Below are 144,179 nucleotides of genomic sequence, written 5' to 3'. Positions count from 1 at the left end.
CCTAATTCCACATATGCTTCCTGATCACTGCCAGGAGTGATCCCTGAGCTCAAAGCCAGGACTGAGCCTGAGGTGTGTCCACAGCCCCCAAAATTGTAAGCATTAGCTCATTCACTCATTCCATTTCAGCAGCTCCTTAAATCTGCTTCCCTTATTGCCTCAGACTTCTTGCTTTCATCACCAATCCACAAAAGAACCTAGAAGATCACAATCCAACCTCCACGAAGTAATGGGGAATTGGGTTATTGACCCCACTGCTAGGTTCCCATAACAATCCATTTAGATCATGTTTACAAAAGTTCTGTAGGTTGGGCCGGAGAGATAGTCCAGCAGGTAGGGAGCTGCATGCAGCTGACTTGGGTTCGATCTCCAGTATCCCATATGGTCCTCCTAGCCCCACCAGGAGTGATCCCTGAGCTCAGAGCCAGGAAAGTAACAACTTCCCACGACAGATGCAAAGCATGTTGGGTCTTGTAGTTTTCTGATTGCTCACGCATGGGCATGCTTTCCAGGTACTAGGCCCCATTTCAATAGGGGTTTGTGTTTTATTCTCATAAATGTGTACAAGTGCTCAAGACCCAGGAAGCATTCAAATTTTGAGGATACTCACTAAACTCACACTGTCTAGTACCAGGGTTTGATAGATTTTGCTTAAGATCTTTTGTGATAACCATTGTTGCAACAATTCCACATGAGTTTACTCTCAGGCATATTTGGGGGCCCAACTAGATTTGAGGCTCCAGCCACATGATCCTCCTTCTGAGTACACCGGGTAGGGCGTTTGCCTTGCATGTGGCCGACCCCGGTTCGATTCCCAGCATCCCATATGGTCCCCTGAGCACCGTCAGGGGTAATTCCTGAGTGCAGAGCCAGGAGTAACCCCTGTGCATCACCAGGTGTGAAAGCCAAAAAAAAATGGTCCTGGGGCCAGAACAATAGTACAACAGGTAGGGCATTTGCCTTGCACATGACCAACCTAGGTTCAATCTCCAGGAGTGATCCCTGAGCGCAGAGCCAGGAGTATGTCCTGAACACTGCAGAGGGTGGCCCCAAAACAAAAAAGAAGAAACGGAAAAATGGTCCTTAAGTGCTAGGGAGATGATATGAGCACACATGTGCTTTGCATGTGGAAAATGCAGGTTTGATGCCCAGCATCATATAGTGTCTGTAGCACCACCAGAAATGACCTCCAAGCACTGGGTCATACATACTAGCACTGGGTATGACCCAAAGACTGGAATGTCTTTGAGAAGCCCCACAAACAGATTCACTTGCTTTGGGACCCAGAGAAGTCTGACACACAAGTGAAGACTCCTAGATGTGATCCCAAGGGGCTGGTTTAGGATGCAGGGAACTTGGAGGAGTACAATGGGGTCAGAATATAGTCAGTGGGTCTAAGCAATAGTACAGCACATAAGGCGCCTGCCTGCTTTGCACGTGGCTGACCTGGGTTCGATACTTGATGCCCCATATGGTCCCCAAGCCATACCAGGAGAAATCCAGGAGAGATCTCTGAGCACAGTGCCAGGAGTAAATCCATGAGATTACTGCATGTGGCCTTAACAAAAAAAGAAATTCTCAAACATGTTACTTACAAAGCAGGGTCAGGACCACCTCAAGGACTCAGAGATCCATGAGAGATGGATCTTCTCACTGTTATCTCACAGTCAGGAGTGATTCTTAAGTAATATCTGAGCACTGCCCAGTGCGACTCAAAATCAAGTAAGTAAAAAGTAAGTAAAGACCCTCCCGTTGTTCATCAATTTGCTCGAGTGGGCCCAGTAACGTCTCCATTGGAGACTTTGTTGTTACTGTGTTTGGCATATCGAATACATCATGGGTGGCTTGCCAGGCTCTGCCGTGTGGGCGAGATACTCTCGGTAGCTTGCCGGGCTCTCCGAGAGGGGCGGAGGAATCGAACTCAGGTCAGCCATGTTGGCTGCATGCAAGGCAAACGCCCTACCGCTGTGCTATTGCTCCAGCCCAAAATAAAATAAAATGTTGATCTCCTGTTGCGATACAACTCTGTGAACACATCTGGGATTAAGTTAAAAGTCGCCCCTAAGTACCACGAGGTATGGCGTCAAAACCTGATAAAATGTTGATTTCCAAGCTGCTCAGAGTTTACTCCTGATTCTGTGCTCAAAGTCACTCCTGGAATTGCTCGGGGTAATGAGAAAAATAGTCCCCCGTTCCTCCTGCCACCACCAGGAATAGTCGAGCAGCCAGGGAGACAGAGCTGCCAAATATTGACTGATACTGGGGCTGGAGTGACAGGTAGCACAGTGGGTAGGGTGTTTGCCTTGCATGTGGCTGACCTAAATTCAATTCCAAGCACCTGATATGGTCTCCCAAGCACTGCCAGGAGTGATCCCTGAGCACAGAGCTGGGATTTAGCCCTGAACTTACTGGGAATAAACAAAACAGAAAGGCTGCTGCACCTAGACTATGACATGCACCCAGGATGTCCTTGAGATATCCCCCTTGCCCTGTGACCACAGAACTAGCTCAGAATGTCTTTGAGGTGGTCCTGACCCTGCTTTGTAAGTAACATGCTTGAAAATTTCTTTCTTTGTTTTGCTTTAGGGCCACACTCAGCAATGCTCAGGGATTACTCCTGGTTATGCACTTAGGAATTACTCTGGTGGTGCTCAAGGACCATATGGGAAGCAGGGGATTGAACCCAGGTCAACTGCACAAAACAAGTGTCCTACCACTGTACTATTACTCCAGCCTGGAGAATTTCTGCTTCTGTACTCTTCCACCAGCTGCCTGCAAGTGCCCCACACTCCATCATTTACTCTACAAAACGGAGCTCTCTCATTTGTTTGGGCCCAGTCTTTCTAGCATGTGTTTTTCTGGGTCCACCAATGTAATAAACCTGCATTCTCCCAACGCTCAGAGCGTGATCCTTGGTTTGTCACTGGTCTGCATCAGTGCTAATTTCTGTAACAGGGGACCCAGTGTGGTGCCAGGGATCGAACCAGAGTTGATTGAAGGAAAGTGTATCTATGGTCTCTCTCTGGCCCCTGGATGCTACACTGGAACCCGTCCTTTCTACTTATAGAGCCTTAAAGTAAATCCCTTCTGGAAGGTGCCTTGGCCCTATGAAGAAGTCTAGCTAGCTGGAGATGGAGAAACCCATCAATAACATCTCCCTATGACTGGGGGCTGGAGCAATAGGACAGCGGGTAGGGTGTTTGCCTTGCATGCGGTTGACCCGGGTTCGATTCCCAGCATCCCATATGTCCCCCGATTACTGCCAGGAGTAATGCCTGAGTGCAGAACAAGTAGTAACCCCTGTGCATCACTGGGAGTATGACCCAAAACAAAACAAAACAAAATAGCATCTCCCTATGGCAGCCCCGTGGAACTGGCCACTGGGAGCCCCTGCTATAACAGCTGTCACGCCATAAATATTCCAGGGATGTCCCAAAGCACTTCCAGACAGCAAGCCACGTCCACCACATCCTGACGTACTCCCCAGGACCTTTAGTATGCTGCTCCCTGCCAAGCCCTCAACAAGTGTTTTTTATACTGCAAAGGGTGTGGAGACTGTCAGAAGCAAGGCCTGATGTTTGCTGCAGAATCAGTCGTGCCCATGGGCCTAGCCAATGGCAGACTCAGCCTCCAACAAGGTGCACTTAGCCTGCAGCCCCAGCCTCGTGCAGAGCCTTTGGTCCTCCTAAACCAAAGACTGGTCCGCCAGACTCCTGTAAGGCCTGCAGTCCCCATGGCCCCAACTCCTAGCCACATGTTAGACAGGCCATTGCAGGAACTGCTGTGTCTCCGGCACCCACATGGACACAGCCGACAGTGGACAAGTCTGAAACCCAGGAAACACATGCCCTTCCCCAGCTGTGTCTCCATGTGTTCCTCACGCTTGGCTTATGTCCGGTGACAGCTGTAAATAAAGCTTCTGGGGAAAAGTGTGAAAATAACAGGAAGTCAGCACTGACTGCCCAGCAAAGTAACAGCCCCTATAGCTTCTGCGCAACCTGCCTGGACACACAAATCAAAACCAGAGCAACAGAGATGCAGTAACCGGAGTGAAGGTACCTTGCCTGAGACCTGCCCTCGTTAGATTGCTAGCACCACACTGACTCCTGAGCACAGTCCAGTGTGGCCCAGGAAATCCCTGGCACTACAGGGCCCGGGCAGCACCACATCCTTGGACTCATGTGTGGAGCTGCTGGCCTGGTTGGTTGAGAATGACCAGTAGGAAACCCCGACAGCAAGAGACCCCCTTCCACCTCCGACCCCTGGCTCCAAGCCTCCTGGGTACCACTTAGGAGAATATTCCCTACCCTAAAAATTGTAGCCATGCTCAGTACCTGCCTGCATGGCTTGTATTACCCAAGTCTCTGCGGAAAAACTCAGCTTTGCGAAACCTGCTGAGATCAGAGCCAGGCTGACATCGACACACCAGCTGGCACCTGAGACTTCTGAGAAAGTAGGGTTAAAGGTCAAGGGAATCTACCTGCAGCAGAGTGCAAAGCCCTAGGAGCTCTGTCTTCAGAGCTGTCACATGCCAGCTCAGTGACAGGACACATAGAAGCTTGAACTACCAACACGCTCTAACAGCAACCTCTGCATTGCCAGTCCCTCCTCATTTGTAGCCTGGACTATCTCTCTAGGTCAGAGGGATAGTAAGGCCATTAAGGCATGTAGCTGACCCAGGTTCAGCTACCAGCAGTGGGTGGTCCCCTGAGGAGTTAGTTATTCCTTGAACACTGTTGTGTGTGGAACAAAACTCCACTCCCTCAAAACATAGGCAAAACCTCTACAGGCCAGACGAGAATGGCATGTTATATTATGATATATTCAAAATAAAGTTGTGAATAAAAATGCCTCTAATTAAGAATACTCTCTCTTTGGGGCTGGAGAGATAGCACAGCAGGGAGGGCGTTTGCCTTGCACGCGACCAACCCGGGTTCAATTCCCAGCATCCCATATGGTCCCCTAAGCACCGCCAGGAGTAACTCCTGAGTGCAGAGCCAGGAGTAACCCCTGTGCATTGCCAGGTGTGACCCAAAAAGCAAAAAAAAATACTCTCTCCAACTAGGTCATGTTTCAGAGTGGAAAATTAAATGAAACAAACAAAACAAGAGGATCACTTGATCACTTGATCACTTGACTTCCCGTTAATCGTCGATTTGCTCGAGCGGGCACCAGTAATGTCTCCATTTGTCCCTGTCCCGTGCTAGTGCAGCCCAATGGCATCTGTTCGCTCTAGAAACATGAAGAGCCTCAAACTGATCGTTCATGATCTTCATGAAGAAGTCTGACCATCTGGTAGGTGGGCGGCCACACGGTCTTTTGACATCCCATGGAATCCAGTTGGTAACAGCTCTAGTCCAGTGGTCATCTTTAAATCTCATTACGTGACCAGCCCATCTGATTTTTGACACCTTGGCAAACGAGACAGCATCCCTGATTCTTGATCGTCGATGGAGGTCAGAACTCCAGATTCTTTCTCTCATTTGAGTGAAACCAAGCATAGCTCTTTCAATTCCTCTTTGGGAGACCCGAAAAGCGTTCTCATCCTGTTTGCATAGGGCCCAGGTCTCTGAGGCATATGTTAATGCAGGAAGAACAGTGGAATCAAAGAGATGTGCCCGGAGCCGGAGGTTCTTCGTCCTCTTAGCTATTTCTTCAACGCTCTTGAAGGCATTCCAAGCCGCTCTCTTCCTCCTGCGCAGCTCGGGTGCCCGGTCATTTGTCATGTTGACTTCTCGACCTAGGTACACATAGCTGTTGCATTTGGAGATGGTCGTTCCGTTGAGAGCGAATGGGGCGTCAGGAACGAGGCTGTTTCTCATAAAAATTGTCTTCGTAAGATTCAGCTGTAGTCCGACCTTTCCACATTCACGGTCGAAGTTGGTCAGCATTTGTGCCACTTTAAAACAAGAGGATAAGAGTAATAATACGGGTCATTAATCTGAACTTGAGCTTACTTTCAATATTATGTAGGTGATGTTGGGGCTTTTTGTTTGGGTTTTAGACCACACCTGGCAGTGCTCAGAATTTTCTCCTGGTTCTGTGCTCAGGAATCACTTCTGGAGGGCTTGGGGTATCATATGGGGTGCCAGGAATTGAAAAGGGAATGATACATGCAAGCCAAATGCCTTACCCACAGTACTGTATTTCCAGCCCAAATAGTCTAAGTTGGACCTACACAGCATTGTGGCTTAGTGTCTGTTAGGGCACATACATTTCAGGTATGAGGCCCTGAGTTCCTTCCCTGAAACTGCAACAATCTCACTCCCCGCAAGATTATCCCTGAGTATATGCCTGGGGGTGCCTCAGTGTCTGCCCTAGTGACCCCAAATCACTGCCTGGAGTGACCCTGGCCTTCAGCACTACAGAGAGCGCTCCCTGCAACAGTAAACAGAAATAAATATATAGGGCCAGAGAGACAGTTCAACAAGATGGAGTGCATGACTGAGTTCAATCCCCAGCACACTGTGATCGCAAATCACTTCCAAAGGTGATCCCGGGCCTGGAGTGATAGCACAGTGGGTAGGGCATTTGCCTTGTACGTGGCCAACCTGGGTTTGATTCCCAGCATCCCATATGGTCCCCTGAGCACCGCCTGGAGTGATTTCTGAGTGCAGAGCCAGGAATAAATCCTGTGCATTTCCAGGTGTGACCCAAAAAGCAAAAGAAAACCAAAATAAATAAATAAATAAATAAAACCCAAAGGTGATCCCAAGCACAGAACCAGGAATAACTGAGCACTGACATATGTGGCCAATAAACAAACAAGACCCAGAGAAATAGCACAGGAGCTTAGAGTACCTTCCTTGCAACTTCGCAAGCATGTGGTATGAGGTAGAATTCCTGGTGCCCTATATATTCAGGGCACAATCCAGGAAGTTCTGTTGTCTTGATCCCTGGTGCCTCAGTAAACAAACAACAAATTAATAAAAACAAAAATAATATTTAAGCTTACAACCTTATGTGTAAACCACATGCAGCCTTGGCAAAAAAAAATACCAAAGAAACAAATAGAAAAACAGAGGCTGGAGAGATAGTAGAGCAGGTAGGGAGCTTGCCTTGAACACAGCCTACCCAGGTTCAATCTCCAACATCCCATATCATCCACCGAGCATCATGAGTAAGCCCTGAATACAGATGGGTGTGTCCCCCCCGCCCCCCGCTCAGAAAAGAATTAAAATAGAAATAAATGAATTAGAAATCAAACACAGAAGACAATATGCGTACTTGAGAGTGTGTACTTGTAAATAATCATAACATATTAAAAAAGAACTCTAGGGGCTGGAGAGATAGATAGTAAGCAGGTAAGATGATTGCCTTGCATGCACCCAACCCAGGTTTGATCCCTGGCATCCCATAAGGTCCCCTGACCTCTACCAGGAATGATCCTTGAGTGCAGAGCTAGGAGTAAAACTTTAGCACTGCCATATGTAATCTTAAAACCTAATAAATAAATAAATACTCTAATGAGGAAAATAAAAAACAATAAACAAGATCAGGGGCGAGAGCAATAGTACAGTGGGTGAGACACTTGTCTTGCATGAATCCAAACTGTGTTCAATTCCCAACATCCTATATGGTACCCCAAGCCTTCCAAGAGTGATCCCTGAGCACAGAGCCAGGAGTAAACCCTGAGCATTGCTAGGTGTGCTCTCCCCAAAAAACAAACAAATAGCAACAACAAAAACAAGATCAGTGAACCCAAGAGCTAGTTCATCAAAAAATAAATAGACAAAATGGACAAACATTAAGCATGTCTAAAAATAAGAGAGGAACAGGAGTGGTAGTTTATTGGGTAGGCATTTGCCTTTTACACAGCTGACCTGGATTTGGTCCGCACCACCCCGTATGGTTCCCTAAACCTACCAGGAGTGATTCCTGAGCAAAGAGCTAGGAGTAAGCCCTGAGAACCATCAATGTGCCCCCCACCAAAAAAACAGGAGAGAAAAGATAATAAATAGAATCAGAAATTAAATTGAAAGTACAACTGACATCACAGAAATTTAAAAAAATAAGATTACTATGAACGTGAAACAGAGCGGCATCTTGAACTTCCGAGAAACCTCAATGAGCTTGGTTATTGTGTGGATATGGTCGATGGTGCTGAATCCTTTGCGGAACCCGGCTTGCTCGCATGGTTGTCCTTCATCTAGTGTTCTGCCAATCCTATTTAGGATGACTCGAGTGAACAACTTGTAGATGACAGACAATAGGCAGATCGGGCGATAGTTGCCAATGTCATGGATGTCTCCCTTCTTGAACAGTAGTACGGTCCTGCTGGTTTTCCACTGGGACGGAACCTTGCATTCAGACAGGTAGCGAGTGAAGAGCCGAGCCAGTGTATTGATGAGTACTGATGGCAGGTTCTTCAGGTGTTCAGGCCTGACCTTGTCTGGGCCGGGTGCTGTTTGTTTCTTTACCGACGAAATGGCGTGTCGGATTTCTGAAGGGAGAACGTTGGGAACGACATATCCATCCTGTGGAATTTGGTATGTCGGCAAGTGGACATGGCTATCGAAGAGATTTGAGTAGAAGTCATGGATAATCTTCTCCATTGCCATTCTGGAGGATGTGATGGATCCATCAGGACGTCGGAGGGCAGTCATCTTGGTCTTGTAGTTGGCGAAGGACAGGCGGGCGTTACGAATACTTTCCCCAGCTTCTGCCGCATCTACCAGTACTTCTGCTCTTCTCTCTTTGAGGTCTTCCTTGATCGCATCTCTGCACTGCTTTGCGAGCTCGGACGTTAGCTTGCGGTTGCCTGAGGCATGTGCCAAACCACGCTGGCGAATTAGCTCAAGAGTTTTCGAAGACAGGCATTTTTTTTGTGGCTATCTCTCTCTTGGCGTTCCTCGCACATTCGTGGAGGTGCTGAACCAGTCGATCGTATTACTCATCAATGTTGTCAACAATGGCATCTTCCCATGTTGCCACAATAGTTCCAAAGAGTTCCCAGTTGGTGGTCGTTCTGGGAGTTCTTTTTTTAAACTTTGCAGCCCTTTCATTGATTTAAAGAAGGCCTTTGATTCTGTTGAGACGGAAGCGGTCATTGAAGCCCTAGCCAATCAGGGCATTCAAGCCCAATACATCAAGATCTTCAGTGAGCTGTATTGCGGATTCACTACCAGGATCTCACCATTCTACAAAGAAGTGATCGTTGATGTCAAGAGAGGGGTGCGGCAGGGTGATACCATTTCACCGAAACTCTTCAGTGCCACCCTCGAGAACATCATGCGACGACTGGAATGGGAAGGAATGGGAGTGAAGATAGATGGTCGGCAATTACACCACCTCCGCTTTGCTGATGACATTGTTTTAATAACACCAAACGTCAGCCAAGCGGCACAGATGCTGGCCGACTTTGACCGTGAGTGTGGAAAGGTAGGACTACAACTGAATCTTACGAAGACAATGTTTATGAGAAACAGCCTCGTTCCTGATGCCCCATTCGTTCTCAATGGCACGACCATCTCCGAATGCAACAGCTATGTGTACCTAGGTCGAGAAGTCAACATGACAAATGACCTGGCACCCGAGCTGTGCAGGAGGAAGAGAGCGGCTTGGAACGCCTTCAAGAACGTCGAAGAAATAGCTAAGAGGACGAAGAACCTCCAACTCCGGGCACACCTCTTTGATTCCACTGCTCTTCCTGCATTAACATATGCCTCAGAGACCTGGGCCCTATGCAAACAGGATGAGAACGCTATTCAGGTCTCCCAAAGAAGAATAGAAAGAGCTATGCTTGGAATATCACATTTAACTCAAATGAGAGAAAAAATCCGGAGTTCCGACATCCGTCGAAGATCAAGAATCAGGGACGCTGTGTCATTTGCCAAGGTGTCAAAAATCAGATGGGCTGGTCACATAATGAGATTTAAAGACGACCACTGGACTAGAGCTGTTACCAACTGGATTCCACGGGATGTCAAAAGACCGTGTGGTCGCCCACCTACCAGATGGTCAGACTTCTTCGTCAAGATCATGAACGATCGGTTTGAGGCTCTTCATGTTCCCAGAGCGAACAGATGCCATTGGGCTACACTAGCACGCGACAGGGACAAATGGAGACATTACTGGCGCCCGCTCGAGCAAATCGATGACTAACGGGAAGTTATGTGATTAAGTGATTAAGTGAGATTACTATGGACATCTGTAAGACAATCAACTGAAAAATAGGGACACTTTCAGTGTGATATAAACCTCTAACGCCTAAATCAGGAGAAAACAGGAAACCTGCAGAGACCAATTACAAGCAAGGTAATTGAAACAGACACCAAAAATCTCCCCAAACACCTAATCCCAGAACCAGATGATTTCACTAGTGAGTTCTATGAAACTTTCAAAAATGGCCTGATACTGACACTTCTCAAACTCTTGCTGAAAATTGAATGATTCCAAGCACACTTTATCAGGTGAAAGACCTGTACAGTGAACACTATGGTGAGGGATCGAGGAGATAGCTCAAAGGGCTGGAGAGAATATATGCAAGAGCCTCAGCTTTGATCCCTGGCACTGCAAGTTCTTCCAAGCACTGTCATAAAACAACCCCTAACCAGTGAATCAGAACACCAGGGGTTATTACCACCAAACCAAACAACAGCAAATCTGAGTCACTGTCTGAAAAGGGAAGGCAGAGAGTTTGTATGGGTACTTACCCTGCATGTGACTGAACCCAGTTTGATCCCTGTACGACAGTGTATGGTCCCCTGAGCACTGCCAGGGGTCATTCTGAACCACAGAACTAGGAATAACTTCTGGCAACCACTGGGCATGACCAAAGAACGCAAATTGTAAAAAAAAAAACTATGAAGGCCTGGAGAGACAGAAAATGGGTAAGGAACTTGCGTTGCATGCAACTGAACCAGGTGTGACTCCTGGCACCACATACGGTCTCCTGAGAACTGCCAGAAATGATCCCTGAATGCACAGCCAGAAACAAGTCCTGAGCCCTACGGGAGTATCCCATAAGTCAAATAAAATGAAATGAATTAAAACACATAATAGAGCTGGAAAGAGCTCAACAGGTTGAGCTTATGTTTTACATAAGTAGGCTTAAATTTGATTCCTGGTACTTCACAGTCTCCTGAGCACCACTGCGAATGATTCCCTGAGCACTGAATCAAGAGTAGCCTCCCAAGCACTACCAGGTGTGACCTAGAAAACAAACAAAAAGACACAACGTGATTGGAAATGTATTTCTTGTTCGCGGATTGGAAGAACTATCATAATTAAAATGATCATCCTATCCAAAGCAATTTATAAATTCAGTGCTATCCCCATCAATAAGTTTGAATGGAAGAAACCAAACAAACGTTAATAAAATGTGTATGATACCATAAAAGACCCTGAATAGCCAAATCAATCCTGAGAAAAAAACAAGATAGGTATCATTATTTATGAGTTCAAATTATATGGGAAAGGAACAGTAATCAAACAGTATACTGGGGAAAAAGTAGAAAAAATAGAGTGTAGCAGAGAATCCAGAAATAAGTCCATACATAGACGGATACTTAATTTATAACAAAATATTCAAGAGCGCACAATGGTCAAAGGAAAGTGTCTTCAATAAATGGTATTGAGGGCTAAGGAGAAAGTTCAGTGGGTTGAGTACAGGCTTTATATGAAAGATATCTGAGTTCATTCACTGCCAATAAATGATCCTTTGAGCACCACCAGAAGGCATTACTCTTTCCCTTCCAAGCAAAGAACCATGAGTAGCCCCTAACCACTGCTGGGCATAAACCAAAACAACAACAACAACAAAGAAGCCAAAACAAAAAAACAAATAAAAGCAAACAATAAATGGTGTTTGGAAAACTGGAAAGCCAGTTGCAAAAGAATGAAACTAGACAACCATCACAAAAGAATTAATTCAAAATGTATTAAGGACCTGGATGTAAGACCAGAAACTATAAGACATGAAGGAAAAAAATGCAGGTAAAATAATCCAAGATGTTGGCTTTGGTGATGTCTTTGGGAATTTGACTTCAATGGCAAAGGAAACAAAAGCCCAAATAAGCAATGAGATTGAAACCAATTAAAAAACTTCTGCACTTTATAAAGAATTATAATTAAAATGCTGGAGCGATAGCATAGCAGATAGGGCGTTTGCCTTGCACATGGTCCACCCGGGTTCGATTCCTCCATCCCTCTCAGAGAGCCCGGCAAGCTAACGAGAGTTTCCCGCCCGCACGGCAGAGCCTGGCAAGCTCCCCGTGGCGTACTCGATATACCCAAAACAGTAACAAGTCTCACAATGGAGACGTTACTGGTGCCCACTCGAGCAAATCGATGAACAACGGGAGGACAGTGCTACAGTGCTATAATTAAAATCAAAATACAGAGATGGTTGATGAACACTCAAAAAACTGGAATAGTTAAACTGGCCAGGCTCCATATCTACTGAATTTCTGCTTGTTCCCTGAATCTTCCTAGTAAGATTAACCTGATATCTCATCTCCAGGGCCTTTTTGGAACTGGAAGTGAATTCTCCTCCTTTCAGGCTAGGTCCCAGCAGGCTGAATGCCACATCTTTTGAATAGGTAGCCATGGGACAGCTCTACTTTCTGCCCCTGGGTGAATATGTACAGGGAAGGAAGAGAGCAACTCCTAACCTAATCCCTCTCAGGAGATTTAACTATAAAGATTCACCCTCAGCACAACAGGAGCGCAGCAAACACAATGGGGAAGACACACAAAAGCCCACCAAGTTTAGTGAGTGAGGAGGATAAGACAAAAGACACAACCAGCTCGGTAAATTCTTAGAGAATGTCTTTAGTGACACCATGGTGGGTTGTTTAATGAACTTGACGAAATGATTGCACAGGTACTCTGCAAAGTACAAAAATGTGCGAGCCAAAATGAGATAACTACAAATAGAGATGAAGACTATAGTAGGTGATATTCTGCTACTCAGTAGAAGTTCTGAGTAGCAGAATCACAGAAGCTGAGAAAAAGATTTAAGAGCTCCAAGATGAGATGGAATTCTAGAAAGCTCTAGAAAATAACAGAATCTGGAAAAGTATCTGAAAAGAAATGAATAGCGCATTGGAGAACTATTGGGATGAGTTAAAGAGGTACATCACTGTCACAGTCATCACTGTCATCCCGTTGATCATCAAATTACTCGAGCGGGTGCCAGTAACATCTCTATTCCTCCCAGCCCTGAGATTTTAGCAGCCTCTTCTTACTCATCTTTTCCCAATGATTGGAGGCTCTTTCAGGGTCAGGGTAATGATACCTGTTGTCGTTACTGTTTTTGGCACATTGAATACGCCATGGGGAGCCAGCCAGGTTCTGACCATGTGGGTGGAATACTCTCAGTAGCTTGCCAGTCTCTCCAAGAGGCATACATTTACATATTTCTCTCTATGATTTTTTTCTTACTGTCAGATATGGTGTAGTACTTGTGGAAAATGGGTAGGAAGTGTCTTATAACGTGTCGCAGTCCGGAAAGTGACCTGGAGCGTGGTGGTGGTTGGGTAGTGGAGGTCTGCTGCTGGGGCTGGGTCTCTTGGGGTGGGAAGGGCTCTCACCTGCCCCACAGCCTGGAGCGGAGTCCGGTGGCATGGTTCTGGGAACCTCAGTTTATACTCCCGTCTGGATAGGAGCATCCTGGGGTACATAAAAACATAAAAACCTGGGGCTGGAGCAATAGCACAGCTGGTAGGGCATTTGCCTTGCAAGTGGCCAGCCCGGGTTCAATTCCCAGCATCCCATATGGTGCCCTGGGCCCTGCCAGGGGTAATTCCTGAGTGCAGAGTCAGGAGTAACCCCTGAGCATCGCCAAAAAGAAAAAAAAACATAAAAACCATCAGAAACCCTGAAAAACAGGAAGACAAATTCAATAAAGAACCAATAGAGGCTGGAGCCATAGCACAGTGGGTAGGGCGTTTGCCTTGCATGTGGCCAAACTGGGTTCGATTCCCAGCATTCCATATGGTGCCCTGAGCTCCACCAGGAATAATCCCTGTGCATTGCCGGGTGTAACTCAAAAAGAAAAAAAACAATAGTTAAAGAAATCATAGATAAGAATTTCCCAGAGTTGGAGAGTTTGGACCAGAGTGATAGTTCACCAGCTAGGGTGTTTGCCTTGCATGTGGTTCTCCAGTGTTTGATCCCCGGCATCCTACTGGATCCTCCAAGTACCTCCAGGAGTAATTCCTAAGTGTGGAGCTAGGATTAACCCCTGAGCATAACCAGGTGATACCCAAAAGTCTTCCCCGCAAATTTTTCCAGAGTTGAGGAATATGGGCACCAAGTCCAAGAGGCCCTAAAGGTCCCAGTGAAAATAAACTCAACTAGGAAAACCCCAAAATATATTGTACTTAAAATGACAAAAACCAAAGATAGAGACAGAATAATGAAAGCAGCAAGATAAAAAAAAAAGAACTTACATATAAAGAAAAGCCCAGCTCATCCGATGTATAGCACATCTATCAAATGACTGCAAGCTAGAAGAGCATGGAGGGATATAGTACAAAACCCTCACCAAGAATACTCTATCCAGCTAGATTATCATTCATATTTGAAGGAATGAAACAGAGCTTCGGGGACAGACAGAAGCATAGGAAATTCATAGCCTTGAAACCAATTTTGCAAGAAACTTTAAAGAAGGTTCTTTAAAAAACAAGACAGGGGCTGGAGTAATAGCACAGAGGATAGGGCGTTTGCCTTGCATGCTGCCGAGCCGAGTTCGATTCCCAACATCCATATGGTCCCCTGAGCACTGCCAGGGGTAATTCCTAAATGTAGAGCCAGGAGAAACCTCTGTGCATCACCGCGTGTGACCCAAAAAGCAAAAAAAATTTGGGTAAGTATCAGTTGCATCTTGAAAAAAGAAAAAAAAATTTTAAAGACAAGACAAACTTCTCAGCATTTGGCATTGAGTATGGCACTGGCACATGATGATTATGGTTGCCCTCTACTAGGTTAAGAGAAGCTTGTTTAATGGGAGACTAACACCCAATGAAAGAATCCACATTAGGGCATCAAATTTTTGTGTACTTTAGCTAACTTGCAACATTGCTTTCTGTAAAACTGCTTGGCTGCTTTGCACCTGGGGGAGAGGGGACTTGGAAAGTGAACAGGGCATAACTTCTTTCTACAAGATTCAGGTGTATTTACTGTCCCTGAAATGTATTGTCTCAGTAAAGCACCCTGCAGATTTGGGTAAAGGATAACTCAGGATGCGGGTGGTTGGGGGAAATTGCCCTTTCCTGGAATGTATTGTCTCACTAAAGCACCCTGCAGACTTGGGTAACACAAAACGAGGATGGTCAAGGGAGATTACCTAAGGCTTAATGATTCCAGCTATAACCTTGCTTGTGCTGACAATCGATGTATGTAAATGCTGATCTTTGAATCTATAGGCTAAGGAGTGAGGTACTTTTAAATGGATTGGTTAAGAAAGTATATGTTGTTACAAATCTATTGGCTATGAAATGCGCGGGCTTTGCTGTAACGGCCAGTGAAGGCCTATATAAGATCCCCTTTGAAGAAGTTCGGGGCTCTCAGCCACTGCCCATTTTTGGGGTATGCTGCGGAGCCCCAGCATGCTGGTCTAAATAAACCCCGTTTTTACTCCTGCAGGAATTGTGTCTATCTGGTCTCTCCGTGCCTCCCAGGGCCAGGGAACTCCCGATCCCAACATTTGGAGGTCCCACCGAGATCACCGAGGACCCTGCCCCAGGGACGCAGGATTGAGCCGCGGGGTAAGTTAAGGCGCCTCTTTCTCTCTCTTTGTTTCTCCGGTACCGTTTTACTCTAGTTACCGATCGGTGACACAAGCACAGTGGTGTGCAAGCACAGTGACAGTGGTGTGCAGCACACTGTTGTGTGTGCGAGCCTTGTGTCTGACAGACGTGTCGGGAATAGACACGGGCCGCAGCCCTGGGGGACGCCCCGGAGGTGGATGAGGGCCAGGGACGCCTGGAGGCCTCTTTTGTGGTAGCCTCGGAGAGGCTACATCTGGTGTGTCAATCGGCCGCTCTATTACTTCTCTATTCTTCTTTCCTCTCCAAAAGGCCTTGCGCTTGCGTCATTCTTTTTTTGTAGGTTGGATCACGCTCGTCCTTTTTCTCTACCGAGACACCGTCTTTGGAACCATGGGACAATCTCCGTCCACTCCTCTCACTCACTCTCTCCCACTGGTCAGAGGTCTGCTCTCGTGCTCAGAATCCTTTTCTGATTGTTAAAAAGCCTAAATGGCAGACCTTTTGCTCTGCAGGATGGCCGACGTTCCAGATTGGTTGGCCCCCCGAGGGATCGTTCCACTCGCCGCTTATCTTCCAGGTCAAGGGAGTCATCTACCAGCCTGCTCCCCGGGGGTACCCGGACCAGGAGCCTTAGGCAGGAGTGCCAGGCCGGGGGGAGAAGGGGCCCCCACTTACTCTGCTCCTCCTCTGCCCCTGAACCCCGAACTCTCTATTGCCACTCCCGGGCCAGCACTGGCCTTTCCCTACTTCTGATCTCTTCACTTGGAAGAACTAAACCCTCTGGAGGTGAAAAATCATGTGCATGCCCTTTGGGCATATTTGGGAGTCCCAGGGTGACTGGTGAGTGTGGTGCACACCCGTGTGAAAGAGTGGACCGGTCCGAGCGAGTGCCTAAGTGTGATCTGTGCGTGTATCCATAGTGTGTGTATTTATTATCTTTCTCCTAATTCTGTTTATTAAGATTGTTTAATACGGGTCAGAATTGATCACTTCTCTGAGATCCACAGGAAAGCTCAGGATCTGGGCTTGATGATCAAGAAAGGTAAATTTGACACTTATTGTTCATCAGAATGACCTTCCTTCGGTGTGGATTGGCCCCCACGAGGTTCCTTCTCTCCAAACCTTGTGGCTCAGATAAAGGAGGTAATCTGTGGAAGATCTGCTGTGAAGTTCTCCTCCAGGCAAGCATCTGAATAGTCTCTGCAAAGAGGCACCCCTCCTTTGTCTGTCTTGCGTCACCATCCACTATTGGGGGGATGGGAGGAAAGCCCACTAGTGAGAAGATTCTGGGAAACTAAGGCAGATCAATTTACAGGCAGAAAATCCTTTTCCCCACCCAGTCTCAGCTAGAGGTCAATTCAAATGCTAATGAAGGCAGTCCAGATGTAAGGCAGAAAGAAAAAAAAAGGGGGTAAAAGGCAGGTAAGAAGCCTAAGAAAAGCAGCAAGCCAGCAAAAGCAGGGAAGATGTAGCAAGCTGAGAGAAGGCAGAACTGTTTTTTTTAAGGAGCAGAGGTTTTAAGACCACAGCACTAACTTCGGCTCAGGCACACAGCTGTGGGTCTGCCCAAAGCCAGGCCCACCCAGGTGGAGATGAGCCTCTGAATAAAGGCCAATTTAAGGGAGGTTAGAGTCCCCTTAGGAGAGGCAAAAGTGATAGACCTGGAGAAAAGTTTTGCCAAGGAACCATCCCTTTTCATAGATTCTTGCTTGCAATTAGGAAATCATCTGAGGAGCTTCTAACTAGGTAGTTTTAGATAAGGAGATCTTATTGACCTCTGTAACACCATGTGGCCTGAGTATATTGGGGAAAGATAGCCAGTGAATGGCAGTTTGCATTACCAGATCATTTTGCAGTCAGATCTTTGCAGGTAACAAAAGAAATAGGAGAGTATCAAAGCAGAGGAGGCAGGAAAATGCGAGATCTTATGATTAACTGTTTGACATCAGAAACAAAGAAGCCTATCCCCATGTCTGATAGGAAGGTACTAGTTCCCTGCCTCAGAATTAGCCTTGGCGAAAATATGGTAACATCTTTGTCATAGTTTATTTTGCCGGCTTATATCAACAAAAGCGCTTTCTTGACCCATTTTTAACAAGTGGGAGACTGACTAGTTAGGCTGGGAAATGAGGAGCAGAGTTCCCAATCAGCCGCCCTGGGAGCTGTCCCTTCCTTTCTCAGTCCATCAGTTTCTCCCTGCCATTTTTTTGAAGGGTCAGATTGATCGATCAACTACAGATATGTGCACATGTACGTGTGGTGTTTTCGTCAGTTCACTGTCTGTCTGTCTGTGTCCGTCTGTCTGTGTCTGACTGTCTGTCTGTCTGTGTGTCTGTGTGGAACACTTGAGTGTTGGAACCAGGCTGAAATCAGAAGTAGAAATTTTAGAGAAGTTAGTGACATGCAACCCAGTGATTTAAGAAATGCAGTTGTTTTAGGAACCTGTTAGACAAGGGTTAATCCTTATCAGAAGGTGGAGCCTACAGAGAAAGCAGAATTCTCAATCTAAATTTCTTGTTAGAAGAAGATTGATTATATTATTAACAGTTGAAATCCTTTTTGAACTTAAGAATCTTGTACTGTCTAGAAGAGCTATGGAACTAGAGCCTGAAACTAAAGTGAAATAAGAGTTCAGAGAAAGCAAGAACTTGTCTTACAAGCCTCAGCTAACTTTTATGAAAAATTTGTAAGAGGCAGTTTCCCTTTTCTCACAGAACCTAGCAGGTCTTAGATACGGAGATCTCAGGTGCTAGCCAGGCCTGATCTTTGGGTTGCAGATTCCCAGCTCTAGGCAGGCTAGTCTTTGGTACGAGAGTGGAGAGAGGATTGGAATAAACTGCAACTAAGATCAAGCAGCCTGGCCATAAGGTTTCCTTCCTTTTTCCTGCCCATCTCCATTTACCTCCCTGGAGTGGGGGAAACTACAGAATGCTGGCGGTGGGAAAGATAGATTGTTGCCATCCTTTTTGTGCTCACACAACAATTCAAATATTTTCTTATTCTGATATCAAAGTTTGGTTAAAAAAAAAATCCAAAGGGCTTTTTCTGTGTCTGAAAGCATGTTTGTATTTTTGTGGAATTGTTAAAAAGTATCTGGTGTAGAAAGCTCATGATTTTAAATAATTAAGGTACAAGAACTATTGAAATTAAGCCAAAGAAGGTTTTATCATGTTTTATAAAAATTGATTGTTTATAGGTCTTATGCTGTTATGTTAATGTACATATTTGTATCTGTATTGGATTAGAATATTTGACCTAGAAAGAGTTAAAATAACTATGACACATTAAAACTGGTTTAAAAGTAATGGTTTAGTTTAATCATGAGTTTCTAGAGTTATAAAATTGGTTACAAAGTTTGTCCTACCAGTGCTCTATCTGATCTCTGAGACTCTTGGTAACTAAAATTTCTAGGGCTACTTAGTAATAAGTTGTATTGAATTAGTCTCAGATGTCAGCCTGACAATTTGAAGCCATAGCATTGCTTGTCTAGTGCTTGAAAGTGCATGCTATTATTTTGATAATTTTATTTTATGCCAAGCTTTGTCTCCAGGTATCAACCTAGCCCTGACCTGAGATGCTTTCTGTTTCATGGTAATATATGAGTGTTTTAATCTTTTTGTATTTGTGTTTTCCTCTAAATCAGAATTTTAAGATGTCTCCTGGTTAGTTTCTAATGTAAAGTGATCTTTTGCCCAGTGGATATACCTTGTAAAAGCTTTAATTGTGAGCATTTTTAAGCATTTTGAATATCTATGGAACTGATCTAATGCTTTTGAAATAGTACTGCAGAGTACAGTTTTGTCATGTTAAGTGAGATGGTTGGTAACTTGTGTCTAAATTTGGGAGATCACATTGTACATTGTACTACTATAGATGTATGCCATAAGTCAGAAAGATAATGGATGGAGATATCGTCAGTGGGAAGAAAGGAAAGGAATTCTGTTAAAGTGAAATTGATTTTTAAATGAATGAAAGTTACAGAATGTATGTAAAGGAATGTGTAGAAGGTTTGAGGTTGTTCTAAAGAAAAGGAACTGGTCAAACTGTTATAAGAAACGCTTTAAATCACATGCAGACTTCTTCTAGCACCTTTGTGGTAAGATCTATGGTAAAGATGATTGATGGATTATCTGGACTCCTGTTACAGTGCTCTTAAGATCATTGAATTTTTCAAAAGTTGCAGAAATCAAGGGTTTTGACATGGGATTAAAAACATGTTAAACGGTATGCTTTATCTCTACAGATTTTAGCTTCTCTGACTAGGACCCACAGCAAACAGGTGTATTACATCTCTGTGAGTAAAGTGAAATACTTGCTTTTCTCTTCTTTTGTACCTTCAGTATGTTTTTTGATGTTTCATGGCACTATGTTGGTTTGCATAAATCCAGATAAGTCTTTCCTCTCTGTAATAGGGTCTACCCCTCATGCAGACAGGAAAAACCAGCCATGGGACCCCAAAGCCCTCTTCCAGGGAAACAGTCAGGGGATCTGTCTAAATGACAGGAGCAGGGATTTAACAGGTACTGTTTCAAGAACCCTACAAACCTCAGAGCGACCCTAGAGGCAGGCTGGCTCGAGAAAAGACTGGAAACCATCACTGCTATGGAGAATGAGGAATCTAGGACTCTGCAATGACTAACTCAGTCTGGGCCTACTCTCAGCGTCAAGGAAAAACCTGGAAACCAGGATTTCTCCCAGCCCTGAAGAAGGGATGGGATGGATTCCTTTCTGCCAGGACATCTCTGGAAAACGAGGACCAAAGCCACAACCCAAGGGCTCGAGACATCGCGGGACATCTTCTGGCCAGGCCTGGGTAGCTCTGACGTGCCAGATAAGATTAATGAAGATTAATGCCACTATTGTTGTGTCTCCTGTCTTTAGCTGATCCCCAGGACTTCTCAGTAAATAATTGGGTATCCCAAATGGAGAGTTCTCTAATCTTACTGTGTTTATGCAAAAGAACAAGCCAGGTTTGTTAAACTATCTTGCAACGTTTTAAAATGAAGGTGGAGAGAAAACCATGTTTCTGTAACTTGCTTTTTGTAAGAATCAGATTCTAATTCTACAGAGGTGATTGAATAAATGTATTCTAATCTTGATCTAAAAGGTACCCCCTTTGGGGAAATTTAGATAAAACTTAGTTTACTGTCTGTAGGTAAAGCAGCCTAATCGGTAAAGGGAACTCAATATTATACATGCTGTCACTAGTCTGATACGAGCATTGAAAGCCAGAGCTTTACTAGGGTGAAGCTCATCTCAAAGTGCAGAATTGCTTTCCCCCGGTCTGAATTGGCCAAAGTGTCGAGAAAGGCATCTAAACTGGTTAAATTAGAGTAGATTAATATCTAGTTCTAAAATGCTGTGAATTTTCTTTCTATACTTTATTGCATCTCATTTTCTGTGAACAGTCATTTGGAGAGAACAAGAATATTATCAGCTCTTAATTTCTGTTGCATCATGGGATTAACAACTCCTGAACCAATGCAATGGAATATTATTAAAGGGTTATGTTTTAACACTAGTGAGAACCATCTTCCATGGGGAGGAACTGAACAGCAAGTAAGATAGAAGTAATTCAGAACTGTGCTTTCTGTGCCATTAATGAACCTAGTGGAAATCCTGAGCCTCCTCTCCTAACACCTGTTCAGCATCAAGGAACTTAGAGGTGAATCGGCAGCTTGACCTTATACAAATGATCAAATGTTCATATGTTCAAGGTATAAATATATGTTGGTTCTCATTGATAGCTTCAGTATATGGGCAGAAGCTTTTCCAGTCTGTACTGAGAAAGCCAGAGAATGGCTTGGTGTTTCTGTGACCATTAGAAAAATCTGAACACAGGAAGTTATATTATCAACCAAACCTGTTTGCAGAGTTAATCCTTTTCATTGTTTTAATGATAGAGATGGGTATGGCATTATGTTGCTTTGGTTTCTGTTGCTTTAACTCTTTTTAAGACCTCATCGAGAAATCTCTCACATCCCTGTTCGAGATAGTCTCCCAAAACCTGAGAGGACTCGACCTTCGACCTGTTGTTCCTCAAGAACAGAGGGCTTTGCTCTGATCTGGTGGAGGGATGCTGTTTCTACGCAGACCACACTGAGGTTGTCAGAGACTCTATAGCCAAGCTACGGGAAGGCCTTGAACGACGTCGGAGAAGCCTGGGAGAATTGGTTTGAGTCTTGAAGATCCTCCTAATTCTGGGCAACAATACCGGACTCTACCCACTGAGGAAAGCTACTCTTAACCACGGGTCCTCGAATTAGGCCCCGACCCCCCCCCCCCCCACGATCTCTAGGATTAGAGATGCTCATGAAAAGAAGTGGGGAATGAAAGAATCCACATTAGGGCATCAAATTTTTGTGTACTTTAGCTAACTTGCAACATTGCTTTCTGTAAAACTGCTTGGCTGCTTTGCACCTGGGGGAGAGGGGACTTGGAAAGTGAACAGGGCATAACTTCTTTCTACAAGATTCAGGTGTATTTACTGTCCCTGAAATGTATTGTCTCAGTAAAGCACCCTGCAGATTTGGGTAAAGGATAACTCAGGATGCGGGTGGTTGGGGGAAATTGCCCTTTCCTGGAATGTATTGTCTCACTAAAGCACCCTGCAGACTTGGGTAACACAAAACGAGGATGGTCAAGGGAGATTACCTAAGGCTTAATGATTCCAGCTATAACCTTGCTTGTGCTGACAATCGATGTATGTAAATGCTGATCTTTGAATCTATAGGCTAAGGAGTGAGGTACTTTTAAATGGATTGGTTAAGAAAGTATATGTTGTTACAAATCTATTGGCTATGAAATGCGCGGGCTTTGCTGTAACGGCCAGTGAAGGCCTATATAAGATCCCCTTTGAAGAAGTTCGGGGCTCTCAGCCACTGCCCAGTTTTGGGGTATGCTGCGGAGCCCCAGCATGCTGGTCTAAATAAACCCCGTTTTTACTCCTGCAGGAATTGTGTCTATCTGGTCTCTCCGTGCCTCCCAGGGCCAGGGAACTCCCGATCCCAACACCAAGAATAGCCAAGATAAGTACCAGGAGGTTCACTCCATGGCTTGGAGGCCAGACGCACATGCTGGGGGAAAAGGCAGCTCAGAAAAAAGAAGAGATCACCAAATAAAGGGTGTTGGGAGGATCCTCCCAGGATGAGAGATGCATGCTGAAAGTAGACTATAGACCGAACATGATTGCCACGCAATGCCTCTTTTGCAAACCACAGCACTCAAAAGAAGAGAGAGAACAAAAGGGAATGCCCTACCACAGAGGCAGGGTGGGATGGGGGGAATGGGGGTGCGTGGGAGGGATGCTGGGAGCATTGGAGGTGGAGAATGGGCACTAGTAGAGGGATGGGTACTCGATCATTTTATAACTGAAACCCAAGCACAACAATTGTGAGTCTACAATTTAATCAATTAATTCTGAGGTAAGTCTACAACTGTACCTCATGGTGTTTCACTAATTAAAAAAAAAGAAAAAAGAAAAGTTTGTTTACTCCTCGCTTGCTAAAGGATTTTATAAGTTTTAATAATGAATTACTACTTTGTTTCTATTGTTCTGTTTGATCGGGTGTTTTTTTAAATCCATAAAGATCTTTGTTACTTTACTTATTAAAATGCAAATACTAAAGCAGTATCTATAATATCCTCTAACACAAAGTCAATATTCCCCTTCTTAGAGTACAACACACTTTTATACTTTTATTTTTCATTACTTTTTTTTTTCCTCGGGGGCACATTCTGTGGTGCTCAGGGCTTACTCCTGGCTCTGCACTCAGGGATTTCCCCTGGCAGGCTTGGGGACTACATTGGGTGCTGGGGATCAAACCAGATTAGATGCATGCAAGGAAAGTGACTTACTTGCTTTTTTTTCCTTTTTGGGTCAAACCGGCGATGCACAGGGGTTATTAACTCAGGAATTACTCCTGGCGGTGCTCAGGGGACCATATGGGATGCTGGGAATTGAACCCGGGTCGGTCGCTCGCGAGGCAAAGGCCTTACCCGCTGTACTATCGCTGGAGCGATTTGGAGTACCCAAATGTCCCTTCTAAATTTTCTTCTCGTCACTCTACTAAATTTTACATTTTTGTTTGTTTAGGGACCACGCATGGTAGCACTCAGGGTTTACTCCTTGAGCACACCTGGATGTGCCCCCCAACCCCACACCTGCCAAAACAAGAAAATTAGTATGGACTTCCTCAAGATGCAACTGATACTTACCCTATTATCCAGCAATTCCATTATACAAGGGTCTAGGTAAAATCAACAAGTGAAAGGGTCAAAATGTTTCAAAATAAGCAAGTGAATGGGTCAAAACCTACCTCCTACCTCTCAGATTGTGTCAGGAATACTTGACGGCCTGGGGCTTCAAGAAAACAGGATGGGGGCATCACATGATGGGGAGAGGTAATTTAGGACAAAGACCAAGAGCTTGGGGCTAGGGAGGTAACTCCAAAGGCTTGGATTTCCTGCTAGTGTTCCTGGTTTTATCTACCCTCCCTCTTCAGACCCCATTGCATGTTCACTGGAGCATCACTGAGTGTGACCCAAAACAAAAAACAAAAAATGGAGCAGATGCTCTGTCATTAGATGGTGGTCCTACCTATACAGATGGTTTCCTCTTCAAAAGAAGAGGAAAGTTTTTGGAACTGAGGGATGTAGCTCAGGGGCCTGAGGTCTTGGGTTTGATCCCTGGCACTGCCCCCAAATGAAAGTTTTTCTGGAAATGACTCTAATTCTAGGCAATACTCAGTTTCATTTCAGTCAAGTTCAGGAAGTGGTAAATTTCTTGAATCTGCAGAACCTAGATTGATCTCAGCTGGAAATAATCCACATTGCCAAAGTGACAAATCCCAGGAAAGCCTGCTCTGGACAAGTTGGGAATTTCTTTGTGGGGGGGGGTCAGTAGGGGTGTTGGGCCACACAACTGGCGGTGCTCAGAAGTTGTTCCTGTTCTGGGCTTATTAATTATTTCTGGCAATGCTGAGGGGGGGGCTATATAGGATCAAACCAGGGTCTGCCACGTGCAAGGCAAGCGCTCTATCTGCTGCACTACTACTCTGGCCCCAGTTGGACACTTCTTAAGGACTCCTATCCTCAAGGACAAGGAATGAGATTATTTTTCCCTTCTGGATCACGCAATGCAGATCTGGGGCTGCTCTCTGTGATGCTTTGAGGACCATGAAATGCTGGGGCTGGAACCCGGAGTTACTGCATGCAAAGCATGTGCTCCAACTCTTTAATCCTTCTCTCCGGCCCCTGGATATGACTTTTTTTTCACTAGTCACGTAGGTGAATAAACATATTTTTGTATTTCATCAGTTAATCTTGCTTGATTTCCACATACTTAATCCTCTGAATGCTTTCTTTCAAATAACTCCGTTGAGGCGTAATTGGCATTAAAGAGGCTACACCTTTTTAAAGGGTACAATCTGAAACTTGGATGTGCCAAAAACAACTGTGATGTCTCTTTATGTCCGAGTCATCTACAGTCACCTGCCAACCCGGGAGAAGCTCTAGGCTTTGGTCCAGGGTTTTTCCATCATAAAAGATACCAGTTGAGTAAGTAGAGTACTCTGGAGAAAGACTTGAAAGCAACTGCTACTCGTGAAGGCAGAAGCACCGACTTTAGTCATAAAGGACAGCACTTGATTGTTCTTTTCTCCAAGAAGCCATAATTAACTGGTGCGTATTGCATGCTCCGCTTGGCGCCAAAGCCAAGAAGAAAGAAGCATCCTAAGGCAAAAAAACAAACTGCACTGGCAGTCTCAGCCTCCAGGGGGAGAAAAACTCCTGGAGGAACGCCGAGAAGGCGGCAAAACCTCCAGAGTCGCTAACTCTAAATACAGTTGTCGCTTTGTCCAGCAAGGTCGTCTTGACCGCTGGCAGCGAGCTCTCACCGCTGCAGCCCGCCTCCAAAGCCATCAAACGGGGCAAGCAGAAAAAGCCAAAGTTTTGCCTAGATCCAAGCGCCCCTAGTCCCCGAAACCCTGAGTGTCAAGTTCAAAGGCTCACCAACCCCGATCCAGACCCCTCGCCACCTCCTTTCTATCACCCCGTTTCGCTCTGATCGGATCCTGGTCCACAGTGTGGAGAAAATACAGGCTTGGCCAGCCTGACGCTGCCAGCGACTTTAGCAATCCCCAGAGGGGAGGGGAAAGCTTCTGGTTAAGTTTCGTTTTTATTAAAAAACTTCACGTGATTGCCGGACTCTTGACTCAGCGCTTTCTCCAAACAGTCTCTTTTAATTTATTGGTTTGCCATCACCGCCTTCACTTTTTCTTGGATAGTCCTGCCTGTTGGACCGGTTTTGAACATTAAACAACAATTCTAGTTTTGGCACCAAAGAACAAATACATCGCTGATAAATTCATCAGGCTAATTTATTTTTAAGTCTACAAAATGATCTGACAGGAAGTTTTGAGGTGCTTTGGGGCCACACTTGGCGATGCTCTGGGCTTACTCCTGGCTCTGCACTCAGGGATCACGCCTGGCGGTGCTGGGTGTGTGTGTGTATGGAGGAAGCTTACAGGATGCCAGTGATGTAACCCAGGTCGGCCACATGCAGGGCAAACACCTTTACCCGCTGTACTATTGTCCCTCATAGGGACAATTCTGAAACTGCATACAAAATAAAATTTTAAACTGCCAAGATTGGAGGTCTTGAAGAGCTGAATCTTTATAATATGAAGAAAATGTGGATGGTCCAGTAATTCAAAAGACAAAAGGAAATTATTTTGAATTCCCACATTTGTAATCAATCGCTTCACAACTGTATATCCTCCCCTCCAGAATATTTTGAAACCATTATAATGATACCATTTCATTTCCAACTTCTTTTCTCTTCTTATAATGTCAGCAGGCTGGAGCAATAGCACAGCGGATAGGGCGTTTGCCTTACATGCTGCCAACGGGTTGACTCAGGTTCGATTCCTTTGCCCCTCTCATAGAGCCCAGTAAGCTACCGAGAGTATCTCATCTGCACGGCAAAGCCTGGCAAGCTACCCGTGATGTATTCGATATGCCAAACACAGTAACAACAAGTCTCACAATTGGAGACATTACTGAGCCCGCTCAAGCAAATTGATGAACAAAGGGAGGACAGTACTACAGTGCTATAATGTCAGCATTTCCCCATTGTCTGATGAGCACTGTTTTATAATGAAGTAAGTTGTGTAGCTATTAATCAATGAAAATTTTATAGACTTTCCATTAGTTTACAATACTGTATAAATATTGGAAGCGCAACTCAATCCATGAGTGTATATACTTCAATAAAGAAGAGAAGTTTAGTTTGTTTTGGCCACACCTTGCAAGGCTGTGCGCTTCCCCCTCCACGGTGGGGAACCTTGGAAGGGTGCCAGACCTAACCTACCCTAGATCAAAGCCCATGCCAAGTCAATCAAAGCCCATGCTCCAGTTCTTTGATCTATGGTCCAAGGAAGCCAGGAGAAGGTACATTTTAACAAAAGCATGTGCTTGAGTCCTTTGAACTGTCTTGGGGTCTGAAGAAGGTAACTTGTGTGAGCAGTAGCACAAACTCTGTCTTTCATATGCTACTTGGATGGAAGGATCATTTTGAGGCCAAAAGCAAGGATGACACAGCAGATGCAGAAAGAAGCCCTTTTCTTCCCCTCAAATGCCTACATTGACATTGGAGGTGGGAGGGCTACAGAGGAGAAATCTCCTACCAGAGAATCCTATCAGGAAGGGGAGCTAGGTGCGAAAGGGCAAGGAAGGGAAAGTTCTGTTGAGCCCATGTATTGGTATTCCTTGCCAGATCCCCTTGTCCGCAGGGGAGGACAGACATATTTCACTGCACACTGGGCTTCCTCTGAATTGCCTTCCTTTTCCTGGAAGTCACAAGCTCATACCCTCTTTCTTTTGTCAGCCTGACAGATATGCTCAGGGGTTACTCCTGGCTCTGCACTTAGAAATTACTCCTGTGGGTGCTCTGGGAACCATATGAGATGCCAGGGATCGAAACAGAGTAGCCTGCATGCAAGGCAAGCACCCTACGCACTATACTATCTCTCCAGCTCTGATATATTCTTAATGTTGCCATAATATCTTTGGTCTTCTCACATCATTGGAAGGCCCCATGTTTATGCAATTAATTTTTCCTCCTCATCTGTCTTATTTTTTTAATTTAAAGTTTAATTTGGAGGGGAGGTTTAGACCACACACCCGACCATGCTCAGGGCTTACTCCTGGCTCTGTGCTAAGGGATCACCCCTTGGTAGGGAGACATACGTGGTGCCGAATCAAATCAGAGCTCTCACCTCATACAAGGCAAGCACCCTACCCACTGTACTATTGCTGCGGCCCCTCATTATCTGTGTTAATATAAATCTTTCCTGCAACAGCTACGAGGCACACAGAGTTTTGACAGTTGTGGGACACTTGATAGAGTGTGTACAGGTCATTTGATTAACTCTGCCATGTTCAATGCTCATTCAACGTGTTCTGAATGAATGCTCAGTTAACTTCACTCTCTCTCTCTCTCTCTCTTTTGCTTTTTTTGGTCACACCCGACAACTCACAGGGGTTACTCCTGGCTCTGCATTCAGAAATTACTCCTGGTGATGCTCAGGAGACCATATGGGATACTGGGAATCGAACCCAGGTCGGTCACGTGCAAGGCAAACACCCTACCCACTGTGCTATCACTCCAGCCCCAACTTCACTCTCTTTTTAAGAATTTTTTGGACCACACTCAGCATTGCTCGAGTGTTACTCATGGCTGTGCACTCAGGAACTACTCCTCCTGACAGTGCTCAGGGACCATATGAAATGACAGGGATCAAACCCAGGTTGGACATGTACAAGGCAAGTAAGTGCCTTACCCACTGTATTATGTCTCCAGCCCCAAAAGTTAGCTTCTCTTGAAAACACTTTCAATGACTTGGAAGAAGTCACTCAGTTACTAATTTTATTTGTTTGGTTTTGGGGCCACACTCAGTGGTGTTTTGAGCGACTTCTCACTCTGTCCTTGGGGATCTTTCCTGGTGGTGCTGAGGCAATCATGCGGTGTCAGGGATAGAACCAAGGCTTTCTGCAGTCACAGTTTTCACTCAACCTGCTGAACTAACTCTTCGGTTTTATGACTACTTGTAAGTGCTTGTTAGAAGCTTCCTTCTTACAGAACTAAGCCTTGGCATTTTGAAAGTTCAAAACAATCTTCCTGTTTTCTTTACTGAACTGCATAGAACTTGTCATCCCCTCTCCCCTGCTCCCCAGCTGGGTTCACCCTCCAGGTATTTAAGATCTGAACTCCAGGGATTGGAGAGATAATACAGCAGAGAAGGTTCTTGTGTTGCTCATGCCTGACTCAGGGTTTGATCCCGCGAACCGCAGAGTGATTCCTGAGCCCACAAAGTTAGGAGTAAGCCTTGAGCACTTCTGGGTGTGGCCCCAGACAAAACAGCAAGACCTAAACTTCAGACTGAGTAGAGCTGTTGGGAGGATTTTTATCTCCCTTGCATGGAAATTTTCTGGTTTTATGCACCCAAGCAGGGGTATCAAACTAGATGTATGATTTTGTGACAGAATTCTGGGATAGAATCTCTTTTTTTTTCTCTTTTTTTTGTAGGAGTACTGCTATTTATTCAGCCACTGATTAGCTGATTGAATTGTGCATGAACTCCACCTTACTTTTTTTTTTTCTTTTTCCATTTTTTATAATTTTATTTACTGAATCACCGTGAGAGCAGTTACAAAGCTTTTGGGTCTAAGTCTCAGTCATACAATGAAACACCCGTACCTTCACCAGTGCCCATTCTCCACCACCAAAAATCCCAGTATACCCCATCCCACACCCTCCCCCTGCCTGTGGGGCAGATGATTTCTACATTACTCTCTCTCTACTTTGATCACATTCACTATTTCGACACCAGACCCACCATTATTTGAGATTTTACCCCAACACTCAGATCTGCTGAAAAGGCAACAATAGACAATTTGTGTTCTATTGCTGGTTATGAATAACATATGATGTCGTGTGGCTGCAGTAGGGCCATGTGGTTTTGAAATTCTGAAATTTTAACACTTAAATCTGGAGGGATTTCTGCCAAAAGCCACTGGGTTTAGAGATCTGCTCCTGAGTCTCTGGGATCATGGCCGTTGAGCAGCTTGATGAGGAGCCAAAGAGGCCGTTCGTGGGCGATGACTTGGGGTCTTATTGGGGTGGGGAAGACAGGCCCGGCTCCACCTCCCCCCCCATCCCGTGATACCCAACAAGTTTCGTCACTGCGGGTCCAAGCCTGACTGTCCAATGGCCTCTGGAGGATGACAGCCACCAAGTCGCCAAGAGGGAGCAGGCGGGGGGGACAGCACCCATTCCCCCCCTGGGGTGGCCCGGCGACAGTAACCTACTGCGGGGTCCGGACACATTTCTGACAAAAGCCACTGGGTTTTGAGATTTGTTTCTGAGTCTCTGGGATCAAGGCCGTTGAGCAGCTTGATGAGGAGCCAGAGAGGCCGTTTGTGGGCGATGACTTGGGGTCTCGTTAGGGTGGGGAGGACAGGCCCGGCTCCACCTCCCCCCCCCATCCCATGAGACCCAACAAGTTTTGTCACTGCGGGCCCGAGCCTGACTGTCCAATGGCCTCTGGAGGATGACAGCCACCAAGTTGCCAAGAGGGAGCAGGCGGAGGGACAGCACCCATTCCCCTCCTGGGGTGGCCCGGCGACAGTAACCTACTGCGGGGTCCAGACACATTTCTGACAAAAGCCGCTGGGTTTCGAGATTTGTTTCTGAGTCTCTGGGATCAAGGCCGTTGAGCAGCTTGATGAGGAGCCAGAGAGGCCGTTTGTGGGCGATGACTTGGGGTCTCGTTAGGGTGGGGAGGACAGGCCCGGCTCCACCTCCCCCCTCCATCCCGTGAGACCCAACAAGTTTCGTCACTGCAGGCCCAAATCTGACTGTCCAATGGCCTCTGGAGGATGACAGCCACCAAGTCGCAAAGAGGGAGCAGGTGGAGGGACCCTTTCCTCCCTGGGGAGGCCCGGCGATAGTAATGTACTGTGGAGTCCGGATGCATTTCTGCCAAACGCCACTGGGTTTTGAGATTTGTTTTTGAGTCTCTGGGATCATGGCCATTAAGCAGCTTGATCAGGAGCCAGAGAGGCCATTTGTGGGGGATGACTTGGGGTCTCGTTGGGGTGGGGAGGACAAGCCCGGCTCCACCCTCATCCCGTGAGGCCCTGTGTGTCTCGTCACTGGGGTCCCAAATGTGACTATCCAGTGGCCTCAGATGGATGGCGGCCACTGGGCCGCCAGGGGGAACAGGCCAAGGCACGAAACCTATTCCCACCTGGGTTGGCCCAGCACCGGTAGCCTACTGCAGAGACCAGACACATTTCTACCTAAAGCCACTGGGTTCTGAGATTCGTTTCTGAGTCTCTGGGATCATGTCCATTAAGCAGTTCAATCAGGAACCAAAGAGGCCTTGCCTCCAATTATATAGCTGAGCTGGAGGTGGTTTGTGGGTGTGTTCCCCACATACCTAACTTTTGGCCGTTTACTTTTTTCATAAACTTTGCCCCAAGTTTTTGGGGTCTGACCAAAGGCACAGCAGCAATTTTGGGGTATCTGGAAGTCTGAAGGCGCCATGAGGCTGCTGATGCACTCGCCTCACAGGTACAATTGGACCTGCTGGTGGCACCATACCCCCTGGGATAGAATCTCTTTTGACTCAAGCTTTCTATTTAACTTGCTCCTTATTTTTGGTGGAAAAATATTACACTTGGGAGGCCAGAGATAACACAGCGGTAGGGAGTTTGTCTTGCATGTAGATGACCTGGGTTCAATCCCCAGCATCCCATTCGGTCCCCAGAATACCACCAGGATTAATTCCTATGCTCACTGTACTATTTCTCTGGTGCTTCCTGAGTTTAGAGCCAGAAGTAATCCCTGTGCATTGTTAGGTGTGGTCCAAAACCCCCAAAAATGTAAAGAGAAAAAGATGATACTTTTTACCAAAGGGCAGGAGAACCGGTAATTTGTAGTAGGGTTAGGACAGGGAAGGAAACTTTAGGACAACGATAGGGGAAATGGTTAATTTGGATGAGAATTGGGTGCGGAAAGGAGGTAAAGTGATATGCATGATACACTTTCAGTAACAGTACAACAAATCACAGTGTTTAAAAGGAAGAAAGAAAAGGGGAAAGTGTCTGCAACAGAGATGGGCTAGTGGGCAGCTGGGGGAAACCTGGGACATTGGTGGAAGGAACTGAACATTGGCGAAGAGATTGGTGTTGGAACATTATACTCCTGAAACTCAATGATGAATAACTTTGTAACTTGGTAATTCACCGCTATTCAATAAACTTTGGGTTTGTTTGTTTGTTTGTTTTTAGTTTTGGGGATCGCTCCTGGCAATGCTCAGGGGTCACTCAGAGCTCTGCACCCAGGAATTACTCCTGAGAGTTCTTGGAAGATCATGTGGGAAGTTGGGAATTGAACCCAGGTCAGGCAAGAGCAAAGCAAGCGCCTTATCCACTGTACTATCTCTCCAGTCCCATAAATAATTAAAACTCATTGAGAAAGAAAGACAATTACACTGTTGATTGCTATTGAGTTGGTCAATAATAACGGTTTTTCAAAATTTTTTACAATTAACTTTGATTTTATTTATTAATTAGTTTTTGTGTCACACACAGTAGTGCACAGGACTTTCTCTTGGCTCTGTGCTTAGGGATCACTCATAGTGGCGCTTGGGGGACCCTAGGGATTGAACCCAGGTCTGCTTCAGGCAAGCAAGCACCTTTTCCTTTTTTGGTCACACCCGGAGATGCACAGAGGTTACTCCTGGCCTTGCACTCAGGAACTACTCCTGGCGGTGCTCAGGGGACCATATGGGATGCTAGGAATCGAACCTGGGTCAGTCACATGCAAGCAACCGCTGTACCCGTTGTGCTATCGCTCCAGCCCCAAGCAGGCACCTTAACCCTTTTACTATTCTCTCCAAATCAACAGCATCTTTTAAGATGAGTTTTTACCAAATATGGTCTTTTCCACTCTTCTCTTGTAAAAAAATGATTGCTTTTAAAAGACAGTGAGAAGCAGACTTTATGCTTATCTCTGTTTGGTTTCATCTCACTGGTTTGTATTCACTGTTTCAGTTTGTTCTACATAATTAGAAACCTTGGTGCATGTGAATGTGAATCATCAGCATTCTAGCCTTCCTAGCTGTGGATCATTTACAAAGTTTAGGCTCATTTAACTTCCAGAAAACGTTTCTAACAGTTAAAACATGTTCATTCCCTTTCCTTCTTTATACTCACTGCTCTTCCATTAGATAGCCCTTCATAATGAATCATTTGTTTACCACAGCACAGATTTTAAGGTGTTTCTTTAGAGCAGAAAACTATAATGGCTTTGGGGCTGGAGCGATAGCACAGAGGGTAGGGCATTCGTCTTGCACGTGGCTGACTCGGGTTCGATTCCCAGCATCCCATATGGTCCCCCGAGCACCACCAGGGGTAATTCCTGAGTGAAGAGCCAGGAGTAACCCCTGTGCATCACCGGTTGTGACCCAAAAAGCAAAAGAAAAATAAAACTATAATGGCTTTGCTGTATTGCATTTATAACAGCCTCACATTGTTTTTTTTTTTCTTTAAAGTGTGTTTTAATTAGTACCTGTATTGCAAACCGTAACACCCAAAAGGAGAGAGAGTAAAAGGGAATGTGCCTGCCACAGAAGCGGGGGGAGGTGTGGAAGGAGGGGTAGCGGGAGGGATACTGGGAACATTGGTGGTGGAGAATGGGCACTGGTGGAGGGATGGGTACTTTACTATTGTATGACTGAAATGTGCTCACAAAAGTGTGTAAGTCTGTAATTGTATCTCACGGTGTTTCATTAAAAAATTTAAAAAAATAAAGTGTGTTTTAAACAAGTAGACACCGGACCACAGGGGGGCAGGGTAATGGTACTGTAGGTAGGGCACTTGCCTTTCATGCAGCCTATCTGGGTTCCATCCCTGGGGATCCTATGCTATCCCCAGAGCCTGCCAGGTGTAATTCCTGAGTGCAGAGCCAGGAGCAAGCCTTTGGTGCTTCTGAGTGTAGCTTGAGGGCTACTCCCAACACAGTGATCTTGGGACCATGTGATGCCAAGGAGGGGATCCAGGGATCCTATGTGAAGCAGACACTCTGGAACTTTGAGCATTCTTCATGGTCCCTCAACTTCATTTTAGAGATGATGCTAGGATTCGACCCAAGTACCTCACACTTGCAAGGCAAGTGCTCCACTTCTAAGCTCTACAATTTATTCTTATGGACTTTAAAGATTGAGAACGGTTTTTGTCTTCTTTTGTGTTTGGGGCACACAAGGCAGTGCTTGGGCTTACTCCTAGCTCTGTGCTTATGGACCACTCTTAATGGTGTTCCAGGACCATATGTGGCATGGGAGGGGTTGAATCTGGGTCAGCTGTATTCAAGGCAAGCACCATCCTCACTGAACTACCTCTCCTGCCCCTGCTTTAACACTTGAGTACAGTGAATGGCCACCAGTATTCATCATGGCTGTATAAGAGAATCAACTCAAAGCCTCTTCTTTTTCTTTTTGGGTCGCATCTGGCGATGCACAGGGGTTACTCCTGGCTCTGCACTCAGGAATTACTCCTGGCAGTGCTCAGGGGACCATATGGGATGCTGGGAACAGAACCTGGGTCGACTGTGTGCAAGGCAAATGCCCTACCTGCTGTGCTATTGCTCCAGCCCCATCAACTCAAAACCTCTTAAATGTGTTGCCCAAAAGGTGCAGAGATCGATGGCAGTTAAGGGCCTTGCCTTGCAGACAGCTGTCTCATGTTTTATTTCTGGCACCGCATATGGCCCCTGAACACTGCCAGGAGTGATCCCTGAGCACAGAACCAGGAGTCATCCCTGAGAAGCACCAGGTGTGGCCCACCCACCCACACACTCCCATTCCCTACAAACAAAAAACATAGTCTACTACTGATCTACTCTACAGTCCAAATTAGAAATTAAATAACATTGAACAACATGTCAAATCTGAAAAAAAAAACCCTAAACCGGGGCTGGAGCAATAGCACAGCGGGTAGGGCGTTTGCCTTGCACGCGGCCAACCCGGGTTCGATTCCCAGCATCCCATATGGTCCCCTGAGCACCGCCAGGGATGGTTCCTGAGTGCAGAGCCAGGAGTGACCCTTGAGCACAGCCGGATGTGACCCAAAAAGCCAGAAGAAAAATAAAACCCTAAACCTTCTAAGCTCATAAAATGTCACCTGTTTGCTTTAGACTTTGGATTGCTTTTCCTGTGGTAGGAGGGGAAAGAGGAAGAGGAGAAGAAGAGAGAGGAGGGGGAAAAGAGGAAGGAGGATAAGTAAGAGGGGGAGGATAAAGAGGAGGAGGAGGAGGAGGAGGAGGAGAAGGAGGAAGAAGAAGGAAAAAGAGGAAGAGAAAGAGGAGAAGGAGGAGAGTTCACATGGGCAGACATTATGAAAGGTGCCTTTCATTCAGCACAGAACATTCCAGCAATAATCATAGTTATAGTTATTCGGAGAAGGAAGGTTCAGAGGCTTCTATATCCATGTAACACAACTTTAGGCACTGCGTGGAACTTAAGCGCTAGAGAAACTAGTGGAAAGCATGTTCCTAAAGGATACTAACCTACTTGCAGAGTCAACATGGTCCTAGAAAAGCCAAAATGAAGTTATATCAAACATCCCCTGGGGAAGGACTGAAATTTTACGACTTGTTAAATTTTAGTTCAGAAGCTCAGCAAGACTCTGGAAAGATCCAATAAGAATAAGGCACTTGCCTGATCCTTTTTTCGCTCCGATTCAGTCCCCAGTATCCCATATGGTTTCTTAAAGCACTATCATGGTTCACTCCATTGCAGAGCCATGAATACCTCTTCAGCACTGATGAGTGTGGACCTCCCTACCCCCTCACCCACCACAAATAAAACCCTAGAAGCTCTGAAGAGAAGGAGGTTGGTGAGGTCTGTAGTTAGGGTTTGAGCTGCATCATGAAAACAAAAGCTTTCAGGATTCGAATTTATAGTGATGACAATGAATGAAATACATTAGTTTGATGAAAGAAATTAGTTCAGAGGACTTTAGGTGCATGCAACCAAGTTATCCAACAGTGACTTTTATGGAAGGAAGTTAAGTGGGACATTGTCCCACTTGACAAAAAGTTGAAAGATGAGGAGTTCCAGCGTTTGTGCAGAAACACAACAATGCCATCAGTACATTTCTCTTTGCTGTGACCTCCTCAATGCAACAATGAACGATATCTTCTCTCATCGTTTCAAGAAGGCTGCTGTAGCATCAACCATCAACATCCTAACTTTAGTATCTCAAGCAATAGGTTGATGCAGCCCTTTCCATGTTCATCTCCTGCCCCCCACTCTCTTGCTTTGGGGTCATAGCTGGCAGTGCTTGAGGGCTTCTTCCAGCTCAGCGATCTGGGGACCATGCGATACCAAGGTGGGAACCCAGGGATCCTCTTTTAAATTTTTAATTTTTTAAAAATTTTATTGAATCATGTGAGAAAGTTACAAGCTTTCATGTTTGGGTTACAATCACACACCCATCCCTCCACCAGTGCACATTCCCCACCACCAGTCTCGCCAGTATACCCCCCTTCTCCACCCTCCCCCTGCCCCAGGGATCCACTGCGAAGTAGATACTCCCGACCTTTGAGCATTCTCCATGATCCCTCACTTCCGTTCTAGAGAGAAAAAAATCTTTCACAGCAGTTCTCTCAGAGTCGTTCCCATTTATCATTAGCCAGAACTAGGTCATTCCTATATCCATTAGTAACATGGGCTTGCAAATCTGACTTAAAACAATCATGAGTCATCTGTCGGTGCTGAGTACATTGTCACCTGTGCTATAATCAAGGCTCTGTAACTAAGGAAGTTGGGGTGAATGACTCTATGCTAGGCAATAAATTATGTCTACTGCAAAGGAAAGCTTTCGCAACCGTAAAGAGACAAGGCAAGTTTAAAGTAAAGAATGCAAGGACTCCACTGGGGTGATAGTACAGGGGATAGGACGTGTGCCAAGCATGCAGCTGTCCTGGCGGATTGATTAAAGATAATGTCAAGGATCCATCGAGATAATACCATGAGGAATGTGCTTGCCTTGAACACAGCCAACCCAGGTTCAATCCCCAGGTTCCTATACTGGCCCCTGAGCCCTGCATGGAGTGATCCCTGAGTGCAGAGCCAGTCCGGAGTAAGCCATGGGCGCTTCTAGGTGTGCCCTCCCCCTCCCCTAAATCTACAAAAATACTCATTAACATATGTGCACCAAACTAAGGACCTTAAAACTATTAAAACAAATTAACTGTTAACATAACTAAAGAGAGCTGCAACCAAAAACAAAAGAAAACAATGCAAGGATTGAGGATGTAGCTCAGTGATAGAGCACTTGTCTTGCGTCTATGAAGCTCTGACTTTGAATCCTGACATGGCAAAAAAAATCTTCTACAGGGGCTGGAGCGATAGCCCAGTGGGTAGGACATTTGCCTTGCACATGGCAGAACCGGGTTCGAATCCCAGCATCCCATATGGTCTCCTGATCGGTGCCAGGAGTAATTCCTGAGTGCATGGACCAGGAGTAACTCCTGTACATTGCCAGTTGTGGCCCAAAAAGAAAAAAAAAAACTTCTACAGTTAAGAATGGGCTAGAGTGCTAGCACAGAGGGTAGGGTGTTTGCCTTGCACATGGCCGACCTGGCCAACCCAGGTTCGATTACTCCGCCCCTCTCGGAGAGCCCATCAAGCAACCGAGAGTATCTTGTCCGCATGGCAAAGCCTGCAAGCTACCTGTGATGTATTCCATATGCCAAACACAGTAACAAATGTTACGATGGAGACGTTACTGGGCCTGCTCAAGCAAATCGATGAACAACAGGAGGACAGTGACAGTGACGGTCTAAGAATGTATCATGTGAAAATAATAGTGGCCTAGTAGAAAGAAATTAGAGTATGAAGGCCTCAAAAGATAAGCAAACAGAGGCCAGAGAGATAGTACAGCAACGAAGGTGTTTCCCTTGCATTCAGCTGACCCGGGTTCAATCCCCAGTATCCCATATGGTCCCTCGAGCACCGCCAGGAGTAATTACTGAGTGCAGAGCCAGGAGTAACCTGCTGCACTCTTTGGGAAAAAATGCATGAATCTCGCAGTGATCATGTTAAGTCATAAAGTGAAAGTGAGAGACAATGCCCAAGTGGTTTCATTCATAAGTGAAATAAGAATAACAAAAGCAAATAGATCAGTAAAGAACTATAAAATGAACCCAGACTCAGTGAGAACTCTGGTGGGTCCCAGAGGTAAGGTGAGGGCCTGGAAGAGGCAGTAGAGGATCCTTTAGTGGAGGGAAGACTTTGGAGAATTGATATTGGAGCTGTGAGTTTTTTATGATTTCAAAAAATAAATTTTACTGCCTTTATAGATTGAGGCACTATATATATGATATATATATATATATGTATATATATATATATCACTGTCACTGTCCTCCCATTGTTCATCGATTTGCTTGAGCGGGCGCAGTAACGTCTCCATTGTGATACTTGTTACTGTGTTTGGCATATGGAATACATCATGGGTAGCTTGCCAGGCTTTGCTGTGCGGGTGAGATACTCTAGGTATCTTGCTGGACTCTCCGAGAGGGGCGGAGAAATCGAACCTAGGTTGGCCAGGTTGGCCGCGTGCAAGGCAAACGCCCTACCTGCTGTGCTATCGCTCTAGCCCACATATCTATCTATCTATCTGTCTGTCTGTCTGTCTGTCTATCTATCCATCAATCTATCTATAATTTTGCTTGTTTTCTGGGTCACACCAGGCAGTGCTCAGGGATTACTCCTGGCTTTGCACTCAGGGATCACTCCTAACAGTCTCAGGGACTATATGGGATGCTGGGGATCAAACTTGGGTTAGCTGTATGCAAGGCTAATGCCCTACCTGCTATACTATCTCTCCAACCCCAATAATGTTAATAATGATTTCCCATGTATATAATTCTAACACCTAGAACGATGGTGAGTCTTACACACATGTGGAGTTGTGACACCACCTCAATGAAAATTTAAAGTAAAAAATAAAATTAATTTATTTTTAAAATATTTTAAAAATTGGGATGGCTGGGGCCAGAGAGATTGGATGGCAAGTAAGGTGCTGGTCTTCTGTGTGGCTGGCACTACTATCATCACCTGTGCCACATATGGTCCCTTGAAGCCCGCCAGGAGTAATCTCTCAGAGCTATCGGGTGTGGGCCAAAAGCAAAAAAACTAAAAATGTCAGAAACAACAAATTCCTTTACAAAAAATTCAAACTATATCTATCATATGATCTAGCAATTTCATCCTAGGTTTCTTTCTGAAAAACAGAACATCTCCACTAATCTAAAAAGATATTTGCACAGTTACGTACATTGCAGCCTATTTATTATAGCCAGTCTGGAAAGTACCTAAATGTCCAAGAACAGGTGATTGGAAATTGAAGGTGCAGGACATAGGCACAATGGAATATAGTTCAGCTATGAGAAAAGGCAGAGTCTGGGCTGGAAGGATGGTACAGTACAGTGGAGAGGGCATTTGTCTTGTATGTGGTTGACCCAGGTTTGATTCCTTGTACCCTATAGGGTGCCCCCAACTCCTGACAGAAGTGGTCCTTGATTGCAGAACCAGGAGTAAGCCCTGAGTGCAACCATGTGGCCGAAAACCAAAAAAATGAAAAGACAAAATTTTGCCTATCAGAACCACATGACGAGAACTGCAGGGGGTGATGGTAAGAGAAACAAATCAGGAGAAATACAAATACTGGGTGGTTTTGCTGATAAAAACAGAGAATCGAAACAAGACAACAGACAAAAGAACAAAGCCTTGGATTCTTTTGTTGCTGTTGGACTGAACTTCATGCTATTTATGAGGCATATTTAATTTTTGGGGATTGGGGGAGTCACACCCTGTGATGGGCCCTGACTATTGGTGGCTTTATTCCCATGCTGGTGGGGAGATACCCTATGTGCTGTCAGTGTTCAAACAGGAGTCAAACACATACAAAGCAAGCCTCTTAACACTGTATTGTATCTCCAGCCCTAGACTTATTTTGTACTGTTTGGGCTTAATTTTTATTTAATTTAATTTTTTTTGGCGTTTTGGGTCACAGACGGCGATGCACAGGGGTTACTCCTGGCTGTGCACTCAGGAATTACTCCTGGTTGTGCTCAGGAGACCACATGGGATACTGGGAATAGAACCCAGGTCAGCATCATGCAAGGCAAACGCCGTACCCGCTGTACTATCGCTCCAGCCCCTTGGATTATTTTTTACTCCTTTCCCTTTGTCGTTGTCCTAATGACTGGTGCTTATGTACATACCTGGCTGTAGTGTTTGCCTGTGGTGCTCCCATACACAGAGGGTTACACTTTTTTACTTAGGGTGTTTATGCACTGTATGGTTGCATGCTCAGGAATCGCTCCTGGCAGTGCTCCGGGGACCACACGTTGTGAGGGATTGAACCCAGGACTCTTGCACACAAAACAGGCACTCCAGGTCTTTGAGAAATCTCCCCAACTGTCACACATCTTTTGAGTTTCAGGAATACCCTTTTATCATTATTTAATTAATTAATTACTTTTGGCCATACCCTGCAGTGGTCAGGGCTTACTCTGCCTCTGTACTCAGGAATCACTACTGGTGGAGCTCGGGGTACCATATGTGGTGGTGGGGATCCAACCTTGATGTGTGCAATGCAAGTACCCCACCCACTTTTTTAGGCACACCCTTATATTATTTATTTATTTATTTATTTATTTTTGCTTTTTTGGTCACAGCCCGCGATGCATAGGGGTTACTCCTGCACTCAGGAATTACTCCTGGCAGTGCTCGGGGGACCATATGGGATGCTGGGAATCGAACCCGGGTTGGCTGCGTGCAAGGCAAACGCCCTACCCACTGTGCTATCACTCCAGCCCCAGGGACACCCCTTTAGATATACTCACATGCAGTTGTAGTATACCTAGAAGTAGTTTATGACCCAGGCTCAAATAGCAGAGCTGCTAGGATTATACACATGTGATGGCACTGGGGATCGAACTCAAGACCTTGTGCAAGACAGGTGTCACTGAACTATTCCCTGGTCTAAAATCCTTGGATACTGACTGCTAAGCTGAGGTTACCAGAGGCCAGTGGCAGGAGGTTAAACGGGGAAAGCCAACATTGGACTGTGGTAGAGGGATATTGGTTCTTTGGTGGTAGGCATGGCATGGTGACACATTTGGCAATGTATGAAACTGTATTCCCCAAACATATGCATGCTAGGGGATGAACTGATAGCACAGGGGTAAGGCATTTGGCTTGCATGCGGTTGACTCAGCTTTGATCCTTAGCAACCCACATGCTGCCTGTGCACTGCTAAGAGTGACCCTTGAGCACAGAGCCAGGAGTAAGTCCTTAGCATCACTGGGTATGGCCAAAAAAACAAAAAATTAAAATAATTGAGCCCGAAGAATAACTCAATAGCCTGAACAGCACATACAATGCACGTAGGAAGGAGGCCAAAGTTTGATCTCTAGTATCGTAGTTCCTCCAGTAACATGGTTCTGGAGCACTGCTGGGAGTGACTCCTGAGCACAGAGCCTGGACTAACTCCTGATCAAAAATGGGAGTGCATCCCAATAAAAAACAAAACAATAGGACTGGAGCGATAGTAGGGCGTTTGCCTTGCATGAGGCTGACTAGGTTTTGATCTCCACATTGTCCCTGGAGCTCTGCCTCCTGAGCACAAAGCCAGGATTAAGCCCTGAACGCTGCTGAATGTGGCCCCCAAACTAAAAACAAAACAAAAAAAGAAAACCACTTTTTAAGACTCCTATTCAGTTACATAATCCCAAAGGGGATCATGAGCCACTATGTAAGAAGCCAGGCTAGGGGCTGGAGCTATAGCACAGCGGGTAGAGCATTTGCCTTGCATGCGGCCCACTTGGGTTTGATTCCCAGCATCCCATATGGTCTCCCGAGCACTGCCAGGAGTAATTCCTGAGTGCATGAGCCAGGAGTAACCCCTGTGCATTGCTGGGTGTGACCCAAAAAGCAAAAAAAAAAAAAGCCAGGCTACAAGGCTACAAGGAGAAGGTCTTGGAAATAGAGATGGAAAGAATGAGATGAGGCCAAGTAACATGTACTTAGTTTACTTGATGTCTATTAAATTCCTGATAAACAGGTTGACTGGATGAACTGTCTTCCTTAAAGCTCTGTTGTAAAGCCAGTAAGCACTTAGGTGAACAGTCAGCTGATAAAGGGAATAAATAACATCTGGAAGAGTGAAGTTGCTAGGAAACTTCCACATCTCAATTCATAAAAGTGCTAAGGGCTCCATCTAATAAATTCTGTAGCAGCATGGAACAAAGCTCTCAGTGGATGCCTGGCCTTTCTCAAGGACATGAAACTTTAATGAGGGGGACTTTTAGAGGCCAACATTTGAGCCAACGCAGTGCAGAGCTAGAACTCCAGAGGTGGGAGACAAGAACTCCAGAGGTGGGAGAGTGCTCTTCCCAGCTCTGCTGCCTACTTGGGCAAATACCTTGACCTCCCTGGGCAAACTAAAGGGGTGGAAGCAGCAAAGGCTCTTAAATTTGAAAATGTCCATCACTGGGGCTGGAGATATTTTACAGTGGGCAGGGCGCTTGTCTTGCAAGCAACCAGCCCAGGTTTGATCCCTATCATCCCATGTGGTCCCCCGAGCACTGCGCAGGAGTAATTCCTGAGAGAAGTGCCAGGAATAACCCCTGAGCATCACTAGTGTGACCTAAAAAAAGTCCACCATTTTGGAGCAATAGCCTGCAACAAGCAGCTGCTATCTTCTGCCAGATGACTGGCTGCAGCCTTCTTAACTTCTTGCTGACTTAATAACATCATCAACATGTCAAGGTGTTCAGAGAAATAGTACAGCAGGTTAGGTGCTTGCCTTGCAGGCAGATGACCTAGTTTTGATCCCTGGTGCCACATGGGGTCCCTGAGACCCACCAGGAGTGATCACTGAGCATAGAGCCAGGAGTAAGCCCTGAACAGATCCAGGTATGGCCCAACAGCTCTCCAAATAAAAGAAAATCCATAGAATCATCAAAACACAAAAAGCAAAAATAAATAAATAAATAAATAAATAAATAAAAGGGGGCTGGAGTGATAGCACAGAGGGTGGGGCATTTGCCTTGCACGAGGCCGACCCGGGTTTAATTCCGAGCATCCCATATTGTCCCCTGAGCACTCCCAGGAGTAATTCCTGAGTGCAGAGCCAGGAGTAACCCCTGTACATCGCGAGGTGTGACCCTAAAAGCAAAAACAAAAAAGAATAATCAAAACAGACTTTGCCACTGATACACTATTAAAATGTTGCTGGAAGATCAAAATACTTGCTCTCTAGGGGCTAGAGCAACTAGGGCTCTTGTCACAGAGATGAACCCAATCACAGCTGATTTGGGTTCATTTCTTGTTTGTTTTTGTTTTTAGGCCACACCTGACAGTGCTCAGGGCTTACTCTTGGCTCTGTACTCAAGGATCACTACTGGTGGTGTTCAGGGAACCATAGGAAGTACCTGGAATCAAACCCAGGTCAGTCACATGCAAGGCAATCATTTCACCTGCTGTACTATTTTCCAGCGGGTAGGGCGTTTGCCTTGCCTCCACCCCTCAGAGAGCCTGGCAAGCTACCAAGAGTATCCCACCCCCATGGCAGAGCCTGGCAAGCTCCCCATGGCGTATTCGATATACCAAAAACAGTAACAACAAATCTCACAATGGAGATGTTACTGGTGCCCGCTCGAGCAAATCGGTAACAAAGTGAGGACAGTACTACAGTGCTACAGTACTATCTTCCATCCCCCAGCGTTCATTTCATGGCACTGCATTAAGAAGCCAGTCCCTTAAGTACCACCAGGAGTGATCCCTGAGCACAGAGATAGGACTAAGCCTTAAATGCTACCGGGTGTGGCCCAAATAAATTTTTTAATGTGGAGATTATGGTATAGAGATAATAAGGCAGGTGTGCAAGTGCAGGTGTGTATGTGCATGTGTGGAGCAGGGTGACAGACTCTGGTGCAGATGAGACCCGACCTTGCAAAGCAGCTCAGAAGTAAAGCCTCGCAAGAGGGAGTATCTGGGCAAACTTGGCAAGAACAAGGTGTCAGCCGGCACCGGGTGTTCGGCCTTGAGCCTCACTCGACCTCCTAGTCACATGAGCCCTAGACACAGAAACTGTAATTTACGCTTAGCGAGTTATCCTAACTGCAGCATCCAGCATCGACTGGGATTGGACCGGGGCATAGCAGAGAAGGAGTGGTGATAGGCCAATAACGCTGAACTTCATGTGATTGGACTTTCTTATAAGCCGAGTCCCTCTATAAAATAGGTGTGTGTTTGTAATAAAGTGAACAGCCATCACCTGCTCCCGGAGGGTGTTTCTCCACGTGCCCGTTCTCCTTTGCCCCACATCTGCCCGTATCCGGTGCACAACATGTCTGGGCACCTTTGGGGGGAAAACTGTTCCCCGGCATGCATGCGTGTGTGAGGCATACAGACAGAGACACAGTTAAGGAGAAAGTGGGAGAAGTGAGACGTGGAGGGGAAGAAGTTCCTCACTAGTGAGCTGGCTGGGCTTGTGGAAAGAAAGCACATATATATGATGGAAATATTCTGCCACTTTCCCTGATGGGGACACAGATGGGGAAAAGTGGGGTAATTATTCTGCCAGCTCAGCGCATAGGTCATACGCTTCTTAAAACCAAAACTTATTCATAGCTCTCCCTTTCATTGATCTATTCAAGAAATGTTTACTTAGCTCTTACAATATACTGTAAGCACTTAAGTTATATTGGTGAAAAAAAAATGGGTCATATCCTTTGCTGAGAGAAGCTTACAGGCCTCAGCAGGGTCTCAGTGAACAGTTATTTATGGTGGTATGAATGCCCTGATGAGAGAAATCTGATGTATTGGGGAAGAAATACCCCCTAAACAATCTTGACAGGTTAAAAACAAATTTTCTCTGTAATAAGTTGTATCACAATTGGAAAAGGGGGGGTAATACTGGGGACACTGGTTGTGGAGAATGTGCACTGGTGGAGGGATGGTTGTTTGATCATTGTATGAATGAAACTCAAACATGAAAGTTTTGTAACTTTGGGGCTAGAGCATTTGGGGCACAGCGGGTAGGGCGTTTTCCTTGCACGAGGCCGACCCAGGTTCGATTCCCAGCATCCCATATGGTCCCCTGAGCACCGCCAGGAGTAATTCCTGAGTGCAGAGCCAGGAGTAACCCCTGTGCATCGCCAGGTGTGACCCCAAAAAGCAAAAAAAAAAGAGTTTTGTAACTATCTCACAGTGACTCAATAAAAAGTAAAATTTGAATAAGTAAGTTGTATTATGTGGGGCCGGAGGTATAGCAGGTAAGGCACTTGTCTGGCAGGTGGCTGACCCAGGTTCAATTCCTGAGTGCAAAACTTGGAGTAACGCCTGAGATTGCCAGGTGTAGCACAAAAACAAACAACAACAAAAAAAGAAAGTTGTGTTCACCTTAAAAAGGAGCAGAACCCAGCCTGGTGTTGGAGGAGGAGGAAGAAGAAATATTCTAGAAGTAGGACCACAATCCGTTTGCATTTTCTTTTTGTGCTGCACAGTATTTTGCAAGATGTTTTTTTTCCTGGGCATCTATTATATTTAAAATAGAAAAGATAGCAAATAATAACCCTCCCTAAATCTCTAAGCAAGTGAGAAGGGCATTAAGTCTCTGACACACTGCCATGAATGAAGTAGCATTAATGGAGATGATCGGGAACAACCCTTAAGCACTAAGGGGTGTGGCCGCCAAACCAGTAACTAACTAAATAAGTGAAATGAGTGGAAAACATGTATGGCTCAGGGATCTCTCCTGGTAGTACTTGGGAAACATTATGTGGTGCTGGGGATCTAATTAGAGTTGTTTGCATGTAAGACAAGCACTTACCTCCTGTAGTATCTCTCTGGTTCCTATTCCTATATGAACCACACAGCGGTGCTTCAGATAGATCTAGGAATTTTGAGGGGTGGTGGAGTTTAGCATAGTTTCATTTTTCAGGTTATGGAGACAGCTTAACGGGCAAAAGCACATGTTTAGCATGCAGGAGGCCTGGGTTCCATTCCGGGCAGAACAAATTAGCTGAATAACTCTGGGAGTGACCCCTGAGCATCACCAGGTGTGCCCCTCAAACCACAGAAAAGAATACTTGAAATGCACACTTTTTTCCCTGAAAATATTAAAAATAAGGTTGTTAAGCAGTCTTTCCTTTCATCATGGCACTGGGGTCCAGGGGCGGGGAAAGAAAATATTTTGGCTTTTCTACTTTTAAAACAGTCTGGTAACAATGATAATAATGATAACAACTAATATTAATTATTTTGGTTTAGAGTCCACAACCAGTTGCTCAAGACTTACTCCTGGCTCTGTTCTCAGGCTTCACTCCTGGGGAGGGTGATTGGGGGATCTTATGGGGTGCTGGGGATTAAAGCCAGGCTGGTCATATGCAAAGCAAGCGCCCTACCCACTGTACTATCTCTCTGACTTCCTAAAACAATATGATTCTTACAAAATCTTGCATTTATTAATTTCAAAACACACCATTCTGCAGACAAGCCAATGCCTTTGAACATTGCAACACTGCAGAAGTAAACGAAACCCATCTCCCGGGAGGTGGGATCATTTAAGATCAGCATTTAAGACCTCATGGTCAGAGCATGCATTCCAGAACAGAAGCATCGCATCAAGACCTGTGGGGGGGGGGGGGGGGGTTGCTAGAAACACAGAGTTGCATACTTCACCCAAGGCCTGCAGTAACTTTAGAGTGAGCCCCAGCAATCTGTAGTATTTTTTGAGTTGGGGCTACACCTGGCTGTGCTCAGGACTTACTCTAGGTTCTGTGCTCCAGAATCACTCCTAGTAGCACTCCTAGTAGACTCCAGGGACCATATAGGGTGCAGGGGACTGAACCCAGGTCCGGTGTTTGCAAGGGAAGTGCTCTTCCTGCTGTACCATCTCTCCAGTCCTGCAGATTTTTTTTTGTGTGTGTGGGGGGTGGGGGGCGCCATCCCTGGCAGTGTTTAGGGCTTACTTCTGGCAGTGTTCAGGTTGCTCTAGCACAGAGCCTGGCAGTGCTCGGAGACCCTCTGGCTTGCCGGGGAGGAAACAAAGTTCAGCTACGTGCAAGACAAGTGCTTTCCCTGCTGTGCTATTTCTTAGACCCAGCAATTAGTATTTTACTATTTCCCCTCAGTGTTTGTGATGCAGGCTCAAGTTGACAGTCTGTTCCTTTTAGCAATTTAGATCAGGGCTTTTATTTTGTGTGGTGGTAGGGTGGGGGCAGGAAGGAAGGAGTTGAAAAACAACCAGCTGGGGGAAAGTAGTAACTGCAAATGGCACATCTTCATTCAGCCAGAGTTCTAGTAGGAGTTGGCCTTAAACCCATGGTAACCTCTCCATGGGCTTAAGCTGCGACCATAGGCACCATATAACAGCTTGGAGGCATTATCTAGAAAAGGATAGGACAGAGTTATTCCAAATTTATTTATCCTACTGCCGCCTCTTCATAAAAAAATTACTCAGGGCTGGAGTGATAGGACAGCAGTTAGGGAGTCTGTTTGCCTTGCACGTGGCTGATCAGAGTTCGATCCCTGGCATCCCATCCAGTCCTCCAAGCCCAGCAGGAGTAATTCCTGAGCACAGAGCCAGGAGAAACCAGAGTATCACCAGGTGTGGCTCCCCCAAAACTAAAAAATCACTCAGCATCCTGCTGGAAATCCGAGATTTCATATTCAGGTGGGGAGATTGCTAAAAGGGTGGAGGCAAGCCTTGCATGGAGCCCCAAGTTTGATCCATAACCCACCCCCACCCCCCCACCTCAGCCTGAGCCAGGAATAATCTCCTCTCCAGAAGCATTGTTGTTTGAGTCCACTCCCGCCCCGGGCCAAAAACAGCAACAACAACAATAAAAACCAACCAGGAAATATAATATCATCTCTAACCCAGTCTTGCCGCTTTGGGAAATTTTGAGAAAATCGCAATGCTCAGGTCCCTCTCTGTACCAACGAAGTCCACACTGAGGCAGGAGCAACAGTACAGCATATAGGGCACTTGCTTTGCATGTGGCTGACACGGGTTCCATCCCCAGCACTGATATGGTCCCTGAAACCCTACTAGGAATGATCCGTGAGCCCAAGTAAAGACAGGAGCAAGGTCTGAGCACCACCAGGTGTGGCCCAAAAAACAAAAACCTAAAACAAAAAACCAAACATTAAAAAAACCCAAAAAAACCAACCCCCCAAACAAACAACCCCCCCCTCCACTGAAATGTTGCACATTGTTCAGGGGAATTCACAGTTACAAATCTCTCCCCCCACTTGAAAGTCCATTTGTTGACTTCAGACTAAAGTGATTTTGAAGCACTGCTTCATCCTTTCTTTATGTGTGTCTGGTCCCTGCACCAGAGGCATCAGAATCATTTGGGTTTATCTGCTATTTTCTTCCCTCCACAAGACTTCTTGATCATAAAGGCCTCTATACAGAGTGTCTTGGCCCCACTGCTTCCAGACAAGGCCCTTTCATACTAATATGTTGGGAATTTCATTGACAGAATGTCACAGAAAGTAAATACAAAACAAAAAATAGCCCAAGAGATGGCTGTATGGGCTAAATCCATGCTTTGTATGTGGGAGGCCCAGGTTCCATCCCTGGCATTGCATGGCCCCCTGAGTATGGAGTGACTCTCAGCACAGCGCCAGCTGTGTACTTCTGAAAGAAACTAAAGCAGACATAAGGAAAAAAGAAAAAAGAAAAGTCAAAGTGTCCCAAGACCAGTACACAAATGACCTAATTTGTCTAACCTGAGTGTGTAGCTGTGATAGGTTGGATGGAACTCTTAAGACAGGCTGCTGGAGAAATGATGAAAGGGCCGCAGACCGCAGTGTACCCTGCCAGTTTCATAGCATCAGGCTTTAGGATCATAATGTTCTCATTATCTGATTCTGGACCCGTCACAGGAATACCAGTGGGGTCCGAGGGCAGTTTAGCTGCTTGCTGAACTAGAACAGATATCAGCCCCCTCCAAGGCCAGTCATCTGACAGGGTCTGGGGCAGCTAAGCCTGAAACCTTCCAACTGGGCAGAACTGCAGCAGTGGATGGGTTCTCTTGTTTTCCCGGTACTCTCTCACGGTTACTCCATTTTGCCCACTTTTGTGACGGAAGACCTCCCAGATCACCTTGAGGTCTGCTTCACTGACTTGAGGACTGAGAACCGCCACCTGCTTCAGAATACCAGGGGAATGAGCAGACGGAAAAATGTAAGTTTTGGAAGGTCTTTTGTGGACCACCCTCTATGAGAACTGATGTTTGCGAATCGGAGTTTTATGAAGTTGCACTTTTTCATTTTCGGATGTAGAGTTTGGGAAAGGACCAAAAACGTTTGGGGAAGTACTTGAAAAAATACTTTGATTATGCTTGCATGCTTTCATGTGTTGTTACCAAATAGAATGTTTAATATAAACTTATGAAAGAACGGTTACGCATGGATGCATGGGGCAAACTGGAGGAAAGCCATTAATGGGGTCCCTGAGTAGGAGAGCTAGAGCTAGAGAATATCTTTTTATTTATTTAATTATTGCTTTTTGGGTCATACCCGGTGATTTACAGGGGTTACTCCTGGCTCATGCACTCAGGAATTACTCCTGGCGGTGCTCAGAGGACCATATGGGATGCTGGGAATCGAACCCGGGTCAGCTGCCGATCTACCCCTCCACATGTCCTCCCGTTGCTCATCAATTTGCTCGAGCAGGCCCAGTAACGTCTCCATTGTGACAACTATTACTGTGTTTAACAGAATGTCATGGGTAGCTCGCCAGGCTCTCCGAGAGGAATCGAACTCGGGTTGGCCATGTTGGCTGCTTGCAAACGCCCTATCCTCTGTGCTATAGCCCCAGCCCCTGGAGAAGATCTTCGAATTCTTTTGGTGTGTGTGTGGGGTGGGGGGGCTGGAGCGATAGCACAGCGAGTAAGGCGTTTGCCTTGCAAGCCGCGAACATGGCCAACCCGAGTTCCATTCCTCTGGAGAGCCTGGCAAGCTACCCGGGACTTTATGCTAAACACAGTAACAACTGTCACAATGGAGACGTTACTGGGCCCGCTCGAGCAAATTGATGAACAACAGAGGACGTGTGGAGGGGTAGATCGGCTGTGTTCAGGGCTTACTCCTAGTTCTGTGCTCAGGGATCACTCCTGGAACGCTCACATATGGTGCCAGAGACTGAATCCGGGTCGGCTTCCTGCAAGACAAGCTCCCTACCGGCTGTACTATCCTTCCAGTCCCGGTTTTTGGTTCCTGCCCCCCCCCTATTTATCCTGTTCTTTAATTTCTCTTTTTTGTTTATATCTTTAAACAATGTAACTTCCCCTTTCCGAGTTCAGTTTCCCCAGCTGAAAAAGGGTGTCGTAACTAGGCGAACTTTCCAGCCCACATCCTGGTGTCGCGGTCAGCGAATCTTTGCTACCCGTTCTGTCCATTTGAACACGGTGAACAGCACAGGTGGCAACAGGGCTTGCAGACTAATTACGGCTTTTCTTGCGTCTATTAGGTAGAGATGCCTAGCAACCGTATCCACTCCATACGTATCATTCTCTTTTTCAACCATTCGGAAAAAAACAGATTTACCCTACGACCCATTCCCCGACGGCCACATCAACTACACCCCCCGCCCAGCCCCCGCAAACTTCTTGGGTTCCCCGGCTCCCTAAAACGCGCCGCCCGCGCAGTGCTCGGCGATGAGGAAGACGGCATGAACCAAAAAGCCAGGGCGTGGTTGGCCCCGCCCACAGCCCCTACCTCACCACCCCTCTCGCAGCTTTCCGCCGCGCCCATTGGCTGCAGGCGGCAAGGAGCCCCGCCCCCAGTCTCATGACCCGCGCTGAAAAGGCAATTCCTGGCTTTTACAGCGTTGTGGTCGCCCGTCGGGGGTTGTCTCCTTCAGTGTGAGCGAGCTTCTCCCCGGCTCTTGGCTGTTCTCGTCGTCGCCGCGGCCGCCGCCTCAACCTCCTCCGCCTCCTCCTCCTCCTCCTCCGCCACCGCCGCCGCCGCCGCCTCCTCCTCCGCCGCTGCCTCCTCCTCCTCCGCCGCCGCCGCCGCCGCCGCCACCGCCGCCGCCTCCGGCTGCTCTGCGGGATCATGGAGTGCTTCCGCCTCTCCGGGGCTCCGGGCTTGGTACTCGCTCTGTGCTACCTGGTTCTGGGTGAGTAGCCCGGGCCCTCGTGCCTCGTCTTTCCAGCCCGGGGCCCTGGGGCGCCCAGTTCAAAGGCTCCGACCTGAAAGATGGGTCCCGAGTGGGGCGGGCGGGCGGGTGGAGGGGGGCGGGGGAGCGGAGCCGTAGGGTTGACACTGGGCGGAGGCGCCGGGGCCGGGGAGGCGAGCCGTGACCTCGAGAAGGCCCGATCCCGGGGCTGGCGGGGAGGAAGGGCCCGTGAGAGGCGCGCGGGCCGGGCCGGAGGGGGTGGTCGTGGGGGGGGGGTAGAACGCCGAGGGAGGCGGCCCGGAGCAACGAGAAGTGGAGCAGAGGCGGCTGGAGGGGAAGAACTTGGGCCGGGATTCAGCGTGGGAGGGCGGCGCGATCGCATTCGGGGGTGGCGGGGACGCTTGGCAGAGTCCTTCCCGAGCGGAGGGGAGAGTGGCCGGAAGATGGTGGCAGAGGGGGACGAGAGGGACGTGGGTAGGATCGGGGAGGGCAGGTGCCGGGTCCGGGACCGTGGATGGGGCCCCATGGGGGGCGCCCGGGCGGGGGGGACAGTTGGAAGGCCGGGGGGGGGGGAACCGGAGCGGAGAAAGGGGACCGCGTGGGAAGTTTCCAGGGCCAAGGGACCTGGAGGGGGTCTGGCCAATTGCGGGCGAGGAAGCTTGGCTTCAACCTCCGGCCACCTCCGGAGAGTAAAGGGTCGAGTGGGAACTTTGGCCGCGCCCGGAGTGACGATCTGGTGGAGAGGTGGGGGCTGAGGTACCGTTTTCCATCAGTTTTTCGTTGCCTCTCCAGCTCCTGATGGGAAAAAAATGGCATAAAAAACCAAAACCCAAACAGTTGGGAGTGTTCCCGGTGTGAGGTTTTGGGGGTGGGAGGGTGATGCCCAATAGACCTCAGAAGCTTCTACTTTTCTGTCAAGCAGCTGGCCAGTTTTTTTTTTTTGAGGGGGTGTCGTTAATACTCGAGGGATTCGAATGATTGAGGGGGGCTAAGGGATGGGTCCCAACTCAGGAGCCCCATTTCCACCTCTCCACAGACTGAATATCCCAGTTCTACAGGGAGCAACCCTTCTCACCCCGCCAAAATAAATAAACAAAATCCCAAACAAAAATGACTGGATGGATGTTGCCCGATTGTGCTGTTCCACCCTAGCACCTCCCCAGAAGCAATGAGTCCCCTGATGGTTTTATGATTAGGCTTTTTTTGCTTGCTGATAGTCTGAAGTAACCGCTGAGCTAAGCCACAGAAGCCCTCCTGACAGCTTGAAGGCCAGGAAGGTGAACTTTGCCCAGAAGGCCTCTTGCTGACCTGATTCTTCCTGTGTTTGTTGCTCCCCACTGACTCTTGTTGTTTAGCTTAATAAGAGGATTAATTAAAGAAGGCAGGCACAGACCCAGCAAGGGAGAAACTGAATCTGTTAGGGGCCCTGGATGGGTTGTGAGAGGTACACAGTTGACAATTTTCATTTCAGATGAAAATCACCAGACGAAAGGTGGATTCTCAACTCTGGGACCCTTGGTGCTCTTGGGAAGGCATTATTTTGGTTGTCAAAATTGAGGGTTCCTTAGGTGTCCAGTGGTAGGATATTTTAAAATATCCTACCCTTACTAGTTAGCCCTCTCACAGAAGGAATTCTCCACCTCAACATGGCCAACTAATACCCACATGGAGAAATCTTCCAGACAGATGTAGCAGGAAAGGTTCTTGATCTAACATAGTGATTCTGTAGGATCTAGTTTCATTTTAGCTGTGGGACTGGAATCTGTCATATCCAACCATTTTGTTTTTGAGGGGACCACACCTGGCAGTGCTCAGGGCTTACTCCTACCTCTGTGTTTAGGGAATCACTTCTGGAGGTGCTCAGGGTACCACATGGAGTGTTGGGGATTGAAACCCACGCAAGGCCAATGCCCTACCCATTGTACTCTCTCCAGCCCCCAGATCCACATAGTTTTCAGAATAATACAGACAAGTTGATTTTTCTTCTCTCCCATCCACCACTGCTTTGCCTTGGTGTTTGCCAGAGGCTACATAATCTGGTGACACATCCCCCACCCCCAGGCCTCACTACTGAGTTATACTCGCTTCAGAGCTTTCATTTCTAGCACAGCAACTACCAAGAGCTCTAGTTGACATAAGCCAAAGTGGTGACCCCCATCAAATATTTGTGAGCTCCTGCTCCTAGTTGTTATCGGGGTTTAGGGTGTTTTTTTGGTGTCGTCTGAGGCCTCCCCGGTGCAGGCTTTGCTTAAACCCAGCTGGAAACTGGGAACTGCTGAGGAGCACTTGGTGAGGGCCCAGCAACCCTGACAGGATTGTTGGCAAGGAAAAGGGCCTTATCAGTGACTAGAAGCCATCTGCCCAGAGCAGCTGATAATCAGGTGTTCACTGCCCATGGCATCCACACACCACCACCCCAGGCTCAAAAACAAATTCAAAGGTGGCCTGCTTGTTAGTTTGTGGGTTATGAATTTTTTAAGTGACAATTTTGTGTGTATATGTGTGGTTTTTTTTTAACCAAAGCTAGTGCTTGCTCATTTCAGAAAATAAGCAGGTGAAAGAAGCACATGCAAGGAACCTGCAGCTCCTCGGCTGCTTTGCTGTATTATCGATTGGCACTAATTAGGTTTCATCGTCTTGGGTGAGTTCCAGGATTGATTCCCTCCACTTCCAAGTTCTGCGCAGGATTTGGAGAAGTACAAGTTAGTAATGGACCTCAGGTCAGAGTTCTCAAAGGTAACAGGATGAAATCAGAAGCTGTCTCAGCACCAAAGCTGACAGCTGTTGGTTCAATGCGAAGCAGGGAGCTTCAAAAGCCTCTGGGTGGTTTTATTTTGTGCGCTTGGGGGCGGGTGGAGTGGTTTTGTGCCACACCTGACACACAGCTGTGCTCAGGGCTTACTCCTGGCGCTCAGGGATCACTTCTGGCAGGCTCTGGGGACCATACAGAATGCCGGGAATTGATTCCGGGTTGGCTGTGTGCAAGGCAAATGCCTTGTTTGCTGTTCTGTTGCTCCAGTCCTTTTTTGTTGTTTTAACTGTTAGGATTATAGTGGGTTTTTTAATTGCTTTACTGGGGTTTACATGGACTTCTCTAGATCACAATCCTACCACGACAAGGATTTTGAAAACTCAATAAATAATTGTAAAATACTTGGGAAATACATATTTTTTTGCCTTTTAGGTCACACCCAGCTTTGCACAGGGGTTACTCCTGGCTCAGCACTCAGGAATTACTCCTGGTGGTGCTCGGGGGACCATATGGGATGCTGGGAATCAAACCCGAGTCAGCTGTGTGCAAGGCAAATGCCCTACCAGCTGTGCTATCACTCCAGCCCCGTGAAAATATTTTTTAAAAGATAATTTTTTGGAGTGTTTGGTGGGTGGTGACCACACCTTGTGGTGCTCGGACTCTTGTGCTCAAGAATCAGTCCTGGAGGTGCTCAGGGGACCATATGGGATGCCAGAGATAGAACCCAGCTTGGCCCCATGCAAAGCAAGTGACATGCCTGCTGTACTATTTCTCCGGCCTAAGTCCTGAATTTATATCATGCTAGCTGTGCTATTTTCACTCGGTAAATTCATAACTCTGTTCCTGTACCACCAGTTATTATTATTATTATTTACTGTCACTGTCCTCCCTTTGTTCATCGATTTGCTCGAGCAGACCCAGTAACATCTCCATTGGAGACTTTGTTGTTACTGTGTTTGGCATATCGAATATATCATGGGTAGCTTGCCAGGCTCTGCCGTGTGGGCAAGATACTCTCGGTAGCTTGCCGGGCTCTCCGAGAGGGGCAGAGGAATTGAACTCGGGTCAGCCTTGTTGGCTGCGTGCAAGGCAAATGCCCTACCGCTGTGCTATCACTCCAGCCCATTATTATTATTATTATTTTTAAATAGCTGCTTTAGGGGGCTGGAGAGATAGTTCAGTGTGCTGTATGCTTACCTTGCATGTGGCCAACCATGTTTTGGTCCCCAGCCACCCATTGGTCCCCCAAGCCATAGCAGGCGGTAATCCTTGAGCACAGAGCCAGGAGGAAGCCCCGAGTGCTGCTGGGTGTGAACCCAAAACGAAACAAAAATGAGCTGATTTAGTGTAAGTATAGAAGAGAATTCTGGGGGTCATGTGTTGGGGACTTTCACACAGAAATTGAATTATGCCCATCTTTATTTGAATGAATAACAACTCGGGACTTTCTGAAACAATGCTGTTAAGAGAGGCATTTATTGTCAGTAAGAGTTGAAAATCGGTTCTTTGCATCATTGTTTTCTTTGTGCTCTCACAGATTTCAGAATTCTGTGCTTATTGCTGACTGTTAGAATGCATTTGACATTTTGAAACAATCCATTTTTTTGGATTTGGGTCACCCTTGACAGTGCTGGGGAGACCCTGTGGTGCCAGGTTAACCTTAACTCGGGCTCCTGCATGCAAAGTGTGTGTTCTGCCCTTTGAGCATCTCCTCAGCCCCCAACCTTGGCATTTTTCTTGGTGGGGGGTTCAGGCTTTTATAAGGTCAAAGTCTATGTAAAGCCATTTCCAAGTTCAGAACAGGATTTAGTGGAGTATTAAGTGAATAACGTCTAATTTTTAAAAGGTACTAGAAGAAATAAACTATCATCTCCGCTCTAATGCTGCTGTTTTCTCTTTACAGCTGCTGGTTCAGCAGGGAACCAGAGTAGTAAGTGTGGTCATAATGAGGAACCCCCACTCCCTCCTCCCATAATTCAGTACCTTTTATGTACTATTCACCCCCAAACTTCTCTGTGACGGCAAGATACAGCACTGGATAAGGTGGATAGAATGGGAGCAGGAGGACTCTTCTCTCCCGGATGAACCTTACATTTTATTTGTTTTTATTGTTTCGATAATTTTTAGTCATTTATTTTGGTTTGGGGGCCACAGTAGGCAGTGGGCAGGGCTTACTCCTTGCTCTGTGCTCAGGGATCACTCCTGGCAGTGCCTAGGGGACCATATAGGGTGCCAGGGATTGAACTCTGGTCAGCCACATGCAAGGCAAGTGCCCTACCTGCTGTGTTATTGCCCTGGCTCTGGAGCTTATATTTTAGTGGGAGATGTCAGCCTGTCTACCCCTCTGGTTGCAGTTTGTGTTGAGGGCTGCAAAGAAACTGAAGCCGGAAGTGAAGACTGAGCAAATAATAGGGGTGAGTGATAGACCTGAGACCCATCAGTGACAGTCTGGACTATGGCGAGGATAGGATTAAGTCCTGTCTTTCCCCAAACTCTTAGATTATTGGGCCAGCCTATTTTCTGTGGGACTAGCACAAATCTTAATATAGCAGAAAATATCCCCTATTGTACTCTGGGCTTAATCCTGACTTTGTGTTCAGGGATCACTCTAGACAATTCTGGGATTTTTTTTTTTTTGCTCTTTGGATCACACTCAGCGGTTACTCCTGGCTCTTCACTCAGGAATTACTCCTTGCCGTGCTCAGGGGACCATATGGGATGCTGGGAATCGAACCCAGCTTGGCTGCGTGCAAGGCAAACGCCCTACCCGCTCCAGCCCCGTTTCTGGGTTTTTAACCCCCTGGGATTCTGTGCTTCCATGCACCCTTGGTCGCTTGCATGTCCCTTAACCCCTTAACCCCTGTACTCTCTAGCTCTAAAAAGTATCTTACACTCTGTGATTTTCCCCCCTCCCATTGCCCACCTAGCATAGGGCTTAGGTTAACCCTCATTAAAATTGTGTGTGGTTTTTCTTTTGTGGTGCCAGGTATCAAACACGTCTCGCGTGTGCCAGGCTTATGAGATTTGCTTCCGCCATCAGTACATTTTTGTTGAGTGTTCTTTGGTTGCGGGGGTGGGGTGGCTGGGGGGGTGGCACTGGGAACGTGATGGTAAGCTCTACCCGTTTGCTTTCCTTTTCCTCTGTGAACCTCAAAATTGTTTTTTTGCAGAAGGTGTTGAATGGATATTTTTGGGTCACAGTGCAGATGATTGATCAATCAGTTGAATATAGTCTAATCCCATATTAACATTAGCATCTTACTAGTTACGTAGTAGTGAAGCTTGATGTAGAAAATGAGGATATTCCTAATGACAAGGAAGAGTCACAACCAGTCTCTCCCTTTTTGTTACGTGTAATTTTTGGTGCGTGGGGGGGGGTATTTCCAGTAGTGCTTGGGATTTACTCCTGGCTCTGTGGTCAGGGATCACTCCTGGTGGTGCTAGGGGGACCATGTATGGTGCTGAGGATTGAGCCTGGGTCAGCTGCCAGAAAGGCAAGTGCCTCAACCCCTGCACTATGTCTCTGGCTCCCAATCTCTTCCTTTTTGGAGGGAAGCACAAAGGTTTCTCTGTAGTCTTAACACGTTTTGTAAAACTGCTTCCTGCCCCCAGCTTTCGGGTTACATTGGCAGCGCTCAAGCTTTACACATGGCTCTGCGCTCAGGAATCAGTCCCGTAGCATATGTGTGGTGCCAGGAATTGAATTCGGGTTGGCAGTGTGCAAGGCATGTGCCCTAACCTCTGTACTGTCTCTAGCCCCAACCACTTTTTATCATAGGCTTCTTTCTGCTAAAATTACTCCAGCTACTATAGAGGTGCTTGAATGAATGGACAGGCTTACTTACTTAGGTTAGTCATTGTTTTTCACCGTGTTAAACTGATAGCTTTTCCATTATTTCCTCTGTGTGCCCTTCCTTTATAAGCTCGGGTGAAATTTGTATAATCATGGATAACTTCACAGCATTGGAGCGACTGTAAGTGATCCTTGGCACGGAAACCTTTCTCCCCCTCCAGTTGCCGAAACATTTACATCCTCATTTCTTATTCAAGTGATCAGAGATGGCCTCCAGTCCCAAAGTGTATTTTCTATGTACTTGCCAGTCTCCTGCTGTTGGTGGCAAGGAGAATTCTGGAGGTCACCCAAGGCCCATTCTGCAAATGGGCTCTTGCATTTGCTGGAGAGTGTGGAATCTTAATTACCTTGCCATTTTCTGACCTTAAGAAAAGTTCTTCATTTCAAGGCCTAGTGTTTTCCTTTGGAAGAGATTCACTTGAAATCAGGAGTGTTGGCAGCTGCATGCAGTGATGGTCCTGATTTAGGAATGGTAAATCAAGAACTGTTAATGCTAATCTGATTTTATTAACCTATTGGGAAGCTTTTGCAAGAGCCTATATATATGTTTTAATTGGGGAGTGGGGTTTGAGGTAGGGGATTGGGCCATATGCGGCAGTGCTTCAGGGGCTATTCCTTTTTATCTGTGTGCAGGGCAGCAGGGGTCACTGCTGCAGGTGTCAGGAGAATGCCATATGCTGGGAGAAGACCATATGCCATACTGGGGATGGAACCAAGGTTTGGGGTCTGCCTCTTGAAAGGCCAAGTGCCTTAGCCTACTGTACTACCTCCAGCCTTTGTATGTGTGTATGTGTGTGTGTTGGGGGGCAGACATCCAGCTGTGCTCAGGACTTATTTTGGCTCTGCGCTCAGGGTCACTCTTTCTGGTTCTCAGGTGACACTGTGTGGCAGGGATCAAATCTGGGCTAGTTGTATGCAAAAACAATTACCTAACCATTGTGCCATCTCTCCTTCTTGTGTGTGTGTGTGTGTGTGTGTGTGTGTGTGTGTTACCCATTCCTCAAATGTCATTCTAAATTGGTCAGTCCATAAATCGTTACGATGCAAAATAGATAGGATGAATATGTGGAAAAGTTGGAAAGGATCCCTCTAGATGCTGTCCCTTTATGTGGTTAAACAATTACTAGGAAGGAAGCTGAAATTGGAAGTGCTGGCAAAGTTCTTTTAGCTCAGAAAGATACACAAACTTCCCAAGAACAATGAAAAGAAGTATGCACTACAATTCTTAGCAAAGTGAACTTATCCAAAGGCTCCTAGCTAGGAAGTTCAACTATGTAATTTGAATTCTAGCTCTTCAACTCCAGGACTGGGACCTACCTACATCATCTTATTATATTGATTTTTAGCGTTAAAAAATTAGTTTTACCACAAATATTATACCGCCCTCCTCCATCTTATTTATACTTATCTGTTTTTCTGCTATGTTTTGGGTCAAATGGATATTTTCAAAAGCTAGCCACTTTCTGCAGAATCTAACTCTTGGGATAAATTCTGAGTTCTTAAAGGAAACTGTAAATGACTTTTTTTTTTTGGCTTTTTGGGTCACACCTGGTGATGCACAGTGGTTCCTCCTGGCTCATGCACTCAGGAATTACTCCTGGCAGTGCTCAGGGGACCGTAAGGGATGCTGGGAATCTGACCCTCGTTGGCTGCCTGCAAGGCAAATACCCTACCCTCTGCTATTGCTCCAGCCTGACCTTTTGTTTTTGTTCAGGGCCACACCTGCCGTGCCTAAGGGCTTTACTCCTAGCACTTGCTTAGAGGAACATTGCAGTGCCTGGGATCCTACCCAACCCCCCTCCCCCCATGCATAACAAGTTTTAGGAGCCCTTTGCACTATATCTCCCAGACCTTTTATGACCTTTGAAAATAAGATTGAGAAGGTTGAATTTGGTAAGTTAATTTTTTTTTTGGTGGTGGTGGTGGCGGTGGAGGGTTGTTTCAGGTTTTTGGGGCCAGACCCAGCGTTGCTGAGGGCTTTCTTCTTGCTCTGCACTCAGTCACACCCTGTGATGCTCTTAGGGCCATCCATGGTAGTATCTGGGATTGAACCCATATCGGCCATATGCAAAGTAAGTGCCTTATCTACTATGCTATCTCTCTGACCCCACTAGGAAAGTTTATTTTTGAAGCCTGACCTTTTCTTTTCCTTGGGAGCATCAACTCTCAGCTCTGTAATAGCATAACCTAGAATCTATTTTATTTCTGTACCTGTGTTTTATTTTGTTTGGGGGTACATCCCAGTGAGGCTCAGCGGTCAGGGGTTCATGGTGGGAGTACTGGCAATACTGGGGTGGGGTGAGGGTTGTGGGGAAGGCAGGTGTATGAAACCAAAGCAGGAGCTCAGCGCTTTGATCTATTTTTTCAAAATACAGTGGTATTTTGTCCACAGAGCCTTTGAAGCAGAACTTGTTGGGCTACTCTAAAATTTACATACCAATAAGATGGAATTAGCTCCCTGGAGACTTGATTTAAGTGGGTATGTTTCAGCCTTAAATTTAGAGGGGGAAAAACATCATTCCTAGCTTGAAATCGACATCCACATTTATGAAGGAGAACACAGAAGGAAGTAAGGGCGTGCCCAGGGAAAGCTGGTCCATTGGCTTCTTGAGCAAGAAGAACTTTAGGTTGGAACAGTGAGGACGTGGTGTGATTTCCTCCATCTTTATTGCAGGCTCTTCTTTTTCACTTTGATCTAACCCAATCATTGGTGTTTATTGAGAATCTAATATGTGTTCAGCACTACCAGGAATATGAGGTTTCCCTGTGGCACTCATGATGATGAATGGCATCCATATAGAAGACCCAGCCAGAGCAGTAGCACAGATAAGCTTCGAGGGTGTCAGGGAGTAGATTGAAATTCAAATGAGTGGTAGACACATTATCAGAAGGGAATCTTGAATCTCTCCATATTGATTACTTATCCACAGGCTTCTGAGCATCTTTTTCCTATTACTAACAAATTACTGACTGTGTACTATTCATTTATTATGGCAGATCAGTTGTTGCCAAGTGACCCTTGGCAGCTGTTCTTTTGGGAGTTGAGGATGAGAGGGAATACAATATTTATTTGTTTATTTTTGTTTGTTTTTATATTTTTTGGAGTGGCACTACTGATGGTGCTCAGTGTTTATTCCTGGCTCTGCTCTCAGGAATCCCTCCTGGTGGTGCTTGAACAAACACCCTACCCTCTGTACTATCACTGACCCCAGAAGACAGGATTTATAGGCATGGAATAATGGAGTAACTGAGGATGGTAGATGGTATGAGGAAATGTGGGGATAGGACCTGCCTAGTCCAGAACTTTAAAAAAATACATTTAATCATTTATATTACTGTTAGAATGGCTTCCCGTGCACATAAGTTCAATACCGCGCCCTTCACCTCCCTCATCCAAGAATCCCAATACCCCTCCCTCTCATACCCTTCCTCTCCAACTCTTGTGTGCATCAGTCCTCCAATTATGTTGCCTTTGAAATTTTGTTGTTTAAGAACACAGCCATTTTAAAGGTGGATGGAAGGTCTGTCTGGCTTCTCTTTGATTTCCGAGTCCAAGAACATTCTCTGCAGAAAATTGCCACTGAAAATTGTAGGGTATGTCAGTCCAGGTTCTGTTAATCGCAAGCAGCAGGCATAAAATGGGACCACTCTTTTTTGGTTGGCTTGTCTTGGGACCACAGGAATTCAGGATCTAGTCCTGGCTGTGCTTTGGAATCACACTCCTAGTTGTGCTGGAGCGTTGCGGGCAGGGGTGGTGGAGTTGCAGGAGAGCATGTGCAGTGCTGAGGATTAAATCCTGGTTTCAAGGCAAGCTCCTTAACCCAACTTTGTATTATCTCTCCAGCCCCCAAATGGGATCATTTTTTTCTTTCTTCTGGGATCAAGTTTAAATAGAAAAGAATTTATTAGAGCGCTGGAGAAATAGTACAGAGTTAAGGTGCTTTCCTTACATGCAGCTGACCTTGGTTTGATTCCTGGCATTGCATAGGGTCCCCTAAGAACCACTAGGAGTGATCCCCTAAGCACAGAGCCAGGAGTAAACCCCGAGCATCTCCAGGTCTGGCCCATCTCCCCCCAAAAATTGGGAAAAAAATTATTGTCAAAAATTTGGAAAATATTTATTGTCACAATCTTGGGCAAATACTTGGGCCATTTGGCCTCCATTTTATTTTCAGATATGTCTCCCACAAATACACATACATGTAGATGACTGTGTCCATTTGTACTGAAACCAAACTAGCACTGTAGAACTGTCTTCTCGTTGTTCACTGATTTGCTTGAGCAGGCCCAGTAATGTCTCCATTGTGAGACCTTGTTGTTACTGTGTTTGGCATATTAAATATGTCACCGGTAGCTTGCCAGGCTCTCTTAGAGGGGCAGAGGAATCGAACTCTGGTCAGCCGGTCAGTGCAAGGCAAACTCCCTACACGCTAAGCTATCGCTCCAGCCCAACCAAAACTAGAAACTTTTCAAATGCTAATCTAATGCCTGTTAACCAGTGCATAGATGTTAGTGGTGTATTGGGACTGGAGATAATGCCAGGACCAAAGCACTTGCTTTGCATGCAGGAGATGGATGCCACCTCTCCTGTGTGGTCCCCCCACCCCATACACATCCACCCATTGTGGATCCAGGAGTACTTGGTGCGGATTAAAAATAGTCCACTTAAGCCACACACACACACACACACACACACACACAAATATGTCACACAGAGTCATAACAAGTAATTTAATTGAGCTCACGTTGGAAACAGACCAAACTTACTGGAAAGTCCAGGCTAGTGGTCACTCCCCTGGGGGAGGGGAATCATAACTGGAAAGGGCGTGGGGAGAGCTCACTGGAACTTTAGGAGTACTTGGATTTTTCTGCATTCTTTTAATTTGGGTGGGGTCACACCAGGTGATGCTCAGGACTCAATTCCTGGCTCTGCACTTAAGGGATCACTCCTGGTGGGGCTTGGGGACCTATTGTGCCTAGGATGGAATTCCCATCAGCCATGTGTGAGGCAAATGCCTTACCTGCTGTCCTATCACTGTGACCCCTAGAAACTTCTAGGTTTGTTTGGGGACCACAGGGTTTGCCTCGGGGTCTGTGCTCAGAAATCACTCCTAGCAGGCTCTGCGGACTGTATAGGGCGCTAGGGATTGAACCAGTGTTGCCCACGTGTAAGACAAATGCCGTACAGGCTGTACTATGACTCCGGTCCCTAGTCTTCATGGCTTCAGTATGCATAGAAGTTTTGATTTGGAGCAGCCCAGAAGAGGGAGGGAGGTTCTGGAAGTCAAGTTTTTGCTTAGTTGGAAAAAGTAGATTGAGAATGGTTCTGGAACAATAGAAGAGCCTGGGGTAGACATTGAATAGAGGACGGTATTTGGGTCGTAAAACTAGTTGAACCAGATCAAAAGGGTGTATCCTGGGAAAATGGTGCAAGGGAGGTTGAAGGAATAGGGTGGGACATGATTAAGGATGCCTTTGAAAGTCAGAGGCAGAGGAATGTAAATTTAATAGGGAATTTGGAGCCAATGAAAGTTTTTGTAGCTGAAGGTATCCTGGGAGGAAGAGGTATTTAAGGACCATTAACCTGGCAACATTTCCAGGGGCAGCTGGGTGGCGGCTGTAGTAATTTAGGATGGCTGGCTGGGGGTGAATGGAGCTTGAAAGAAAGGATAAGTGGATTTAAGAGAGAATTTGAGGGGCTGGAGCAATAATACAGCGGGTAGGGCGTTTGCTTTGCACGCGGCTGACCCGGGTTGGGGTTCGATTCCCAGCATCCCATATGGTCCCCTGAGCACCGCCAGGAGTAATTCCTGAATGCAGAGCCAGAACTAACCCCTGTGCATCGCTGGATGTGACCCAAAAAGCAAAAATAAAAGATAATTTGAAGGTGGGGGGGGAACAAGGACTGCAATCCAATTTGTGAGTCTGCCTGTGACAGCAGTTTGCTTTGGAGCAAGAGAGGCTGAGAAGGGGAGACAATTTGGAGAAAGAAAAAGAAGGAAATTGAGTTTAGGAACTGTTGTTTTTGAGGTACTGAAGAAAAGTCTCCTGGCTGTTGGGGGTGGAGATGCCTTCATGGAGAGACATGTTCCTCTAGGACCCAGGAGCAGTGTGATGAGCAGTGGAAGGGACTGCAGAGAAGCTAGAGCCTTTGGGCTGGTATCAGTTGTCCTTTTGAGGCTAACCTGATTGGTGGGATTTGGTGAATTTAACCAAGTGGTAAGCTAGAGCTACATTCTGTCCTGCACCGTCATATAGTAAATGTACTAGTGTTTTAATTTCTTGGTTCGGGGGCCACACCTGGCAGTGCCCAGGGCTTACTCCTGCCTTTGTGCAGAGATATCACTCCTGGTGGAGCTCTGAGGACCTTATGGAGTGCTTGGGCTTGAAACCCGGGTTGACTGCATGCAAGACTAACCTAAACCCTCTGTACGCGGTAGTGCCTTTTTGAAAAAACCTTTGGTCATGGTGCCTGGGATTGACCCCAGATTTCTCAAATTCAAAGCCCATCACTTGTCTACTGAGCCACATCTTCTACAATGCCCCCACCATATCTCCATTTTATGCTCTTCTCTTTCTGTTTCCCTGGGATGTTTGGAATGGGACTTTTCTTGGTTGTGTCTATAGGTTTTGAATGCTTTGCATACAAGGAGAATACAGTCCAAGCATCTAGGGAGTTGGAACAGGCTGGAGAGAGCAAAAGAGCAGATTAGGAGCTGGTATGATAGCACAGCCGATATGGTGTTTGCCTTGCACAGGATTGACCAGGATTCGATTCCCAGCATCCCAGGAGTGATTCCTGACTGCAGAGCCAGGAGTAACCCCTGTGCATCCCTGAGTGTGACCCCAAAAGGAAAAATAAAATAAAAGCAGATTAGATTCCAGACATCCTTTCCAGTGATTTAAGAAAAGTCCAAGCTTTCCTTCTCAGCATCCCTCCAGGGAAGCGTGGTCATTGGCCACACCGACCTGTTCCATCTTGCACAGAGGGAAAGAATAGCCCCCAACCCTAGGCAGGGCAAGGTCTTTTTTTAAATTTTATTTTTATTTAAAACACTGTGATTTACTAAGTTGTTTATTATACAGTTGTTTCAGGCATTTAGTGTTCCAACTCCACCAGTGTGACCTTCCCTCCACCATTGTCCCCAGTTAACCCCCATCCCCAAACTATCCCCTCTTAGAGGCACATTACAAATTTGCTTTATATTACTCTTTCAACCCAACTTTAAGAAATAGCAAAGGGAATGATCAGGAAATAAATCACTAAGAGCCCATTTGTGATCGGCAGTGTAAGTTCTTTTCAAAGCCTTGGCCACATCTCTTAGCGCCTCAGGCTTGGCTGTAACATGCAAGCTTGTCAAGGCCGGAGCTGAGCTGGATGATGAGGGTTTGTGTATAATTTGCAAGCTGTTGCCGAGGCACGAGGTGTGCACACACCCTGGGGATTCCTCTAGGGACTCAGTTCTCTGTTGTCCCTAGCGTGTCCCTACTTGTGGATGATGCTGCAAGGCTCCAGTAGCATTAAACACCCGGTTGGTATCTTAACAGGAAATCATTCCTGTTTACGGGGAAGGGCATGGGACAATGTGGACAGTACATAGAGGGTTGCCCATTATTTATACTGCTGGTGTGCACACTGAAATAATTGCTGACGGTGTTTTGGCTGGTGTCAGGGAGAGACTTTGGACTGCTCTGCTCTGCACTCAGGGGGCCCTCCTGGCTGTACTGTGCCACCCTTTGTGGTATGATAGGATAAAGCGCTTCCGCCGTGTAAATTTGTGATGTCCCATGTCCCTATATTAAACCTGAGAATATCCTGAGTCAAGGTATAGCCGAAAAGGCCCAGGTCTTTAATTTTTTTTTTCTGTCTCTATTTAAGGCTTCTTTGCTGAAATGAAAGAGCTATAGGTAGCAAAGTTAGTGAGTACGTAGGAAAGTGATTTTGCCCCAGGACCACCAGTTCATTATCCAGGACTTGAACTCTGGGGACCTACCTTTGCACAGTGTGCTCCAGTCCTTTGAACTCTCTTTGGCCTGTTGGTGTGAGAGAAGGAATTTAACACCCTTTCTAAACCACTCCTTATTCATTTTCCTTAAACACACACACACACACACACACACACACACACACATACACGTACACTTGCCTTGCAGTACACTTGCACATTGAACATGCCTGACCTGGTTTTTATCTCTGGCACCACATTCTATCCTGATCCCCCCCAGAATCTGCCAGGGGCCGAGAGGCAGGAGTATTCTCTGAGCATAGCTGGGTGTAGCCCCCAAACAAAAATATAAACAAACAAAAAAAACCAAAGCACACATACTCACAAATTCTGGAACCAGAAAGATAGTACAGGGATTAAGGCATTCACCTTGACTGTGCAATGACCCAGATTTGATCCCCAGTACCAGACTGGAGCTCTTTGCATGCTGAAGGACGAGGTTCTATTTCCAAGCACCACTGGATGGACACAAAGCCAAATAAACTAACCCCCTCCCCAAACCTCGTAAGTCCTATCACGCAAACAGCAGTTGCCCCAAAGAGAACTAGCATAAGGCATAGATAAATGTGGGAATGAGTATTAAGAGGCAAAAGGCAAATGTCACCCACCTGTCTAAGCATCCTAGATTGAGTAAACTTTGGGGAAGGGCCTAACGGCATCAGTAGGATACCTTAAAAACTACAAAGGAAAATAGTCACCAAGGTACCATACTACATTAAAAATCACTTTGCTTCATTTTAGAACTGCTTGGACTTCAGTTAGTGCATAGTTTGCCCTCTTCTTTCTTTAGGAGGGCCATACCTGCAGGGCTCTGGGATGACTCCATCCTTTACTCCTGGCGGTGTTCAGGGGATTGACTGTGGTGACGGATTTAAATTTGGGTCTGCCAATGCAAGGCAAGCGCCTTACCTCCCTCCAGTGCTATTCCTCATGGCCTCCTTTTATTTCATATATGTTTTGTACGATTTTAAAAAAATCTTTCTTTTTCATTAATCTAGGATCTTTCTCATCTTCCGCATTGGAAATTAATCAGACTAATTCGGAAGGCACGTGCCTTTACGCAAAATGGCAGATGAATTTTACAGTAACATATGAGACCACAAGCAAAAGTCTTGTAAGTATTTTTTTTGAATTTTTTAATAGGGATTGAATTCTTTTTTGCCATTGGCATTTGTTTAAGTATACTTTTATATGTTAGCACAAGTTTTGTGCGGTTTAAAAAATACTCTGGGAAGTAATGTGTTGGAATGAATATTCTCATTAGGTTTTCAGAGGTTTTTCCTTTTTGTGGGGGGACCACACCAGGGCTTATTCCTGGCTCTGCACTCAGGCATCACTCCTGGGGGGTCTTGGAGACCGTATGGGATGCCAGGGATTGAACTGCAGTTGGCATGTGCAACGCAAACACCCTGTGTACTGTCCAGGCCGTTTTTTAGTCAGAAGACCAGCTAGAGAGTTAGTACAAGCAGGTAAGGTGCTTAGTTTCCCTGCGGCTAACCCAGGTTCAATCCCTGGCACTGCATATGTTCCCCAGAACACTGCCTGTAGTGATCTCTGAGCACAGAGCCAGGAGTAAGCCCTGCATACTGCCAATGTGGTCCCCAAACAACAACAAATTAGCTGAAGAATAGTAGGTCTCTTTTTTTTTTTGGGTCACACCGGCAATGCACTGGGGTTACTCCTGGCTCATGCACTCAGGAATTACTCCTGGCAGTGCTTGGGGGACCAAATGGGATGCTGGAAATCAAATCTGGGTCGGCCGCTTGCAAGGCAAACGCCCTACCTACGGTGCTATTGCTCCAGTCCCAGAATAGTAGTTTTTTTTTTCTTTTTTAATTTTTATTAGTGAAACACCATGAGGTACAGTTGTAGACTTACAAATTTTTGTGCTTGGGTTTCAGTTATCCAATGATCGAACACCCATCCCTCCACCAGTGCCCATTCTCCACCACTACTGATCCCAGTATCCCTCCTACCCCCCATCCCCCCAGCTAGTTTTCCTTTTCCTTTTCGACTTAAGCGAATTCATCCAGGGGATGGTATGTAGCTGAACAATCTTGACTAGTTTTGGTTTTGTTTTTAGTTTTTGGGCCACACCCACGGTGCTCAGGGGGGTTACTCTTGGTTCCGCATGCAGGATTCACCCCTGGTGGGCTCAGGGGCTTGTATGGGATGCTGAAAATCACACCTTGGTTGGCCCCATGTGAGGCAAGTTCCCTACCCTCTGTACCATCTCTTGCCCTGAGTCTGACAAGTTTAGGACTCATTTTAGTTTTCATAGTGGGCCAGGTAAAATTAATGGTGCTTGCCGGTTGGGGGTAGCGAAGCATTGATTATAGACGCCCCGTGGTACTTTGTGCCTGGACGCTTATGGGCCATTCCTGCCCTTGTGCCCATGATCTCTAAATTGTCTTTTTTTGTTTTAGAGAAATGTAAGCATTTCCGACCTTCAGTCTGTAGTCTACGACGGAAGCACTTGTGGAGATGGAGATGACCAGATCCATTCCCGAATTGAGGTGCACTATGGATCTGGTTTTATCTGGATGGTAAATTTTACAAAGGACCTGTCGACGTCAACCTATTCCATTGACAACATCTCATTTTTGTACAACACAACCGATAACTCTACGTTTCCTGATGCTGAAGATAAAGGTAATGGGCAGACTTGGTTTTGGGGTGCTCTCCATTTTAGAGTCACATGCACTCCTGCTGAGTATATTCTTTCTTCTTTTCATTTGCTTTCTGGGGCTTTCTTTTTCTCTCTTTCCCTCAGATTTCCTAAATTGAGCTGTTGATTTCAGATAGAAAATAGAAAGGACACTGGATCAGGTGCTGGCCTTGCATGCAGCACCAAATATGGTCCCTTGAACTCCACCAGGAGTGATCCTTGAGCACAGAAGCAAGAATTAAGCACTGAGCACTACTGGGTATGGCCCAAAAAAAACAAAAGAAAAAGAAGAAAATAATTGGATTTGTGTTAAGTTCTCCCTTTTTTTATTGTTGGGTCACACTCAGCAGTTACAGGGGTTACTCCTGGCTCTGCACTCAGGAATTACTCCTGGCGGTGCTCGGGGAACCATGTGGGGTGCTGGGAATCAAATCCAGGTCAGTTGCGTGCAAGGCAAACACCCTACCTGCTGCACTATCGCTCCACCCCCATTGTGTTTTCCTCTTATGGATGAAAAATAATAATTAAAAAGCTTTTCTGCAGACCAGAGAAATTGTTGTGCACACGACTAACCAGTGTTTGATCCCTGGAACCATACTGGGTCTCTCGAATACCACGAGGAGTTATCCCTGAGCAGAGAGCCAGGACTAATTCTTGAGCACTGCTGGCCATGACCCCAAAGAACAAAAATAACAAAAAAAAATTCCTCAGCAGGTCTGTCTTCTAAACTAGAATGGAATTTTCATGACCTTTGATTAGTTTTACCCCAACCATGCACAGGGACAGCATTGTCTTTGGACACAGTGACAAAATTTTCTGTCATTGTATGGATGCTTTTACTGTATCAGTTGTGTACCAGGAGCCGTTCATTCAGGCCTTAATGCAACTCTGATAAAAAGATAGTATCTTAGTTTTATAGGTAAAGTGGACGTTGAGACTGGATGAGATTCAGTAGCTTTCCTGAAGGCCATAGGAATTAGAAAATGGATGAGCTAGTGTTTGAAGCAAAGTTGTTGTTCCTCAGAGTTCGTGCACTTATGACCAGCAGAAAAGCTTTACCTATAAATCTTTCTTCATTTAAATGATATTTTAATGGAAAAGTGAATTCTTAATAGTAAAATGACAGAAGTCAATGTTTGCTGCTCTTTGGAGACAATGTCAGGTCAAAGAAACATGCTCTTGGGGGCTGGAGCAATAGCATAGCGGGTAGGGCATTTGCCTTGCATGCGGCCAACCCGGGTTTGATTCCCAGCATCCCATATGGCCCCCCGAGCACCACCAGGAGTAATTCCTGAGTGTGTGAGCGAGGAGTAACCCCTGTGGATTGCCGGGTGTGACCCAACAAAGCTAAAAAAAAAAAAGAAACTTGCTCTTAGGCCAGTATTTGGTTTTTATTTATTGGGGGGTTGAGGCGACACCCAGCAGTGCTCTGAGGTTTGTATACTGTGCCAGGGAGCTAATAGGGGTCAGCTGTGTGCAGGGCAAGCACCTTAGAACCCTTGCCCATGTTCTGGCACCTTGGCACTCTTAGGTTATTCTTGCAGCTTCCCAGAACCGAAAATACATAGTAAAATATTTTATATGTATAGGTAAGATGTGATTTCTATTTTTTTAGGATTATATTTTCTTTTTCCTCCCCATTTGAGATTGGGGCAACATGATATTTGTAGTAGCTTAGTATTTCTCACAGTATTTTATTCTGGTGCGATCTGGGGGATAAATGGCTTTCTGGTTTTGGGGCCACAGTGTGGAAGAATTCAGGGATCACTCCTGCTTCTCTTCAGGGAACATTCCTGGTGGTGCTTAGGAGCCCATTTGAGGTGTTGAGGAGTGAGCCTGGGTCAGTTGCATGTGCCTTACCCATTGTGTTATTTTTCTGTCCCCTCAGAAGTTATTTTTTAAATTTGGGGGCCACACCTGGCAGTGTTCAGGGTTTACTCCTGCCTTTAGATCAGGGATCACTCCTGGCAGTGCCCTAGGGACCATATGGGGTGCTGGGGATTAAATATGAGTCAGCTGTATGCAAGTCAAACTCTTGACCCCTTGTACTTGTCTCTTTGTACCGCCTTCAAAGACTTGAAAGTGAAGGAGCTCATGTGAAACTTGGAAAGTATTGCAGACTGAAGTTGGAAATTGGGAGCTGAAGCAATAGCACAGCGGGTAGGGCGTTTGCCTTGTACGCGGCCAAGCCAGGTTTGATTCCCAGCATCCTACAAGGCTCCCCGAGCACCACCACCTGAGTACAGAGCCGGGAGTAACCCCTGTACAATGCCGGGAGTGACCCCCCCCAAAAAAAAACAAAAGAAATTGAATGCAAGTTATTTTTCCTTTTGTTGCTGCCTTAGCCATTTTTATTCAAGCATTATTTGCAGCATTGCTTTACAGCAGTTGTGATAGAAGATACAAAACATAGAGTTGCCACTATTTATAATTGAAGGAGAAACAAAACACAAGTTTTTTTTTAAATCTCTTAGTTTGAGGTTAAACCAAAGCAGGTTTGTTGTTGGATACACACACACACACACACACACACACACACACATTGCCTTTGCTTTACATTGCTCTTTCAGAACTGGTATCAGATGCAGGCGTCACTTTCAAGGAGCTTGAAAACTAGTTAGAAAAGGGGACTGATGGGGGATCTCAGCAGGAGAGCGTTTCCCTTGCATGTGTGAGGTCCTGGGCTCACACAGTATAGGAATGGACGGGATGGCAAGCTAAAGCTAAATTGCTGTCCCAGCTTATATGGAGCAGTAGAAAACCCTTGAGACTGGGAATTTGTTTTGTTAGTAATTTGGTTTGGGGGTAGTGTGGGAGGTTCTAAGCCTGCCTGCGGATGTCTGTGGTTTGGAACAGCAGATCTCCCCAGTGGGCCTGAGATGGAACGGAAAGAAAAGAGAGGTCACTGGGTGTTGGCAGGGTACGGAATCTTGGCTTTGGGGACTCAAGTTAAAATTGAGCTGGAGCCAAAACTGAGGAAGTAGGGGGATTTTGAACGTTTATATCCAGCAGGGGGAAGCAGAGGCCACAGCACTGATTGGAGAGCTGCCTGAATGAAAACAGGCTCTGTATAGCCCAAGGAAATACAGGTTGGCTGGGCGCAATAGGTCTTCTATATAGGGGGACTTTGCAAGCCAAGGAAAGACATTTAGCTGGATGAGTAGGCACTGGGGAACCATTTTAGGTTTTTGAGCCAGAGAATGAGGTAACAGAAAACACAGTCTTTTTGAGGGGGCTACAAACCAGAAGGGCTCAGGGCTTACTCCTGACTCTGTCTCAGGTTTCACTTGGGGCTGTGCTTTGGGAGACCATATGTGTGTGTGTATTTTTAAATTTTGCTTTTTGGGTCACACCTGGCGGTGCACAGGGGTTACTCTTGGCTAATGCACTCAGGAATTACTCCTGGCAGTGTTTGGGGGACCATATGGGATGCTGGAGATCGAAACCAGGCTGGCCGTGTGCAAGGCAAACACCCTACCCTTTGTGCTATCACTCCAGCCCCTGGGAGATCATATATGATGCCAGAGATTTAACCCAGGTGAGCTGCGTACAAGGTAGGCTGTCCCATCTCTCCGACTGTACTGTTGCTCTGACCTCAGTCTATTTGAAAGACTCCTACAGCATCAATTTGGAAGTGAGGAGGTTGCAGGCAGAGATGCCAACTTAAGAGGCATCAAGGGAGGGTGTCATGAGTGCCTGGGTTAAGAGGTGAGCAGTCAAAGGAGGTGAAATTTACTTATTTTTTGTTGGGGTCCACCTGAGGGCTTAAACACTCAGGGCTTGCTCCCAGTGGTGCTGGGGATCAAACCTGGCCCTCCCATGTATACTCTTGCCATGGGAACCATCTCCTTGGCCCATGAGATGGGGTTGATTTTTTTTTTCCTTTTGGTGTCACACCTGGCAATGCACAGGGGTTACTCCAGGCTTATGCACTCGGGAATTACTCCTGGCAGTGCTGGGGGAACAATATGGGATCCTGGGAATTGAACCCGGGTCAGCCGCGTGCAAGGCAAACGCCCTACCTGCTGTGCTATCGCTCCAGCCCCCAAGATGGGGTTGATTTAGTCCAACATATCTGAATAGGGAAACGGGTGCACTCTTAATATTTTCACATATCCCTCAGCCCTCACACCCCTTTTTCTGTGTTTCTGGGCTACAGCCAGCTGTGCTCAATGGTTATTCCCAGCTCTGTGCTCAGGGATCACTCCTGGCAGGTCTTGGGTCAGCCGTGGCAAGGCAAGCATTTTACCTGCTTTCCTATCTGGTTTTATTTGCTTTTTTGGGGAAGTAAACATTTTATTTGGAGTTTTTTTTTTGAGAGAAGCAGGATGAGATAAGTGGGAGATTGGAGAGTAAGAGAGTCAGAGTAGCACGATCAAGAGAGAATGAGGGCTTCTCCAAGAATGGAGAGAGCTTTATTTGCTTTTTTCTCTTGCGCTTCCCTTTTGTTGTTGCTGCTGCTGTTGCAATGGACTGCTGTCATTGTTGTGGTGACCTGAGGCTGTGTACTGTGTTGAGGAGTCCCATGCTCGGTTTTTGTCACGAGGTGGGGGGGTTTATGGTACCAAGGATGAATCAAAGTGTTGTGGGGCAGAGGGTAACTCTTGTAGATAAGGCCCTACCTCTGAGCCACATTTCCCAGACCTTCATTGTAGTTTAAATGGCCCCCTAGAGAGCCAGAGCTATAGGACAGCAGGTAAGGCTTTGTACACAGCTGACCTGGGTTCAATCCCTGGCATCCCTGAGAACTTCCAGAGTGATTCTTGAGTGAGAGCCAAGAGTAACCCCTGAGCATTGTCAGGTGTGGCCCCAAAACTAAAAAAAAAAAAAAACATAAAACAAAAAACAAAAAACAAAACACTCCCTAAATGACCATGGATTATTTTTGAAATTACTGGGTTTTTTTTTTCAGGTTTCTAATAAAGTAAAGTTGTTATTTAAAATATTTTTTGCTTGATGAAAACACAGGAAGAAGCAAAAAAACTCACAAGAAAGTAGGCTGGGGAGATGAGAAAACTCATCTCTAGCTTGTGTGAGGCCCTGACTGTGAGCCCCAGCACTACTGAATATGACCTTAGTAAACCCAGGTGGATGGATGAGCATGGCCCAGAGTCATCCTAGCTCCCCAAAACACCGTTGGGTGTGGCCCTTATATAAAAATAAAATAATTAAGATAAAGGGAAACATTTAGAAAAGTACAAAGACTAATAAAATTGCCTCACACATTACACTGTTGGGGAGGAATAATCTTTCTCCCTCTAGCTTTTTTTCATTTGGTTTTGGGGCCACACCCAGCGGTACTTAGGGCTTACTCCTGGCTTTAAACTCACAGATCACTCCTGGCAAGCACAGAGGGCCATATGGGGTGCTGAGGATCAAACCCAGGATGACCATGTTCAAGGCACATGCCTTACCCATCACACTATTACTTCGGCCCCTTCTTTTTTGTTTTGTTTGGGTGGAGGGACACACCAAAAGGTGCTCAGAGCTTACTCTGCTCAAGGATCACTCCTGGTGGGACTCTAGGGACCATAAGAGGTGCCGGGAATTGAACCCGGGTAGGCCACATGCAAGGAAAGTGCCCTGCCCACTCACTGTACAATCTTCAGTATCCCCTCTAGCCTTCTAAATTTCCTGAGACTACCCCTGTCCCCTCCATTGTCAAAGACAGATTAGCAGGAGAAAAGCAGAAGTTTGATACATACATACATACCTCCTCTAGTATGCGAGGGACCCAGAAGTAAAACCTGACATAGCCTTGATGATACTTTCGGGGATTCCTTTTGTAATTACTCCCCCAAGCCTTTTCTTTGTTTTGGTTTGGTTTTGGGTCACAACCAGCTGTGCTCAGGGCTTACACCTGGTTCTGCACTCAGTTCACTCTTGCCATGCTTGGGGGACTGTATGAGGGTACCAAGATTTGAGCCTGATCAGATGTGTGCAGGCAAGTGCCTTACGTGCTGTTCTATTTGGCATCTTTTTCCCGATCTCCTGAGAGGCAGCTGCTGTTAGGAATTTGGGGTATAGCTTTTCTGTTGATGTTGTTTATATTTGATTAATAGGTATATGTTCATTAATAGTGCAGTTTTTAAAAATCGTGGGCTTTTTCCCCTCTGGAGAAGCCTGTGTTCTTTGTTGAACATGTCTCTCTGTCTCTTTCTCTCTGTCTCTCAGTGAATTTCTGTAAATGAAACTTCTACTCCACTAAACTATAAGTATATGTGTACGTCTGTACACACATCATATACATATACACATACATACAAGTATATACACATATACATATATACACATGCACATGCATACATACATAAAGAGTCATGGTTGAGTTCCAATATTGTCTAGAATGTAGCGGTTTAGAGGTTGTAGAAATAGGTTCTTGTTTTTGGTCAGTCTTGATGGTGCTGGGGGACCATGGGTACCCTGGAACTCCTGAATGCAGATCCTGCACTCCAGCCCATTGAGGTGTCTCTGCAGTGTCCTACAACTTGTTTTTTTCTTGCTATTACTGGTATGAAGCCAATTCATACATCTGCTCACTGACACTTATCAGTGAGAAACATCATTTGTCAGGACGGGCCAGAGAGATACTACAGTGGGCAGGGTGCTTGCCTTGCTTGCAGCCAGCCTGGGTTTGATCCCCTGCATAAAGTCCCCTGAGCACAGTGCTAGAAATAAGCCTTCTGCCCATCTGAAATAAAGCAAAATAAAATCACTGTCACTGTCATCCCATTGTTAATCGATTTGCTAGAGCAGGCACCAGGAACGTCTCCATTGTGAGACTTGTTACTGTTTTTGGCATATCAAATATGCCACGGGGAGCTTGCCAGGCTCTGCCGCGTGGGCGAGATACTCTTCCGTAGCTTGCCAGGCTCTCTGAGAGGGGTGGAGGAATCGAACCCAGGTCGGCTGCGTGCAAGGAAAATGCCCGACCTGCTGTGCTATTGCTCCAGCCCAGAGCAAAGTAAAATAAAGAATTGGGGAGAAAAATGTTCAAGTTCTCATTTGACCATTAGGGGGGATGCCAAGACAGCAAATAAATGGTTCCTTCAGAGAGGTACAGAAGAAGTGCTGCCTGCATTAAAAGGACCTGGGTTATTTTTCTTCCTCGCTGCTTCTCCAAAAGAAATGAAGCCCTTTAAATGGATAAATGTGATCATAGCCTTTGGAAGTTTCATGATCGGCCTATAATAATAAAACTTCTGTGTAGGATGGCTGTAATTTGTTCCTTTCACATTCTATTTGGATTTCTTTTCTTAGCCAGTGCTGGCCTTGAAACAACCAAGACTGGGGTCAGAGTAATAGTGTAGCAGGTAAGGTCTTGTAAGTGCAGACCTGGGTTCGATCTCCGGCATCCCATATGGTCCCCCAAGCCAGGATAATTCCTGAGTGCAGAGTCAGGAGTAAGCCCTGAGCACCTCTGGGTGTAACTCTCATAGTCCTCCTAAAGTAATAGAAACAACCCAGGGCCTCACACATGCTAGGCAAGTCTTCTGCCACTGGATTTCTTTTAAGTTTCTGAAAAATTCCTGAAATGGAATTTAAAAATGTTTGGCCACACCCAGCAATTCTCAGGGATTCCTCATGGGTGGTGCACTGGGTGGGGTCCCAGATTTGCTGCCTGGAATAGAACCTGGGTTGGCTGCATGCAAGGCAAGCAGCTGAACCTCTGCATATCTCTGTGACCCCGGAATGAAATAGTTTTAAAATTGGCGGGGGGTGCTGAAGAGATAGTACAGTGGGCAGGGTGCTTACCTTCCATGAGCTGACCCGAGTTAATACCTCCTGCACTACATAGCACTGCCAGAAGTGATCCCTGAGCACAGCCAGATGATGCCCCAAAACTGAAAATAAGTAAAAATAAAATTCCAGGCAAGAGGAGATTTGGAGAGCTCACTTTTAGTTATTATTTGGGAGAAGGAGCTAGAACACAAACCTAAGGATTTACTATAAACTTCTTGATGTATATCTGACCCACTGGCCCTTATCTAGTTGCAGAGTTCTTCTTTAGACAGGAGTTTTCAGTCCTGTCTGTCACCTGTTTGCCTGCCACCCCTCACCATCTTCATTGAATCCCTCCTACCTTTTATACTTTAGCCAGATCCTTTGACTTCAAGTTAGTTGCTTTTTATTTTTTAATTTTTTTGTTTATTTTTTTTTGCTTTTTGGGTCACACCCAGCCATGCACAGGGGTTACTCCTGGCTCTGCACTCAGGAATTACTCCTGGTGGTGCTCGGGGCACCATATGGGATGCTGGGAATCGAACTCGGGTTGGCCACGTGCAAGGCAAATGCCCTACCCCCTGTACTATCACTCCAGTGCCAAGGTTCTGTTGCTTTTTATTTTGTTTGTTTTTTTAAATTTTTCTTCAGGTAATCATTTATTTATTCACTCAGTATTTGAGTGATTGAAATGTCTAATCACAAAAGACAGCATCTGAGTGTTATATATGCTATTCAATTTTTACTATTCTGAGACATTTTTATACTAGACCTGTAAATAAGGACACAAAATTAATAGAGAGGTTTAGTGACATCTATTTTTATGGTTTAGCTGTTTTATTTTATTTTTTTAAGTTTTATTAGTGAAACACCATGAGGTACAGTTGTAGACTTACAATTTTTGTGCTTGGGTTTCAGTTATACAGTGATTGAGTACCCATCCCTCCACCAGTGCCCATTTTCCACCACCAATGAACCCAGTAGCCCTCCCATTTCCCCACCCCCAACCCCGCTCCACCTCCATGGCAGGGCATTCCCTTTTGTTATCTCTCCTTTTGAGTGCTGTGGTTTGCAAAAGAGACATTGAGTGGCAATCATGTTCGGTCTGTAGTCTACTCTCATCGCGCTCTGTTGCTTTTTAAATGGTTGTCCTTAAGCACTGTCTGTTCCACCTTTCTCTGCTCCAGTTTTGATATCTTCCTTAAAATTAGTGATAGGTATGTTTATTTTCAGCTTACAAAACCCTCGGCAATGTCCAATGTCCAAGTGGTGATCAGAGCCTGCACCTGGCATAATCGAAGCTCTGGGTTGGATCTCCATTATCACAGGCTCTCTCCCACCACTCCTACCCCACCCCCTGCATCATGCCCAGGTGTGGCCCTGGTGTCCACTGGGTGCCATCTTACTTGAGCACTAAACCATTAGGCTAGTCATGCTAAGCTCTCTGGGAGTGGCCCCTGGCACCCATGACTCTGATAGCAGTGGTGTTAGCTCCGTGGAAGGAAGAAACGAGTTCATCATCGTGGCTGTTAACATGAACCCAACTTGACTTGAGATTGGAGAAGATGCTTTCAAAGTCTAATCTCCAGTAGCCTGTCTTTCCTTCCTGGCCTCTGACCTTTGTTTTCCTTTGACGTCCTCTACAGTTGTTGTATCATGTCCCCAATGTGCCATGCTGTGTTGTCAACTTCAGGAAAGGGCAGGGTGGGAAGGGGTGGAGGCGGAGAGCAAAAGGAAGTCTCTACAAATGTAATCATCAGTTTTCTCTGACCTTCTCGAAAAACACTTGTTAATCTGATTCTTCTAGGAATGCTGACCGTTCAGTTTAACCCCAGGACATCCAGGATTCCACTGAATGACATCTTTAGATGCAACAGTTTAATAGTTATGGAAAAAGAAAATGTTACCCAAACCTTTTGGGATGTGCATGTACAAGCTTTTGTCCCAAATGGCACAGTGAGCACAGAAGGTGAGTACTTCTCCTGTCTATTTCCTATACTTGACTCCACATTAGTGTCTACCCTGGCAGCTTATGATCGTCTTTGTTTCCTGAAAGCCTTTTTAGGTGAAGGTTTAAGCTTAACATCATGTACTAATTGAACTATAGCATTTTATGCATAATGGCGATTCTTGTGGAACTTGGGATTTGAAGTTTTTGGTTGGTGTTCTCAAGTGCTCAACCTGTAATGTTGGCAGCTGATAAAACCTCACCTTTGTTCATCTCCTTAGCTTTTCAAAGGAGCCAAGAGAAAAGCTTAGAAATGAGCTTGCTGTGTTCTTACCTCGAATTGTGTTAAAGAATTTTGTAACTGTTAGATGACTTTTGGAGATGAAATAATTTCTTACTCACCAGTTCTGGAAAAACCCCAGTCTTTCTGAAGAAGGGATTGAAATTCCTATGCTCTGCATAGCGCTTGAAAGGCTCCTTTGTGTTTAAATCCTTTGATAATCTCCAGTAAACCACTGAAACTTTATAATGTGCCCGTCAAGTTGACAGGGATGGGACAGGGGTTAGGCGTGGGGAGGGAATATGGGAACACTGGTGGTGGGTCTGGTGTTGAAATACTATATGTCTAACACTCAACCATCAGTAAATCACAGTTCTTTAATAAAAATAAATTTTAAAATATATACTTGAAATGACTGCTAGATGGGACAAAAAACAAATAATTTCTGTTAAACAGCATTCTTTCCTTAGAGTGATTATATGTGGGAAAGAAGGAAGGGACCAGTCCGAATAAGGTCAAAATACTTTCTTTTTTTTTTTACTGTGTTCTGATTTGGGGGGCCCATACCCAGAAGTGCCCTACTCTGTGCTTGTGATTGCTCCTGAGGGTGCTGGGGGAACCATGCAGTGCTGGGTGTACTGGGAATCAAGCTGCATATGGTCCCTCCTTAAAGAACCTGTTAGCCATAGCGAGTAGCTACAAGTATTTGTCTGCCGGCTTTGACCTAGAGCTTGCCTGTGTCTGAAGGAGCAGTTTGAAATCTGCAGCCCTATTTAGGTGCAAAAAGGCCACCAATGCTCTGTCCCTCCTCATAAGATCCTTTTGGTCTTCCGTTATGAGAAATGATTTGCTAGCCTTGGTCCTTGCAAATTAAAAATCAGTCTGCTTTCTCTGCAGGGGTTGGGGGAGTGGCAAATACCCGGCATTGCTGAGTGGGGGACCATGGAGCTCTGGGAGTGGTACCCAGGCCTTGGGCATGCAGAGCGCATGCAGAGCTCATTGAGCTGTCTTCCTGACCCACAATAAATCCACTGCCATTGATTTGTCCTTTTTGTTTGTTCTAGAGTTTCTGTGTGCTAAAGATAAGACCGCCACCACAGTGGTGCCCATCGTCTCTACCACCACCCCGCCTGCGCCTACCACCCCCACCCCCACCCCCACCCCCAAGGAAAATCCAGAGGTGGGAAACTATAAGGTGGTTAATGGCAATGACACCTGCCTTATGGCTACGATGGGGTTGCAGCTGAACATCACTCTTGATAAGGTATTGATGGCGCCATTCTTTTCTCTCTGTTCTTCCAATATGGTGGGCCAGCTTGCTGCCCAAGAGTAAGTAGCAGCACAGGAACCGTCCCGTTTTATGTTTTTAATTGTCTTTTGGTGTATGTGGTGGGGGGCTTGGGGGCACACTTGTGGTGCTCAGGGGTTATTCCTGGAGGTGCCAAGGGAACTAAACTGGGTCCAGCTGCATTCCATGACCCCTGTCCTGGGCTGCGTGAATCTTTCCTTTGGTAAATGGAGACTGATTATTGACTTGCAGAGCTTTGAGTCCTTTGCGGAATGTCACTGTCCAAGTGGTGTTGCCTTGGGCAGCAAGAAACAGCAGTTTAAAGGTGTCTTCGGATGGTGGTGGGGATGACACTGAACAGATTTAGACGCAGACACATGAGGCTGTACTCCCGAGAGACTAGAGAATATTGCAAAGCTAGTAGTCTGGCACGACAGTGTAATTTCAGAAATGTTTTTTAAAAGGACTCCTCGGGGTTTCAGTTCGCTTTGCCATCAGTAGCCCAGAGTTCAAACAGCTGGTCCTTATTTTCGTCAGTTTAAAATAGAACGCCTTCATATTTTTATCTGCAACTCTGACGGTTCCTGCCCTGGGAACATTGCAGCTGTTCCTTGTTTGTAAGCAGAGGAACGCAAGGGCATTCTGGTTGTAATGCTCCACAGAGACTCCAGAGGGCGTGCCAACCGGCAAATCTCCCTGCCACACAGTCTTGTGACTTCAACAGGCCAGGCAGATAGCTCTTGGGCTTCATTTCTTTTTAAGTGTGTGTGTGTGTCTGTCCGAGAGACGTAGTACAGTAGATATGGCACTGGGCTTGTGTGTGTGTGTGTCTGTCTGTCTCAGAGATAGTACAGTAGATAAGGCACTAAGCTTGTGTGTGTGTCTCTGTGGCTGTGTGTTTCTGTCTGTCTGTCTCAACCTGCCCAGTTTTGATCCCCAGTACCACCTCTGCTGGAGTGATCTTTGAGAACAGTCCCAAGAGTGATCCCTGAACACAAAGTCAGGAATAAGCTCTGAGCACAATTGGGTGTGGTCCAAACACTCCCCCGCAATTGCGCTTTCATTTGACTCATAACTGAGGAAGCTTTCCCCTCTTGATTTTCTTTCCATGTTTACGTTGTCTGAGTCCTAGTTCAGAGCCTTTCTTTTGGAAGTAAGAGCCCATAAACTCGAGTGTGTAGACAACAGGATGCTTCCATTCTCTGCTGCCATGAGTTGTCCTAGCAACTTGAGTTTTGCTCCAATTTTCGGCTAATGTGTTCCTCTCCACGTGTTCCCCTGAAGGGTCCTGTGCTTATTAATGTGAACCCCAATGTAACGGAGCCATCTGGGAGCTGCCAACCTCAGACTGCTCTACTGAGACTGAACAGCAGCAGCATTAAATTTCTTGACTTTGTCTTTGCTGTGGTGAGTAACAGATTGTTCTAAAGTTAGAGGCTTTGTTTTAGAAACATATCTGAGAGTGTGCATGTGTCTGTGTGGAAATATTTTACTTTTTCAGTACTACTGAATTGTAAGCATGGTACCTTGATGCCTCACGTATCCACACACCTGCGTGTGTGTGTGTGTGTGTATTTGATTTTGCAACTCCACTTAATGATAAGTGTAACATCTTGATCTCTGTAAGTGACTAAACAGTTCTGCTTTCAAAAAATATTTGTTCCAGGGCCACACCTGGTAGTGCTCACCATCTACTCCCATCTTGATGCTGGCTTGGCTGGTTGGAAGGGGGTGTGTCCCCCCTCTAAGAAGTGCCAGAGGGATCAAACACTGCTGGGGATTGATCTCTGGCCTGTTTTGTGCAAAGAATGTAGTCCAGCCCTTTGAGCCATCTCCCCAGCCCCTGGTGTGAAGTTTTACAAATAGCATTCAAGGACTAAAGATGTAGTTCAGGGGTTAAGGTGCATATAGCCAATTCTGGTTTGATTCCAGGTATCACATGGTTCCCCCAAGACCCATCAGGGCTGAGCTCATGCTCAGCACTCATCCCTGAGCAAAGAGCCAGGAGTAGCCTCCGAGCACTGCCATTTGTAAACTCCCCCAGATAAACAAATGGCCCATTTCTCTTTTTTCCTTTTTGGGTCACACCTGGCTATGCACAGGGCTTACTCCTGGCGCATGCACTCAGGAATTACTCCAGGCGGTGCTCGGAGAACCATATGGGATGCTGGGAATCGAACTCGGGTTGGCCGTGTGCAAGGCAAATGCCCTGTCTGCTGTGCTATCGCTCCGGCCCCATAAATGGCCCATTTCTAAGCTTGTAGTTTGTTTTGTTCCTTTCCTAGCCAGAAATAATTTCTCTCCTTTAGTTTTCATAGCTTAGCTCCCCTGTACTATGAGTATTGAGGGGAATTAATATCTTTTTTTTTTTTTTTTGCTTTTTGGGTCACACCCAGTGATGCAGAGGGGTTACTCCTGGCTCTGCATTCAGGAGTTACTCCTGGCAGTGCTCAGGGGACCATATGGGATGCTGGGAATCGAACCCGGGTTGGCCGCGTGCAAGGCAAACGCCCTACCCGCTGTGATATCTCTCCAGTCCTAACTTAATATCTTAATCTCCCTGGCCGGCTGCTACTAGTAAAGTGAGGCCAGACGACAAGTCTGGTTCATTTTTCAACCTGCTTTTTTGAGGAGGGGATACTTTAGGCCACACCCAGCTGTGCCTCAGGGCTTATTCTAGCTCTGTGCTCAGGAATCATTCCAGCCAGGGCTTGGCAGGGGTCCCTATGGAGTTCCAGAGATGGACCAACTGAGTATATGTGTCTATGTGACAAGTGCCTTTCCCGTTGCCCTATCACTTCAGCCCCAAGTTTAATTCATTTTGCCAACTCCCTGGAACTTGTAGGTATATGACCTTGCACATACTAAGTGCTGAAAGAATCTAAATCAAGGGCCGAAGTATTAGTACAATAGGCACGTGCTCTGTGCTCAGGAATTACTCCTGGTGGTCCTCAGAAGACCATGTGGGATGCTGGGGACTGAACCTGGTCGGCCACATGCAAAGCAAACATCCTACCCGCTTTACTGTTGCTCTCGCCCTAACCTTGTTTCCTTCTTTTTTTAAAAAATTTTTAAAACTTTTTTTTGTTTGTTGGTTCCTTCTTATGGCTTCTTCCTCACCCCATCCTATCAGTTGACCCTCTAGTCTCATCCTGGGGTTTCCCCATTTATGTGATTTTTTTTTTACCTGTGGCCACCTTGAAGCATTCTGGGTCCCTCTAACTCCTGTTTGAGAAACACTGATGTAAATGACCCGATGGATGAGGGTTTCAGAAAGACAGTAGTTGTGAGAGGAAGTCTAGAGGGTAAAAAGCAGGGTAGCAAGTTCAGTTTCTAAGACTTGGTCAGGATCCATGAGTGGTGACAGGAGGAAAGAGGGAGGGAAAGAGAGGCCAAGAAATAATACAGGAATTAAGGTGTTACTCCCGTGAGGCCCAGCCTATTTCGATCCTTGTCACCACATGGTCCCTAAACCCCCTCCCCCAGCACCTCAGGGTGTGGTTGAACCCTCCCATGATCCTCTCCAAACAGGAAGGGAATGTGTTATTTGGGGGGGGTCTTCTAATCCAAAAAGCAGAGCAAAGGGAAAAGCTTTTTCTGTTTACCTCACTACAGTGGATCCTAAGGACAGGACCTAATCCCTTGATTTTTATCTCCTGGGTGACAGGATTAGATTGCTTGTCTTCTGTTGATATCAAGATATTAACTGTACCCTTACCCACTGACACTTGTAATATGTTGATTAACTTGATGCTCTCTCTCAAAAACAGAAAAACAAAAACCGATTCTATCTGAAGGAAGTGAATATCAGCATGAATCTGGCTAATGGCTCTGGTAAGCAAAGTGCCAGTGGGGTGAGGGTTGGGGGTGGGTGATGGTGGAGAGTCTGGGTTTCATACAAGGAAAAGAAACCATAATTACTTAAATGGCACCTTTCTTTCTTTCTTTCTTTCTTTCTTTCTTTCTTTCTTTCTTTTTTTTTTGCTTTTTGGGTCACACCCGGCTATGGTCAGGGGTTACTCCTGGCTTTGCACTCAGAAGTTACTCCTGGCAATGCTCAGGGGACCATATGGGATGCTGGGAATCGAACCCAGGTCGGCCGCGTGCAAGGCAAACTCCCTACCCGCTGTGCTATTGCTCCAGCCCCTAAATGGCACTTTCTTTTAATGCCATAGAAGAGTCTGTGTGAAAATTGCCCCTGACCACACAACTTTGAAAAATCAGTAACAGAATTTGATTTTGTTTTTGGAAAAAAGTGTTCAGGGCTACTCTGTGTTTTTAAGTGTGATGATAATGGTTAGGGCCACAATGGATTGGTCGGTTGTAGAACATCTGTGGAAAGGTAGGGAACCACTTGCCTTCTGTTGGTGGCTCCTGTACCCCAGGTTCCCACGATTCCCTGTGAGAATCCTTAAGCACTGTCTGCCTTTGATGTTGCTCTAAGAAGCCAACTAACAGGTTTTCTCTTCTTGTTGCAGTTTTTAGCATGGCGAATAACAATCTTAGCTACTGGGATGCGCCCTTGGGAAGTTCCTATATGTGCAACCAAGAGCAGACTGTTCCCATATCTGGAACATTTCAGATAAATACCTTTGGTCTGAGGGTTCAGCCTTTCAATGTGATGGAAGGAAAGTATTCTACAGGTAAGGATTCAACAAGTTGTCTTAAGAATTTATGTTCTGCTTGTGACTGGTTACCCTTCCCTTTGAGTCACGGACATTGAAGTGTTGAAATAGAGAAATAGGAATTCTCCTGACCTGTAGCCTTCTCATAACCTGGAGCAAGTTGTGTACCTATGGATTTGGCTCAGCATTTTGCAAGTGGGGAAATTTTGTGTGTGGCTGCAAAAAAAGCCATTTGCAAGCACAATTCTCAAAGGTCAGAACTGGAAGCTGTTTTGAGTGGGCTGGATCCTAAGTTCAGATGTTTCTGGGGTGGATAACACCTGGGAGCAGTCGATTTGATTATCTTGCCTCTGTTTTCTTTTTTAACTTTTCGGGGTGACGGTCACACCCCTGTGGTACACAGAGATCACTCCTGGTGGTGCTTTGGGCGGGGGGGGGGTGCATCTGTGGTGCTGGGGGCTAAAACTAAGGTTGACAGTGTGCAAGGCAAGCGCCTTAACCCTGTCTCTCTGGCCCAGCATCAGTTTTCTTGGGGCTTCCCCCCCCAACTTGTACCCCTCCCCGGAAACATCTTTATCCTTGAGTGTAAAGATTTTGAGCTCAACTAGTTTTGTTAACAAATGGTGGCAGCAGCAAGGCCTTAAATATCAAACCAATTTGGCCAATCAGTGTGATCTGGAGTGTTTCGAAAGCAAGTGAGGTGAGGTGTTTCGGAAGCACTGCACAGGGTTCATGATGCTGTCTTCCAGATTTTTTTTCTTTTTGGGTCACACCCAGTGATACTCAGGGGTTACTCCTGGCTTTGCACCATATGGGATGCTGGGAATTGAACCCAGGTCGGCTGCTGTGCTATCACTCCATACCCTGTCTTTCAGATTTTTAATGAAAGTTTCAGGAAAGGGCTCTGTCCTAGTGTGTGTCTGTGAATACGAAAGACACGTTTAACATCACAAAACTGACATGTGAAGGAACAAAAAAGAAGTGCTTAAGGTTCCTGAATTACCTTTTTAAATAGATTATTTTAAAATAATTGCGCATCACAGCTCCTGAACAGAGAGCAGTCCAGTCATCTCTAGCTCCCCCTCCCCCCTCTTTTTGTTTTGGTACCACACCTGGCGGTGCAGGAGGGAACTTAATGAGGTGCCGGGGCTCAGCCAGGTCGGTGGCATGTATGGCAAGTGCCTTAACTACTGCACTGTTTCTCCAGCCTTTCACATCCTTTTGAAACAATTCTTTGATTTAGAAAGACTTAGATGCTGAGTCTAGTTATTTATTTTTTGGTCTTTGGGTCATGCCTGGAGATGCTCAGGGCTTACTCCGGGCTCTGACCCCAAGATTCACTCCTGGTGGTGCTCAGTGCACCACATGGGATGCCAGGGATCAAATCTAGGGGATCCTACCCGGGTTGGTCTTGTGGAAGGCAAGCGTCTGCTCTCCTTTGCTGTCACTCCAGCTCCTGGAAGCACTGTTAGAAATGTAAATTAGCTGGGAGCCCTTGAACTGCCATTGCATAGAATGAAATACCTAGCGTGGCTTGTTGATCCAAAAGAAAAATAGGGTCTTCACCCTACCATTATAATTTTTTTTGTTTTTGTTTGTTTTGGGAGGCCTTACCCGGGGATGCTCAGGAGACTGGGTGGCACAGCTGATCAAATCAGGGCACCTGCATGCAAAGCATGTATGTTCTCAGCCCATTGAGCCTCCTCCCTGTCCCTCCTCTCCTGCCATTCTTGTGACCAGAGAGATTAATCACGCTTTAAAAATATTTTCCAGAAATTCATTTTCCCTTTTGTGAATCTTGCGTTTATTCTTCAATTACTTGGATCCTTTAAGCTAGCTTTATTTTTAGAGTCTTTATGTACCACCCCCTACATTATTCTCATTTTATCCAGCTTTGTGCTTAGAATCTAAAATCCTTCGCAGTGCTAATATCAGTGCAGACCCATTTATCTAGTCAGCTGTGTTCCTGCTGTCATTGGGAAGTGGGTTTTTTTAGTGGGCTTTTTTTATGTCCATAAGATTAAAAATGTCACTCCAAGGAACCCACAGCATTTAATACTGATAGTGAATGTACACTCTATTTGTAGAACTTGATTCTTGGCTGTGGCTACCTATAAATACAATGTACTGGTAATTCTGGAGTGTATCGGAGAAGGAAATAGACTTGTAGTAAGGTCAAAGAGTGCTGATTGGATTTTACTGGAACAGGCTCCTCTAGAAATAGATAAAAACAAATTCCAGTGTGCCGCTGGGTCTGACCAAATTGATCCTTTATAGTATCATAAACACACTCAAATTAATGAGTTCCCAGTATCTTTTGCGGCCTTCTGAACCAGGGTACAGTTTAAGTCTAGGCTCTGCACACTTTATGTGAAAACTCAGCCATTCAGCACTGGGTTTGGAGGCCCTACGCTCTGCCCTACCAATCCACACCTGCTGTATTAGCACACAGTGGTTAATAGGCATAGTAAGCATGTATATGTTTCAGCAAGCAGGGAACTTTCTTTATGGAGACTGAGCTATGACTTTCTTCAAGTAAGCCTCACTATCACCTACTGAAAGTCTTTCAAAAAATTTTCCAACCATTCAAGACTTTAAAATAAAAAGCCGTTTTCATCTCTTCAGCCAGGTTTGAACTCTTGTTTTCCTACCCTCTTGCTCTGAAGGATTTCAGAGCCAAATTTGGCTCTTGCTGATTTCCCTGGAGGCATCTACTCTCCCACTACTGAGAGACTATATAGAAATGGGCTAGATGAGAGGTTTCCATTTGATTAAGTTTTACCTTCCTATTTGGGGAAGGACTTAGAATATACTGCATTCCACCACAAAATTGTCGCATGTTTTATAACAATTTGGGGGGGGGGGATGGACCAAAAAAAGATGGATTATGACTGTTAAGTAAACTTACCCAAAGTGGTGCCAGTGTTATTTACAAATGGGGTGCACCATTTATATAGTGGCAGTGATTGTGTGGTGAAATACAGCAAACAGATAATACATTCTGTATTTTCTTACCCTTACTGTTTGGAAGTAAACCATTCCCAATTGATATAGATTTATTTGGGTCTTGACTATTAACCATTCCTTGACATGGAACAATTTCTTGAGCATTCCCAGACAAACCCCGTCATCCCCCCCAAGAAAAAACTTACCAGATCATAACAAATAGAAATGTTCTACTTATGGCTAATAAGGGAGGAAGACCTATATATGTATATGTTCATTTGTAGATGACTGTATCAGCACACATGCATGAATATGAATGAAAGAACAATTTTATTTTAGGATTTTTAATTCTAGAACAGTTCATAATTTTCTATAGCTTTATTCTTAAAATGCATCTATTAAAATACATCAGTTACTTACAGTTGATCTTAGAACATTTCTGACATTTGAATCAACATCTTTTTACTTTGCAACATTCTCCTTTGATTATACTCATTATTTGTTACACACTTTTTCTCACCTACAGCCCAAGAGTGTTCGCTGGATGATGACACCATTCTTATTCCAGTTATAGTTGGTGCTGGTCTTTCAGGCTTGATTATCGTTATAGTGATTGCTTACCTAATTGGCAGAAGAAAGAATTATGCTGGATATCAAACCCTGTAACATTAATCCACACGTGATCTCTGTTAAAAACAATAAAGCAAGTACAAGTTCCAACATGCAATACTGTTCCACTTAAGGTATATTTAGGTATAATCAACTTAAGGTATATTTAGCATATATGATCTTAAGCTGGGTGGTTATGGGGACTTTAGAAATTACACAAATGCCCCACAGCAATAAACAAATTCATCAACAGATTTTAGTTTACCTCACTAAAGGTATTTAAAACTATTCCTTCAGCAAAAGGCATGTGCAAAATCTTCAAGTGATAGATTAGAGAATCTATTTTATTCTCTCCAATTATTATTTTAGTATTTTCACTTTAGATATTCTGATCAGAAATCAGGTTAGGAAAAGCAATTTAAAACAGAGATCTTTTTTTTCCTGCATGTTGTTGAATTGTGACCACACATTCTACAGTGGATTTGTACTTGCTCCTTTTGCATTTTTGGGGTGATTTTGTTTGCAGGTGAAACTGGCTGCTTTGGCATTGTTGCATATTTTACCTATGAGATAAAGATCTGCAAAGGGTCTGGCATTAGGATCTTCTTAGTCGTGAATGCTTCCTAATGCCTTTTTGAAGACGCACGTCTTTGAATATGGCTATTATGATAAAAGATATGAAAGCTTCTTGAATTTTAGAGTAGGTATTAAATTTTATTGTTTAATATTTTTTCCTCCAAAAACCAACTGGATATTTCAGTCTTTTAAATTTTAAGACACACTTGGGCTGGAGAGATACTACAGTGGATAGGGCAGTTGCCTTGCACATGGCCTTCTTTGGTCTGATTACCAACACCCCGAGCCCTGCCATGAATGATCCCTGAGCTCAGAGCCAGGAGTAAGCCCTGAACACCACTGGGTATGATCCACGAAACAAAAAAAAGAGATATATTGCAAGACACAAAACTTTTTCTACTGGGCATTTCAATTCATATAATGGGTGCTTTAGAGATAATTGCTATGCTATATACTTAGGGCATTAGTCCTTTGTACCCGTAAATTGGGCTTTACATGCCGTGCTCAAATCAATGTAGATTTCTCTAGCCTTCCAAGATCTTTGGTGAAGGTTTTATTTCCTTTAAAAAGATACAAGTATGTCCTAGAACCTAGAATGTACTTACACTTAGAAAGTAACTTGCACCTAACTCAAAGGTTTTGATCTTCTCTTAGTCCATTAAAGCTTATTCTTTGTTTCCAAGTTACATTGATTGCTCCAACATTTACTAATTTGGCTTTCACATTTAAATGGTTCTTTGCTAATCAAAACTTACATTGTCATTGTTCATTATGGGAGATCATTATTAATTCATGGACTTTTTGGGTTCAGTCATGTGCTCTGGGGAAATGCGGCAATTGTCCATTTGCTCTATACCTCCAAATATTTATATGAGCAAGAAACCACTTTGGCTTGAGAGTTAACACAGTAAGGATCTCATATTTCTGAGAAGGCTCTTTCATGTGTTGGGATGGCTCCCCAAATATTAAAGATTTATTCATATGGAGCCATCTATGGAAGGTTTCTGTGTTTGTGTGTGTGTTGTGTGTGTGTGTGTGTGTGCACACGCACCCAACCTCTATCCCTGTTTACTGGAAGATAAGGAAGTATGTAGTTTCCAAAATTTTGTTGAAAGAATTTGTCTAGCTTCACACACAAACACACGCACACACACAGAGAGACAGAGACAGAGACAGAGACAGACAGATAGATCATGACTATTTAGATGTCTACAGTTATAAAAAAACTTTCAGCTTAAATTGGAATGCTGTTTTTGCCCACTTTAATTGGCTGTCTCAGGGGCCGGAGCGATAGTACAGCAGGTAAGGCATTTGCCTTGCATGCTGCCAACCAGGTTTTATCCCTGGCATTCCATATGGTCCCCTGAGCACTACCAGGAGTAATTTCTGAGTGCAGAGCCAGGAGTAACCTTTGAGCATTGCTGGGTGTGACCCCAGAAGCCAAAACAACCACCTTAACTGCCTCAGAACCAGATTTCTGATTATGTAGCCCCTCTCTTAAAGCCATGTACTGATAACTTCAAACACCTTTTACAAACAGAACAGTAACCTCCTTTCTAAAATTCTTTTTAAAAAATTTAAATAGTGAATTAGTCTCAGATTTGTTAACCTTTAGAGAAAGCTTTTAAGAAATCGGACTGTAGATATTTCCTGAGTCAAAACAAAGCAGTTTTTTTTGGGAAAAAATTAAAATTGGAAGCACAAATGGGTGGCACTGGCTTAACGCTGTTAATGTTTTTAAAAATTTCTACATTTAGATTATATACCTGATTCATATTAAAATACCTCTATTAAGCACGGTTTTATAGAAAATCTGACTTCATTGGATATTTTTGTATTTTACATGGGCCAGTTTATATACTGTTATTTACACGATTATTTCCTGTAGCCACATATTCTTTGTACCTTCTGTAATTTTATTTGTTTTACTGGGTCTGCACCATGATGGTCTAACAATCTATTTGGTTCTGGATGTTTTTCGTGTTTTAGCATTTGTATAAAAAAAACTGGTCCATGTAGGTACTTTTTGTGTTTTTTTCCTCAAATGTTTAAACCACTAGTTTATGTATCTCTCAAATATTTGCCTGTCCATTTGCTCAACATACTGCTTCAAAATAAACAATAAAGATTCTTTTCTTAAGGAAATTTGTTTACATTTTTTCCCCATTGGTCAAGTCAAGATTTTGTTTACTACAGAATAACTATTTCTTCCCGAAGGAAAACCTTTTAGAAATGCTTAGAATTGGGCTCAATTATTTCCGTAATATTTGTAAATGACTCTTAGAGAAAGAAAGAGAAGGTCTATAGCTAGATCCTGCTGATTATATTCTTAGCTCACCTGAAAAGTCTTCGAACTTTCCAGGTTTTCTTACCAGCCACTTTATTATTATTAGTTTAGTGATTTTTTTTTGTTTCTGCGGCCACACCCTACAGTGCTCAGGAGCTATTCCTGCCTCTGCTCAGGAGTGACCCCTGGTGGTGCATGGGGAGATCTGTGCGGTTGGTGTTGGGGATTTGAATTGGGTTTGATGGAGTGCAAGACAAGCCACCTGAACTATTTCTCAGTTAGCAGCCCCCAACCCCGCCCCAGTCACTTGAGAGCATAACCAAAATACATGAAGTCATCTTAATTAAAATAAAGTATCAAACACATACTTTATTTTAATTTTGGAGTGACACCTGGAAGTGATCTAGTCACTCCCCAGTTTGAGGAATGGAACCCAGGCCTCCTGCATGCCAAGCATGCATTCAGTCTGTTGAGCCATCTCTCTGGCTAGGCACATAGTTTGCAAAGTATGTTTCAACTAAAGTTTCTTGCATTTTTTGGTGTTATTTGCATTTTGGGGTCACGCTGAGTGGATCTCGGGAGCTACTCTCAAGTCTGTGCTCCAGGGTTACTCCCGGCAATACCCTGGGGACTATGTGATGCTGGGGATTTAACCCAAGCATGTGAACACATTGTTCTATCTATCTATCTAGCCTCTAAAGTTTCTTAGATTTTTCTTCTTTTATTTGCCAAATGGTTACTTTTATTCTTTTTTGGGAGGATTGCATAATTGACGGTGCTCAGGGGTAATTCCTGGCTATGCACTTCTGGCGATGCTCAGGGGACCATATGGGATGCTGAGGACCAAACCTGGGTCCAACATGCAAGGCAAGCACCCTATCTGCTGTACTATCTCTTTGACCCCTACTTTTATTCTTACTCATGGGGTTATTTTATCAGTTTTATTAGAGGCATCGTGATTTGCAGTACTGTTCATAAGATTTCATGCATACAACATTTTAACATCACATCCTCCAACAGAGTATCCACTTCCTACCACAGTTGTCCTAGTGTTAGAGGAATTTTATTACAAGACTAATATGTTAAATTTTGTTTTTTTTTTCAGCATTTTTTCTGTGTTTCTTTAGGAAATTCTGTCTTGAGTTCATCTTGCTTTTGAAACTAGTATAACCATGTTTGGTTAATGTACCAGTTACTTGCATATACTTGAGTAGATTTAAATTTATGTGATGTACTTCAGTTTATCGATAATAAATTAAATGTGACAAAGGAATTAAATTTTTTTCCTTATTTTTTCTTTTTGGGTCACATATGGTGATGTACAGGGGTTATTCCTGGCTCTGCATTCAGAAATTACTCCTGACGGTTCTGGGGGACCATATGGGATGCTGGGAATCAAACCTGGGTCGGCCACGTGTAAGGCAAATGCTGTACCCTATGCTATCACTCCAGCCCCTTTTTTAGCTTTTTGGGTCACATCCAGCGGTGCACAGGGGTTACTCCTGGCTCAGCACTCAGGAATTTCTCGTGGCAGTGCTCAGGAGACCATATTGAGTGCTGGGAATCGAACCTGTGTTGGCCTCATGCAAGGCAAACGCCCTATCTGCTGTGCTATTGCTCCAGCCCCCCATATAATTCTTAACTGATTTTCCCAAGAAATTTTTAAGTATATATCTTTTCAAACGTATATGCTTAGCTGACCAACACACTGAAGTTTTTTAATTTTTTTTTCTGAACAGAACATTGAGTATTAGTAGTACTAGAAGTAGGACTCCTAAGCAGTACTCAGGAAGTCCTGGGCCCAAATGGTGATTCTCTGCCAACTGGGCCGGTGGTTCACTGCAAGGGCACAAGGGTGTGCCATTTAGCCACCCCAGTGGTGCTGGAGTCCTCCAGGGCTGTTATTTTGTGATAACTCTGGAGACCAGGTAGTGTCAGGAATTGAACCTGTGTTGGCTATAATGGCAAACAAGGGATGTGCCCTTACGCATGTACTATCCCCTGCCCCTATAACTGTTTTTACAAATTCATGAAACCACTTAAAATTTCATTAGCAGGCCTACAGATAATGGCTTAAGGGGTAGACACATGCCTTGCAATGACTGCATGTGCCTTTAGGACCTGTGAGTTTGGCCCCTATAAAAAAAATTAAGAAAATTTCATTAGCCATGCTACTTTAAACACACAAATACAATTTTCCTTTCCCCGGGAATGTCTTCAGTATGATCTCAAGTGTACATTATTAATCAGCTAGATCAGGTCAGGATGACTTACGGATGGAATTTTTTTCTTCAGGGTATGATCTATGAAAATGTCTATTTTACTAGAATTTATTTCTGTTGCCTAAAGAATTTTTAAAGCTTCAATTCATAGAATCAATAGTTATTATACATTAGTACTTCACATACTAATTGAGAGCATTTTAAGTAAGTGACAGCATCTGGAAAGATCTTGGTATTAGCGGAATTGCCTTTTTGATCTACTCTGGGAATATTTGTCTTATATGAAAGCCTTATTGGCAGTATTTATGAAAGTCATTTCAGTACTAGGTCAAATACCCAATTTGGGAAAGAGAGGACGATGAATCTGTTGCCAGAAGAAGAAATTAATGATTAAAAAACACATAGTCAGTTCAAGGCCTAATACTTAATGGCACATGTCACCTGCTGGTTTCTCTGCTGGGTGGTAATTTGGGAGATTGAAGGGGAAGAATTAACTGGGCCCACAAGTCACATCTGGCACCATCAGCTATCTGGGTTTTTAACAGAACAAGAAACAAGTCTAAAAGATCATTGAGCTTGCAGCCAAAGTCGATGTCATAAAGTCCACTCTCAGGATTGCATCTTGTTCCCAGTTAATGCCCCCGAGGCCAGCAAAAAACCTGGCACATTTCTTAATTGCAAGTACCATCAGAATTGCCTTGCAGCCTATTCATTCTTTTTTTGACACAATTCTAATAAGCTTAATTATCTGATTTATCCATCCCTGGAAGATTGCAAGGGAGGAGAACTAGGGCAAAAAGAGGCCAGGGAATGGAAAACAAAAGAGGTGGCCCAGCAGTTAGCGCTTTCTTCCCTCTCTGCAAATGAATCTCCTTGCTCCTCTCCAGATAGAGTAGATTTTCTTGTCCTCGTCAATGCGTCTGGATTCCTATCTGATCTAGAAAGCCGTATACCATTTACCATTTTCAATCGATTAATGCTTATAATGCTGATGGCTCATCAATGTTCATGGCTCATTACCTCCTGATAAGCATATACTAATATTCTTTCTCGACCTAATATTCCCATCTACTACTCCCCTCCCCTTCTATGTTGTGTACATCTTTCATCACAAGATTTTTTGGGGGGGCCAGGATAGGGGTGGGTTTGGGCCAACTTGTCTATGCTCAGCGCTTACTCCTGGGTATGTGCTCAGGGATTACTCCTGGGAATTGAACCTGGGACAGTTGTGTGTGGAGCAGGCACCTTACCCATGTTAGTATCTCTTCTGCCCTCTGATCTCAAGTTTTTATCTTCTAACCAATCTCTTCCCAGTCATTCATAAGCCGCAGATTTATTTATTTGCTTTTTGGGTAATACCCAGCGATGTTCAGGGGTTATTCCTGGCTCTGCACTCAGGAATTACTCGTGGTGGTGCTGGGAAGACCATATGGGATGCCAGGGATCAAATCTGGGTCAGTTGCGTGCAAGGCAAATGCCCTACCATAGCGCTGTGCTGTCGCTCCGGCCCTCGCATATTTTTTAAACTAAAAAAATTTTTTTTATTGAATCACTGTGAGAGAGTCCCTTACAAAGCTGTTCATGGTTAGGTTTCAGTCATATGTGTTCCAACACCCATCCCTCCACCAGTGTACATTCCCCAGCTCCAGCGTCCCCAGTTTCCACCCCCAGTCTGCCTCCGTGGCAGGTGCCTCTCTCTCTCTCTCTCTCTCTCTCTCTGTGTGTCTGTCTGTCTCTCTCTCTTTGCCCCCTCACTCCCCATCCCCTCTGGGTTTTTTTTCTTTCTTTTTGGGTCACACCCGGCGATGCACAGGGTCATGCACTCAGGAATTACTCCTGGCGGTGCTTGGGGGACCATATGGGATGCTGGAAATCAAACCTGTATCAGCCGCGTGCAAGGCAAACCCCCTACCCACTGTGCTATTGCTCCAGCTCTTCGCCCCATTGTGATTTTAAACCTGCAGAATTTGACACATACTCCCCAGACCCTCCCAACTGGAAGATTCAATGGACATTTCTTAGATTTCTTAAACATCTTACACTATTCTCCCAAACTTGGTGAAACTGTTTTCTTCCTTAGCTTCTGTGGTACCATTTTTTAGTGGTGCCAGGAATCAAACCCTGGGCTTCACAAGTGCAAGATATTTGTACTACCACTGAACCACATTACTAGCCTGTTTGGGTTTTTTTTCCCGTTGGTAGCGGCCGGGACAGATTTCTGCCCTGTTGCTTAGGGAATGTTCCTGGTTTTCTGCTATGGAGTGACCCCTGGTAGTGCTCAGAGGACCATATGTAGCACTGGAGATAAAACTGGTGTCAGCTACATGCAAGGCAAATGCCTTAGTTCCTATGACTATGTTTCTAACCCAGTTTTGTTGGGGCTACACCTGGTAGCTTGGGGTGTTGCTCCTGGGACATGTTCCTTAGCCCATTAAATTTTTACCTCAGTATGGTACTTTATTTTTACCTTCATTCTTCCTGCACCTTTGCCGTTCCCAAGGGTTTGCCCTTGCCCTCTTTTTTTTTTCTTTTTGGGTCATACCTGGTGATGCCCAGGGGTTACTCTTGGCTCTGTAATCAGGAGTTACTCCTAGCGGTGCTCAGGGGACCATATGGGATGCTGGGAATCGAACTAGGGTCAGCTGCATGCAAGGCAAATGCCCTACCTGCTGTGCTATCTCTCCAGCCCCACCCTTGCCCTCTTTAATGCACTTCTGTTGCTAAAAATCCTTGTTCATGTCAGTGCTGGGGTGTGGCTCAGTGGCTTTGCCTCACTTGTATGTGTGAGGTATTGCATTTGAATTCTCACACCAAAAAATAAAACAAATTCTTGTTACTCGCATTTGGTTGGGACAAGGACTTTAAGCAGCAGATCCTAGACTGAATATTCCTTTTTCTACAATTTTCTGCTCCACTCTCCCTCTAAAATTCCACCTCAATATAACTAAATAAACCTGAAATGCATGTGTTGTTCTTTTCTGTATCCTGATGATAAATAACGCTAGTAAGTATCTACATGATTACTCATGTGGAATTGGAAACTATGCTGTTACCTTCCACCACACTCCCACATGCGTCCTGATATGATCACCAGTCTGTCCCTTCTGCATAAGCATTTTGTTAACCACTGTAGCACTGTATTGTAGCACTGTCCTCCCGATATTCATTCATTCACTCGAGCGGGCACCAGTAATGTCTCCATTGTGAGACTTGTTACTGTGTTTGGCATATCCATTATGCCACGGGGAGCTTGCCAGGCTCTGCCGTGTGGGCAAGATACTCTCGGGAGCTTGCCGGACTCTCCAAGAGGGGCGGAGGAATTGAACCCGGGTTGGCCGCATACAAGGCAAACACCCTAACTGCTGTGTTATTGCTCCATTAACCCATTAACCACTGTAAGACTGTATTATTGATCATCTGGACTCTAGCAATTTAGGCATCTCCTAATCGTTCTTCCAGTATTGCATCTGACGTAACTTACGAAACACTACTGAAATCCTGCTGCCCTTTTGCAGGGAGAAGGGTGGGGCCACATTTGGTGGTGCTAGGAGGCACCTCCAGACTGAGGTTTGTGTCCAGTGCTGCTCAGGGGACTGTGCAGTGCCTGGCTTCACCCAGGACTTCGCTATACAAAGCATGTACTCCATCCCTTTGAGCTCTCTCCTTAGAAACTTGCACTTTATCTTGGCTGTCAATCTAAGACCAAACTACCTAGCATGTCCAATGCCTCTGTGAACTGATCCTCAGGTCCTTCCCCACATCTTTTCTAGCTTAGAGTGTCTCTTGGTCCTTCACTCTAGATCTGCAAACCTGCTTGTATTTCCTCTGAGGGAAAGTTTCAAGTTTTCATATTCCAATTTCCTGGTATGGGTGCTCCCAAACAGTGCTCAGGCCCAGGGTTTGGAGGGGGTGGTGATGGTGTGGAGAGCAGGATCGCTTCCTGCTAATTCTTGGGCTACCTATTCAGTGTGAAGACCTGAATTTGCAGTGCTTGGAGGACCATATTGTGCCAGGGATCAAACCAGGGTCAGCTTCATGCAAGGCAAGTATCTTAACCCCTGTACTAGCTCTCTGATTCACCAATTTTGAAGCAGTGACGGGGGCACAGCTAGCTGTGCTCAGTCTTACTCCTGACTCTACTCAGGAATCACTCCTTGTGGGGCTCAAGGGATCAGGCCTGGGTCAGCTGCGTTCAAGGCAAGTGCCCTAACCACACCGTACTATCTCTTGGGCCGAGCTGCACCTTTCTTGGTAGTTCTTATTAAACTGAACTTTTTTATTTTTGCTTTTTGGGTCACACCTGGCAATGCACTGGGGTTGCTCCTGGCTCATGCACTCAGGAATTACTCCTGGCGGTGCTCAGGGGACCATATAGGATGCTGGGAATTGAACCCGGGTCGACCGCGTGCAAGGAAAATGCCCTACCGGCTGTGCTATCGCTCCAGCCCCTCATTAAACTCAACTTAAAGCAAATGCTTAATGCAATTAGTGCCAATTTCTGTCTTTGCCCACTACTACGTGACCCCAGACTTGCTCCTTGTTGACTTTGCTTATTTATTTGTTTTTGGATTTTGGTTCTTGAGCCGCCACGAATAGGGCTTATTCCTTGCTTTGCACTCAGGCATCATTCCTGGTAGGGCTTCAGAAACCCTATGAGTTGCCAGGGATCAAGCACATGTAGGTCATATGCAAGGCAAATGCCCTACCTGCTGCACTATAATATCACTACAGCCCCTCTGTTGATTGATTGTCTGCTTTGATGGTTCCTTTGATTCAGGTCAGTAATACTTATCAGTTTGTGGTGTTCCTCGCACTGCCTTCTGCAACAACACAGTTGATCATCTGAAGGTCACAGCCTGTTCATCACAGAAAGTCTGATTATATTTGCCCATTCACTTCTGTTTTTGTGAAAAAACACTCCTATTCATATGTATGTGCACACATGTATCTCAGGCACTGTGATTTATAGCACTGTTCATAATATAACATTCTAATACCACACCTTCCACCAGATTGTCCCCCCATTCATCCTACCCCCAACCCTATCTACACCAATATTAAGGTCAGTTCTATAGAACAGGCTATTTTTGGCTATTTGTTATTCCCTTACTCTGTGTGTCTTTTTTTTCTTTTGCTTTTTTGGGTCACACCCGGCGATGATCAGGGGTTACTGCTGGCTCTGTACTCTGGAATTACTCCTGGCATTGCGCAGGGGACCATATGGGATGCTGCGAATCAAACCTGTGTCGGCCGCGTGCAAGGCAAACACCCTACCTGCTGTGCTATCACTCCAGCCCCTATGTGTCTTTATATCCCACATATGACCACATATGAGAGAGATTATTCTGTATCTGTCCCTCTTTTCCTGACTGACTTCATTCAGCATGATACTCCAGATCCATTATCATAGCAACAAATTGCATGATTTCATTTTGTCTTGTAGAATTCCATATATTCCATTGTTTCTTTATTCAGTCATCTGATCTTAGACACATTGGGTTGTGTTTATATCCTGTTGTCTTCTTTCAAAGAAGACAATGAAGTCCGTGATCATTTTCAGTCTCTTTTATCCCAAACATCTGCCATTGGGGGGGGAATAATTAAAAATGCATGATTTGATTATTTGGAAGATTGCTTCTGTGGAGTGTGTGATTTGCTAGTCGTGAATGCTAAGAACTCGCTACCTTGGTGTTAAAGATATGTATGTGTTGGGAAGTGTAGGTTTTAACTTAAAATATACAAGGCCAGAGAGATAGATAGTATAGAAGGCAGGATGCTTGCCTTGCATGCAGTCTACCTGGGTTTGATCTCCGGCATCCCATATCCCCAAGTTCTGCCAGAGTGATCCTTGAGCATAGAGCCAGGAGTAAGCCCTGAGCACTACTGAGTGTGCCCTCCCTAAAAAACAAAAAAATAAAACAAAATGTACAGAAACTGGCGGGATAGTATAGTGGGGAAGGTGCTTACCTTACATACAGCATGCCCAAGTTCAACCCCCAGCACCATCTAGGGTCCCTAGAATGCCACTAGGAGTGACCCCTCAACACAGCGCCAGGTGTAAACTCTGAATACCATCAGGTGTGGCCCCCAAACAAAACCTTAATATGTATGGATATGAAATTGTGTCACTGTTTATGTTCTCAATTGTCCTTTCTCCACATCTAGCTCAAGACTGCAATGCAGATGATGACAACTTCCTTGTGGTCATAGCGGTGGCAGCAGTTTTGGCAGGAGTGCTTAGCCTAGTGTTGCTCGCTTACTTGATTGCTTTTAGGCGCCATCACTCTGGATATGAGCATTTTTAGAATCTGATCCACACTCTAATTGCTTATATACAAATACGTGCCGACACCGAAGATTTTTCTTGCCTGTTTTGCAACACTTGGCTCCTTAAGATTGATGTGTGGAAACTTGAATTCTTGAATCAGTTCTACTTTGGGTAGATACATCTTTAGAAATAAAAATGTTTAGCTTTCATATGCTCAAATTTCTTTAAATGTTGTATTTACTGATCCTGAAGACAAACACCACAAAGAACACAAGGGGGGCAGGGAGGTAGTTCACAGGGCTAGAATGCAGGCTCTGCATGCAGAAGCCCAGGCTCCATCACCTGCATCTCACATTATCCACCTTTCCCAGCATGGCCAGCGATGACCCTCAAAAACTGCTGGGTGTACCCCCCCTCCAAAAAAAAAACCCATATCTGTTTGCAATGTTTGAAGTCATATATTAAGAAACTGGCCAAATTATAATCCTAACACTTGTAATGGCTTTTATAAGGATGAATTATATGTTTGTCTCATGATGGAATTAATAAATAGTGTTTTACTGCCAATGTTCCGTTTCACTAAGAGCTATCCTCATTAAAACTTTGCAGTGCCTTCGCATATAGTGTACTACATAAATATGGATGTGGCATTAAGTACCCATCAGATCTACTTAAACTTGGTTTTCAGTTTGGTGTCCTCAGCCATTAGTATTTTTTAGGTTATGTGACTTTTGCTGATTGCCTTGAGATCAGGTTAAGGATGATGTCAGCATCTCAAGCTTGTGATTTTTTTCCTAGGTAAAAACAAAATGCAAACAAGAAACAGGCCCAAGAGGCCACTGCTGCCTTTAAACTGAACTTCAGAGTGGGAGTGTTTAAAAGTTAGTTTCTTTTCAGCAACATAGTCTGTACATTTTGTGTTTGGTCTCAGTGATTGGTGTTTTCCTTCCTCTGTGTTTCCTCTTTGGAGGCCTGATTAGCATTGAAAGATAGAAATAGGGTCTGGAGCGATAGTACAGTGGGTCGGTTGTTTGCCTTGTATGTGGCCGACCCGGGTTCAATTCTCAGCATCCCATATGATCCCCTGAGCACCGCCAGAAGTAATTCCTGAGTGCAAAGCCAGGAGTAACCCCTGCACATCATCGGGTGTGTCCCCCAAAAAGCAAAAATAAATAAATGTTAAAAAAAAGAAAGAAATATTCTGTGAACTAATTAGGACAGACTGTTGTGTTTGTTTACCTCATCTTGTTGATCTCTAGAGCATTAATATCTATTTAGTGTTGTCGTTTGAAATGTAAGCTAAAGCAAGCTCAGATGGGAGGTTGCAGAGCCTAGCAACTCGGCTCTGGCTTCTTCAGGGCAGTCCTTGCTGGGTAGAGCAGAGCTGGGGGTATGCAGAAAAGCAGTTGACATAAATATGAGCGTGCTAATTGGCCCCTATAACGTGGAGCGTGCACATTCCACGTGCAGCCCAGAGGTTGAATATGTAGAGAAATAAAAAGGAAATACGTTCAATAGACATGAAGATATGCATTAAAGTGATTATTTTATTAACTCATTCTATGTCTGTATTGGCTTGTTCAGAATTTCTGTCACCCATTGATTACAGCAACTCGGTTCCAACTCTCCATCTCACAAGGCAAAATAGAGTAACTTGGTTCTATAAAGGCTCATGACGTTGGTGAAGTTCATATTACAGACGCAGAACCTTAGTAACTGTTCTTGTTCTTTTTTGACTGACAAAAGGACAAGAAAAGGAAACATTGAAATGCGAGTAAAATGCAAGGTGTGACAGTCATCAGGCAGAACACCACATTTTCTTCATTGCATTGGACTTATCCTGGAAATGACCCTTAATGGTACTCAGGCTCTTGCCTTGACAGAAAGGAATGTCGTTTCACTGAGGTTTTGTATCTAGTTGGTAAAAGAAAATGTTAGCATTTTGATAAAATTGCCCTAATGCAAACTAGTCACTCAATCTAGTCACTAGTTCAAGTTCCTTTTAATTTTCCTTTCAATAAATATCCCATAATACCAATGTGGCTTCATTTTCAAAAAGTATTGAATATTAGTGTTAACGGAAATGAGACACTTCTATTTGGATCTTCATTAGCTATTCGGTTATTTTTTTTGCTTTTGTTCCACTCCTGGTTTCAGGTTTTACTCCTGGCTCAGTGCTCAGGGATCATTCCTGCTAGTGCTCAAGGGGATATTCTATGGTATCTGAGATTGAACCAGGGTCAGACACATGCAAGATAGGTGCCATAGCCACTGTACTATCTGGACCATCTCTCTGGCATGTTTGCTATTTTGAAACTGATACCTTGGCTGGCATCGCACACATGTCACAAGAAGATGAGTGCTTGCTACCTATCTGATGTGCATTGGATGCCTTACTATGTTTGAGCCTTAAGTACTTTATTATTAGTTATTATTGTTTATTATTATTAGTCTTTTTTGTGGGGAGGAGATCTCTCCAGCAGTGCTCAGGAGGTCCCACCTGCAGTTTTACGCCAATCCAGCAGGCAGTTCACTGCAAGGGTCTGAGGATGCAGTGCAGCTTAGGTCCTGTGATTATCACCTGGAAACTCCAGGGCTGCACCCAGCGATAGTCTGAAAACCATGTGGTGCTGGAAATTGAACCCAGATCAGGTGAAAGCTAAGCATGCCCCATTAACAACTGTACTATCTTCTTATCCCTCATTCAAAAATAGTTTTTTTTAATGTGAAGCAAGAACATTTATATTGAATCTTTTTAGAAAGATGTGAGGGGAGAGAGAGCAGACAAAGTACATGCTCAAGAAAGTATACAGGCTTCTCCAGAGTGGAAGTAAGCAAAGAAGCATAGAGACCAGCAAGCGAGATACATGTTCAAGAAAGAACATGGGCCTGAAGAGCAAGTCCTGCCCCTTTTTTCTTATATTATAGTGAGTACTTTATTAAATTTAATCTTTCCAGTGTTAAATAATAAGGTACAAAACCTGACAGTATATGTCTCTTATATAAAAATAGTACAGATGAAATAATAGAATTTATTAAACATAGTTATAACCATGATTCCATCCCTTGACATTTGTGAACTATTTTGTGACATGGATAAAGATATCATGCTTATCAGACTTATGAATTAAGCTATGTAAAGAAACAGAATGATGATTTACAAAATGTCCCCGGACTAGAAGGAAATGCTAGTAGAACAAGATAAAAATTAATGAGGATGCACAAAGAGTTCTGTACTTGGGACACAATAAAGAACTGCACTAAGGGGGCTGGAGCAATAGTACAGCAGGTAGAGCATTTGCCTTGCATGCGGCTGGCCCAGGTTTGAGTCCCATCATCCCATATGGTCCCCTGAGCACTGCCAGGAGTAATTCCTGAGTGCAAAGCCAGGAGTAACCCCTGTGCATTGCCAGATATGACCCAAAAAGCCAAAAAAAAAAAAAAACCAAAAAACCACCAAGGAAGATGCAGCTACACTTAATAAAATTAGATTCTAGGGGTTTCCTGCTCTTTTTTAGAGTTCAGAAAAATGGGGCCCATTTGAAATTCCTTGATTGGGGTGTTTAGCCACTCAATGGGAGTCCACACTCGCAGTCAGCATCACAGCAGTCACTGTCCCCATCTGTATCACAAGTGCACTGCCGCCCTGCTGGAATTATGGGCTTCTCTTCTAGGTCACTGCGTAGCTAAAAATAATCATATGTAACCCTACAGTCACCCTCATGCCTGGGTGGAAAAAAATTAGACTGCTTTTTCTTGATCTTAAGGTCATCAATTACATTTTATGAAAATTCTGATTTGTATTGCGATGATGGCTGTGGCTGGGGAGAAAGGGAGTGGGGGAGGATGTGCAGAGAGTGGTTTAAAGTGGAGCTGATGGCATTTTTCCTTGGGCGGAATTGGGGAGGGGGGTTCCTGGGTGGCGGGGTGGGGGGGGGGGCGGCGACGGGAGGCGGAATTAGACCATGAAACAGAACTCTCCCCATATTAGGAAAGCACTAATTCTATATTTTGGACCATTTCCCGCTTCTTCTCCCCCCGCCCCCCCCCCCCCCCCCCCCATTAACTTTGGCTTTTTGCACTGAGGAACTGGGTGTGATTTGAGAGGAATTTATAATGAGGGTTGGTTGCTTAGCAATCTCTGGGTGGTTCCCGAGAAAATAAGAAAGGGAGGGGGGAGTGCTATACAGTGCTAACTTGAGTCCACTTTCAAAATGCTCGTTTGTTGTCTGTTGGCTCTGCTCAACTGCACTCCTTACTAATTTCCTTTCCTTGCTTTCTGTCTCTTCTTTTCTAACAGCTGAAGAATGTTCTGCTGACTCTGACCTCAACTTTCTTATTCCTGTTGCTGTGGGTGTAGTCTTGGGTTTCCTTATAATTGTTGTGTTTATCTCTTATATGATTGGAAGAAGGAAAAGTCGTACTGGCTATCAGTCTGTGTAATCAATTTAAGCTGGTGCATTTTTTTGGGGTTTGTTTTTGCCATCAGAAATTATGTTTCCATTGGCTAAAGCCTGGATATGCTGTGCAATCGATTAAGACTTGCAGACTAACCTCAGGCGGCTAGTAGATACAGCGTGATGAGCACTTCTTTAAGGAAAAGATCTATTAGGGTCAGTTTCTTACGTATTTCCTCTCTTTTTCTCCCTTGGTTAATATGTAATTATGAGAAAAACATGTTTTTAGTAATAATGCTGTTAAGCCACTGGCTTCAGTGATGAAAACATTTCACCCTACCCATGATTTTATTTCACCCATTTCAGAAAATGAGCCCAAGAACCTGGTAAATTTATTTTTGTTGATGGCAGACATAAAATTTAGTGCCTAATAAGACTTCCTTCCTCACCTCCTAATCAGGATGATTTAAGTCTGTGTTTCTCTGTTGGTTAAAAAAAGAAGAAAAAAATGGCAGCGTGATGTTGTGTCTAATATCAAAAGTCTGGCTGTGGCTACTATTTTTTTAGCAAGACATTTTTCCCCATCCCCTTCTGGAATTTGAAATACATTGATTATCTCACAGTTGATATTTATGCTGAAGGATGAAGTAAAATATTTGACATTGTATTAAGGTGTTGATCTAGAAGAAATTCTGCTTCTTTTGATTAGGATTTAGAATGTTTTTTTTTCTTCCTTAGAGCCTTAACTTGTTCCAAAGTTAATCCCTCCTCTGCTACACACACACACACACACACACACACACACACACACACACAGACACACACACAAATTCTCTATACTTTTGTGCCTCCTGCTCTCTCCTTTCTCTATATGATTAAATTCTAATAGACATACATGTATTATGTGTGTGTGTGTATGTATATATATACCTTTTTTGCTGTACCAGGGATCAAACCCAAAGTCTCACACATTCAATGCAAATGCTTTGCCCTGAGCTTCATCTCTGGTTTCTAATTGATACACAGATGTGTGTATATATTTTGGAGAGGGACTTGGGTCACACCTGGTGGTGCTCAAGGGCTACTCCTGGCTCTGTGCTCGGAGGTCGCTCCCCAGTGCTCAGGGGACCATGTGGTGCTGGGGATTGAACACAAGCCTCCCCACAGCATGCACTCAGTGAGCCGTCTCCCCAGTCCCCCTCATTGATTTTTATATATGTATATATAATCTGTTGATTTCTTTTTTTATCCAGTGTTAACTCTAAAAACTAAAAGTGTTATCTCTCAGAGGACTGCCTAGCCAGAGCTGGACAGGGATAGATGGTCTCTAAACATGTCAGTCTTGATGTAGACATTTCCCTGCATGGATTGCCCCTGCACTGGCTTTTGGTAGAGGTTTTAGAGAGAGCTCAAGTCAGGCATCTGCTTTATTAGCAAAGCTTTAGAGTTGGCCTTTAATTATTTTTGTGAGGCTCGAATGGTTAGTTGTTTTGCACACCTGTTCTCACCATAAAGTAGATTTTTACTTTAGTGTCCTGTTTTATGTATCTCTCTGTAACTGAAGACAAAAGTTTCCAGAGATCTGCCTTCTCTTCAAAAATGTTCCTAGCATCCAAAACAAAACAACAAAAAAATTGAGCCCAAACCTTAAATAAAGTTAGTTTGTTATTCAGTTCAAGGATTAACTGTCCCCATCTACCTCTCAGCCCAGAGCAGATGCTTGCATGGTGTTTGTGGCCATTGACAGGTGCCAGAACATTTTGTCAATAAGTGGAATGAGAACATTTTGTTTCATCAAGACAGTCCATCGCATCTTTACTCTTTTATCCATATTGTATCTCAAAAGCCTATATTCCAAACTGGAGTAGAAAAATCAGCTTGTTCAATTCCATCTCCTTCACAACTCCAACTCTGACTTGCAGATTCAAGTCTCTAGTTGCTAAGTACAAAGAGAATACTTCCTTTACAATAGTTAATTTGCAGTGTGGTCCCAATGAGACCACTAGGAAGAATACTAGCGTCAAGAAATATTTTCGAGATGATGGTCAAGAAGCCAGATGATTAAAATCAGTATGTGACCTTGATGGGTCTCTGAATTGGAAATTCAGATTGATTCAGTACAAACATTTCATTTCCAAGTGGTCTCGGTCTTTTGGGTCAGAGACTAATAAGACTTATTCTTCATTAGGCATCATGTTTTTTTCTTAGGCAATTAGCAAACTTGTATTTAATTGTTGGGGAGAATTAAGATTAAAATATGAAATATTAACAATATTAAGAAAAAAGCTGTTTCAACTCCAATAAAATGCAGGAAACCCCAAAATCTATGAAATGAATGTCCAGTGACCTTTCTTCTCTGGTTCATTTTTATGTGAATACAACAATGCATCACACAGTAGGACTCTGAACACCTAAATAATTGTTTCTCACCTAATTATCTGTGGAAGAAGTGATGCTAAATGCTACCTACAAGTTCGAATCTAGTCAATCAATACCTGAAAAAATAAAGCCTTCAGTGGTACTCCTGTTTGATCTGCTGTGTGTGATTTTTTTAGATCAATGGAAAAATAATAAAGATCATGCCATCCATATTACTATGGATTATTTTTTGGTGGTGGGGAAGGGCTTCCAAGGGGTGCTTAAGAGGCCGGGGGACTACTCAGTCAACAGTCAACAGGCTACTCAGTCAACGTAGCCTGTGTTTCAATCCAAGAGCCTGAGGATGTGGTACTTCTTGGGCCCTGGTGGTGTTGGGGGGGATACCTTGACCAGCCTGCCAGTACTGGGGACCTCCAGGGATGCACCTGTTGATGCTCTGGAGACCAGTTGGAATCAAACTCCTTCATACTGTATAAAGAAGTTGGGGCATATATGCACAGTACAATACTACGCAGCTGTAAAAGAAGATGAAACCATGCATGGATAGTGGTGGAACTTCATGGGCAATTTGGTAGTGGTATGTATAACTTTACATCAGTACCATAAACTTTAGCACTTCTTATTGTAACCATGTTACCTAAAATATAATAAAAGTTGATGAAATTGGTACCACTACCTAAAATATACATAAATAAAAAGCCAATCTTTTTAAAGTTCAGTGCGTACTCTCTGAATGCTAGAACTGCCTTTAAAACTTGGGAAAATGGTTAATTTGTCTTTATATTTCTAGGATGGGATCTTTCCATTTCTGGAGTCCTGGTAGAGACAGCTTTCAGCCATACTCAGCAGTGCTCAAGGGCTGTTCCTGGCTCTGTGCTCAAGAGTGCCTGCTGGGGATCAAACAGGGGTCAGCTGCATGTGAGGCAGTTTGCCTCCTAATCTATCTCTCTTTCCGGCTTTAAAATATAACTGATGGGCTGGAGTTATAGCACAGTGGGTTGGGTGTTTGCCCTGCACGCAACTGACCTAGATTCAATCTCTGGTATCCCATATAGTCCACCGAGCACTGGCAGGAGTGATTCCTGAGTGCAAAGCCAGGAGTAACCGCTGAGCATTGCCAGGTGTGACCCAAAAAGCAAAAAAAAAAAGTGATACAGAGGATCAAGTGCCAGGCTTTACACTTGGTCAGGCATGCACTCTTCAACTGACCTGCGTTCTTAGTCTTTTGTTTTTAATTGAGGTAAGGTTGGTTTCCGGCAATATATGTATATTATCATAAAGTTCACATCTCTTTAGACATAGCCATACCACACATACTACCAAAATACAAAGGTCAGAGAGCCGGGCCTTTGTTTGACTATCTGTATTTTTGTGTTTTTTTTAACTAGTTTATTCATTTTATTATTTTTTTACTTTTTTTCCCCATTTTTTATAATTTTATTTATTGAATCACCGTGAGAGCAGTTACAAAGCTTTCGGGTCTAAGTCTCAGTCATACAATGAAACACTCGCACCTTCACCAGTGCCCATTTTCCACCCCCAACAACCCCAATATACCCCCATCCCACGCCTTCCCCAACCTGTGGGGCAGATGATTTCAATATTTCTCCCTACTTTGATCACATTCAATATTTTGACACCAGACCCACTATTTGAGATTTTACCCCAACACTCAGATCTGAAAAGGCAACAGTAGACAATTTGTTTTCTATTGCTGGTTAATGAATAACATGATGTCGCATGGCTGCAGAAGTGGCCTCACGATTTTGAAATTCTGAAATTTTAACAATTCTGGAGGGATTTCTGCCAAAACCTTTTGGGTTCCGAGATTTGCTCCTGAGTCTCTGGGATCATGGCCGTTAAGCAGCTTGATCAGGACCCAGAGAGGCTGTTCGTGGGCGATGACTTGGGGTCTCGTTGGGGTGGGGAGGACAGGACTGGTCCACCCCCATCCCGTGAGGCCCCAAATGTCTCGTCCCTGTGGGCCCAAACCTGACTGTCCAATGGCCTCTGGGGGAAGACGGCCACCGAGCCGCCAGGGGGAAGCAGGCGGAGGGACAACACCCTTTCCCCCCTGGGGTGGCCCGGCTACAGTAACCTACTGCGGGATCCGGCCGCATTTCTGCCCAAAGCCATTAGGTTTTGAGATTTGTTTCTGAGTCTCTGGGATCTTAGCCGTTAAGCAGCTTGATCAGGAGCCAGAGAGGCCGTTTGTGGGTGATGACTTGGGGTCTCGTTGGGACGGGGAGGACAGGACTGGCTCCACCCCCATCCCATGAGGCCCTGCATGTCTCGTCACTGTGGGCCCAAACCTGACTGTCCGGTGTCCCCTGGAGGATGGCGGCCACCAGCCGCCAGGTGGAACAAGCCAAGGCACAAAACCTATTCCCACCTGGGTTGGCCCAGCACCGGTAACCTACTGCAGTGACAGGACACATTTCTGCCAAAAGCCACTGGGTTTCGAGATTTGTTTCTGAGTCTCTGGGATCATGGTCATTAAGCAGTCCAATCAGAAACCAGAGAGGCCATGCCTTTAATTATATAGTTGAGCCAGAGGTGGTTTGTGGGTGTGTTTCCCACATACCTAACTTTTGGCCATTTACTTTCTTGATAAACTTTGCCTCAAGTTTTTGGGGTCTGGCCAAAGGCACAGCAGCAATTTGGGGGTATCTGGAAGTCTGAAAATGCCATCGGGCTGCTGATGCACTCGCCTCACAGGTACAGATTGACCTGCTGGCGGCACCATACACCCTTTTTTAATTTTTATTAGTGAAACACCATGAGCTACATTTGTAGACTTACATATTTTTGTGCTTGGGTTTCAATTATACACTGATCGAGTACCCATCCCTTCACCAGTGCCCATTTTCCACCACCACAGATCCCAGTATCCCTCCCCCGCCCACCATCTCCCCCATCCCACCTTGCCTCTGTGGCAGGGCATTCCCTTTTGTTTTCTCTCTCTCCTTTTGGGTGCTGTGGTGTGTGTTTGGTTTTGTTTTGGGACCATACCCAGTGATCCTTGGGAATCATTCCCATTAGTGCTGGGGTAGGGGGCGTGTAGTTCCTGGAATTGAATCCTGAACTTCTGCACTGTGCTTCTGAAGTGTGAGCCATCTTCCCAACCCCAACTCTCTATTTTAATGGCAGTGTAAAATCAAGTACTTTTGTATCAAGAGGTATGAACAACGTACTGGAAACATCTTGGCATGCAGTGACATTTCGGGTAAGAAAAAAATGTGGTTTTATGTCACAGTTACCAAGCCGTGTGTTTCACGCAGATTCTTTCAGTTATTTTTTTAAAAAATATGTTAAGTTTCAGAGAGATAGTAGAGCGAGTAAGATACTTCCCTTGCTCACAGTCAACCCTGTTCAGTCCCCACCTCCACATATGGTCCCCTAAGTACTGCCAGGAATAAGCCCTGAACATAGCCAGGTGTGGTGCCCAAGCCCCCCAAATTGTTCTTTCATTAAGACAACAATTTTACTGAAAAAAGTCATTCCCAGAGAGAGAGAGCTCTGTTTACTTATTTTCAAGAGCATACAAGATTGGATTTAATGACAGTCACTGACAGTTCTTTATTTTCAATAAGAAATGAACAATGAGAAAGGTGTTTCTTTGCAGCTGCATAGCTTAACCGCATAGCTTAACCACGTAGCTTAACCACGTAGCTTAACCGCGTAGCTTAACACTGGCTCAGTGAAATAAGCCAGAAGAAAGACAAATGCTGCACGATCTCATGTTGTATATAGAGAAAACTAACAGACCAGTAAATGGAATAAAGCAAAAGTAAACTTTGGCACTATGAGCCCCTCTCATGGTTTCGAGGAGGAGAGGGAAGGTGGCAAATTGAACCAAAGTGGGCGAGTTTATATGCAGGTTATTTCATTTAACCCTCAGGCCTAAGCTCTTGTACAGTATCATTCTATTTGCAGTGTGGCAACTGAGGCTTGAGTTGGTTCCTTTTGGGGGTGGGATGGGGGCGATGTTGCACCACACCCAAGGTGATTAGGGACTAGTCCTGCCTCGACTCAGGACTGACCGCTGTTGGTGTTAAGGAAACCAAATGTGCTGGAGACTGAACCAACAGCCACATGCAAGGTAAAAGTAAGTAAAGTAAAGGCCCTCCCGTTGATCATCGATTTGCTCGAGCGGGCCCAGTAATGTCTCCATTGGAGACTTTGTTGTTACTGTGTCTGGCATATCGAATACGTCACGGGGAGCTTGCCAGGCTCTGCTGTGCGGGCGAGGCAAGGCAAACGCCCTACCGCTGTGCTATCGCTCCAGCCCACATGCAAGGTAAGTGCCCTTATACTATCTCTCGGGCCCTCAAGTTAGTTCTTTGAACCGAAGTCACATAGGAAGTGTCAGCCAACATGGAAAGCATGCTCCACCTTCAAAGACCACGGACCGGGGCTAGAGAGATAGAACAGAGCTTAAAGGCACTTGCCTTTATATCCTCCTGACCCCTACTTGTATTCCTGAAACCACATATGGTCCCCCTGACCACTACCAGGAATCACTTCTGAACACCACTGGGTACACCACAACCAGCACCATCCCCCAATAAATAAAAATAAAGACCTTGGTCTCAAACCACAGCACAACCGTGGCATCAAAGAAATAAAAGATTTTGGAGCAACATCCATCTTTCATTAAATGGTTATAGAAACTGGACTTCTGTGCTCTTCTAGCTGATAGGTAATCAGCCTCTGAGTAAATGTTCTTTAGTGCTCTTAAAATAACCTGAGTTTGGTCCAGCCCACTGGTGGAGCGGATGTGGCAACCTGCCTTTTGAAAGATCAAACCAAGGCCAGTGTGAGTTAGCCCTCATCAGTAATGTTTACCCTGAATGTCACTTTTTTCCCTGAATGGCCTCATCCAGTTATTCTGATCATGTATCATTATAATTTTGCCCTCCAACTGTTCTGCACCATGAATCATTTTGACTGTGCATTAGTGTGGTTAAGACACTAAATGGAACTGTCTAAATAGAACTGTCTCCTCACTTTCTCCAAATGACTGCCATCTTTGTCCCTCTGCTTTTAAGTGCAGGGTCATCAGGACACTCAACCATCCTTGCTAGCTGCTTCTGAGCCCCCATATTGTGGTTCTTAGGATTCAAGAAATCCTCAGCCACATTACATTTTCCAGTTGTAATTTGCAGTGCTCCTGCTGTATCCTGCACTCCATGCCACTCAGACTCCCCTCCCATTATTCCTCAAAGCCTCTCAGGGTGCCCATTTCCAGACCCAATCCTTTATCTTTCTGTTGTTTGGGGGCTACACTTGGTGATGCTCGGGGGTTACTCCTGGCTCTACATTCAAGAATCACTCCCAGCTTGGGGAACCATATGGGATGCTGGAGATTGAACCCAGGTTGGCCACATGCAAGGCAATTGGACCCAGCTAGGCTGCATGCAAGGCAAACGTCTTACATGCTGTGCTCTCTCTCCAGATCCAACAACCCCCTTGTCTTGTACCTTGAAAACCCTCCCCCCAGCTTTCCTCGTGGCTCACAATTTCATCCGACTCTTTCGCTGAAGGGGAGTTTGGGTCACATCGGTCATTGCTTGGGGACAGCTCCCTGCTCAGTGCTCAGTTGCCGTTTCTTCTGGTGCTCTGGGGACCATGTTTGAACTCAGGCCTCTTGCTTGCAAAGTCTGCATCCCAGCCCATTTCCAGGCCATGCGGGTTTCTCCAAACATTGCTTCAAGAAGTACTCCTTGACTCCTGTCTTCCCTTAACTGTTTTAGTTATTGGAGGTGATTTACCACCATCTGATATGCGATATATATATATATATATATATATATATATATATATATATATATATATGCACACATGTGTGTCTGTGTATCAGTTTTATGGCCCACTGGAAAGAAAATTTCATGAGAGCAGGAATTTTTTTGTGGGGGAGGGAGGAAGTTGGTCTATACCCAGCAGTGCTCAGGGACTATTCCTAGTTCTGTGCTTAGGAGTGGCCCCTGGTAGTGCTGGGGATTGAATTGATGTTGGCTAAAGTGATCACATGCAAGTAAAGTAGCTTACCTGCTATATAATCTCTTTTGTCCCCAGGAGAGCAGTAATTCTTACTGATTGGTACTCTGCCCCATGTCCTAGAACAGTGCCAGCTATGTAGTTCATGCTAAATAAAAATTTACTGAATTTACAAGGAGGAGTCATCTTGTGGAGGTACAGGTATTAAGCACTTACACCTTCTTTAATCAAAACTTAGGTTCCATAAATTGTAGGATCAATATGGTAAATTAAATTGGTTATGGGTGTGGAAAGATGGTTTAAGATACTGAATGCATGCTTTGCATGTGGGAAACCCAGCGTCAATTCTCTGTATGGTCCCCAGAATACCACTGGAAGTGACCTCTGAGCACAAAGTTGGGAGTAGCCCCTGAAAAAAAACAAAAGAACTTTGGGCCTGAGAGGTAGGACAGGGATTAAGGTGGGAGATTTTTGCATCTGGCTGTCCCCAATTTGATCCCTGGAAGCATCAGGAGTGAGTACCGGATAGGAGTAGCCCGTCAGTACTGCTGGGAATGCACCCCCCAAATTGGTTGTGATACTTTGTTGTTGTTGTTGTTGTTTTTGCACCACAACTTGTAGTTCTTAGGCTTATTACTGGTTCTGTGTTCAGGAATTACTCCGGTGGGGCTCAAGGGACCACATGGGGTGTTGGAAATTGAACTTGGGGTGCTGCATGCAAGACAAGTGTCTTACCAGCTGTACTATCGCTCCAGTCATGATTCTGCTTTTAAAAACGTTAAGGTGGGGGGCTGGAGCGATAGATAGTACAGCAGGTAGGGCATTTGCCTTACACACGGCTGACTCGGGTTCGATTCCCAGCATACTGTATGGTCCCTTGAGCACCGCCAGGAGTAATTCCTGAGTGTAAAGCCAGGAGTAACCCCCGTGCATTGCTGGGTGTGACCCCAAAAGAAAACAAAAAAAAGTTAAGGCGACCCTCAAAAGTGTGTATCTTTTTTGGAAAGTGCACATGGAGCAGTGATTGTGAGCTTGCTTCCTGTAGTGCCCAGGGAACTATGTAATGCCAAACCCATCGCACCTACATATAAACCATGTGCTCTAGTCTTTTTGAGTGCTCATATTCTGGGCCCCCAAAGTTTGTATTTTTGGATTGCAATGTGCCAGGCACCATGGAGAGTGTTGTACATGGATTATAACCTCTACCATTAAGCCTTTGATAGCTTCTGGAATTCAACCCCAAGCAGCCAGAGCCAATACCTTTAATTACACTACCTGAATCCTCCTTACAGAAGGACATGCTGGTGTCATTGAAATTCCAAAAAGAAACTCTGCATCGACGGATACTATAATTTTCCAAAGTGGGTAGGGTGTTTGCCTTGGACATGGCTGACCTGGGTTCAATTCCTCTGTCCCTCTCAGAGAGCCTGGCAGGCTACCGAGAGTATCCCGCCCACACAACACTGCCTGGCAAGCTCCCCGTGGTGTATTCGATATGCCACAAACAGTATCAAAAAGTCTCACAATGGAGACATTACTGGTGCCCGCTCTATGTATATATATAAATATATGTATATCTATGTATATATGTATATATATACCTTTTAAGAATTATGTTGGGACAAGAGTGATGGTACAGTGGGTAGGGCATTTGCCTTATACATGGCCAAGCCAGGCTCAATTCCTGGCATCTTCTATGGTCCCTCTAGCACTGCCAGGAGTAATTTCTGAGTGCAGAGCCAGGAATAAGCTCTGAGCATCGCTGGATGTGGCCCCCAAACAAACAAAAAATGTAGCTCAGGCTTGCTCTTCAAGCCCGTGTTGTCCTTTGAACACGTATCTCACTTGCTTGTCTCTATTTCATTGCTTATTTCCACTCTGGAGAAAGCTATGTTCTGTCTTGAACACATACTTCCTCTCTCTCTCCTCTCACATCCTTCTAAGTAAGTTTCATTCAATAAAAACTACCTTGCTTCACAAAAATTATGTAAATCGGGATCTCTTTTTAAAAATATAGGTGTGCAGTGTGGAGAGATATACAAGGAGCATGTTGCCAAACCCCGTTCCATCCCAGGACCACTAGGGGTCATTCCTGATGATAGAGCCAGAAATAGCCCCTGAGCAGTGCTGATTGTGGCCCAATCCTCCACAAAAATGCTAAGTGCCCAAACATGGAAGAAGGAAGTAAAGAGAGACGTAAAGGACTGAGAAGCAAAACCTTAAGGAACAGAAATCCATACAAACTCGGTTAATAAAATGAATGAGTTATAAAGTGGTAAGATGAGTCTCACTGAGCTTAATGTAAGGAAGGATGTCTGGAACTCAAAGAAATGGAGTTAAAAACGAAGCCTCAAGCAGTCACACTCACATCCCACAGACTCTGCATGTAAAGAGCCCAGCTTCACAGCTTCATGACTAATCTCAGAAAACTTGCCAAGCAGATGAAATTCACAGTTACGCAGGTTTTCAGGTTCTGGAGGGGGCAGGCTGAGTCTGCCCTCTGTGGCCCCAGGAGCCATATCCTCACCCAGCAGTCCTTGACTTACAGATGGCCCAACTTCATGACTCACCTTGGAAGAGGTACCAAGCTGACAGAACTGTGAGGTACACCAGGCTTCAGGGTGAGTACTCTGGGGCCTTCGCATAGTGGGAGCGGGAAACCTCCTTCCATTCCCCGTACTACCTGGAAGCTTCAGCACCCATACCCACAGCCACTGCTATATAAATGGCTCAATTTCACAGCTTTACAACTAATCTTGGAAGAGATGTCAAGCCAGTGAAACTCACAGGTACACTGGTCTTTGGGCTGAAAGCTCTGGGCCTCCTTGGGAGTGGGACAGGCTGAGAGATCCTTGAGCTCATGGAACACGCGGCTACATCTGTGGCTACGCAATACCTCCAGATTCCACAATATGACAGCCTGGTAGGATCACAGCAAATTAAACGGGAAAGTAGCCTAGAAACCCTAAGCTTAGTAAGTGAAAACAGTAACACAGAAGGGAGACTACAGAGATAGTCCAGAGGGTAGGACTTGCAAGTAACTGACCCAGGTTCGATCCCCTGCACCCCAAATAGTCCCTGAACACTGCCAGTATTAACTCCTGAGTGCAGAGCCAGTAACTTCTGAGCCTCACTGGGTGTGACCCTCTCCTACAAAAAATAACACAGAAGGCTCAAGTAGCAACTAACAGCTAGTAAATCCTCAATGACTTTAAGAACACTATTCTGAGATACAACAGTTTTCACAAATTTTCTTTTACTGAGCTGTCGCTGTCACTGTCCTGTTCATCGATTTGCTCGAGTGGGCACCAGTAACATCTCCATCGTGAGACTTGTTACTATTTTTGGCATACAGCAAAATATGCCACGGGGAGCTTGCCAGGCTCTGCCATGTGGGCAGGATATCTCAGTAGCTTGCCAGGCTCTCCGAGAGAGGAATCGAACCCGGGTCGGCCGTGTGCAAGGCAAACGCCCTACCCACTGTGCTATCACTCCAGCCCTTTACTTTACTGAGCTATTACTTATAATTCCACTCACCATTCTGTTGTAGCTAGCAACATCATGATCACGATCTTCCTGTTGTTCATCGATTGCCTCTAGCAGGCACCGGTAACGATTCCTTCGTCCTAGCCCTGAGAGTCTAAAAAGTGCCACAATCAAGGCTCTTTCAGGGTTAGGAGAATGAGACCCATCATTGTTACTGGTATTTGGCATATTGGGTACGCCACAGGGAGTTTGCCAGATTCTGCCGTGTGGGCAGGTTACGCCATACAAGCCACTATTCCCCTGCTAGGAACCAGACAGCCCCCGCACCCACCCTCCTTGGGCTAGAGGATATTCTAAGGGAGAGCCACAGGAAGGAAACGAGTTTAAAAGGAATCAAGGCTAGAAAAGAGTTGAGAAACATACATACGGAGTATTTTTATGCTCGTGCTAGTGCTGCTAATGCTGTGCTAATGCTGCTAATGCAGTGCTGGGCTAATGCAGTGCTGCTAGTGCTGCTAATGCTAGTGCTGCTGGTATGACTCTGGTGGTCATAGCCCCATAGGCCCTGAGCAACACTGATTTTAGAGCACTAACATCCTAGCATCTAGCCCAGTAAGCCAAGAGTTGCCTGGGAGTGGGCCTTGGGCCCACTGAGCACTGTTTGTGAGGGCCCCTAAAATGTTTTCAGGGGCCATAAGATTGTGGAATGGGTAAGGTGCATGCACCAACCTGGGTTCAATCCCCAACACCACATATGGTCCCCTGAGTCCTGCCAGGACTAAGTCCTAAGCACCACTGGTTATGACCCATAGAGAAAAAAAACAAATGTAGGATTGTATCAGTAGACACAACAGAATCTTTTGGCAAGGTTCAACATCTGCTTATATTAAAAATTCAAAAAAGCAAGGGAGTATAACGATGTAGTAGAGACCACATATGACAAATGCATAGGCAACATGTAACATGCAGGAAAGGGAGAGAAGTGTCTTGTCACTTACCAGAGAAATGCAGAAATCAAATGATGGTATTTTAGCACCTTGAATTAGCAACATAAAATAAATTATTTTGTTTCTGCTAAGGAGGCAGGCTTGGGGGGTTGATGGGAAACTGGGGGCAATGATGGAGGGAAGGTCACACTAGTGGTGGGATTGGTGTTGGAGCATTCAATGCCTGAAACAACTGTATTATGAACAACTTTGTAATCCATGGTGTTTAAAAATATGTAAAATAAAGTTAAATTTTAAATTCTCAATGGAGGGGATGGAGCAATAGCACAGCGAGTAGGTCATTTGTCTTGCACGTGGCCAACCCGGGTTCGATTCCAAGCATCCCATATGGTCCCCTTAGTACCGCCAGTACTAATTCCTGAGTGCAGAGCCAGGAATCACCCCTGTGCAATGCCAGGTGTGACCCAGAAAGCAAAATAATAATAATAATAGTAAATAAATTCTCAATGGAGAGAGAAAACATAATGGCTAGCAGTAAAGTTTAGAAAAATATGAATAATGAGTGATAAGTTGTATGGCAAATGTGTTATGAATATTTAATGAAGTGTTAAGTGGATGCGAGAATAGACTTAACAGATAACATCCATGCACATATGTATATATGTATTCCATATTTGGTAAATATGTTCTTTTCAAGTCAGTGGAGAATGAATGGAATATTAAAAATTATACTGAAATACAGTGAATTACTAGAAATTTATCTGAAGGACAGTGAAACATGAAGAGATAGTAGGGGTTAAGGCATTGGATTTGCATGACCAGGATAGTACAGGGGTTAAGGTGCTTCATATTTGCAATCAGATAGAACAGGGAGTTAAGACACTGGATCAGCCCTCACTTTGACCCCCAGTACTGCATATGGTTCCCTGAGCACTATCAAGGCTCAATCCTGAGAAAAAAGCCCAGAGTAGACCCTAAGCATCACTGGGGTGTGGCTCCAAGCCCCCACCTCCTAAAAATGATGAAACAGGGACAGAGAGATGGCTCAAAAAGGCTGAGCACATGCTTTGCATGCAGGAGTCCCAGGTTCATTCCCTGGCACCACATGGTCCTGTGAGCATTGCCAGGAGTGACTGGTGAATTTCCAAAACCAAAATAAAGAGATAAAGTCTCTTTGTATTAATGTGTCCTCCTGCATTAGAACCTCCTGTTCCCCCTCCCACTCCCCCTGGTCACACTTATCCGAGGGAAGAGAGCAAACTTGTGGCGGGGATCATTTCTGGTCTCTGACCCATCTCAGTCCTTCTTCAAATTCAGGTAGTTGTGGTTGGTGAAACAATACAGCAGGTAGGGCACTTACTTTGCTTGAGTCCCACCCAGGTTTGATCCTCAGCACCGCAAAGGGTCTTAAGCCCTGCCAAAAGTGATCCTTGAGCTGAACTGGAGAAATTCCTGAGCACAGTAAGCGGTGGCCCCAAACCTAAAAGGCAGGTAGCCAATCCTATGGGATTATCCATAGAAGGCAATAGTGCCTTGTGGGTCAGAAAAGCAACAGAAATATTTCTTCTCAGAGACAAGGTCTCGTGGAAGTTGCTTCTTTTTTTTTTCTTCTTGGGTCACACCCAGCAATGTTCAGGGTTTACTCCTGGCTTTGCACTCAGGAATTACTCCTGGCGGTGCTTGGGGGACCATATCGAACCTGGGTCGGTCGCATGCAAGGCAAATGCCCTACTCATTGTGCTATCGTTCCGCCCCCTTGGGGAATTGCTTCTTGGTGCAGACAGAATCTGAACCGAAGGCAATAGGGTGATCTGCTTAGACAGAAGACCCCTCTCACCTCAACTTTTTTTTTTTTTTTACTTTTTTTGGGTCACACCCGGTGATGCACAGGGGTTACTCCTGGCTCATGGACTCAGGAATTTCTCTTGGCAGTGCTCGGGGGACCATAAGGGATGCTGGGAATTGAACCGGGTCGGCCGCAAGCAAGACAAACACCTTACCCGCTATGCTATCGCTCCAGCCCCCAACCTCAGCTCTTATGTGTCTGAAACCCAGGAACAGCAGAGACGGCTCAGAGAGACCATATAGACTGACATTGGTGAAGATGGCAGGGGCAAGCACAAAGGTATTAAAGACACCACCTCTTGGTGTCTTTAGACATTCTTGGGAAACTCTTGGGGGGAGTTTCCCGAGAATGTCTAAGAGTGAAATCGAACCTCTTCCTTCTCCTCAGTGGAAAAGAGGGAAGAAACTGAACTATTTAATTTTTGGTTGGGGCCACACCTGGTGATCCTCTGGAGTTGCTTCCCCAGTCATGCTTGGGAGACCATGTGGTGCCAGGGATGGAACCTGGGTATCCTGCCTGCAAAGTCTGTGCTCCAGTCCTTTGGGACAATTCTCTGGTCCAAAAGGATGATTGGAAGACTGGAGAGGTAGTACACAGGGTAAGGTACTTGCCTTGCCTGTGTCCAACATGCACTTGATCCCTGGTACCCCGTAGGGTTCTCCAAACCCTTCTAGGAGTGATTCCTGAGCAAACAGCCAGAGGTAAGTCCTGAGCACAGGTGAGCATGGCCCCCAGACCTCAAAAATAAAAGAGGCAGGTTAAAACTGCTATGTCTGAACAAAGCAGCCCCCAAGAGATACTGAAGACAACAGATAAATTCAACACTCTTTTATTATTGGTTAGAAACAGAATAAAGGATAATGGAGTGGTAATCTTCTGGGTAATCTCAAGGACAACTCTTCATGTAACTTCCAACCCTCTGGGCTCCACCTGTGAGGAAAAACACCAAACAGAAAAGAAGGGCAACAGGGACAGTCTGCAGAGGCTGAGGGTTGGAAAGTGTAGCCAACACTCTTCAGCCAGCTGAGAAGACAGTCACACCTCTCAAGGGAGGAAAAACAGAAAACCTTGGTTGTACTTTTGTTGTGCTGCTTTCCTGCTCTTTGCCACTACTTGTTTGGCTTGTGTGGAATATAATGTGATGACCAGTTTAATTCAAGTCTTTCCAGGAGATTCCCTTTGTTGTGGCCTCCAGAACTGGGAGAAATGGTTCTTAGCATTACTCAAAACAGGTTTACCCCTAGCAAGCCACATCAGGCGAAGAACACCCTCATGGGATGTCATTCTAACACCGACTAGGGACTCTACTGTCAAATAAGCAAACTCACTCCATTGACTTACAAAGTATGTATCTGACTTTCTAACAGAATTGCTGTTCCTAACACAGAATAGACAATCAATAACAACCAACACACGGAAAAACAAAAGGCAACACACTCAGTGACACTTAAAATTGGAACACTGCCCTTCCCCACCCTCCTTTGAATTTTTTGTCTGTCTCTTCTCTCCTCACCCTCACCCCACAGAAGGACAGAGCACTAAGCAACTAATAAAACTTTCTGAGAAGAACACTTGCATATCTTCTTTTCCCAGTTTCCTTCAAGCTCTTTGGAGCTGCCGCCAGCGGAAGTGAAGGATGCTGAGATTCAGAAGGTGATTTCAATTGTGTGCAGTTTCACAGGCTGGAGCCTGGGCATCGTCATCTTCATATAAAATTCCTGCAGGTTGGAGACACAAAGTACAAGGCCTCGCTTATTAGTGATAGCAAAACAAATCAGACACAAGCCTGAGCTCCCAGCACAGAGGCAGGGGTTTCAAGGAAAAAGCTATTTGTTTTTCTAGAATATAATGTACCTTATGTTCTCAAAGCCAGGCTATTTGCAAAGCCCAGCTATTGTGGGAGAAGGGAGGTGAAGGAGAAAACAGAAAGTGGGGGTGGGGTGGGTTGGGGAGTGGGGGAGAGGAAATGAGGTTTCAGCACACCAGCTTGGTGGTGGCAGGGGAATTCAGCTCATCAGTAGCCAACATCCAAAGCCAACCACCTAGGAACTTAAAAGCATAGGAGAAATTTTCCTTTGAAAAGAGGCATATGCCAATTCAATCAGCCTAATCAATGGCTGAATAAATAGCAATACGCCTACATTAAAATAAAAAAGGAGGCATATATTCATCTTAAGTATCCACTGTCCACTGTCCTCCCGTTGTTCATCAATTTGCTCGAGTGGGTACCAGTAACGTCTCACAATGAATTGTGGACTTGTTGTTACTGTTTATGGCATATCAAATACGTCACGGGTAGCTTGCCAGGCTTTGCCGTGTGGGCGAGATATTCTCAGTAGCTTGCCAGGCTCCCCAAGAGGGGCAGAAGAATCGAACCCAGGTCGGCCACATGCAAGGCAAATGCCCTACCTGCTGTGCTATCGCTCCAGCCCACTGTAAGTAAAAAATACCATTAGTAACTGTTATAAACCATGATATCTCTAGAAAAAGGGCTGACTATTTTTTGAAAGAATTTTCACATTTAGAAAAAGAACATTGGGGCAGAGACCCAGTACAAATGGTCTTGTGCTTGCCTCATACACAACTAATTCAGGGTCAATCCCTGGAACTGCAGAGTCCCCTGAGCCCCACCAGGACTATAGAAATAGTCACAATAAGTAGACAAGGCCTGTGGGAGAAAGTAGCTGGAGGGTGAATCCCTCCGGGCCCAACCCCGTGGAGGGGCAGTTGCTCGAGGCAGGCCCATCTCGGGAAATACTGAGATGGCAACTTCGAAACGTAGCTGCAAACGGGGCAGGGTGGAAAAAGTATATGCACATCGGCCTGATTTGGGGCCTGGGTGTAGAGAGTCTGGACCCCAACACCCAACACTGTCTGCAGACGACAGTCAACGACATGGAGAATGATAGGACGAGGAGTGTCGGACACAGGGCACAGATGTCACTGCACAGACGTTCAGCTGTGCAAGGGTTGTGACTGGCAGGACAATGATGGGCCCCCAATGCTCCACATACTCTTCAACAGAAGCGAATGGTCTTTTCCCCATGGTTACTGCCACAGAGCCAAGAGTAAGCTTTAGGCACAGCTAGGTGTACCTGTCCTCAAAAAAAAAAAAAACAATAAAGATCAAAACATTCAATAGACACTCACCTTTTTGTATTTTGCTCACTTCTTTGGGGCTTTAGTCAACTTAATTCTAATCACGGATTTCTCACTGTTGTGCTCCCTGGACAGTGGGATGCTGTACATTATACTCTGCCCTTCAGCAAGTGAAACTGGCACTTCATCGTCTTCACTGCTTCCTTGGCCTACATAGTTATTTTTGTAAAAAGAAATGTATGGTCAGGAGTTAAGCACAGAAGTTAAGACACTACACTTGCCTTGCATGTGGCTGAAATTGTTTTGATCCCTGCCACCACCAATGGTCCCCTGAGCACCTCTTGTGTTTGGCATCCACCCCTACCCTATCCTACAAAAAAGACTGCAGTGCAAGATGGGAGAGATAGGTCAATAGCAAGCCACAAGAAACAAAATATAGGGCCAAAGGGAGAGTACAGAGGATAGGGTGTTTGCCTTGCACGTGGCCAACCCAGGTTGAATCCCCGGCACTCCCCAAAGGTCCCCAGAGCCCTTCAGGAGTGATCCCTAAGTGTAGAGCCAGGAATAAACGGTGAGCAGTGCCAGTTATGCTCCCCCAAAGCAAAAAATAAAAAATACCCCAATACACATTATGTACACACATGCACGCAGAAACTATAAAAATGGAGGGGGGAGTAGGTAGGGCTGGGTGGTAGAGGGAAGGATCTGAATATGCAAATATGGTATATTAACATATTTTTAAGACTATTAAATTTGTTGGTGGTTTGGGGGCCACACCCTGTAGTACGGGGGTCTGCTCCTGAAGCTTTTTAAAAAAATTTTATTAGTGAAACACTATGAGGTACAGTTGTAGACTTACAAATTTTTGTACTTGGGTTTCGATTATGCAATGATCGAGTACCCATCCCTCCACCAGTGCCTATTTTCCACCACCACTGATCCCAGTATTCCTCCCACCCCCTATCCCCCCCATTCCACCCTGCCTCTATGGCAGGGCATTCCCCTTTGTTCTCTCTTTCCTTTTGGGTGCTGTGGTTTGCATTGAGCGGCAATCATGTTCGGTCTATAGTCCACTTTTAGCATACATCTCCCATCCTGGGAGGATCCTCCCAACACCTTTATTTGGTGCTCCCTTCTCTATCTGAGCTGCCTTTTCCCCTAGAATGTGCTCGGGGAATCTACGGGGTGCCGCGGATCCAAGCGGGTGAGCAGCATGCAAAGCCGGCATATTACCCGCTTATACTATCTCCAGCTCAAACTTTCTCTCCTTGCTGGCACCCAAAGACACTTTTTTTTCTTTTTGGGTCACACCCGGCGGTGCTACGGTTACTCATGGCTCTGCACTCAGGAATTACTCCAGGCGGAGTTCGGAGGTCTATCTGGGATGCCGGCAATCGAACGTGGGTTGGCCGAATGCAAGCCACCGGTTGTACTATTGCTTCAGCCCCCTCAAAGATTTTTTTTGAGGGGGCGTAACACCGGCCCCCTCAAAGGTTTTTTTTTTTGAGAGTGTGGCATGCGAGTGTTAAACCCTCGTTGCCAGGCAAGTGCCTTAATCCCTGTACTGTCGTTTTAGCCTAAAAAGCACTCTGGAGCTGTAGTAAAGCAGACAAGGCGCTTGTCTTGCACACGACTAACCTGGGTTCCATTCCCAGCACTCCATATAGTACCTCAAGCCCCGTGAGAGTGATTCCTGAGTGCAGAGCCAGGAGTTAGCCCTGACCACCGCTGGGTATGGCTGTTCAAAAACAAACTCTATATCTATACATATATTTTTTTGTTTTATATACATTTATATGTAACTTTTTATATATATTTTATTAAATTATTTATAAAATAATTTGCCGTGCGGGCAGAATACTCTCGGTAGCTTGCCGGGCTCTATTCTGCTCGCACGTCAAAGCCTGGCAAGCTACCCATGACGTATTTGATATGCCAAAAAAAATAACATAGTCTCACGATGGAGACGTTACTGGTGCCCACTCGAGCAAAATCGATGAACAATGGGAGGGCAGTTCTACAGTGCTACACCTAAAAAAACCATATAAATTAATTTATATATAATATTATATATTTTATATATACATTTTATATATAAATATATATATTTGAAAGTTACTCTTTAGCCCCCGACTCTGCCACACAGTAGTGTTAGGATTGAACTATGACTTCCTGCCTGCAAAGAAAACATGTTCTCCTGTCGATAGAGCTGTCTTACCTTCTGACAACTTGGGCCGCTTTTCCTCATGACCTTCCTCCAGTGGGTCTTCTTGGCTCCAGGACTGCTCCGACGGGCTGCGCTGAGACACTCTTTCATACGTCTCTCCTTCTTGGATCTCTTGGTTCCACGGCTGGTCTACCTCTTCCTGGGAACCCACTTCAGGCCATATGCCAGGGAGATACTGCCCCCCAGAAGGCATCTCGGGTGGTGGTGCTGCATCAGACGCTGCTTCAGGAACGAATCCCCGCAGGGGTGGTGGAGGATATGAGAAAGAAGGCTGGTACTGGGGAGCCAGCTGATACTCAGCCGGCTGGTACTCGGTAGCCGGCTGGTACTGAGGAGCCGCCTGGTACTGAGGAGCAGGCTGGTACTGAGGAGCCGACTGGTACTCGGGAGCCGGCTGGTACTGTGAAGCCGGCTGGTACTGAGGAGCCGACTGGTACTCGGGAGCCAGCTGGTACTGGGAAGCCGGCTGGTACTGAGCAGCTGGCTGGTACTGAGCAGCTGGCTGGTACTGAGCAGATGACTGGTACTGAGGAGCTGACTGGTACTGAGGAGCCGACTGGTACTGAGGAGCCGACTGGTACTGAGCTGCAGACTGGTACTGAGCTGCCGACTGGAACTGAGGAGCTGGCTGGTACTGAGGAGCTGGCTGGTACTCAGGAGCCGGCTGGTACTGGAAAGCCGGCTGGTACTGAGAAGCTGGCTGGTACTCAGGAGCCGGCTGGTACTGAGGAGCCGACTGGTACTCGGGAGCTGGCTGGTACTGAGGAGCCGTCTGGTACTGAGGAGCCGTCTGGTACTGAGGAGCCGGCTGGTACTGGGTCGACGACTGGTATGTGGATGGCATGGAGAAAGGCACCGACAAAGTGGATGAAGGACCCTCGGCCCAGGTACTCTGCTGCCTGGGCATATAAAGTGGCCCCATGGCAGCAGCCACCTGGGAGCTCACATTCTGCCCACCCAGCACCGAGGAGGCTCCGGCCTGATTCTGCCTCCCTGCATCCAGGGCCCACATCTCAGAACCGGGCTGCTGGACTGGTGCTGTGGGGCCCATCTCATAGGACGATTGGCGGTACTGGGCCAACCACATCTCTGCACGCTGCAGCCGCTCGCGTAGCATCTCGCTGTGGGCCATCGCCTGCTGCAGATTTTCTTTGGACTCACGCAACTCTGTGACCATATTCTGGTGCTCCTCCTGCATTCTCTGGAGCTCCCGGGCCAGGGAGAAGGCAGAGGTCTCCTGCTCGTGGACCTTCCTCTTAAGTATTCGGATGCGGCGTCCGTGCTGGTCTCGCTGCTGGACGCAAAAACGCACACCCAGGGAGAGCGCGCTCCAGGCGTAGGCCCGCTTCTCGGAGTGGGATATCTGAGGGTCAGTGACCATGACTAGCAGTTGGTCCTCTACCTCGTTCCAGGATCGGGAGAGGTTGTTGAGGTAGAAATCTGAGTCGCCGCCATTCTTGAGCACTTCCTGGTTGATGAACATGATTACTTCGCTGTGGTGGAAACCGGTTTTGGGGTCTTTGAAGTCGATGGCCATGGCGGCTGCGGGGAACCAGACAACACACCACTGCTGTTCCTGCCGCCTCCGCCGCTACAAGCACTGCTGCAGAGCTTGCAGTGCTCTACCACGCCTCCTGACTCAGCGCTGTCGAGTGATTGGACCGCCCTTTATCCTCACTTCTTTCCCCGCCCACCAGCTACCGCGTGCGCCAATTGCTGGGGCCAGTGGAGAGGAAAAGGTATCAGTTTTGAGCGCCAACTCTTGTCTTCAGGAGGAGGAGGAACCCACCTCATGCAGCTGAGAGCCCCCTGTTGGTATGGAGGGTTGGGAGAATCGGAACTGGGATCCCACGGAAAACTAATTTCCTGGGCACAGTTTCTGGGATGGATCTGGCCATCGATGTGACTGGAGCTGGAGGACTGTTTTCTCCCAGAGATGACTCTAGTTTTCAAGACATTACGGGGGACAGGGTCGTGGGGCAGTTTTATTTATTTATTTATTTATTTATTTATTTATTTATTGCTTTTTTGAATCACACCCAGCGATACACAGGGGTTACTCCTGGCTCATGCACTCAGAAATTACTCCTGGCAGTGCTCAGGGGACCATATGGGATACTGGGAATCGAACCCGGGTCGGCGGCGTGCAAGGCAAACGCCCTACCTGGAATAATTTCCTTCCTCTACCTAATATCTTAGTCTTTCTTTCCTGTGCTCCAGCTCCACTATGCCTGTTTTAAATTAAAAAAAATTTTTTTTTAAAAAGCGAGAGATCTGCAGATGATGGGATAAAACTAGGACAAAACAGTTTGGAGGGAGAGGATGAGGAAGAAAAGAGGTGCAATGATTGGCATTGCTGTCCCATAGTAGACCTCCTGTTTCTGGAGCAACTCTAGCCAGCAGAGATGTACCTATCTAAGCTGTAAAATGAAGCACACTCCAACGAAAGGGCAGTAACAGGGAAGGCAAAAAAAAAAATACATTTTTAAATGGATAATAGGGACAGAGCGATAGTATAGCGGGAAGAGCAGTCGCCTTGCATATGGCAACGAGGGTTTGATCCCTGGCACCCCATCGTGTCCCTCCAACGCGCCAGAAGTGATCCCTGAATACAGAGCCAGGAGTAACACCTGAACACCGTTGGGTGTGGCCTTAAGTCCCAAATAAATAAATGCAAATAAAAAAATTTTTAAAATGAAGAAAAGTAAAGGGTCGGGCAGATTGCTCAAATGGCGGGAGCAAAGCGCGCGGAAGTCTAGGTTTAATCTTGCGAGCGCCATTATCCCGTGAGCGGCCATTATCTCCCGAGTACTGCGAGGAGCTACCCAAAACACGGAGATAGGGGTTGCGGGGAGTATTGTTGGGGTGTGGTCCCCAAACCAAACCAAACCAAAAAACAATAGAAGTCCGGGGTGGAGAGATACAGTGGTTGCAAGACAGCAGCGGAGCCCTGTTGGAATCTCGGCGCCACAAATGGTTTCCCCACTCAGCCCCCACCAGCGCTCATTCAGGGGCCAGAGCCAGGAAGGTGACCTGGGCGTGGACCAACCCCCGACCTCCCCCAAAGTTCTTTTTTTTCCTTTTTTCTTTTTGGGTCACACTGGCGATGCACAGGGCTTACTCCTGGCTCTGTGCTCAGGAATTACTCCTGGCGGTGCTCAGGGGACCATATGGGATGCCAACCCTGGATTGGCCGCGTGCAAGGCAAACGCACTAACCACTGTGCTATTGCTCCTGCCTCCAAAGTTCTTTTTTGGGGGGCTTGGTTTTTTCTTGGTTTTGGGCTACACCTGTTTTCAAGGTTTATTACTGGCTCTGTGCTCATTCTTGGTGTTACTTGGGGTGTCTGGACTTGAATTCGAGTTAATCGCTTGTGATGCAAGCACCTTACTCACTGCACTATGGCTTTGTTCTTTGTTTGGGGCCATATATAGTAGTGCTAGGTATTACCCCTAGCAGTCTGGGTGGAAGAACCATTCTGTGCAGGGGGCATGGGAACCCAGCTCTCCAGCGTGGATTGCCTCTCAGGCCCCTCCCATAAAAGTCTTTTTTTTTGAGACTTGTGCCATACCCCTCCAGGCTTGTGCCAGGCTAGCAGTTTGCAGTTTACTCTTCGGGAGGCTGTGGGAACCTAAGCGTTGTGGAAGAGCTTACCAGGGGTGCCCCCATGTAAGTCAAGTGCCTTAATTCCTGTACTATCTCTCCGACTCCTCCCATCAAGTTTTTTTTTACATTATTTACTTATTTGATTTGTTTTAGGACCAAACTCAGTGGTGCTTAGGGCTTTCTCCTGACTGTGCTCAGGGACCACTCCAGTTGGGGCTCCATGGACTCTCAGTGGTCTGGTGTGTGTAAGGCGAATCCCTTACCTGCTGTGCTAGCTTTCTGGCCCTTGTTGTTCTTCTGTGCTTGGAATAATTTCCTTCCTCTACCGAATATCTTAGTCTTTCTTTCCTCTTGTTAGGGAATAGCCTACACCAGGCCCAATTCACTATTAAGCTTATTGATTTTATTGTTTTTGCTTTTGGTTTTTGGGCCACAGTGCCTGGGAGTGCTTGGGGAGGATCCTGTAGTGCTGGGATTGAACATGGGCTCCATCCCCTTAAACTAGCTCCCTGGCATCAGAATATTCCATTGGTAAAGTTCTCTGCTTTTCACCATTCAAAACACTAGTGAAAATTCTTTGATAAGGTTCTCTGCTGTCTCTCTTTCAATCCTAATGCTAGTAAATGACTTTGAAAGTTCACTTTCCCATTTTTTTTAAAATCAGGATTCAATTCTATTGTCTTTCCCTCCATGACACTCCACCCACTTCATCCCCCTTTTCAGAACTACTTTCTCTTCCAGCCACAGCCATGCAGTTGGTGGTTGCTGAATTTTGACTTCAGATTTCTCCTCTTCATTCTGCTCTTCTTGAATAAGCATAGTTTGAGTTACTTACTTTTTGGGCGAATCACACTTGAAGATGCTGAGAGGCTTGAGGGGTCACTGGCAGTAGTGAGTGCTCAGAAGACCATATGGTGCTGAGGATAAAACCAGGAACTCCCACTTCCCACATGCAAAGCATGCATTTCATCTTTTTGCTATCTCCTCAGCCCACACTATAATTTAATTTTGAATTTTTTTTATATTTTGTGTTTTGGCCACACTCGGTGGTGCTCAGGGATTACTACTGGCTCTGTGTTCAGGGATCACTCATGGTTGAACTTGGGGGCTATATGTGGTGCTGGAGATTGAACCAGGGTCAGTCGAATGAAGACAAGTGCATTATCCACGTACTATCTCTTCAGCCTCTATCAATTTTTAAAATGTAATTCTTTAACATTTTTAGCATGTTATTTTATTTAGGGACTGGAGAGATAGCACAGCTGGTAGGGCATTTGCCTTGCACGTGTCTGGCCCGGGTTTGATTCCTCCGTCCCTCTTGGCCAGCCTGGCAAGCTATCAAGAGTATCCTGCCCTCAGGGCAGAGCCTGGCAAGCTTCCCATGGCGTATTCAAAATGCCAAAAACAGTAACAACAAGTCTCACAATTTGTTGTGAGACATTACTTGTGTCCGCTTGAGCAAATCAATGAACAACGGAAGGACGGTGCTACAGTTCTACATTCTTTTTTTTTTTTTTTTTTTTTTTTTTATTTATTTATTGAATCACTGTGGGAAAGGTTACAAAGCTTTCAGGTTTATGTCTCAGTCATGCAAATATCAAACACATTTCCCTTTACCAATACTTATTTTTTACCATGAAGAACCCCAATAAAACCCCACCCCCCACCCCTCCCCGTCCCTGTGAAGCAGATGAATTCTAGTTAACACTCTATCTGCTTTGATTAGATTCATTGTTTCAATAAAAGATTCACCACTATTATTTAGAGTTTACCCCCCCCCCAAAATCAGACATGCTGAAAAAGCATTGTGAAGTGATTTGCTTTCTACGGCTGGGTTCAAGAATTAAATGTTGGTTTTGGATTTCTGCTCTTTTACCTATTGACCCTGGAAGTATTTCTACTGAAAGTCAGATAGTTAAGAAATTGGTTTCTGTGTTCTGGAGTCCTGGCCGTGCTGGAGAGCCGCTCGCGGGGGGCAACCGGTGGCCTCGGTAGGGCGTGAAGGGCGGACCGAAACGCCCCCCTTCCCATGAGGTTTTAGTCGCCCCCACACTCCCGGCTCATACCTGCTGTCCACAAGGCTCCCATGTGGCCGCCATCTTTCTTTCCAAAGAGGAGAGGGCGAATGGGGCAACACCCTTTCCCCTCCGGCAGACTTGATGGCCTGGATCAATGCAGAGTCCGTTCACTTTTCTGCTCCAAGCTGCTGGGTTCTGCATTAAGTCCTTGTGCTTCTGGGGCCGTGGCCGTGCTGGAGAGCTGCTCGCGGGGGGCAACTGGTGACCTCGGTAGGGCGTGAAGGACGGACCAGAACGCCCCTCTTCCCATGAGGTTTTAGTCGCCCCCACACCCCCGGCTCATATCTGCTGTCCACAAGGCCCCCATGTGGCCGCCATCTTTCTTTCCAGAGGGAGGAGGGCGGAAGGGAGCAACACCCTTTCCCCTCTGGGCAGAAATGATTGCCTGGATTAACGCATAGTCCTTTCACTTTTCTGCTCCAAGCTGCTGGGTTCTGCATTAAGCCCTTGTGCTTCTGGGGCTGTGGCCATGCTGGAGAGCCGCTCGTGGGGGGCAACTGGTGACCTCGGTAGGGCGTGAAGGACGGACCGGAACGCCCCCCTTCCCATGAGGTTTTAGTCGCCCCCACACTCCCGGCTCATACCTGCTGTCCACAAGGCTCCCATGTGGCCGCCATCTTTCTTTCCAGAGAGGAGAGGGCGAATGGGGCAACACCCTTTCCCCTCCAGCAGACTTGATGGGCTGGATCAACGCATAGTCCGTTCACTTTTCTGCTCCAAGCTGCTGGGTTCTGCATTAAGTCCTTGTGCTTCTGGGGCCGTGGCCGTGCTGGAGAGCCGTACATTCTTTAACATTAATTTGTTTATTTATTGATTTAGTTTCTGTTATGGTTGAGGCAACGTGATGTACAACAGTTCCGATGTGACTGTTCTGGCCTCATAATGCAGCTATAGAAATCCACCACCAGGGTGTATAACCCTTCGCTGCTGATTCAAGGCCTCTTCCTCCCTTCAGTTCTCAGGTTTAGTTTTCATCAGGGGTTCTCTAATCCCTTGCTTTGTTTCTTTATACTACAGGTAGGAGTGAGATCATCCAGTGTTTGTCTTTGTCCTTCTGATACACTTTACTTAACATGATGCCATCTAATTCCATTCAAGTTAAAGTAGTTTGACAAAAGGAAACAATGGGGGTGGGGGTTGGCAGTGACCAGGGTTTATTCCTGGCTCAGTGCTCAGGGTTCACTCCTGATGGTGCAGGGGGACCATGGGATGCCAGGGATCGAACTGGGGTCAGCCACTTGAAAGGCAAGCACCTTATCCTCTCTACTATATTGTCAGTCCGAAACATATTTTTTGTGAAGTCCACACCCCAAAATGGTTAAGGCTCACTCCTGGCTTATTACTGGCTCTCTGCTCAGGAATCATTCATGACAGTGCTTGGGGTGCTGGGAATTGAACCTGGATTCGCCACATGCAAGGCAAGTGCCTTAATCCCTGTACTATCTCTCCAGCCTGAAAAAAATTTATTTATTTAAATGTAGGAGTACTGCTACCTATTCAGTCAAGCTGACTGAAGCGGGCATGAACTCCACATTACATTTTTTTTACTTTTTAAATTGAATATCTATCAGATATACCATTACAAATCTGTTCATAATTGGGTTTCAGTCATACACTGATACTGCACCCATCCCTCTACCGTTGTACATTTCCCACCACAAATGTCCCTTGTTTCCCTCCCACCATCACCCAACACCCTATCCCTCAACCATAGACTCACTCTATGGGAGGTACTTTCCTTCTTGCTCTCCCTCTCCTTTTCCTTTTATGCATTATGGTTTGCAATTCAGGTACTAAGAGGTCATTGTGTTTGTTCAGAGCATTCAGTATTTTTATCGGGACAGTAAGGCTGGAGTAACTTTTTAACTGGGTGGCAGCTTTGGGGTGTGGATGTGACTGCCAAGGCTTCCGAAAGTACAGGGAGGTGGGGAGAAGGCACTCATCCTGGCTCAGAGAAAGCCTGGAGATTTCCGTCACAAAACCCGCCTACCAGAATTTTCAGTAGATTGTATCTTGGTGAGGTCTGTCCTGAGATGGTGGAGTCAGGCCAGGGGTATGGTGGTGATTTTGGATTGTGGAAGCAAGGAGCTGCCTGGGGCTCTGCCTGGGAGGGCACCAGGCTAACCCGCCCCCCCCTTAGATTTGTCCCAGTCTGTTCAGCTTTGCAGGGGTCCAAGATTAACTGCAGCTTTTGGTCTTTTGTTTTGAGATTTATTTATGGGTCTCTGAAATAAGGCTTTTTATTTTTTATTTTTTTATTTTATTATTATTATTTTGCTTTTTTGGGTCGCACCCGACGATGCTCAGGGGTTACTCCTGGCTCTCCTGGCTCTGCATTCAGGAATTACTCCTGGTGGTGCTCAGGGGACCATATCGGATGCTGGGAATCGAACCCAGGTCGGCTGTGTGCAAGGCAAACACCCTACCCTCTGTGCTATCACTCCAGCCCCAAAATAAGGCTTTTTAAATGAGCTTTTTTTTCTTTTTGGGTCACACCGGGCTATGCACAGGGGTTACTCCTAGCTCTGCACTCAGGAATTACTCGTGGCGGTGCTCAGGGGACCATATGGGATGCTGGGAATCAAACACGGGTCGGTCTCTACAAGGCAAACTCCCTACCTGCTGTGCTATTGCTCCAGCCCCTTAAATGAGCTTTTATTGCTGAGCCAGAGGTGATTTGCGGGTATGGCTCCTACATATCTAATGTTTGGCCATTTAATTTCTTGGGAAACTTGGTCCCAAGTTGTTGAGGTCTGGCCAAAGGCACAATGGCAATTTTGGGGTATCAGGCACCATCAGGCCACTGATGCACTTGCCCTGCAGGTATAGGTTAATCTGCTGGCAGCACCATACCCCCCCTTCTTAAAGAGGACTTTAGAGAAGGGCCAAGGAAATAGCTCAAAGGGTTGAACATATCCTTTACTTTCAAGAGGCTCAGGTTTGATCCCTGGCACCCTGCGAGTGACCTCCGAGCACCAAGAAGACAGTAGATTTCCAGCACTGCCAGTTGTGTCCCTCAAAATTAAAAAAAAAGTTTAGAGAAGGTATTATTTGAATGAGTTGAAAAGATATTATAGGAGATGAGGTTCTTACCTTTCATGCTGAAGACTCCAGTTCAATCCCCAGCATCCCTGAACCTTACCAGAGGTCACTCCTGAGCACAGAACTTGGAATATTCTCTAAGCACTGCCAGGTGTGGATCAAAAACAAACAAACAGAAAGGCTGAGTGGGCTCCCAGAATGCTAGTTTTGATTTTCAAAAGCTTCCAGTCCTTAAGTTACAGAAAGCAACAATATGGCCAGAGCATAGTGACTTAGGGAGGAAATGGAAAGGGAGGATGTTGGAAACATAGAAAAAAGTATCACCTTACATGGCTTTGGGAAAAATAAGAAGACTGTATTTTAAAGACTGGAAAATAATATGGTCAGGAAATGTGCCAATCATGTGCCTGTCCCGGCTTCTATTCTGGGCACCACATGGTCCCACATGTGCCATTGTTGTGGCCCTAGAGGTTCCAAGCAACTCCAAAGTAGCCCTGAAAATCCCTGGCACCAAAGAAACTAAGCAATATCACATTCTCAGGCCTGTGTACTGGTTGAGAGTTGCTAATGGAGCTCCTCATCCTGAGCACCTCTTGGGAGCCCCTCGAGCTTGTTTGGGGGAGGATAAGAAGATTGCATTGTTTTCCAGAGGGACTACACTTCTGTTTCTACTGGCTATTACATGAAATCTTTCGTTTTACTCCAGCTGTTGCATAGAACAGAGATAATATTGGATGGATAGTTTAAATAAGGATAACAATTTGAAAGCATTTTGTGACCAAACCAGAAATGATGATTTGGCTCACTCAGAAGTGGAGTTAGTGGAACTGGACACAGTGAGAGAAACTACTGCAGCCCTTCTCACCCCCAAATGTGTGTAGGTATATATTAGGGAGGAGGTGACATCCAGCAGTGCTCAGGAGTCCACGTTCTGAGGTGTTCAGGAGGTCATGCGTTGCCAAGGATAATTTGAAAGTAAAATTGATGAACATTACAGATTATTTTCATGGATTCTGTAAAGATTGATAAGGATGACCTCCTCATTGCAAGGTTTGAACAAATGGATGGATGGTTCTACCATTTCTGAGATGAAGAATCAGGAAGAAAGGAAAAAGCAGAGAAAGGAAAAAGATGAGGTTTGGTTTGTGATATTCTTAGTGACCAGAAGACAGATATCTTGGATTTTTGATTTTGTTGTGTTTTGGCTTGAACCATATCCAGCTGTGCTCAGGGCTTAACTCCGCAGTGATCACTCCTGTTGGTGCTTGGGGGAATCATATGGGGTGTATGGGATTGAACCTGGGTTGGCTAAGAACAAGAAAGTGCCCTGCCTGCTGTATGATCTCTCTGCCCCCTAGGATGCACATAGCAAATAGGTTTTCTGGGACATACAAGACTGGAGTGCAAGGCAGAAATTAGGCTGGAAATACGTTTGGAAATCAGTAGTGAATTGATGGTAGTGCTCAACCAAGATTTAAAAGAGAAACTTTAGGTAAAGATAGGAATAGCAAATACAGGACAAAATCTTGGGGCACCCAAACTTATAGAAGCATAGTGAGAACATGCTCAGTTATTAAAAGCACAAAATTGATCACATAAGAATTCCTTTCTAACCTTAGAGTGAGATCACCATGATGCATGTAATTAGACTGTAGAAAAATATGAAAACCTCCCCAGAATATTTTGTATAAAAGGTAAAGGTAAAGGCCCTCCCGTTGATCGTCGATTTGCTCGAGTGGGCCCAGTAACGTCTCCATTGGAGACTTTGTTGTTACTGTGTCTGGCATATCGAATACTCTCGGTAGCTTGCCGGGCTCTCCGAGCGGGGCGGAGGAATCGAACTCGGGTCGGCCATGTTGGCCGCGTGTAAGGCGAACGCCCTACCCGCTGTGCTATCGCTCCAGCCCCTTTAGGATGATAGAGAGAAAATTGAAAGTGACATCTAATTAGAAAACTATATTACCAAAATATTCTATTGACCCTCTCATTTATAAATATAGCTACAAAGAGATTGTACCAGTATTTCTCTGCTGTGCCCCACTACTATACAAATGTCCATGACACCACTATCCCTATGTCACTTCTGGTCTGATATTCATACCCTTCCACACCCTTCACTTCCCTGCTTTTTATCAGTTTTTAAATCCAAGGCAAAAGATTTGTCATTGTTCTGTTCCTTGGTTTGTGTTTCTTTATACTCTCATTCTGACAACCATTTTGGGAACTGGTTCAGCCTCTAGTTTTTCTGTCTTACTGTATACCACAGACGAGTGAGATTATATGGTTTTATGGTCCCTCTGACTTACTGCACTAAACATGATACCCACCACTTCCATCCATGTGGCAGAAAATGGCATGATTTCATCTTTTCCTATATAGAGAATAGAATATTATTGTGTATCTATACAACTTCTATGTATCTGTCATTGGACAGTTGGGCTGTTCCTATATCCTGGTTATTATACTTAGTGAGACAATGAACATAACTGTATATATATATTTCAAATTAGTTTTTTTGGGGGGGTATACTGGCTTGGATTTTTTATTGTGGCGGAAGTTGGACTTGGGTGCTAGTGTGGGCTGGGACTTGTGTGATTGGAAATGCCTGTCACCACCAAAGGAACCTGACCTCGTGTTTTCTCATTAGCTCACACAGATGAGGGGCCCAAGGGAAGAAAGAGGGAGGAGGCTAAAAAGCTGTTGGCAGTCAAACATCAAAAAATGAAATCAGGCTCTTCATTATAATTCACCCGTGATGACATAAATGTACCATGGTTCATTGAATTTATATTTGTTTAAATTGGCCATTATGGCATTTGATAAAGCCTGAAGGGCTGGAGAGATAGCACAGCAGGTAGAGCATTTGCCTTGCACGCAGCCGAGGTTCTGGGGCAGCAGCTGAGGATGCTGGGATTCAATTCCCAGCATCCCATATGGTCCCCCGAGCACTGCTAGGAATAATTCCTGAGTGCATGAGCCAGGAGGAACCCTGCGCATCACTGTGTGTGACCTGAAAAGCAAAAAAAAAAAAAAAAGACAAAGCCAGAAGACTGTAGTCTATAAAGATGGTGAAAACTTCAAAGTCTTGGGAAAGGGGATAGAGAGATGGAATAATGGAATAGAAGGTAAGGCATTGGGAGGAAGGAGAGTGTCGGTATAATAGTACAGCAGGTATCGCATTTGCCTTGTGTGTGTCTGACCCAGGTTTGATCCCCAGCATCCCAATATGGTTACCTGAACCCCGTCAGGAGTGATCTCTGAGCCCTGCCAGGAGTGATCACAAATCCAGGAACAGCTACTGAACACCACTGGGTATGGCCCAAAAGCCAAAAGCTAATAAATAAATTAATAAATGAAAAGAAAAGAAAAAGAAGGGAAAAAGATCTTCTGAGCTATGAAGCAAGTGCCTTGATCATTGTTGATAGTGTCTGACACTGTGAATGGGATAAACATATGTTAATAAGGGCTTGTATTCTGGTTTCAGCATATGTACATGTGTTTGATCTTGAATTAAATCTGAGACAAGAGTTCTCCATCATCAAGAGGGAAACCGTGGACAAAGAATGAGCATTACTGTTCACTAGATCAGAGAGTCAGGCTACTGGCAACAGGCTGGAGTGTGTGAAACGGTACAGATGGGATTGATTTGGAGCCAAGGAAAGCAGTAATAAGATGCATGTCTGAAGTTAGGGACTGGCTGCATCAAGCTAGGTGTCATAAGCCTTATACAATCTCTCCAAACCAGAATCGATAGTCTTTTGTTGAAAGGTAACCCATTCAAAGTGGGCATATTTGCAAATAATTGAATACATGAGCTGTCCTGAAATCTGTAAATAAGGAACAGCTTGCCTTCAAAACCCAAAAGATATAAATGGACTTCTTTGATTATAATGGAGGGTTATGAGACCATTAACTGTTTCTTAGCTGTTTCAGCTGTGTGTGGATGGGCCTTCGGTTAGCAAAATGAGTTTCAGGAATTTGCAGAAGTGGCAGGGTCCTGCACAATATATGAGGCAGTCATATTTTTGTTTTTTCTTGTTTTATTTAAACTCATACCCAGTGGTGGTCAGGGGCTATTCCTGACTCTATGCTCAGGGATCACTCTGGGCGGTGCTTGGGAGATCATATACAGTGCTGAGGATCAAACTTGGGTTGGCCACATGGTAGTCAAGTACCTTAAAGTCAAGTATCTCTGTCTCTGGTCCTCAACATGTTTTTGAGCTCCCCTGGGAGTGTTTATTGTCTTGACTCAGTGTGTCAAATGAATGTCCTCAGCAGAGGAGGGTACTAATAGAATGCCACACCTCTGCTTTGCAGAAAAGCTCAATTCCATTAAGTAGTGTCTGCACAGATAGTGTGAAGGTCCTAGGCATTTGAGACATTCCAGAGAGTCAGGTCAATGTATGCCTTGTCGCATAGCAGTGGAAGCAAACTATGAGTCACAGTCTATTGTGATTGGCACTGAACAGTACACAATGGCCATATCTATTATGGACAAACGTTTACGCATTTCTGATGGGCCAAATCTGTACATTTAATAGTGGTGAGTATGGAGGCTTCATGAATAGCTGGCACCAGAGCACTAAACAGCAGTAAACTACTGTGAAGCTCCACTTTCTCTCCCAGTTTCAGAGCAGACAAAACTTTATTCTTTTTTTCCCCACCTCATCCTTTTAATGTCCACTGGGACAGAGGTCTGTGCTTTCACCCCAACTGGGGTTTATAAACTCTCTATGGGCTTGTGAGGCCAGTAGGGATACTTCTTCCTCTCTAACTTGGTTTCCAGGAAGTCCTCATTCAAGTCCTCAATAGTCATTGCTCGAATGGGTGATATTCTTCATCTTCTCCAGTTCATTCTGATCCTTCTCAATACTGGCCTTGCGGAGCACCAGAAACTCATTACAGTTTTTCACGTCTTCTTTTTTCCTCAGCATCCACCTGAGCAGTGAATTTTTCTTCAGGCACAGGGACCTTCAGGACATTGAACTTCGACTCAAAGTCATCGACCAAGCCGGCCTTTGTCACGTTGGTCTTGTAGTAAGACCAGTCGATGGCAGGTGGTTTCTTGGGGAAATTGGCTGGTCTTGAGGAGAGGGTGTCATTCCAGGATTTCAGAGAGTTAGCAATGGCCTTCTGGTTTGGGGAGATCTGATCTCCCCAAAAGCAATCCAGTTGATGGTGTTCAGAGCAAGTTTTCACCCGGCCATCTCCAGATCCTTCACCAACCGTGATAGCTAAGAGTTCAGAAAGGAACTCCAAAACTTTCTTTTTTTCTTTCTTTTTTGTTACACCCGGCAATGCACAGGGGTTACTCCTGGCTCTGCACTCAGGAATTACTTCTGGCGGTGTCCAGGGGACCATATGAGATGCTGGGAATCAAACCCAGGTTGGCCGCGTGCAAGGCCAACGCCCTACTGACTGTGCTATCATTCCAGCCCCTTCCTTTTTTTTGCTTTTTGGGTCACACCCAGCGATGCACAGGGATTACTCCTGGCTCTGAACTCAGGAATCACTCCTGACGGTGCTCAGGGTACCATATGGGATTCTGGGAATCGAACCCAGGTCGGCCGCATGCAAGGCCAATGCCCTACCCACTGTGCTATTACTCTAGCCCTTGATTCTTAAATATAAGGGCAGTGGTAGCAACCCCTCCTTCTCTAAGCAAGTCTTTTAGAATTGTTTTAAATCCGTGAAGACCTTATTTGCATTTATATTTACATGAATGAACTTGTTAATGTTTGAATAGAGACCCGAAGGGAGGAAGGTTCTTACAGTCTCATTAAATTTTTTATTGAGGGGGAAGGGGATTGGGACGGACTATGCTCCAGGCTTTCTCCTGGCTCTGTGTCAGGGATCAAGCCTGGTGGGACTCAAGTGCCCACATGGAACTCGGGTTGGCTGTGTGTCCTAATCTCTCTGGCTCTTACACATCATTTTAAAAAAAAAGATATGTATAGTAATAAAAGATTTTGTTTCTTTTCAATATGAAGATTTGGGGACATTTAAAAATTTTTTTTAGTCTTGACGGGAGGTCGCAGCTGACTGTATCCAGGGGTTACTTCAGGTTTTGTATTGGGGAAGTGCATGAGATCTCTCCTAGTGGTGCTCAGGGGACCAAGTGATGCTGGGGATGGAACCTGGGCTTCCAGCATGCAAAACCTTCCTTTCAGTGCTTTCTTAGAACTATCTCTCTAGCCCCTGTGGATGGGGCTGTTTTAAAGACAATGGAATGGGGGCTGAAGTGATAGCACAGCGGGTAGGGCATTTGCCTTGCACACGGCCAACCTGGGTTTGATTCCCAGAATCCCATATGGTTCCCCGAGCACCTCCAGGAGTGATTCCTGAGTGCAGAGCCAGAAGTAACCCCAGAACATCTCTGGGTGTAACCAAAAAAGAAAAAAAAAGACAATGGAATAAACATCTTAGTAAGGGTCTATCATATTTGCATTTATATTTACATGCATGACTTTGTTAATGTTTGAATAGGAACTGGAAGGGAGGAAGGTTCTTTCAGTGATTCAATAAAAAGTTTAAAAAATACATCAGTACAAGCTCATAACTCTAGAAAAGTATCATCATGGGATTATAAGAATTCAATGAAAGGTACTTTAAAACGTGGGTCGCTAAATACAATTGTGCTTTAAACCCCCCCCCCCCAAATAAAGACCATGGAAGTGGAGCCTGGAGTGATAGTACAGTGGGTAGGGCATTTGCCTTGTAACTAGTTCAATACCTAGCACCCCTTATGATCCCCCAGCCCTACCAGGTCTGAACGCAGAGCAAGGAGTAAGCCCTAAGCACCCCAGGCGTGGCCCCAAAACAAACGAACAAAATAAGTAAAGCCAAGGCAAGGAACTAATTTAGAAAAAGGGAAATGAGATGACTTTAGAGTGAGGGTGCTTAGAAACTAAGCAGGAAAGCGCTGAGGAGGATGACAACACGCACATACACACATGCATATGTGCAGGAATCTTACTATATTTCCTTATAGGTACACTACCGTACTTATAGCATGTATCTTTATTTACTTGTAGCCATACATCTTTAGGTTCTCTGCACATCTATATCTGATATGTAGATGGATCTTACAGGATCTGTCACTTTCTTACCCTGTGAATTACTTTAGTTTTTTTGTTTGCTTGTTTGTTTTGGGGGCTGGAGCGATAGCACAGTGGTAGGGCATTTGCCTTGCACGCTGCCAGACTGGCCGAGCCGGGATTGATTCCTCCGCCCCTCTCGGAGAACCCAGCAAGCTACAGAGAGTATCTCCCCTGCAAGCCATCCGTGACGTATTCAATATGCCAAACACAGTAACAACAAGTCTCACAATAGAGACGTTACTGGGCCCGCTCTAGCAAATCGATGAACACCGGGAGGATAGCGACAGTGACAGTTTGTTTTTGACGCACACATGCCAGTGCTTAGTGCTTATTCCTGGCTCTGTGCTCAGGGCTCACTTCTCGAGGGCTTGAGGGACCATATGGGGTACCCGGGTTAGACTCGTGCAAGGCAAACACCCTACCCATGTATTATCACTCCAGCCTTGTGAACTGCTTTGGAACCCGCTCCCCTTCACTATTACCTTGCAACCATTTCTCCATTGTCTTCACAGTATGCTAATGCTGTAACTAAAGTTCGCTTAATCAAGCACACAGAGCCTTACTGCAGGAGGAGGTTTTATTCACCAGTGGGTTGAGGCTAGGCAAAACATCTGAAGCCATTGACCTCACCAGGGGTTTCAAGGACAGGTTTTGTTTGTTTGAGCCACACCGACTGGTGCTAGGATTTACCCCTGGCCCTAATCTTCAGGAATCGCTCCTGATGGGACTCAGGGGACCATATATGGGCCTGAGGATGGAATTCAGCCCCATCCTCAAACAAGGCAAACACCTTATCTATCACTCCCTCCGTCAAGAACACTTTTATCTAGCACTTGTGTGGGCATGTGGCTTTTTAAAGATTTTTTTTATTGAATCACTGTGAGATAGACCCTCACAAAGCTGTTCATGATTAGGTTTCAGTCACACAGTGTTCCAACACCCATCCTTCCACCAGTGTATGTTTCCCAGCACCAGTGTCCACAGTTTCTGTTCCATCAGCCCTCAGCCTGCCTTTATGGCAGGCACTTTTCTTTTATCTCTGTCTGTCTGTCTGTCTGTCTGTCTGTCTCTTCCTTCCACCCCCCTCTGTCTCTTTTTGGGCATTGTGGTTTGCAATACAGATACTGAAAGGTAATTAGGTATATCCCTTTACCTACTTTTAACACTCAGTTTTTATCTAGTGTGATCATTTCCAGCTATTATTGTCATACTTGTCTCTTCTCTGTCTTACATACCGTCTACCCTCCACACACTTGTGGCTGATTTTAGTCATTGACCAGTCCTCCTGGCCCCTATTTTCTCTGACAATGAATATTAATTATTTATCACTGTTATCACTGTCATCCCGCTGATCATCGAATTACTCGAGTGGGCACCAGTAACGTCTCTATTCCTCCCAGACCTGAGATTTTAGCAGCCTCTTCTTACTCGTCTTTTCCCAATGATTGGAGGCTCTTTCAGGGTCAGGGGAATGAGACAGGTTGTCGTTACTGTATTTGGCATATCAAATATGCCACAGGGAGCTTGCCAGGCTCTGCGGGTGTGGGCGGAACACTCTCGGTAGCTTGCTGGGCTCTCAAAGAGGCATATATTTATATATTTTTCTCTATGATTTGTTGCCTACTCTCAGTAGGCAAAAAATCATTTATATGTTAATATAAAACTATAATTCATATTTAATATAATAATATATAATAAAATATATCTATATACCAGCATGTGGTTTCTTATCTGTCAGTGAAATACAGTACAGTAAGAGTATTGGGGTTACAGCATGGCATTATAAGACAAGGAGTTGAGTGAGAGTGTTAAAGGAAGGGAAGAAAGTTCCCTGATGCCAGGGAGTCTTGTCCTTTTTTAAAGTTAGAGTTGACAGTTTTTCTCAAACTAAAATTTTCTATTAGTATAAATAAGCTCACAAAATCAAAGGATAAACAGCACATAGGGACAACAAAGATCACATATCACACTAACACATGTCAAGGGTCGATATTTTATTAATTTAAAAAATTTTTTTTTGTTTTGGGGTCCCATCCAACTGTAATCAGGGTCCACACCTGGCTCTGCACTCAGGGGTCATCACTCCTAGCAGTACTTGGAGAACATATGGGGTGCTGGGAATCAAAACCTGGGTCAGCTGTGTGCAAAGTAAACTTGGTACCTTCTGTACCATGATCTGTTTTTTTTTATTTTTTGGAGGGTCACACCTGGTGATACTCAGGGGTTACTCTTGGCTCTGCACTCAGGAAATACTCCTGGCGGTGCTCGGGGGACAGTATGGGATGCCAGAAATTGAACCCGGGTCGAGTGCGTGCAAGGCAAATGCCCTCCCTGCTGTGCTATCGCTCTAGCCCCCAAGCTCTGTCCTTAGATTATTAGATTGTTATTTTGAGTCATTCCCCCGTGGTGCTCAGGGCTTACTCCTACCAGAGTTCAGGATTGAGCTAGGATCAGCAGCGTGCAAGGCAAGTGCCTTGACCAGGTCCTTGCACTCCAGCTCCAGGAGTTCAAATACCAAGGCCACTTGGTAATATGTCACATCTGGGCCATTTATGATATTTCATCATCATACCAGAGCTTAATATCTGATGGTGAAATATCTGTAAGACAATTCAGGATTTTCTGGACAGATATTTGTGAACCTAGAACCACCTACAAGGATGATTAGAGGCCGCCCTAAAAGCCTTTATCCCTCTTAGAGAGCCTGGCAAGCTACCGAGAGTGTCCCGCCTGCACGGCAGAGCCTGGCAAGCTACCCGTGGTGTATTCGATATGTCAAAACCAGTAAATACAAGGGGTCTCATTCCCCTGACCCTGAAAGAGCCATCAATATGGCAGCGTTAAGAAGGATGAGGAAGGAGAGGCTGATAAAATCTCAGGGCCGAACTAGGCTGCCAAAACGAAGAAGGACAAAAATGACTGTCTCTACTTTCAATGCATGTATGCTGGCATCGGATGCATCCATTGAGGACCTGATGGTGCAAGCGCAAAAGATCAAGTACGATATCATTGGTCTGACGGAAATGAGAAGACATCAATCACATCATGCCGTTTTCAACATTGGAGAAGAACTGTTTCTCAGAACATGTGGCAAAAGAGGCTTCAGTGGTGTCGGTGTCCTTTTCAAACACGAACTTGCCTCAGGCAACCGCAAGCAAACGTCTGAGCTCACATAGCAGTGCAGAGAAGCGATAAAGGAAGACCTCAAAGAGAGAAGAGCATCAGTGCTGGCAGATGCGGCAGAAGCTGGGAAAAGCATTCACAATGCCTGCCTGTCCTTCGCCAACTACAAGACCAAGATGACTGCCCTCCGATATCCTGATGGATCTACCACATCTTCCAGAAGGGCAATGGAGAAGATTATCCATGACTTCTACTCGGATCTCTTCGATAGCTACATCCACCTGCCCACATACCAAATTCCGCAGGATGAATATGTTGTTCCCAACGTTCTCCCTTCTGAAATCTGACACGCCATTTCATTGGTAAAGAAGCAAACAACACCTGGCCCAGACAAGAACACCTGAAGAATCTGCTGTCAGTATTCATTAATACACTGGCTCGGCTCTTCATGCGCTACCTGTCTGAATGCAAGTTTCCATCCCAATGGGAAACCAGCAGGACTGTACAGGACTGTAGGACTGTACTGTATCAGGAAGGGAGACATCCACGACATTGGCAACTATCGCCTGATCTGCCTGTTGTCTGTCATCTACAAGCTGTTCACTCGAGTCATCCTGAATAGAATTGGCAGAACACTAGATGAAGGACAACCATTCGAGTAAGCCAGTTTCCAAAAAGGATTCAGCACAATAGACCATATCCACAAGATAACCAAGCTCATTGAGGTTTCTCGGGAGTTCAAGATGACACTCTGTCTAACGTTCATTGATTTAAAGAAGGCCTTTGATTTTGTTGAGTGATCATTGAAGCCCTAGCCAAACAGTGTGTTCAAACTCAATATATCAGGATCCTCCGTGAGCTGTATTGCGGATTCACTACCAGGATCTCATCATTGTTCAGGGAGGTGATCATTGACTTCAAGAGAGGGGTTCGGCAGGGAGATACCATTTAACCGAAATTCTTCAGTGCCACCCTCGAGAATGTCATGCGATGACTGGAATGGGAAGGAATGGGAGTGAAGATAGATGGTCAGCAACTACACCACCTCTGCTTCGCTGATGATATTGTTCTAATAACACCAAACATCAGTCAAGCAGCACAAATGCTGGCCGATTTCAACCGTGAATGTGGAAAGGTTGGACTACAGGTGAATCTCACAAAGACAATGTTTATGAGAAACGGTCTCGTTCCTGATGTTCCATTCCCTCTCAACGGGACAAACTTCTCCGAATGCAATAGTTATGTTTACCTAGGTCGAGAAGTCAACATGATGAATGACCTGGCACCTGAGTTGTCAAGACCCTGAATGATAGGTTTGAGGCTGTTAGTGTTCCTAGAATGAGCAGACGCCATTGGGCTACACTAGCAGGCAACAGGGACAAATGGAGATGTTGCTGGTGCCCGCTCGAGCAAATCAATGAGTAATAGGATGTCAAATCATCAAGTGAAGAACCACTCAGAGGGGTTGCAATATTCCATGTATTTTTTTATTTTTTATTTTTTTATTTATTTTTTGCTTTTTGGGTCACACCCAGCAATGCACAGGGGTTATTCCTGGCTCTGCACTCAGGAATTACTCCTGGTGGTTCTTGGGGGACCATATGGGACGCCGGGGATCAAACCCAGGTTAGCCGCATGCAAGGCAAACGCCCTACCTGCTGTGCTATAGCTCTGGCCTCCCATGTCTTTCTTTCTTTCTTTCTTTCTTTCTTTCTTTCTTTCTTTCTTTCTTTCTTTCTTTCTTTCTTTTGCTTTTTGGGTTACACCCAGTGATGCACAGGGGTTACTCCTCACTCTGCA

General features: G+C 45.4%; 1 protein-coding gene and 1 pseudogene across 3 annotated transcripts; one reads left to right on the top strand and one right to left on the bottom strand.

Moving 5' to 3' along the window:
- The first annotated feature begins 50,775 nt into the window (after positions 1-50,775).
- On the top strand, positions 50,776-104,340 carry LAMP2 (lysosomal associated membrane protein 2). Of its 3 annotated transcripts, none has more exons than XM_056125735.1 (9): positions 50,776-50,999; positions 66,609-66,724; positions 68,037-68,262; positions 77,808-77,969; positions 79,293-79,492; positions 80,801-80,923; positions 83,287-83,350; positions 83,995-84,159; positions 103,350-104,340. In XM_056125735.1, the coding sequence occupies exons 1-9, from the start codon at positions 50,936-50,938 to the stop codon at positions 103,490-103,492; spliced, it is 1,263 nt and encodes a 420-aa protein (XP_055981710.1). In that variant the 5' UTR covers positions 50,776-50,935; the 3' UTR covers positions 103,493-104,340. The 3 variants fall into 3 exon arrangements, with proteins under 3 accessions (XP_055981710.1, XP_055981709.1, XP_055981708.1); XM_056125734.1 differs by lacking the exon at positions 103,350-104,340 and adding an exon at positions 98,947-99,819 and having other exon boundaries at positions 50,833-50,999; XM_056125733.1 differs by lacking the exon at positions 103,350-104,340 and adding an exon at positions 87,614-90,417 and having other exon boundaries at positions 50,841-50,999.
- Positions 104,341-136,876: 32,536 nt separating this feature from the next.
- On the bottom strand, positions 136,877-137,363 carry LOC130034286 (ATP synthase subunit d, mitochondrial-like; annotated as a pseudogene).
- Positions 137,364-144,179: the final 6,816 nt, after the last annotated feature.

Source organism: Sorex fumeus, unplaced genomic scaffold, assembly GCF_029834395.1.
Source record: "Sorex fumeus unplaced genomic scaffold, SorFum_2.1 ptg000058l, whole genome shotgun sequence".
Classification (NCBI taxonomy): Eukaryota; Metazoa; Chordata; class Mammalia; order Eulipotyphla; family Soricidae; genus Sorex; species Sorex fumeus.
This window is presented reverse-complemented; position numbering and strand designations above follow the sequence as displayed.

Bases quoted from the DNA above. Each gene is read 5' to 3' on its own strand.
- LAMP2 (XM_056125735.1), top strand. From the start codon at position 50,936: ATGGAGTGCTTCCGCCTCTCCGGGGCTCCGGGCTTGGTACTCGCTCTG. The intron at 79,493-80,800 runs GTATTGATGGCG...GTTCCCCTGAAG, and splicing joins TGAACATCACTCTTGATAAG to GGTCCTGTGCTTATTAATGT. The intron at 80,924-83,286 runs GTGAGTAACAGA...TCTCAAAAACAG, and splicing joins TTGACTTTGTCTTTGCTGTG to AAAAACAAAAACCGATTCTA.